The 144,179-nt window shown below is 44.1% G+C and overlaps 3 protein-coding genes and 2 pseudogenes across 7 annotated transcripts in view; 2 read left to right on the plus strand and 3 right to left on the minus strand.

The window, feature by feature from the left end:
• Positions 1-6,852: 6,852 nt before the first annotated feature.
• Positions 6,853-60,046, minus strand: CCDA (cytochrome c biogenesis protein family). Of its 5 annotated transcripts, XR_015543451.1 has the most exons (12): positions 59,685-60,046; positions 59,181-59,233; positions 26,484-26,626; positions 26,292-26,377; positions 26,163-26,194; positions 25,789-25,950; positions 25,501-25,573; positions 25,016-25,116; positions 24,665-24,757; positions 24,460-24,506; positions 7,045-7,325; positions 6,853-6,931 (listed from the first exon to the last, which is right to left on the minus strand). XR_015543451.1 is itself a non-coding variant. In XM_087396657.1 (11 exons), the coding sequence occupies exons 1-11, from the start codon at positions 59,890-59,892 to the stop codon at positions 7,316-7,318; spliced, it is 1,008 nt and encodes a 335-aa protein (XP_087252783.1). In that variant the 5' UTR covers positions 59,893-60,046; the 3' UTR covers positions 7,001-7,315. The 5 variants fall into 5 exon arrangements, 4 of the variants coding, with proteins under 4 accessions (XP_087252783.1, XP_087252782.1, XP_087252781.1 ...); XM_087396657.1 differs by lacking the exon at positions 6,853-6,931 and having other exon boundaries at positions 7,001-7,325; XM_087396656.1 differs by lacking the exons at positions 6,853-6,931; positions 7,045-7,325 and adding an exon at positions 8,143-8,483 and having other exon boundaries at positions 24,714-24,757.
• A 9,109-nt stretch (positions 60,047-69,155) lies between these two features.
• LOC147885278 (protein RMD5 homolog pseudogene) lies at positions 69,156-70,985 on the plus strand (annotated as a pseudogene).
• A 12,205-nt stretch (positions 70,986-83,190) lies between these two features.
• Positions 83,191-87,338, minus strand: LOC147885279 (pentatricopeptide repeat-containing protein At1g11290, chloroplastic pseudogene; annotated as a pseudogene).
• Positions 87,339-95,526: 8,188 nt separating this feature from the next.
• Positions 95,527-119,386, minus strand: LOC147885280 (uncharacterized). The gene is made up of 4 exons (XM_087396329.1): positions 118,455-119,386; positions 118,118-118,270; positions 117,529-117,759; positions 95,527-95,972 (listed from the first exon to the last, which is right to left on the minus strand). Exons 1-4 carry the CDS (start codon positions 119,334-119,336, stop codon positions 95,853-95,855), a joined length of 1,386 nt encoding a protein of 461 aa, XP_087252455.1. The 5' UTR covers positions 119,337-119,386; the 3' UTR covers positions 95,527-95,852.
• Positions 119,387-143,092: 23,706 nt separating this feature from the next.
• LOC147885281 (small ribosomal subunit protein eS8-like) overlaps positions 143,093-144,179 on the plus strand; it is a 2,664-nt gene continuing 1,577 nt past the window's right edge. The window contains exons 1-3 of the mRNA XM_087396332.1: positions 143,093-143,243; positions 143,420-143,492; positions 143,586-143,916. Of these exons, the coding sequence (XP_087252458.1) occupies positions 143,240-143,243; positions 143,420-143,492; positions 143,586-143,916 (408 nt within the window). The 5' untranslated portion in view covers positions 143,093-143,239. The remainder of the gene's footprint in view (positions 143,244-143,419; positions 143,493-143,585; positions 143,917-144,179) is intronic.

Genomic DNA, 144,179 nt, shown 5'->3' on the forward strand with positions numbered 1-144,179 from the left:
CTGAAAACGTACTCCAGTGTCGGGGATTGTTACCTACATCCATCCAAGACAAGATGTTGTTAGAACATAGACACCCTCTAGCTTGTGACTACAAGTGTCCTAGACCTTGATCGCTTGCTATTGCAGTCAAGATACAAACCAGCAGCAGTCGACGAAAAGATTCACCAAATTTGTAGCCTTGTAAAAGAAACTTTTAACTAAAGGTACCAAGCTAGATTGCTCATAAAAAAGGAAGGAGCATTAAAATTGAACAACTCATTCTAACGAGTTGCAACATGACAAAGAAAAGAATGATAAAATATAATGAGTTGTACCCATGAAAAAGAAAGCATGCTTCATTCTTATTCATGAGGCAAAACATGAATTCCTTGTTAGATTATTTAGCATAAATGGATGAAATCATTGAGAATGAAAAGCATGTAAGGAAAGATAGTCACAATGAAAATGAATTAGGGATGGTAACCAAAACCAAAAGTTTAACACACCACAAACCAAACTTTCAATAGTACAAGTATTGGAATCTTTATCAAAACTTTCAAAACTACAAGTATTAGAAACTTCAAAAGGAATTGCTACACTTTTCCACTTATAACATGAAAGAGATTTCATCATAGACTAGTTTAAAGGGAGCTATTTAAAATATGGTAAGAATTTTATAGAGGAAGGAAATATATACAACCGTAGCTTTCCATAGTCCCACAATCTATATTAGGTGATGAGAATCAATGCCATGTAGTTGGAATTAGAGCAAACAGGAAATTCTAGCAACCCATAAATCGTGATAGAGTTGCATTGACAAGAACCATTCGTCATGCACACACCCAACGAACTAGAAAAAAGGACTAGTAAAAGCCTTTGAGCTATCATATGAACATGCAAGGCAAAGAGATTTTGTCAATAGGCAGAAACAATGTCAGTACATTCAGTGAAACTCACAAGTCATCTAAGGGTGTCATAGAGGCAAAATGCTAATAAGCACATAGCCAACCAAGTAGAAAAAGCATAGCCGAGGGTATTAGACAGAACCCATGATCCCATACTAATAAAACCAGAGACCAATCGTGACACAGGTGACAGCTCCAGTCAAATGTGCCAAGCATATTCACATGCCTATGATAAGGAGAATGATACAGCTACAATCAGACGTGCCTAGCCATATTCTCATGCCACGATAGGAGAATAATGTAGATCCAGCCAGCTCTGCAATAACAAAGTAAAGAAGGAGCATGTGTCCCATTGTCAGGAAACATATACTGTTGAGATAGTTTCATCATACACTTATCTTGGGGTTATCTTCTCCAGACCGAGCTCCCTTAACTATCTTCCGAAATGAAGTAGACAAGGAAATACATTGCAAAGCTGCAATCAGCCCATATGAGCGACAAAAGAGAGAGAGAGAGAGAGAGAGCGCGCAAAGGATCACAATTCATGCTGCCCTAAATCTTGTAGGACTCACATAGCTAGTCGACTATAATTAGTGAAGAAAAGACCAAGCATTTCTATGCTACGAGGAACCAGGGATCAGCCAACGTCTCGTTGAATGTGAGCTATAAGAGGTAGCTCCATGTGATCGGCATGGTGGGCGGAATACACTACAACGGGAAGCCATTCAGTTTGGTATGAGGGAGCACCAAGGTGGGAACTAGCGGGAATGTGGGAGAGTTTCGCCCAGCAGAAAGCTGCATGTAGACGAGGAAACTGTAAGCCGAGGGAGGGAGCTATCCGCAAGAAGGATCATGCTCAACATAGTTTCGCCATGGACAAGAAAGGAAGGAAAGAAGGCGTGCGAGATAGAGCTAGAGAGTAGGAGCTCCAACAAGCTCTACAGAGTCCTTTAAGGGAGGACAAGCATAGCTTGGAGGTGGCCCCGGGAATCAACGCGTAGGAAAGCGTGTTAACTATAGACACTGGATGCCACCAATAGCGGTATAGAGAATTTACCATGGTAACTCATAAGGAAGAAAGGCATTAAACACCTACTCCTATAACCGAGTGTGTGTGCTAATTAGGTTAGGAATATGAGCGTGCGTGCATGCGTGCGTGTGTGTGTGTGTGTGTGTGTGTGTTGATTAGACTAGAATCTCAAAAGAAGGTCCGATAATATAAGTACACAAATCATGATAACATTAGTAAAAAAAGGTAATGACTATGAAGAACCATGTAGACAAATCACTACCAATATTTTTTAAAATTGAAGTTTCCAAGGATTAAATTTTGTACAATACTTCAACCAACAATGCTCATAACCATCCATAAAGTTTAATATGGGAAGACAGGCATCATAGTACGATTAGACATGTTATCAATGTCCAAAGTAAATGCAAGAAAGTATAATCCAATGAAACACGCATGGGGATTGAAAATGTTACATAATCCCAAATATATACTTTTTGGTCAGTATATAACTCAATATTACAAGCACATCAAACCATAAATTATAATCCATCAAAAGAATCAAAGCCAAGACCAGCTAGCCACTAATAAACATAGCATCAAATCAAAATCTCTTCAAAGTAGACAGAGGGTATTGTTATCAAATAGATGAACTACACAACCATCAGAAACTTTGAAACTTGCCAAGGAAAACACAACAAGCCAATCATGCAATAAGTAGTAAGTAGTAATCAGTAAGTATTCAAGCAAAGAAACGACCATTTAAGCAATAAGCAATAAGCATTCATGTACCAGGTGGTAAGCTTTCAAGAAGCAAGTAGTAAGCAAAAATTCAATAAGCAATCAAGCAAAGAAACTAATAATTAAGAAGTAAGCAATCATTTGTGCATGTTTACGGGTGTGCGAGCATGCATGCAGGGGTGTTGTGTTATCAATTTGTTTGCATTTGTGTGTGTGTGCACGCGTGCCTGCGTGCATGTGTGTGTGCGCGCACTCGCGCGCGCGCGTGTGTGTGTGTATGTGAGAGAGAGAGAGAGAGAGAGAGAGAGAGACCCCCCAAAAAAAAGAGAGTGTATGTGTGTGCGTGCGCGCGTATGCATGCATGCATGTGTGCATGTGTGTGTTGTGTGGTGTCCGCTTGTATCACTTGTTTGCTTGTTTTGGTCATGTGCATGCTAGCTTTGCAAGTTTCACAGTGTTGCAATGTATGTATATTACAACTTGTATGTCCCTTCTTGTGTATTGTGCTGCTTGCATGTGGGCTGCCAATGTGTTGCATACTTGTGTGCTTAGGTTTGTTACATGGATGTAGGCATTGTTGTCTTGCAATCGTGCGTTTACTTTGTTTTAATGCATTTTGTTGTGTTGCCTTACGGTTGTGGCATTGTGTTTGTTTTTTTATTGTGCACTTCTTTGCTTTGTTCCCTTGCACTTGTGGGATCCTTGCACTTGTGGGATGCATTGTGCATTTGTTTGTTGTTATGCAGTTGTTTGCCACACGTGAGTCTATCTTGCTTTCCATCACTTTCCCTGTAATTAACACTAGTTTGGTAAAATGACAAAAAAAAGTCCTAGGACACTTTTATGTCCTATTAGCTTCACCACTTCTTAGGATTATTCTAAGGCATTGATAAGGTTATTGACCATAACAACTTATGTGAATGAAAACAACTTGGAATTATTATGGACACTTTTAGTTTTCCCAAAAGTTTTAAAGATCGAGCTATCAGCAAAATTTCAAGCTCTTTTCTCAACTTTCAAATAAAATGGCCATACTTCGTGATTAGAATGCGCTTTTCCATAGTTTTTAAGTCTCATAGTCTAACAATAACAATAAGACCATAATATTATATTGAAGACATATACAAAGTATGGGTGAGTTTGGAACTTCTTGTACATTTAAAATAATGTGCTTTTGATCAAGTTTTTCCTAACTATCAACATTCACAAAATTTAATTTTGAGTCCAAATCATAGTAAGTATGAGTATCTAACTCCAAAAGCACTTAAATGCAATTTACGCTGATTTTAAGATACAAAGATTGTGTGACATTAAATTATACTTATAGCGTGTCTCTGGTCCTGAATGAGTGATACCAACAAAGTCTTATATATAGGACAATTTTGGATACTTCAAAACTATAAAAGCAAGATTTGCTATGACACTTATTTTGAATCCGGCCTGGCTAAATAGGTGTGCTGCTATACTCTTGTGGACACTTCATGATCATGTGAAATGCTATTTATTTATTTTTACATAAAGAAAATAGTCTTATGAGTTATACCCTAAGCTCAAGAAAAGGAATCCTTAAAAATTACATTAAAATCAAGTTGTGAATTTTTTGCCAAAACATCAAATGGTTTTATGTCCAATTTATGTGATGCTCTCCTCTACTATCACAAAAGTGATCTTAGAAGTCATCTATTCAAGCGAGGTAAAAACTTGGCAGCTCCATGAAACTATTGGATTCAAAGCATTGTGTGTGAGGGTGTCTTAGTGAGTAGGCTAATGACTGTGTTTCCTTTTGGTGAGTGCAAGGGTCAATAGTTATGTGTGGATCATTGATAAGGCCACTAGGATTGCCATGAAAGATCCATAAATGTTCTCAAATAGACATTGGAAAATCATCGAAGTTTTAGTGATCTCCTCTCCTTTGATTTCTAACATGGTATCAAAGCCACACACACAAACTGAACCTCCATTGCCTAGTCTTGCTAGTCGCTAGTCCTTCTATCTATCATTGCCTCTGCCTACTTTTGTTGTTGCCGTTGCTGCAACGGAAATAGCCACTCTGGTTGCAAAGAATGCATTGAAAGTGATGTCGTCCTCCTCCAATGGCGTGATGAAATTGAAGGTGGTGCTTTCCAAGCGCTGACAAGCAATTATTCTCACGTAAGATGGACACATCATTGCTACGGTGGGAAGCCTCGTGACACCACCACTCAACGAAGCAGCTAGTAAAAGCAATGACAACAACTTCTCAAGGGGCATCTCAAGGAGATTGGATGTGGAGACAAGCTACAATCCCCTTCTCCAACTGTTTGCATCTGTATAAATCTCCTCTAGCTATGTGCATCTTCAGAAGAATTGCCAAAATGCAAGGTGTACTTTTTATCAGATCGCAAATGTTGGCTTTCTGCTTACCTGCAATTGAGTTTTAGTTGAGATAATCGAGGGAGAGAAGAGCCAAGCAAACGCTTTCCCATCTAGGGATAAAAAGACTTTTGTAATGGCTACTGTTGCATGCCAATGTTGCTATGTGATTCCTTTTGTAGCTATCAATTCAGTCTATAAGCATTCAACTGTCCACACTATTGAAACCAACAGAAGCAGATTCACAATGGAGAAACTCAATGGAAGGAATTTCCTGGCATGGAAGATAAAGATGCGCCTTTTCTTAATCAAAGATGGCATCTGGAATATGTTTGGTGATGACCAAACTATTGAGAAGACCTATACCTAGAAGACACGGCATTAGAATTCACTGGCTCATATTATCCTACAATCTTATCCATCATGTGGACTTAGACAAAAGCTCAAAGAGGTATGGAATAAGCTAGAAAAACTTTTTAAGAACACTTACCTTGGTTCTATTCAACAATTTACTGCTAACGGAGTAAATGTAGGTAAAGACGATAAGAGGCCAGTCTTCTATCCGACATAAACATTGTCTCAAAGTACTTTGAGATCCATTGATATCATGACCTCTCTTGGGGTGGCTCGTGGGACACCTTTTGATGACATGACTACCATATGTATAGAAGAAGAAAATATAGATGAAGAGAAGCATCCATGACAACTGAAGACAAAGCTTTCATAGTTGTGCCACATCTTTCTAATGAGGATTATCATTAGGCTTTCTTAAAGTCCAATGTATTCAAATTCAAATGCACGTGTTTTCTCTCTTTTTTGCCTTGATGTTAAGGTTAGCTTGCTTGCCAGCGAAAGTAAAGGGATTGGCAATCTCTGATGAAATGATGTTGAGGAAGCGAGTTCACCTAATTGCACCCCACGATTCACTGGTTTCTTGAGCCTATCAAGTGGGAACTGCATTGGATTAGCAACAGGCTCGGAAGCCATTGAGTGGGCTGAGGACAATTACATCCCTGCAGTGAACGAAGGATATGAAATGAATGTGTTGACTGAGAGGCAAACCACCAGCAAATGATAATCAACAACACAGTAGCTGGAAATTTGGTATGTTTTGGCTAGCATGAGATTAAGGCCAAGCACATCGCCTCATAGTGGGTACTCAACTTTAAGACTGTTCTTGTTCTGTAAGCAATGCAATCCTTGTTTTGCAAAATGCCTTGCATCATATTCAAAGTTCTGACTGTGCATTAAACTTGCAGAATGCACCGAGCACAATGTGGCACTAAATATGTGCTTGAAAGAACATTGTGTGAATAAAATCTCCTCAATAATGAGCTCCTTCAATATCACATGCAAGAATGCTTGACTGCTAAGCTAGATGCATCTTGAATGCACAACATAATCGAATTCTTGCAAACCCTTCATTGCACAGCCAATTGTAGGTTGCATAGTGCGCACACAGGTTGTGGGAGCTTGTAAACAACCTTAAAGGCGTGGACCACAAGAAACTTAAAACGCAAACAAAACAAGCTTTATTACTTAATAACATCGATGAGGGTGCTTGCTTGCATGCCTTTTGAGAACTGCCAAGGGTGCAAGGGCAAGGAGCACAGCAAGGTTCCTAAAAGGCACGTCGCACAGCAAGGTTCCTCAAAGGCGTCACACAGCAAGGGCTCCTCCAGTCACGCAGAGGAGGAAGAAAACAAATGTTGAGGGGACAGATCACTAGCCATTGTCTTGAGGCGCTCGAACAGACGAGAGCATAAGCAGCATGAGGAGAGCACAAACAACGTGAGCCTTGAGGGGAATAACCATGGCAAGAAAAGTGTGCAGGATTTGGCTGCCTAGTCACCGAGGCAAGAAAAGTGTGCAGGATTTGGCTGCCTAGTCACCGAGGCACCTTGAGAACATAGGGGAGAGGCATGCAGCTCACCACCACCTTAACCTTTACCGTAGCATGGCACAAGGACCAAGAAAACAGTCAACTCACATTAAATTAAGGGTTTTCAAAACAACCCATTCAAATTTTAGACCATGTAAATTATAAGCAAGCACCACCTTAGCTCCTGCTGCCTGTAGCTGCTGATTGCACTGATATGCTAATCTTTGCCAAACCCTTGAGGTATGGAAACGCCCGTGAACTTAGAAGATGGCAGCACAAGACAGGTACTTGGCTGGTCAAGACCCTTGGTGGACTCCTACGAGTCCTGACTGCCTTATCACCCATATGATGTAATGCATTTGATTGTTTTCCCTAGTTCTACATGCAATCACTCAGGTGTAGGAGCTGTTTGCATAGCCTACTTGCTTACCTGAACAAGCAAGCAAGTCAGAGATTCCTGGCAGCGCAAAATGCAATTGTAAGAGACATTAAATACGCTTTTCAATCACACTCCATGTTTATGTCTTTCAAACTGTGTGAAGCTAACCTCAATACAATACGAGTTTTGAGCTAGTCAGTGTGGTGACTGCTGTCCAGAGTCCACTTACAGGCAGATTGCTTTGTTTTTAAATAAAGACTAAATGGATCCTTTCCACAGACGCTCAGATATTTTGTTTCCAAAACATCCATATTGTAAGCATTGTTAATCTTTCAATTATTGCTGGTTGTAAGTTCTTCTTTATGACCTCTTATCGGTTAAGATATCTCCATGTTCACGAATTTGATGTCATCAGTGAATTTGGCCTCAAATCTATATCCCATGACAAAAAGAGTAAATTCAACTATTTCATCAGAATTATCCTTTTAACGGTGGCAATTTGGTATGGCAATAAACAACATGCAATCTAAGTCAATCGCTCAGGAAGACAACATGCCATTATTCAGTCTGCAACTTTAAAGGCTATAGTGTGTTCATGATGATGTACAGAAATTAACAGAAATATCTACCCAATGCTTGTCAACCCTTTGTAAGTGTTCCAGCCTTTTCCATATTGCAAGACCCTCCCACACCAACATGCACCTTCCCAAGAAAAACAAAAACCCAAGAAAACAAAAACAAAGAAACAAAAAAGAAGCAAACAAACCCTCCCACACCAACATGCACCTCCCCATTGCCCAAGAAAAAAAAATCCCAAGAAAACGAAAACAAAAACAAAGAAACAAAAAAGAAGCAAACAAAAAGTCTCTTCACGAATCTCTGAACAAGATCATGAGATACAAAAAATGTGCTTCTACATGTAAATATAAAGGTCTCATCATGCAGACACTGACAGCAGAGTAATTGGACTGCTACATGATCTATGTACAAGGAAATTTATTTATTTTATAATAAGTAGTGAGAACGTAGGTTCAAGGGCCCAGCATAGATATATGAAGAGAACTGTTATTATACACAATCCTTGCTCCAAACTGTAATCCCCAGTAGGGTTTTGCATCCTCACAGGTATCTGTAGTCACAGTAGTCTTCTTTCATTATCAACCCATAATCATGGACGATGCGGGGAAAAGGCGGTCCAAAAGTGTGTACACACCTCCTCCAATAAGCAATGCCCCACTGTCAATGTAAATTTTTGCTAGATTCAGTCTCTCTCTCTCTCTCTCTCTCTCTCTCTCTCTCTCTCCCCCCGCTCTGTTCGTTTCGTCCGTCTCCCACCCTCTCTCTCTCCCTCCCTCCCTGCCTCCCTCCCTGTCCCTCCGCTCTGTTCGTTTCATCTGTCTCCCGCCTCAGCCCTCTCTCTCCGCTCATCCGCTCATCCATTCGTCACTGCTTCCTACTTCTTGCTTGTCGTCCGTCACTGCTTCTTGCTCATCGCCTCTGCACTAATCTCTCTCTCTCTCTCTCTCTCTCTCTCTCTCTCTCTCTCCGTGCCCTGCATAGCCCTCTCTGCTCATAGCCAGTTCATAGCTAGCCCATCATCTCGCTTGTAGTGAGCCCATCAACTTCTCTGTTCGTCAACTTCACCGTCAGAGATTCTCTCTCCGTCCCCTAGCCCCGAGCTGGGATTGAACCCCCAGCCCAGCCCGGGAGTTAGCTTCAGCCAGGGGGTGACTTTTAGATTTGGCTCAAATGGAATGGCCTGACCTATCTTCGAAATTTCCCTCTGCCGTAACCCCAATACCACCAGCTTCTACAGGGAAACCTCTTCATTCCTCAGTCGCCAGGCTACCCTCTCCCTACGCAAAGACGAGGATTCCATGACTAATATTCATAATTCCAATGGACATGCTGTACTCACAGTTAGTTCAAGGGATATACGACTAAAGCTTCTATGTCAATCATACAAGCTGAAAGGTACTAAGATTTGGATAGCCGAAGAACTCACGAGCCCAACTAGCCCAAAAAGCAACAGAACTAGCCAAGGTCAAGGCTGCTAGGAAGGAAGGAAAATGGGCAGTATATTGTGAGGGTATAGCCCTCATCAAGAAGTTTAAATCACAATCAAAAGACTCTTAGTCTTAAACTGATGTATGGCCGATTATCTCTCTTTTATTTCAGTCTACAATGTTTCTAAATAACTTGGAGTTGCTCTTTGCACTCCTTGGAGCTGCCTTGTGCCCTCCTAAATCAGTTATATTAGTTTGGATGCTTCTTTGCTGTCCCATAGACCTACGGTCTCCGTGGACATTAATAAACTCTCTCTCTCTCTCTCTCTGCCTGGAATTTCACAAGACCCAAACTATGACATGCACACTCTATCTTTCATGCATTGGACTGTACTTGTGAACATACAACCCAAACCTTACACTGGAGTGGACTCATGATTTCTACTATACAACATGAGGGAGTGTCCACGAGCTTTCATGCACTGGACTGTGCTTTACACCATTTCATTCATTCTTTCTTTCTTTCTTTCTTTTCTGCCGACATTAATAAACCTCTTTCTTTTCCACACGGAGGGGGGACAAGTACAGTAGACTATCTCCTCGGCTCACTATCCTTCACATCGAGGATATCTGACTTCACGGTGCCTCCACCACCACTTGGAGCCGATCACACATATTTGGCATTCAGTATATCAGCCGTTATACCTCACATAGATCGGCGCCCCCAGAGACAGCCATGCACCCAAGTTCATTTTGATCGAGCCCTCGATCCGGTCTACACCAGTCTTTTGGCTAGAGAGCTCTCTGACTTACTCGGAGATGGCGGAGACTTGGATTTGACTCACGCCTCACACACACTTGTTACCGTCATACGAGATGTTGCCAGTAGATCCTTCCCCACGACCCAACCCAGACAAGCATGTGAGGGGAAGATGCCACAGAACTCATGGTTTGATGATGAGTGCAGGGCGGCCAGAGCACACCTCACACGAGAATAGGCATTAGGTCACATGCCTACACATGAGGCACAGAGGATCTTCCGACCACTGACACGCCATAAGAGACGAGCTTTCCTTTCACACAGAATGGAGGATATCATCAGCTCATTTCGAGGAGGTGACCCCACTACTGGATGGGGGTTCTTGATAGAGAGGAAGCTGCCTATCCCTATCACGGACCCATCTACGTGGCACACTTATGCATGCTCCCTATATGATGTCCCTGATCAGGCTCAGCCCGATATGTCATCTATGTCAAGGCCCACGCATTGTTATTTATTCACTACGCAGAATATACAGGATGCACTGCGACAGCTGAATAATCGGAAGGCACAAGATCGTGAGGGACTACGCACGGAACATTTTGCACATGGCCATGAGGTTTTAGCCCCAATCCTAGCACGGATGTTTAATCACGCAGTATGCCACGGCTTCCCACATACTTGGTGCACCACCACCATAGTCTGGATACACAAAGCAAGGGATCCCATGGACACGGGGAACTATCGCACTCTCATGATTGGCCACACATTGGCCAAGATCTATGGGTCAATACTAGAGAGGGTACTTAACAACCACACAGAGCTCCATGGGCAGCGAGCACTAGGGCAGGCGGGTTTCCGGAGACAGCACTCCACTTTGGATCATATCTTTACTTTGCGGACCATCATCGAGGAAGCCAAAACCCGACACCGGAAACTATACGCTTGTTTTGTAGACTTTCGGAAGGCCTTCGACACTGTCCCACGAGCCCATCTCATCACGAGATTGCACGAGCTACAGATCCCAGAGATGTTGATTTGGGGGGTTATGAGCCTATATGAGTCGGTTAGAGGAAGAGTCCGAGCCCCAGGAGGTATATTAGACTGGGTTGAGAGCACGATTGGGGTGAAGCAGGGTTGCCCTCTCTCGCCGACCCTCTTTGGACTCTACATCGATGAGATCACATCCTTCCTAGACCGACTAGGCGGAGAGGGCTCACCATTGGCTGACCTCCTGATTCAGATATTACTATATGCCGACGACATAGTTCTTCTATCTTCATCGGCCGAGGGATTACAGAAGCATCTGGACGCCCTTGAGGTATTCTGCAGAGAGAGGGACCTAACTGTCAACCTTGGCAAGACCAAGGTCATGATCTTTAATACCTCACATCCAGCACTTCTTTGACACAACTTCACATACAGAGGGGAGCCAGTGGAGATAGTACAATCCTATACATATTTGGTCACGGTCTTCGCAGGACCCATTTTCTCGATGACCCAGGCTGCCAGGGCATGACTCACACAAGGCCGGAGCACTCTAGCCCGACTAGAGAGACAGTGCTTCCAGGCACATTTTCAGGATCCTCCAACGAAGAGCTGGCTCTTCGACACTCTTGTACGGCCGACCGCCATGTATGCAGCGCCCTTCTGGGTGAGTGACATTCCTGCAGCAGATTGGAGGAAGTTTGAGAGGCTACAGGTCTCAATGAGATCCAAGATGATACGGAGTAAGCCCTCAGTTCCACATGAGATCATACAGGCAGAGTTTGCCATGACACCACTATATGTCGATGCTATCTTCCAGACAGTGACTTTCATTCACAGGGTATGGACTCTGCCTCATTGGAGACTACCGAGGATAGCTTTGGAATCATCCCGACGCCTAGCAGGTGAGGGAGCAGCGACCTGGTATGCACGCACAGACACATGGCTGACTAGCCATGGCATTCAGATGGATAGACTGCCCCCATTTCAGTATAACATGGATGCCCCTCTTGAGCGACTTCCGCACGATGAGATTAACCGTATCATACGGTTAGACCTCCTCCAGCTCACCACATCCTAGACTTGGTTGAGGGACTAGCCGCTCCCCACCAAGATGCAATTCTATCGTGATCACTTCCTCAGAGTCTCTGATGACGGTTTCATTATCCGACCTCCTTATCTAGAGGACAGAGGAGTCTCACATGCACTCCGGATTGCCATTGGCCAGATGCGAGTTTCCTCCCATCAGCTTAGGATTGAGGTGGGCCAAGCTGTAGGTCTACCCAGAGAACACAGGATCTGCACACTATGCGACATGGATACTGTTGAGACTGAGGAGCACTTCCTATGTAGCTGCCCGGTTTACTATGAGATACGAGGGCGATATCACTGCCTTTATGAGGAGAGGACCGGCTTCGGCCCGCTCTCTCGGTTGATACACTTCCAAGACCAGGTCTGTGTAGGGTTGTACTTGATAAAGATGCGCCGACACTGAGAGGCACTACTGAGACAAGCCAGAGCACTATCAGCACCGGACAGGCTACAGGATACAGAGCCAGACCCAGCTCAAAGACAGGAAGTGAGACGGCTCCTGGACACAGTGGAGTTGAGGATGAGGAGATTGTCAACATGAGAGCAGCCTGGATCAGCAGTCGGTCACACCAGACTCTTCGGACTACTAGAGCGCACACCATTGAGGTTTGTCCCGTCACAGCACTACTTGTAGGGGACCGCCAGAGCCAAAGACGAGGGATCACGATAGACGTAGCCCCATGAGTACTGAGATCGAGGCGACCGTGGCCACCACCTAGATGCGAGACAACCCGACAATTACAGATACGCGACATCTTCATGGCTTAGTGGAGAGACCTGACCTGACTTGATCTGGACACTCCTTACTCTTGATTCAGATTCTGATTTTGTCTCTATTCTATTCTATTTAGACACTAGATTAGTACTTGGCAGGGGCTTTAGCTCACCCCCTTGCTCCAGCCCACAAAGGCTTGTATGAGATCTTTTTTTGATGTTGTATCACTCTGTCCCATAGACCCGCAAGGTCTTCCGAGGACGTTAATATATCTTTCTTTCTTCTTTCTTTCTTTCTTTCTTTCTCTCTCTCTCTCTCTCTCTTCTCTCTCTCTCTCTCTCTCTCTCTCTCTCTCTTTCTCCTGCCTGGGATTTCCCATGACCCAAACTATGATACGCACACACAATCTTTCATGCATTGGACTGTACTTGTGAACATACAACCCAAACCTTACACTAGAGTGTACTCATGATTTCTACTATAGTGACGGAGTGTCCACGAGCTTTCATGCACTGGATTGTGCTTTACACCATTGCATCCTTCTGCAGACATTAATAAACCTCTCTCTCTCTCTCTCTGTCTCTCTCTCTCTCTCTCTCATGGGGGTGGGGTCTATGAGACTCTGAGCATACGAGACCTTGCCATGTGCTGTCTAGAACTGTAATGGTACCTTATGGATGGCCACATACCAACCAGGTCATTCGAGAGGATCTCCTGTAGCTACACACCTTTAGGACTTGGTTGGAGCCGAGGGAGCTTCCAGTGAAGCTGAGTTTCTACAGAGATTACTGTCTTCGCATTTCGGAGGAGGGATTCATCACACCACCGGGGTACACTGAGCTTCATATGCCTCACTCACTACGGATCTCCATCGGACAGTTTCGGGTATCATCACACTGCCTCCGCATAGAGAGCAGCAGAGCAGAGGGGATTCCTAGGAAGCATCGCTTATGCATACTGTGCGACTGTCAGGAGGTTGACTCGGAGGAGCATTCTATTTTCAGGTGCCCAGTGTACTACGAGATCCGAGGTCGCTACCACTGCCTCTCCAGAGACGGCTCCGGGCTCCTTTCGAGATTCCTCGCCTACCCAGATCAAACATGCCTCGCGGCCTTCATTCACGAGGGAATCCGACATAGAGAGTACTTACTCAGGCGACGGGGCTTGGTCACATCATCAGACACCTCTCAGAGCAGGATCATAGAATTCTTCCGATCGAGTGACATTGATCGTCCAGTCTCTAGCCGCCGACGTGACAGAGACCCTGACCCGACGATCGCAGCACGACACACGAGACATCGAGGGGACACACAAATCACTTTGGGGGACCTCCCGTCATTGTTTAGACCCGGGATACGTCCCACGGGAGTCACGGTGGCTCTGGTCTCGCGTCGAGCCTCGTCCAAGAGACCGAGATGCACGGCACCCCTTGACGGGCACCAGCGTCCCATCACCAGCTATGCACCTGCCAGGGGGACATGACATACGGAGGATTCCGCTCCGCTCCAGTCCTTTTCTTTTCATTGTTACATCCATATGTATTTGATTATGTATGATCAGACTTAGGATTCAACATGGGTAATGATGCTCATTTCAGTAGCTCCACCCTTACTATGATTTGTATCAGGTTTTCTTTCAGTCTCATAGACCCATCGGTCTTCCGAAGACTCTAATAAAATTTTTCTCCATCTTCCTTTCTTATCCAAATCACATATGCCTTGCTGCCTTCATCGATGAGATCATTTGGCACAAAGAGCACTTGCTCAGAATATATACGCGGTGTCAGGGCACATAGCCAAATCCTACTCAAAGCATGATCACGGAGTTTTCCCAACCAAACAGATCACGGGTAGTCAACAAGGCTGAGATCCAAAGCCAGTAACACGACAGACTTAACAACAAGTTGATGCACGGATCATGCTTATAGATCTCCCCTCCATGTTCACTAAATCGAGGGAACGACCGAACGAAGTTACAATGGCTCGTCAAATACAAGGCCCTGGCTAGGACACCACAACGGGTCATGCACAAACCACCGTGAACGCTCTATCACAGGTTTCCTGTCATCACAACCTCATTCATCGACCGGCTCCCCTTGAGCTTCCACCTTGGCCATGGGCCAGATTTCTCTTGTATTAGATCTGATATGATATGATTATGTTGTATTCATTGTGGGGGATGATGCTCGTCTAGAGGCTCCACCCTTTCAGCTCATTGTATCAGGCTTATTTCATTCTCATAGACTCTTCACTCTACCCAAAGATTCGAAAAGAGAGATAAAAAATGACTAGAAAATCTCGGATCTTTGTCAAAGACGATATTCTTTGGCAATCTATGGTGTCGGAAGATATATTGTATGAATAATCGTACACTGTCCGCAGCTTGGGCACTTCTCTTGCAAGTAACAAAATGTGAAATTTTGACAATCAATCAATGACTACCATAATCTGAGTGTTTCCTCTAGAGGAACGTCGCAATGTGGTAATAAAACCCATGGAAATGCTTTTCCATCTTTCAATTGGAACAGGAAGTGGCTGAAGAACTCCTGCTGAAAGTCGTCTACTTGCTTTCATTTGTTGGCAAGATAAGCAAGAAGTATCCATTGTTGGGGTAAAGGCACATTGCCACCCTTTAAAATGTTAAGACCACTATGACTGTCTTAAGACAGTCATAGGGTGAATCCCTAATCCTAATAAAACTCTTGAGTTTGTGGTGTGGCTCAACACTTTTACACACCCACACTTCTTGTGTCTCCCTCACTCTGTCTCCATTGTTCCACTCTCTCTCTCTTTCCCTCACAAGTGGTATCAGAGCCTCTACCTCTCCCTCTCAACTCCGGTCTACCCCTCCCTCTACTCCTCCCTCTCCCCTCGGGCCTCGTACCCTCAGCAGCGGCAGCAGGAGCAGGTCGCGCGCGAGCAGCCAGCGCGCAGGAGCAGCTGCTCAAGCAGCTAGCTACGCGGGCGCAGCCAGTGCGCGCACCGCACAGCACCGACCGCGCGCAGCCAGCACGAGCAGCGCGCAGCACCGGCTGCATGCAGTCCGTCGACCGATTGCAAGGCAGCAGCCGCGACAGGTACGGCCATCCGGACGCCGCCGTACAGACGCCGCGACAAGCAGGTACAGGGCGAAATTTTTTTTTTGGGATTCGTGCCCTCGCAGGTACAGGGTACAGCAGGTACCCTGCGTAGGTACAGAAGGCACAGATTTTTTTTTTGGGGGAAGAAGGAAAAGAGAGAGCACTCTGCTCTTCATTCCCGAAATTTTTTTTTCAGTTCTCCAAACTGTGTGTTTGAGGTACATCAAGTACACTTGTGTCCCTCGTGCTTGAGGTGACTAGTGCCACAGTGTGTGGTGGTTGCACAGTTATTTTGTTTCGGGAAGGTCAGATGCCTTGATTTTGCAGAGGGCTTTTATGCTTTTGCTGAGTGCAAATCTCAGTTTTCGGGTGACAATTTCAAAGGGCTTTTGCCTGGAAGTGTATGCCTTGAGGCAGTGTGGAGCCAGGGTGCCCACATTGGTCTTGTTTTCCGCAGTGTATCAGTGACATTTCTTTGCAGGTCACATTTTGTGTACAGCACTTAGAAAATCTCAGTTGAGCCACGCTTGGCCAGGGTGCATCGAGTTTACTCGGTCCCTAACTGTCCATCGTTGACAGTGCTCAAAAGATTTTCTCTTCAGTGTTTGTACGTTGGGATCTGTGTTGTTACTGTGTACACAGGGCCGTTTATGCATTACTTTGTCAGGTGAAAGTGCCAGGAGAGCGCTGTATTTTGTATGCTACCTCAGTGTTGAGGTGTTTTTCACTTGGTACAGGTGTCAAATCAAGGGGCTTTTGCCCAGATTTTGCTTGTGAGCACTTGAGTTACTGTTTGAGAACTTCAGATGCCTTTTATCCCCTTGGCAGAAGGGTGATTGTTTGGGATTTGTCCCATACTTTGTTGCAGGTTTGTGACAGGCTGAGGTGTTTGGAGCCTTTTTCAGTGAACAAAACAGTGTATGACAAGTGGTTTATGCATATAAAATCAGTGCAATACCTCATCTGAGGTGGGAGAAGTGTCCAGGACAGCAGTTTTTTGTGCTTCGTCAGATGATGATGCACTGATAAAGCACTTGTGGAACAGCTGCAGCATTCTGAAGTTACTGTTTTATGCCTATTTGAGCACGGTACAGTGTGTCAGAAGGTACAGTGACTGGAGGGAAAATTTTCTGTTTTGCTGCAGATTTTTTTTTGACAGTAAAAAACAGCACTATTGTGAGTGCTCCTGGCTCTTGATAGAGCAGGTTTTCTGAGAAATCAGAATTTTATTTAGTCTTTTTTTTTGACTTACAGGGAGTCAGGCACTTTCCTTGTCTGATATGGCATCAGGGGGAAGTGATTCTTCAATACTGAACATAAAGAAATTGGAAGGGGCACACAATTATGCATTATGGGCAGAACAGTGTTTGAATGTACTTCTGCTAAAGAAGATTTCTAAGCCCATAAGGGTGAAGGGTGTCAAGCCATCTGGGATGGCAGATGATGAGTGGGAGGAGCTTGATTTGTCTGCAAGGGTTGCTATTATGCTTACTCTCACTGATTCTCTTGTGTTCAATGTTCAGGCTGAAAAGACCTCTTATGGCCTATGGCAGAGGCTAGAAGAGTTGTATGCCCAAAAGAGTTCAGCCAGTAAGGTTTATTGGTTGAAGAAGCTTGTCGACCTTCGCATGAAGGAAGGTACAGCTATGACCTCACACTTGAGTGAGTTCAATGCCATCTTTACACAGCTTATTGCACAGGGATTGAACCTTGATGAGGAGTTCAAGGCTACTTTCTTGTTGTGTACCTTCCCTGAGAGTTGGGACACTTTCAAGACTACCCTGTCTAATTCAAATGTCACTCTTATGTATGCTGATGTGGAGAGCTCTCTCCTTATGGAGGAGATGAGCAGGAAGAATAATATGGGCAGCAAGTCTTCCAATGCTTTGCAGGTCCAGGACTCAGCAGAAGGGGAGATCTGCTGGCAAGTCCAAATCCCGCAGTCAGTCCCGTGGCAAAAAGGATATTGAATGCTTTTACTGTGGCAAGAAGGGACATGTGAAGTCTAAGTGCTTCAAGTTTATACAGGATCAGAAAGCCAAGAAGGCTGAGGCAAAGGATGCAGGCAGTGGAAGCAAAGGCAAGGCCAAGGCCAAGGCAGATGACTTGGATGCAGTGAATGTTGCAGCAGAGGACAGTGACAGGGACAGACATGATGTTTTATGCTCTTCTGCTGTTATTGCACATACATTGGTTGTTGATGGCCATGACATGCACACCTGGCTCTTGGATTCATGTGCTTCTTTTCATGTTACTCCTCATAGGGAGTGGTTTACTTCCTACACAGGTACTCATGGAGTTGTTCACCTTGGGAACAACTATGCATGTCAGATTGCAGGGATTGGCAGTATACAGATAGTATTCCCTGATGGACGCATATTTATGCTTGATGGTGTTCGCCATGTGCCGCAAATCAAGAAAAATCTGATTAGCACTGGCCTGTTGGATGACAGTGGTTACCACACCACATTTGGGGATTCCAAATGGGTGATTACTGATGGCCAGGTTGTAGTGGCTGAGGGTTATAAGAGTGATACCTTGTACCCTCTTTATGTTTCTAGTGTAGGTAATCATGTTGTTGCCATAACCGAGCTGCCGAAGGTTTCATTGTGGCATAGCCGGTTGGGACACATGTCCGTTAAAGGAATGCAAGAACTGTCACGTTTGGGTTATCTGCCGTCTCTTTCATTTTCAGATTTGCCTACTTGTGATCATTGCATATTTGGCAAGCATTCTATGACTCCTCATAAGAGGAGAACTCCCCAGAATAGAGCACCGCTTGATCTAGTGCACACTGATTTGTGTGAGATGCCACAGCTATCACTAGGGGGTGCAAAGTATTTCATTACTTTTATTGATGATGCCACACGCAAAGTGTGGGTCTATTTCTTGAAGCATAAGAGCGATGCCTTAGATGCTTTCAAGAAGTTTGTCGCTCAGGTTGAGAATCGGACAGGACGCAGGCTGAAATGCCTCAGATCCGATAATGGGGGTGAGTATGTGTCACATGCTTTTGTACAGTTTTGCGAAGCTAAGGGCATTAAACAGGAACTCACAGCCCCTCATAATGCATCTCAAAATGGTGTGAGTGAGCGGATGAATCGAACTATTCAGGAGAAAGTTCGATGTATGTTGTCTTATGCTGCATTGCCCCATGGCTTTTGGGCAGAAGCCGTGCAAACAGCAGTTCACCTAATTAACAGGTCGCCGAACAAGGCTTTGGAGTTGAAAGTGCCAGAGGAGGTGTGGTCTGGCAAGCCACCTTCATATAAGCACTTACGTGTGTTTGGCTGCGAGTGCTTTGCTCATGTACGCAAAGAACTGCGCACCAAACTGGAACCAAAGTCTTTCAGACGCATCTTTATGGGTTACGGTGACGAAGGTGAAATGGGGTATAGGTTATGGGATCCCATCAAACGGAAGATTATACGCAGCAATGACGTCATCTTTAAAGAGGATAGTGTACACAAAGAACCCGTGCAACCTGTGGAATACAGAAGGGTTGTTTATGATGATGTCGGACAGCAAAGAATGCCCATTAATATGCAGCAGCAGGCTGCTGTAAATAACCCTGTTCAAGAGGGTATACAGGCTGAAAATCAGCCAGACAATTTTGCCAATGATGCACCACTGGATATGCTAGCAAATGGCGCTGTAGAACAGCCAAATATGGTGGTACAGCCACCCGTCATGCATGATGAACAGGCTAGACAGCAGCCTATTACGGAACATTATGTTAGGAGGAGCACCCGTGTACAACGGCCTCCTGACAGGTTTGTTCCAGGAGCCAATAATGTGGCTGATTTTATCATGCTGACAGATTGTGGTGAGCCTTCCAGCTTCAAGGAAGCTATGGGAAAAACAGAGAAAAGGAAGTGGGAGAAAGCCATGCAATCAGAAATGGACTCCCTACTTCAAAATGATACATGGGACTTGGTGCAGCTACCTGCAGGCAGAAAGGTTTTGCCATGCAAGTGGGTTTACAAAGTCAAAGTGGATTCAAATGCTTTACCAAGGTATAAGGCCAGATTGGTTGCCAAGGGATTTAAGCAGGAGAAGGGCATTGACTTTGATCAGATCTTTTCCCCTGTAGTCAAAATGACTACTTTGAGAGCAGTGTTAGCTCTTGTTGCTCATGAGGACATGGATTTATGTCAGATGGATGTGAAGACTGCTTTTCTTCACGGAGATCTCCATGATGAGATCTACATGAGTCAGCCAGAGGGATATGCTGTTAAAGGGAAAGAGCAGCTTGTGTGTAAGCTCAAGAGGAGCTTGTATGGACTCAAGCAGGCGCCAAGAGAATGGTACAAGAAGTTTGATGCCTTCATGCAGTCCCAAGGGTATCATAGGTGTGAGACCGATCACTGCTTGTACACCAAACGGGCAAAGGATGGCAGTTTGATGCTACTCATTCTATATGTGGATGACATGCTGATTGCCAGCAAATCTCAGCAGGAGATTAGTGCTTTGAAGAAGCAACTACATAAGTCTTTTGACATGAAAGACTTGGGTGATGCAAACCATATTCTTGGTATGCGGATTATTCGTGACAGGTCCAAGGGACTTTTGTTTCTGTCACAGAAGGAGTACATTGACAAAGTACTGCAGAGGTTTAAAATGGAGGGGGGGAAGTCTATTAGTACCCCGTTGCCTCCACATTTAAAACTCAGCAGTAAGGACAGCCCCAGATCAGATGATGATAAGGCTGAAATGGCCAAGGTTCCGTATGCATCTGCAGTTGGTTCTTTGATGTATGCCATGGTTGCCACTCGTCCGGATATTGCTTTTGCGGTGGGAGTCATCAGCAGGTATATGGCAAATCCAGGCAAGCGGCACTGGGAAGCAGTGAAAGGCGTCTTGAGGTATCTCAAGGGTACCAAAGACTTGTGCATATGCTATGGTAGGCAGGATGCATTGGTACATGGTACTACAGATTCAGACTATGCAGGGAATGCAGATAACCGGAAGTCTACTACCGGTTATATTTTCACATTTGCAGGAGGTGCTATATCATGGGTGTCTCGGTTGCAGAAATGCATTGCACTGTCAAACACTGAAGCTGAATATGTTGCAGCCACTGAGGCTTGCAAGGAAGCAATATGGCTTACTCGGCTGGTGGGAGATTTGGGCATTACAGGAGATATGCCAGTTTTGCATTGTGATAGTCAGAGTGCTATCATGTTGGCAAAGAATCCGGTCTTTCATCAGAAGACCAAGCACATAGATGTGAAATACCATTTCATCAGGGAGGTACTGGAAGACAAGCGACTTGAGCTTGTGAAGGTGCATACTGATGATAATCCTACAGATTTGCTCACTAAGAGCTTGCCTACAAAGCGGTTTGCACATTGCCGCCACATCATGGGATTAGGATGAGACCATTCTTATTTTATGGTCTTGTATACAGTAACTGTATATTGCTGTAATTTTTATTCTTTCTCCCCTTTAGGCACATTGGCCTTTAGGTGGGAGGTTGTTGGGGTAAAGGCACATTGCCACCCTTTAAAATGTTAAGACCACTATGACTGTCTTAAGACAGTCATAGGGTGAATCCCTAATCCTAATAAAACTCTTGAGTTTGTGGTGTGGCTCAACACTTTTACACACCCACACTTCTTGTGTCTCCCTCACTCTGTCTCCATTGTTCCACTCTCTCTCTCTTTCCCTCACATCCATCTTGATGACGTCGCTTTTCATCTGAGGCCAGTAGTACTTTGCATTGAATAACCTGCGAGTCTTGCCTACGCGAGGATGTGTGGCATAAGAAACTACGTGATGCTCTTTCAACAAAAGACATCGAACATCCTCATTGTGTGGCACACTGATGTGATATTGATAAGACAGAAGGTCATCAGCATAAGAGTAAAATGAGAAAATATTTTGTTCCGAGGTACAAGGCTGATCTTTTGAAAGAACCTATAGTGTTGTCCCGAAGTCTTTATCTTGGAGATATTTGCCTTTGATGTATGAGGTGAATAGAGAGGCCACTAATGACTTAGGTGGGGTTGTTGGTGAAAATCTTATCACTCATCCTCTTCATCTTTCCATGCAAAAGTGCGTGGATCACCTTCTAGCGTAAGTTGAAGGTACCAAATAGGTGCTAGAAGGTGAGGGGCATTTCCGACAGGCAGAGCGAAATTTGCTCTTATACCACTGTAAGAAATCCTAGTATTCTATTATTATAAATGTGCTAAGGAGCGGAAAGGAGACTAAGAATAGCAAAGAACAAGGAGCAGTTGTATTGCTTGAAACATCTGGAGTGTATGATCCATACAATGAGGCCTCTCTTATATAGAGAGTGAAGAGCCACACATGAAAAGGTCTGTGCTCCAAAAGGCATGTGCATGAAGAGGTGTGTACCCCTTGTGAAGGGTGTTACCCTTGATGAGAGGGTATATTACAATAGTAGTCCTCTTCATACAAATATGTCTCTTGTGAAGGGTTCTGCCTCATGGGAAGTGTCTCGTCGAAAGGGCATACCCTTCCACAAGTGTCCGCCATCCATAAGTCCTCAGGTATAAGGAAAGGAATACGTCACAGATCGTGACATGCATAGAGAGCAGTTCACCTTCGATTGGGTGCCAGTAGAGATTGTTCCATCTTACACATACCTGGAAGTAGGCCACGCTCGCTAGCCTTGAGCACCACACTTTCACTCTCATTTCTAGGACCCCCAGACCAAGTTTCTTCTTTCAATCTTTGGTCCACCGAGCTAGTATGTATAGCACCGCATGTTGGACCCCCAATTTATCAAAGGTGGATTGGGCTAGGGTGGAGAGGCTCCATGTACTTTTACTAGTATAGATGATCTGCAGTAAGCCATCAATCCCACACCAGATTATGTTGGCTGAGTTCAGGGTCGCCTCACTTCATCTTGACCCAACATTCCACGTGATCTATGGAGTTGGGGATTTTGGTCCCACGTCCTCGGGCCCATCCAAGTTTATCCACGTCGATGACATTAGCACCCGAAGATAATTAGAGGTGTTCGTATGCCCCGACATGCAGATGGTTAGCGAGTCTTGGACCTCAAATGGGTAGGCTCCCTCCTTTTCAACAATTATCTCAAGCTTATCCCTAACAATACACCTCCTAAGCTGCGGCCTATCCTACGAACATGTGAATCTGCCCACTACATCCCACTGTCAAAGACTTAGATATCCGAGCCCCTTTCTAAAAGAAGGCACCTCCATCTACAGATGTCCACAGTTGAGAACATGTGCTCCTTAAGCATGAGAATATCCGGTAACCGCCTCACAAGAACTCTCTGCAATTGCTACCATAAGATCAAGTGTTGCAACTACTGGCATACTCGATTGTGGAAATTGTGCACTTTCCAACTAAATAGCATCCAACTCATGGAGACAATGGGGGGGTGGTGAACAAGGCCTTCCTACGACTGGAAGCCTGTGTGACATGTGCAAAGGTCATCTCCTTGGCTCCAGGCTTGTCCTCGGGCCCAAGACATCAGTAAAGAGGTCACGACTCCCAACCTATCTACACGTTGATGTAGGGGTGTGCATGACACCTAGCTAAGCTTGGCGCTCCTCTCTAAATAGATCACAACCCCCCCACAATTGCAACTATGTCACTCGTTAGGAAAAGCAATCTAACGGTGACACTGTGACCATTGCTAGCCACAGGTATCTGTCCATCCTTACCACTCTCTATCATCTAAACCTTTAACATGAGAGTCCACTGCTCATCTCCCATGGCCACAAAGTTGGACTCCTAGAAAGGGTGGGTGGAGCTTCCCATTGCTCCAATGGAGCCCCCTTCAAGGGCAGATCAGTACTAAGATCTCCAAGGTAAGAGGATAATCCTCTTGTATCTCCGTGTAGTTCCAAGGAACCAAGCGATGGTGTAGTCATTGTTTTCACAAAGCGAGCTACATCCGCAAGGGGTGTAATCTTATTGCGAGACAAGCCTCATTTTCATAGTCTTGTGGGAGACTGTTGAAGTAAAACAATCACTAAACCTGACCAAAAAAGTAAGAAAACTCATGTTGCAATAAAATGAACTCATTGCACACTTCCCATCCTTTTCCTTGCATCATAAACCTGCCATGATCTACCAAGTGTCATCCAACCAAGACGGCAAGCCAGGCAAGTCTATCCAAACTAGCCAGTTGGTCATAAGGAACTCATCCATTGAGAACAAAGGGGTCCATGGAAGAGCCAGGACCATCCTTTGAACATAATGGATCTCCCAACCACTCAGCCCCTGATCTCTTCTTTTTGGTATTTGACGAGGAAAACCCTTTTTGACAAAGCAGCAAAGATCAATATCACAAGGGGCACCAACTCCCATAACCAGACCATTTCTGCAACTCTGAGAAGGATGGGAGTTTTCCTGTTTAAAAAAATTAGACTCCCTCTCTCTTTCCCTTCCCACAATTGCAGCTGATTCTTACAATCACACAGATAAGACTTTTGAGCACGAGTGTAATCGCGTCCAGTTGAAGCTACCAATTATGAGAAGCATTACTACCAAGACCTGAGAACTTGGAGTCACTTATATCACTTACATTAATAATCTATCTTAATGATAATTTAAAGAGAAGGAAAAACCTGGTAGGATTGATCCAAGCCGAATATTTTCGAAAAGAAAGAAGCCTCTGAGCACAAAACAGAGACATGGGCTTACATCTTTTGTCATAAAGGTCTGTGAACAAGATAAATGAAAGCTAGCAAAGGCAAACTAACCTAGAGAAAAAGCAAGCTCTCGATACATATTACAAGGACTGTAGACAAAAATGTGAGGCAAGAATCTCACCTGCAAAGCACCAGCAAAAGATGCTGCAAGAAGAAGAGGAGCAACATACCCTGTTGTATATGCTAAAAGAAGGCCACCTCCCACCAAAGGGTCCTGAGACATTGAAAAATGTTATGATATGCTGGCAGATAGTCACATTCTAGGCTGCTGAAAACACACTCAACATGCACACACACACACATATGTATCTATACACATACATACATACATATACATATACATACACAAACATATATACATACACTTCTTTTTTCTTTGTAAAATAACCTTTCATTGAGGAGAATGTACATCCATATACATACACACACATACATACATATATTTTTCAACAAATCATGATAGAATCTGTACTTGGGATGCTGCAACATAGCCAAGTAGAGAAGCCAGAACTGGAGTACTGCAAGGAGATGCAGCAAGTGCAAAAGTAAGCCCTGCAAGATAAGCTTGAACACCTGGAGGAGGACAAATGGCAATTTTAGACTAAACCCAGGGCTTCACACTACGCAAACCGTCCACTCATATCGTAAATGTGTGGCTGTCAGGGTGTGTTCCCCTTGTCTGTTTTTGAACTTCACTTACCAAGTGCAGATTCATTGCTCATATTTTAAATACTCTTATCACAGCTTACTTTTTATGCGTTAAAGTCTAATCTTCTTCAACTCTACCTTCTTAAGTGAAGCACTCACAAATTATCTACATGGATTAACGTCCCTTTCTTTTTTCCATCACTTTATTATCTGGCAAGATAAATAGAAACATGGTACAAGAAACGGGACAAATGAAATCAAGAAAGGACACAATTCATATGATTAGAAATGAAAAGATAGCACTATTACTTGTTGGAAGGCTCGATGCTGCTGATCGTGCATCAAAATTTCCGAAAAAGGAAGGCAATTGTAGTTCTATTATCTGCCAGAAATAACAACCCCAAAATGTATTTTATAGCCTACTTTCATCAAAACATGTGGTTAAGCTGGCCATCCAAATGCCTGCAAGATGATCAAGAAATCGAAAAGCATGTCCAGCAGTAACTGTACACCTACCCAAACAATTGACTCGTAACAAAAGAAAGAAATTATCCTTGCTCAAGCAATACATTGATATAATCAGCTTTTGTTACTTACCTCCAAAAGATTCAATCCCATTAAGATTGCGAGAGCAGATACACCTATAGGTAGACCCTGCCCTATTTGACCATATGCCTTGCCAGCTAGTGAAGCTCCAACACCTAAGAGAGCAAGTGTTGTGGCAAGTCCTAATGAAAAGGACATTGAATCCACAAAAAGCTGCTCGCATTCCAGAAGTCAAAGGTTCACTTTCATGCATTGCATCTAGTAATAAGAATTTATACCATCACGTAACTATGCAGAAGAATATCACTTGTTGAATCCTTTGAGGGGGAGGTGCCAAAACATTTGTCAAAGAGAGGTTAATATAAAATGAAATCCAAACCCCATCATTAAACTCTTAAGTGATAGCTAAGCCATTGTATTGTGACCTGTAAACGGTTCTTCCCTGAGCCAGAAGCCCCTGCACATTTTCCACACAACTCCACATCACCACACTTTTTCTGTGTACAAATCATCACCATAGTCAAGTTACATTCACATAGGAAAGTAGTTCCTACCAATATAGCCAAGAGTCAGAGGTAGCACGCTAAGTGTGCATGGAGAAAGACTAGTAACAAGGCCTGCTCCAAAAATTACAGCTACACTGCACCAAGTAGAGTTGAAACAAATCAGATTTAGTTGTACAATAAAACATATGTTCCAATAACTTAACCTTACTGATAATTGTAGGCAAATCAAGAGCTGCGCACCTAGTAGGACTGAGAGCAGTAAGCTGAAGCTCGACAAGTTCAGTGGCATTCTGTCCAGCATTGTATAGCAGACTGCTAAACCAGTCCCCAAGCAATTCCATATCAGCAAAGAAGACGGTAGAGGAGATAACTGTATTTGCTCCCTGGAAACGTATGCTGACCACAATTAGCTGTACACAAGAATGACTCTCCCAACAGCTCCCGCCTTTGCATGAACGATTCTTTTAAAATTAATTATTGAGCTAACCTATAGACGCCACCTGATGATTATCGTGCATATGTGTACACACAGCAGAGGATTGGAGGGAAACTAGTTCGTTGTGCCTGTTAGATGCTCTAAAGAACAAGCTTGACTCTGCAATTGGTGTACTTTCTGAGTAAATGAAAAGCAATGAATTCCTAGCAGATAGATGTCTAACATTATAAGGGATACATATGTCAACAACTCGATAGCTTCAGACAAGAAAGTCACCTTTTCACACACTCCTGTGGTTCAGAGAAGAAAGAGCAACCCAATGAGCCATCCTCAGATAACACCATCACCTCTTATCCAGCTTACAAGAGATTAAAAATCTAAATCTTTTCATCATACAATCCAAGAACTACAGACCCCTGGGGTAAGTCTGACTCAGATTCTCATTTAATCCAAAAGCATTTCAGAATGATAAGTCAAAGCACTAAAAAACTCTCCAGTAAATGGAGGTCTTACATTGGTATCAGAAGCAGCAGCATCTACAGCGCAATATAAATGAAGAGCCGTCTTTGAATTGCTCATGCCATTGGATCAAGATGACTAAATGGATTGTCAAAGTTTTAAAAGCCATGATGTCAAAGTAGAGCATACTTGTGAGCCTGCATATGGGCAGGACATCCAGAGTTGATACCTCCGAAAGACTCGGTATGGGCTGCTACAAAAGTGGCTCGTCATTGGGCATGTGTGGGCTGCCACATGGCTCTTGGAACAGACCCAACAAGGGGTCAATCTCCCAGCCTGGGGGTCAGGCTTGTTTAAGGCCTGGTCGGCCCTTGTATTGGTCAGCTGGAGAGGTCGCCATTGGGGTAAAGTTGTGCTCTAAATGTGGATCCGCCCACCCTTGCTCATTGGGTCCACTTAGGGTCCCGGTCGGCCCTGATTGTAGGGCAAGTCAGCCACCTCTAAAGCACGAGAGGGCATCCATGTGGGGTAGGGGTCAGCCCTACATGTGGATCGGTAGACAATTGCTGTCTCTTGCTGCCTCTCGACGCCCCCTCGCTGCCTCTCGACGCCCCCTCGCTGTCTCTCGACGCCCCCTCGCTGCCCTCGACGCCCCCCTCGCAGTTCCTCGACGCCCCCCTCGCTGCCTCTCAACGCCCCCTCGCTGCCCTCGACGCCCCCCTCGCTGCCCTCTCTACGCCCCCATCGCTGTCCCTCGACGCCCCCTCGCTGTCCCTCGACGCCCCCCTCGCTGTCCCTCGCTGTCCCTCGACGCCCCCTCGCTGCCCTCCCTCAACGCCCCCTCGCTGCCCTCTCGCAACGCCCCCTCGCTGCCCTCCCTCAACGCCCCCTCGCTGCCCCTCGACGCCCCCCCGCTGCCCTCGACGCCCCCTCGCTGCCCTCGGCACCTGCTCTCGACACCCCCCCTCGCTGCCCTCGACGCCCCCCCACTGCCCCTCGACGCCCCCTCGCTGCCCCTCGACACCCCCTCGCTGCCCTCCCTCGACGCCCCCTCGCTGCCCTCCCTCGACGCCCCCCGCTACACCTCCCGCTACCCTCCCTCGACCCTCCCTCGACGCCCCCTCGCTGCCCCTCGATGCCCCCCCGCTGCCCTCCCTCGACGCCCCCTCGCTGCCCTCCTTCGACGCCCCCCTCTACACCTCCCACTACCCTCCCTCGACGCCCCCTCGCTGCCCCCTCGACGCCCCCTCGCCGCCCCCTCCCTCCCGCTGCTACCCTCCCTCCCGCTACCCTCCCCCGTCGCTCAGCCCCCTCCCCCTTGTCGCTCCGCCTCCCCCTACCTCGTCGCTCGCCCCCCCCCCTCGTCGCTCAGTCCCCCCCCTCTCGTGTAGCTCTACTCTGCCCCCCTCCCATAGCTCCACTCTGCCCCCCTCCTCCCGTAGCTCCACTCTACTCCCCCCCCTCCCACAGCCTCTGCACCCCCCCCCTCCCGTAGCCTCTACCCCACACCCTCCCGCAGCCTTCCCGTGGTCTGAGGGCCCTTGTCTGCTGCAAGCCTTGGCTTGCCACTGGCCTGCGCACCCCTACAGCAATGCTGCACAAGATCTGCCTCCCCTGGAAATCGTGCACTTGAACAAGTCCTACAATGGCTCACAAACCCAAACAGTCTCCAAAGCCAATTGTGGGAGAGATCACAAAGCGCATCTCCAGGAGTGGATTAGCAATTGACAGCCAACCAGCCCTGAAAACATCGGGTGCAATGGACACCAATGCAGTTCTTTCTCCCGTAGCCATCATCTCTACTCCAATCACTGCCCCCCCCACCACTGTACCACTCAGCCTGCTCCCCACAGGAGAGGGTCACAGTCCCTCACCTCCCACACAGCTTCCTTCTGTCTCCACCACTCTTATGTCCCCCCTTCCCCTCACCCAGCAGCCTTTCTCCACTCCTCTACCATATACAGCTAGCCTATCGCCCACGCCTCCATAGCCATACGCCATGTCCCAGTTCGCACCCCCCCGGGTCCCACCTGAGACGATAGATTACATCTTTGCGGAGCTACATCGACTACGGGATCACACCGTAGCACAAGACCAGCTTATTCATAGCATGCGCCAGGAGATCACTCACCTCCGTCAGGAAATTGTCTCTCTCACTGCTACAGTCACAGTGGCCCCGCGCACTACACCAGAGGTAGAGGAGCGGATCGCTACTATCCAGACTGCTATTGCGGAGACTACCAGATGGGTGGACGTTGCGAGACGGGCACCCAAAGCAGCAGTCTCAGCCACCATCGCCGAGTACGAGGTATCCCCCGCGCAGATTCACTCACCCCCTTAGCGGACGCAACTGCTTTTGTGACCTCTACCCTCGGCCTCGTTGAGTATGGGATCGAGCATGCATGGCGCACAGGACGGGATCCCACGCGCCCACAGCCACTCATCATCCGATTCAAGGATACTCAGGCTCGACTTGCAGCACGCTCCCTCAGGCAGCGTGCTACACTATGGGACCACCCTACTATCTTCATGGATGAGGATCTCACACCTATGCAGGTGGAAGAGCGGCGCACCCTGCTTCAGCAGCGAGATGTAGCCCGTCAGGAGGGGAAGTGGGCTGTCGTCCGAGATGGCCGCCTGTTAGTTGGCCCCCGCCGCCGAGCCCCACCAGGTACTCCAGACATGGTAGCAGACTCCCCCCCCAAATAGGGAGACATGGTCTATGAGACTCAGACTCAGCACACAGTACCCTTGGCATGCACCGTATGGAACTGTAATGGTACCCTCTGGTCTGACCCTGGGAACTTCTCAGAGTCATACACTGGACGCGACATCGCTTTCTATACAGAGACACATGAGAGCCCCGAGCACCCTCTCCCCTTGGTCAGTGGCTATACCTGGGAGTCAGTATTCCGTGAGGAGACCAGATATACTGGGGGGGTCCGAGGGTCAGGCGGAGTTGCAGTACTCCTTCGCTCAGCGCTCACGAGCTTGACATCCGTGGTTAGACGGGATGCCCATGCCCGTTACCTATGGCTCCGATTCCGACACCCCTCCACACGCGACCTCTTTATTGCAGTCTGCTATTTTCCTCCTGAGACGTCACATTTCGCACGGATGCTTCGCAAGGACACGGGGGTATCCCCCTATCTAGATCTCTACTCAGACATTGTGGAGTTCTCCAAACGCGGAGAGGTCCTCCTAGTTGGGGATTTCAACGCAAGGATAGGTGCACGTCACACATCACTCCTGGATTTCCACTCAGATCCGGTCCTATTACCTGAGATGGACACAGAGGACTCGGGCTTCCCTCGCTCCTCGGCTGACAGTCGCGCTCCCGTTACTAGGTATGGACAGGCTCTTTTGGACCTTGGACGTATACATGATCTGGTCATCTACAATGGACTAGATCGGTGGCCTGCCTCCTCTGGTTTCACATGTTTCCCACATGGCGGAGGAGCCAGTGTCGTCGACTATATTCTGGGATCTCCTGCTTTAGCCCCACAGATCACTGACTTCCGCACTGCACCCTTACCCCCAGGAGCCGATCACACTTACCTTTTCTTTCATATACTTGCGTCCCGAGCCCCTCCCAGCCACACCCCGCACTATACTACCTATCATGATATACACTTCGATCATAACCTCTCACCTCATTACTCAACCCACCTAGCCTCCCTCCTCAGACACATAGGCACCATACCCTCTCTAGATCACCAAGCCACCCTTATCACCCACTCCCTTCACAATGCAGCCCGCCACATCTTTCCTTCCACTGCCCGGTCCACCCGCCCTCCACCCGCTGGCTCTACCCCTTGCAACAGATGGTATGATGACGAGTGCAAAGCATTACCCCGCACACTCCGACTCACAACCCAGCGAAACGCTAGGGCCAACCCACGTCTCACCAGGGATTATCGTCGACTAGTCCGTCGCAAGAAGCTAGCCTTCGTGCGCCAGAATGAGGATACGCTACTGAACATTCTGTTTAGTAGCAACTCCAAGGATTTCTGGAGGAAATTCCTAGAACGCCGATCCCCCTCCCCCCTCACGGACACTTCCCTCTGGCACACCTACGCACGCACACTCTATGATATCCCTGATCACCCCCCCCCCCCGACCTCTCAGCCACCCCCCGCCCTGTTTCTTGTATCCTCTTCACAACCCAGGGAGTCACCCACGCAGCACATAAGCTTCATAACGGTCGAGCTAAGGATCATGAGGGCCTATGCACAGAGTTTGTTGCCTACGGCATCAAAACTCTAGCCCCCATCCTGGCAACGCTGTTCAATGAAGTTGTCTGTCACGGGTTCCCCAAAGCCTGGACCCTAAACACTATCACACCCATCCACAAAGCAGGAGATCCCATGGATCCAGGGAATTACAGGACCATCATGGTTGGACATGTTATGTCCAAGATCTATGCATCAGTGTTAGATGGCGAGGTCAGTGCTCGCGCAGAGATACAGGGGCTCAAGGCATCCGGACAGGCCGGCTTCAGGATGGATCACTCGACTTACGATCACATTTTTACACTTAGAGGGATCATTGAGGAGGCCAGACACAGGAGACAGAGAGTATATTGTTGCTTTGTGGATTTTCGCAAGGCATTCGACACCGTTCCCCGCGCCCGACTCATCAGACGTCTGCAGGAGTTAGGCTACGACTCGGCGATTATTTGGGTAGTAGTAGCTCTCTATGGGCGGGTGACGGGGCAGGTCAGGATTGGCACCAGCTGGACCCTAGAGATCACGAGCACTATCGGAGTCAAACAAGGATGTCCCTTGTCACCGACTCTATTTGGTCTCTACATCGACGAGCTCGAGACCACCATCAGGACACTTGGAGGTGCAGGCTGCTCTCTTGCGGGGACTGCCATCCAGATTCTCCTATACGCAGACGATGTAGTACTACTATCCTCTTCTGTTACTGGTCTTCAGCGACACTTGGATGGACTTCAGGCCTTCTGTGATACACATGACTTGAAGGTCAACCTTGGGAAAACCAAGGTGATGATCTTCAACACTTCCAGACCCGCTATGCAGTTCCTCTTCGCCGGCGACCCTGTTGAGATAGTTGACTCCTACACATACTTGGGCGTTGTCTTCTCAGGCCCGATCTTCACGATGCGCCTGGCCATGCAGGCCAGGATCAACCGAGGATACGCCGCTCTTGCCAAGCTGGAGCGACAGTGCTACCACTCCCACTTCCAGGACCCGCGGACCAAGTCTCTCCTTTTTTATTCTTTGGTCCACCCAGCAAGCATGTATGGTAGCCCTTGGTGGGGAGTCGACCTTTCAGACACAGAGTGGGCTCGAGTTGAGCGCCTGCAGATACTGATGTTTGCTCGGATGATCCGTAGCAAACCATCGGTACCACACCAGATCATTCTAGCAGAGTTCGGCGCCTCACCTCTACAGCTTGATGCGGCTTTTCAGGCTATCACCTACCTCCACAGAGTCAGGGATTTTGGCTCCTCCGCTGATGGTCGCCTCCGCCTACCTTGGTTAGCCCTATCCTCCTCTATGGCCTTATCTGTTGATGGGGACCAGCGATGCTGGTATAGTTGTCTTTCCAGTTGGTTCACCCGACTGGGCCTCGACTTAGACCGGTTGCCTCCTTTTCAGTACAGCCTCGACGCTCCACCATCTCCTCTCTCCCCCACTGACCAGGAGGTCAACCGGCTCATTCGGGCGGATCTGCTCCAGCTCCACACCTGGCGGACATGGTTTCTTCACTCCGAGCTTCCTGTGAAGCTCGACTTCTACCGCCGACACTGCCTCCAGATCTCACAGGAGGGCTTCATCACACCTCCGGGTTACACACAACTTCATCTACCACATGCGCTCCGGATCTCCCTCGGTCAGTTTAGGGTCTCGTCACACCGATTACGGATCGAGAGTGGACGCGCAGAGGGTATCCCACGAGAGGACCGCCTTTGCCCACTTTGCGACTTACAGGAGATCGAGTCGGAGGAGCATTTTGCTTTCAGATGTCCTATCTATTATGCCATTCGAGGCCGATACCACTGCCTCTTCCGCAACGTATTCGGCTCCCTCTCACACATGCTACAATTCCCGGATCAGCGGTGCCTTGCCGCTTTCTTGCATGAGATGACCCGCCACCGAGATACTTCTCTCCGAGCACGGCGACACGAGCAGCACACACAGCGTGAGGATATCCAGCGGCCTATCACTGACTTCTTTCAGCCACAGGATACCTCTTCTCAGTCTAGCCGACGACGCGGACGTGAGCGAGAGCCAGAGTCACGACAGCTGCGTCAGCGGACAGATTCACACATCCAGGTCTATGACATCTCGTCTCTGCTCTCGGCCCGCCCCACTGGGGTTACCGTTGCCCTCATCCACAGGGCCACCCGCCGCCCCCAACGACCGAGCTCGACTAGGCCACGTGACGTCAGAGGCCAATCATCTATCGCAGGGTTTTTTTCGACTTCCCATTTGACGGCCCCTCTATGATTGGTCTCTGACGATCACCACCTGCACATGTATACTGTATCTCCCCCCTCTGCCCCACTTTTTTGTGCCCCCTCCTTCTTCTTCTTTGTATCATCTGGAGGTAGACACATATTTTTTGTATCAGGACTAGACACATAGTCCTTCATAACCTCTTTTTTTGTAGAAACGGTTGGTTGGCCCGTTTTGAGACCACCACCGTTATGCTCATTGTATCAGTTATCTTTAGTCTCATAGACCTTCACGGTCTCCCGAAGACTTTAATAAACTTTCTTTCTTTCTTTCTTTCTTGGGTCCATTTAGGGGCCTGCTTGGCTCTCATTGTAGGGCTACTAAGCCACCTCTGAAGGGAAGATCACTGCCACTCCTCTTCTATAAACAGGGGCCTTGGTCTCCAGTCCAGTCCAAGCCAGTAAATCCCTTCGACAAGGGAACGCAGCAAGAGGTGTGAGAGCGGGAGCATTTGTTGGAACTATCGGAGTCCTAGTGTGTGTGTTCCTAGAGTCCTAGGAGTGTCCTACAGTTGTGTGAGTGTGAAGAGTCTTGAGGCCACTTGTGCCACCTCATGTGGTAGGTGTGATTCCTCCCCTAGATTATAGGATCTAGATTCTCTTGTGTGTGACCTCATCTATGTGGTGTTAGTGTGGGAAGATAAGGCTTGCCTAGCCTATAAATGAGGCCATGTACTTGCTATGATTACACAATCTATCAACATCAGTTCGTGCCTCAGCTCTTGTCTCTAACCTGTGATTGAGTGTCTCTCACCCTCTCCCCATTTTCAATAGTTGGTATCAGAGCAGGTCTTTCCTGACTGAGCCTTGCCTCATCACGATTTTCCTGCCATGTCTCTGCCACGCCCTGCATGAGCTTCTAATCCTGATGTCACCATTGTTGTCACTTACCTCTCTGGCAATCGATGTCTGAAGTAGTTCGTCTCTGTAGGTGCCGGCAACAATGGATGCATGGCCTATTGCGTAAAGCCTTGTCCACCGCTCATCAAGCTGTAAGAGAAAGGTGCATAGATCCAGAGACGTGTCTTGGATAAGCGACAAAAGTCACGCGGCGAGCATGAAGCTGGCCGTGGCCATCGACTTGCACGTCGCCATCTCCACGTTGCTGACCAGCAGGCCGTTCCAGTTCTCCCCGAAACTCTACCTGCGCTGTGTGTTGATATGGTCCTGCATTGATCATCTACGCTGCCCTATTTGCCGCTACCCGTTTGTCAGAACTTACCTGCGCTAATCTCTACTATCAACAGTTGGAATCGCCTGAAAGCCTTTGCTCTTTAGTTCATGTCGGCAAGGAATGGCGGGCTGTATTGCTGTTTTATGAGCGGACGCCCCCTCACTATGCAAACTCGCCAGGATGATCGTGATGTGACTCGCCACCAGTTCTCCAACGATCTATGTCCACGATCTGAAATCTCTCTCACGCAACAGAACGAAGGCAGAAATTGCAGATTTGCTCTTTCAGTTCGTGGGTTCACTCTTGCGGTCTAGATCTTGCTACAACCGGTAACTATTCTGCAACAAATGGGGGCTTTTCTATTTGTACTATCTATTGTTCGCAAACATACATTAATTTTACTTCCTTACCCAGAATTGAAGCCTGAGGCATGTAAAATTTGGGGCTTTTTTGCAAAATTTGAGTAAACATTGTAAGGGATTTAGACACTGGCTGTAATAACAGCTAAGACCTTCCCACCAATGGATAGCATAAAAAACTCCTCGTTCATCGAGAAATTCTCAGGGAGCAATTTCCCAACTTGGCAGACGAAACTCCGGCTTCTTCTTATGCGAGAAGGCATATGGCATATCACCAATGGCAAGGAGCCAAAACCCCAAAGTGATGATGCTAGAATCAGTTGGTGGGAGAACCAAAATGATAAAGCAATGGCTATCATTGGCCTAGCTTTAGCTGACAACCTTATCCACCATGTGGATTTTGATAAGACTGCAAATGACGTTTGGGAAAAATTAGAGAATTTGTTTGGAAATAAGATCAATAATTCCAAAGTCTTTCTCAGACAAAAACTCTTCAAGCTCAAGATGAAGGAAACTGAAACCCTCAATGAACACTTGAGCAATCTTCGGTCAATTGTCCAACAATTATCTGCCATCCGAGCCATTGTTGAAGATGATGATCAAGTTGCTGTACTTCTCTCAAGTATTGAAGACATTTCCAAGTACAATGAGATCCTTGCTGTCCTAAGAGTCAGCCGCAATATGAGCTTTAAGGATATGGTAGCTCATCTCATTGATGAGGACCGTAGGCTTACAGAGAAAGCAGAATCTTCCTTTGAGTCTAGCAAAGCATTCTTTCTCAAGAATAAGCCCAAGAAGAAAGAAAAACCTCTTAAATGTAATTACTGTCAGAAGCTTGGCCATCCAGAGGATCGTTGCTTCAAGAAAATGGCAAAGGTACAAGCCAAAGAACATGCCAATCTGGTTGCGGAGCAGAGCGAGGACAAAGACGATGAAGCTACACCTTCTGGACCTGAGGAACAAGCCTGCACTGCTGCTCTTTTTGGTCTATCCCTCCATGAGGTGATAGATGAAGAGTGGGCTTTCTAGAGTCATGTGTGTTAGGTACTCTGCCTTGGGTAGTCCCCCTAAAATGATATAATAATTTGTCATTTTGTGTGCCTTGTCCTATAAAAGGCTCCACTTATTTCCATGTACCCAGTTAGGAGACAGGGGGGTTGTTATGTCTTTCCTTTATCAGGCCTGGCCGAGTTCCAGGATGTTGGTGTACTCCCTAGACCTATGAGTTGGTCATGCATCCATGCTCAGATTTGAGTCTCGGATCACGTTGACACCTAAGCCATGAGAGTGCTTGGTTCAACCTCTGAATTATGCTCAGCTGTTAGCCTCTCAGATTGCCTGGGATGCACAGTCTGGATGATGTCATAGTTTCTCACCCTAGCTCCGAAGGGGGGTTTGTTGGAACTATCAGAGTCCTAGTGTGTGTGGTCCTAGGAGTGTCCTACAGTTGTGTGAGTGTGAAGAGTCTTGAGGCCACTTGTGCCACCTCATGTGGTAGGTGTGATTCCTCCCCTAGATTATAGGATCTAGATTCTCTTGTGCGTGACCTCATCTATGAGGTGTCAGTGTGGGAAGATAAGGCTTGCCCAGCCTATAAATGAGGCCATGTACTTGCTATGATTACACAATCTATCAACATCAGTTCGTGCCTCAGCTCTTGTCTCTAATCTGTGATTGAGTGTCTCTCACCCTCTCCCCATTTTCAACAGCATTCACAGCTCCTTTTCGGTACTCGGTTAAAGCCACAAGTAGACTGTCATGAGAAACAACCTTAGGTTCAGACCCAACAAGGGGTCGATCTTCCAGCCTGGGGGTCAGGCTTGTTTAAGGCCTGGTCGGCCCTTGTATTGGTCAGCTGGAGAGGTTGCCATTGGGGTAAAGTTGGGCTCTAAATGTGGATCAGCCCACCCTTGCTTGTTGGGTCCACTCAGGGTCCCGGTTGGTCCTGATTGTAGGGCAAGTCAGCCACCTCTAAAGCACGAGAGGGCATCCATGTGGGGTAGGGGTCAGCCCTACATGTGGATCGGTAGACAATTGCTCTTGGGTCCATTTAGGGCCCTGCTTGGCTCTCATTGTAGGGCTAGTAAGCCACCTCTGAAGGGAAGATCACTGCCACTCCTCTCCTATAAATAGGGGCCTTGGTCTCCAGTCCAGTCCAAGCCAGTAAATCCCTTTGACAAGGGAACGCAGCAAGTGGTGTGAAAGCAGGAGCATTCACAGCTCCTTGTCGGTACTCGGTTAAAGCCACGAGTAGACTGTCATGAGGAACGACCTTAGGTTGGTTTTGTACTGTAATCAGTGCATTGTCCTATGGCTGTGGTTCTGAGCATCCATGAAGCAGCTCATCAATGCAAAATTGAGCTCTTCATTTGCAAGCCTGCTGGCTGTTAGTCTACCCAGGTGTGGTCAGCATGAATGTCCTCACAGTTTTCATGTACCATCTAGTTAAGTTCTACTCCTTCCTCGTTGTCCCATCTGAAACTTAACTTAACCACGAATCCAACTTTCAATAAGCAAACTGCAGCCCCTCTAGCAAATTCGCACCTGAAGTCCTCAAGAACAGGTGGCTGAAAACCAAATTGCAGCAACTAGGAACCATAGTTGGGTCCGAACAATATGGTTGGCTGAACCATACGGGTATGAAATAAATTTTCCGTATGCATATGGTATGACCAATCATACTTTGCCTTTTTTTTTGGGGGGGGAAACGGGGTTCCAAGATCTTTATGAAACGTTTTTAAAATCAATTTCATGACTTTAAAATTTAAACAAGTTTGAAGTTGAAAGTTTTGTAACTCTCTTTCATAAAATGTGTACAACGTATATTCTCTTGTTCAAATTAGGTCACCTATGATTCAGCCCCAGGGGCTGAACCATACTCCAATCATACTTCCGTACCCGTATGCCGTATGTGTATGGTAACGTAAACTATGCTAGGAACAATTCGCAGCACTAAGGAGCAAATCACACTTCAATATCCACCTTGTCTGGGGGGTGGAGAACTTCGGGACAGCTTAGGAAACTTCAAGAAAGTGCTGAAACTGAAATCGCAACAGAGAAAGAGGTGGAAGAACAGGGAAAGGGGGAGAAAAACACAGCACTATGGGCCAGAAAGAAGGGCTGGCCCCACCCCAAAGGTCTTTATTGCAATAGAACAACTTTGTACAACTGGCTCACAGAGAAAGCATGAAGCTGAGTACAATTCTCAATACAACTAGGAGCCTAAAGGCCCTTATTTTATAGACTAGGCCATCCAGCTAGAAAGCATAAACATAGTTTGCACTCTCAGATATACGTTCAAAAGAAAACTTATATCCACTATCACCACTGACAACTTCAAACTTCAATGTAGATAGCATCATAGAACAAGAATCAAAATGACTATTAATAGAATCCTCATGGCAATTTTCAATCTTACAAATACAAGATCTACATGCAACCCATCATATTATAATGACATTAAACACCCGTTCTTTATCAGCACATGCACATTATCTAAAAGCACATTAATTTATGGGATATAGTCATGTTATTAGTCAACACACAACAACTAACAACATATTTTACTAGTTAGCAAATATGCGACAACACTTCTATATGATAGTGAATATAATTTAACACAAACAATAGTGCTGTCTTTGGGCTGTGCATCTGCCGCGTATTGCACAAATAAATGAGGCATCCAACAGCCTGGCTGTAAAGTGTGGCATCCACTGATTCACTTACATCATACATAGTAAGCTTCAGCCCTGGCTACATGGGAGTGATTGTAGGCTTACAATCTTGCATGTTGAATCTATCCAAGAGCTTTTGCACATACTTGGATTGAGACATAACAATGCCACGCTTCTCTTGTATGCACTGGATCCCCAAATAGAAATTTAACATGCCCAAATCTATCATGTCAAATTCAGCTTTCAATTCAGCCTTGAAATCTGCAATTATTTCCTTACTTGACCCTATGAGCAGCATGTCATCTACATAAAGAATGATGACTAAAATATCCCCCCCATCCTTCTTGATGTAGAGGGTGCTTTTAGTGGGACTATTGTGTAGCCCTTTGCTTGCCACGAAGGCATCAATCTTGGCATACCATGCAGGTGGGGCTTGTTTTAGCCCATATAAAGCTTTATTCAGCTTGCAAACTTGATGAAATTTCAAAGCCAAAAGGTTGTTTGACATAAACCTCTTCCTGCAAGTCCTTATTAAGGAAATCTGTTTTTATGTCCAACTGATGAACATTCCAAATAAAAGTTGCAACCATGGCAATAACTGATCTAATAGTTGTCATCCGGGATGTAGGAGCAAAAGTCTCCTCATAATCTATGCCCTTTTTCCGAGCATATCCTTTGGCAACGAGCCGTACCTTGTACCGATCAATGGACCCATTTCGCTTCCTTTTCACTTTGAAAACCCATTTGGTACCAATGGCATGTTTTTCTGGTGATAAATCCACAACATCCCAAGTCTGATTTTTCTCAATGGACTACAATTCATTGTGCATGGCATTCATCCAGTGCACCTTATCCTTGGCTTCTTCGAAAGTATCAGGTTCTTCTTCATCAAGAAGAGTACCTGCATAAACTGATTCAACAGAAAGAGCCCCCCCGGCATGCTTTGCTGCACTACGAGTCCTGCCAGGCAAAGGTGCCTCAAGTCTACTCTCCCTGAGAGTCTGTAGCAACCAGTTGGGAACTATTCTTGCTGCATGTATCTCTTGAATCTCTTGCCTGACAACATCATCCATTGCCTGTGGAGGAACTAAATCAGCAGGTGGCTGAATCGGGGCATGTGGATCAGGAGGAGGCTGCTGTAAATGCTGATTTTCAGCATGAGTATCAGCTCGAAAACCAAAAGCAATAGGAAGGATCCCCTCAAAAACATCATCTGAAGAAGCTGGAATAGTGAATTCAGCATGTGTATGAGCTGAATTCTCTGAAAAGATTACATCTCTACTCACAAAAATATTGCGTATAGAAGGATTCTAGGGACGACAACCATTGCTTTCTGCACTATACCCAACAAAGATACACTTCAGTGCCTTATTTGACAACTTATGTCGAAACTCCATAGGCACGTGGGCATATGCAACACATCCAGAGACACGAAAATGATCCACTGAAGGCTTTCTACCATGCCAAGCCTCGTAGGGAGTGATTGTCTTCAAAGCCTTTGTGGGAGCCCGATTCAAAACATAATTGGCACACGAGCCCTTCGAACCAAAACCTGTGAGGCAACTTCTTTCTAGTGAGCATGCATCTATCCATCTCCATGAGTTCTTATTTTCCGCTTAGCTTTGCTATTTTGCTGAGGGGTAAGCCTCACTATAAGCTGTTGTGTGATGCCTTTCTCCTTCAAAAATGCCTCAAATTCAAGAGAGGTATACTCCCCCCCTCTGTCAGTGCGAAGTATATGCACCTTGAGTCCTATCTCATTTTCAACCTTGGCCATAAAGTGTTTGAAATGCATAAACACATCTGATTTTTTCTTCAGGCCATAGACCCAAGTGTAATTTGTAACAAGACAAAAAGGCATAATCTTCTTCTACAAAGTTGGTTGTAACATCCGCTCCTTCATGGGCACTAGGGGCTGATGCATTTGAGACAGCCATACCCGAATCCTTTTTCTTTCCTTTGCTATTCTCTTCTTGCATTCACCAATATAGTAACCCAGCTTCTTACAGTAGTGACATATACCCTTCCTCTTTGGCTTCTCTGCATCACCTTTAGCCTTATGAGAGGGATCTCCGGAATCAGCTTTATGCTGATGTGTAGGCTGATTAGCATGTTGCTTTTGCTGCCCTTTCCCTTTAGGCTTGAATTTTGAAAGCATGGCATGCTCGCCAACCTGTGTGGCCATGTTCTTCCTGGTTTGCTCCTCCTGCAACAAGAGTCCTATACCAACGCGTTAAAAGAGAAGATTGGCACCCCCCCTCAATGACAAATTCAGCGAGGTATGAAAACTGAGATACGACTCAGGAAGAGAATTCAGAGTGGTGGTAATCATCTCTGAATCAGGAATGATCTCATCTATATTTAGCAATTGTTCCCTCAAATCCTGAAGCTTGGTGAGGTGAGCATTCATGAAATCATCCTCATCCATATGTGTGTGAGATAGCTCTCTCTTCACGTTACAAACCCGGGCATCATTTCTGGCTGCAAACATGCTCTCCAAAATATCCCCAGCTGCCTTCGAGGTTTTGCATGACCAAATGTGTGGAACGATAAACCTTTTGACAGAAAGGGAAATAACTAAAAGAGCTTGTGCATCAGGTGAATCCCACCTTTTCTGTTCTTTTGCAGGCAAATTGCAAAACTTGGGGCTTTCAATAAAGTTGCCCTCTTTCGGTTGCAATTTCCCGCAAGAATTTGGGGCTTTTGCATTTTAGATGCAATTTGGCAGTGGATAGTCGAGATTTTGGGCATTTGCAGAGCATTTTGATAGGCTGTGGCAGCAAGCTGTCATTTTGGGCAGATTTTTTTGCAGACTTTGGTTGTGCATCTTTGAGCCCAGGAAGCGATTTCACTTGTCAGATTTGCTGCATTTTTGTTTTATCTGGTAGATATGGCTCAGAACAACCCCAATGAGGTTTTTGGTGTTCTCACACAGCAGGATAAGTTGGATGGCACCAACTACTCCTTATGGAGCTTCATGGTTCGCAATATCTTAGTTGGCTAACACCCATGGGATTATGTCAACGGGGATGAGACACGGCCAGAGACTGTGGTTGCACCTGTCACTCCTCCTCAACAAGGTGAAGGGGTAGAGGTCAAGCACAAGGTGCAGGACAAGTGTTAGGTGTAGAAGCTGCTGTTTTGGTGCCTCTCACACACCCCAAATTTTGCAATTTGCCTGCAAAAGCCCCAACTTTGCAGATTTATCTGCAAGGCCTGCAAAGCAAGAAAATCTGCCCCAAATTTCTCTTCAAATAACCTTGCCAGATAGTGGCTATCCTTGCAAAATGCACCTACAAGAAGGCCCTGCAAGATGACCCTGTAGAGAAAAGAACCTACACGAAAAAATCCTTCTTCACCACAACTCCTGCAGATGAAGCAGTCCCGTATAACTTGTATGGATTGTTTCACAGAGATGTGTACGGACACCGTACAATGTACGATGCAATCACGTGTAGTGACTGTACGGACGACGGTCAAACAGCGTATGGTATAATAGTACGGATGTGCACGTGCAGCTACGGATGCTGGAGTAGGTACAAAAGTATGGTGTACGACGCTGCAAGTACGAGGTGCATGTACGAAAATCCATGCGCAATACGGATTACCTACATGGTTGACTGTTTGAACGTTGTACAGGGCGTCGTGCTTTGTACGGATGGCTAGATTGTACGACGGTGCAGGTGTTGTACGAATGAGTAGCAACAGCAACAGCATACGGAATGACGAATTCAAGATAGCAGGCCGTACAGCGACGATCAAACAGCGTATGGTATAATAGTACGGACACACACATGCAGATACGGATGCTGGAGTAGGTATGAAAGTATGGTGTACGACGCTGCAAGTACGAGGTGCAGGTACGAAAATCCATGCGCAATACGGATCACCTGCACGGTTGACTGTACGAACGTTGTACGGGGCGTCGTGCTTTGTACGGATGGCTAGATTGTACGATGGCGTAGGTGTCGTACGGATGAGCAGCAATAGCAACAGCATATGGAATGACAGGTGTGGGGTAGTAGGTCGTACGGCGGCGATACGTGGCGGGTACGAAATTCCGTACAGTCGTACAGACCGTATGGACGAATGGCGAGGCTGAGGCTGTTGTACGGATGGAGAGCAGACGTGAAAGAGGAGAGGGGCTAATCCAGGAGCTGCTTGCAGTGATACCAAATGTGAGAGAAAGAGTGAAGCAGAGACAAAACGGGAGCAAGGAGCTGGAGTGCAAAACGTAAAAGATGCAATAGATAGGATAAGGTACAAAACAAGAGTGGAGGTAGTTTTGTCTAAGTGACAAAACCACACTAACCCACTAACTGTGGTTAGGGGGAAAAACCTCTAGTGAGGGAAAAGTGCCCCTAACTCACTTATGGATTACATTGGTCACTACCTAGAGTTATGGCAATAATTCTAACAAATTTAGCACTCTCCAAAGTCCTACACCTTGCACAAACAATATCCAACATTTTATATATACCTTTGTAAGACTAGAATAAGTCCAATCATACAAATTTAGAAATTTTGTTGTTCTAAAGATCAAAAATCTACAAAGGAAAAAAAAAAAGAGAGAAAATGAAAGAGAAGAAAAAAGAGGTAAACAAAAACTTTTATGAAAAGCAAAAGGAAGACATACTAAGCAAGCAAAGCAACACTTATGTCGTCATCAGTGCCCAAGCATAAGCAGCTATACTGGGTTTCTAAAGACCCGCGGAGTCTCTTGGGCAAACCCAGTGCTTACTAAAATACGTCAAATAAACAATAGAGAATGAAAACAAGAAATAAAGAAGAAACGAAGCAGGTGACTTAAGCAAAAATAAACAAGCAAGTCAAGAAACAAAAACTTCCAAAAAACTAGAAACTCTCTCTCTCTCTCTCTCTTATTTAAAACATAAAAAGTTAAATGGCACTTTACACTTATGTCTCGTTTCTGCAAAGAGGCAAAAATAAATTTCTAACTTAGAAAGCACAAGTATACTCAAACAAACTCTCTTTAGAAACTAAAAGAAAAACGGGCTATTCAGCTCCCCGCTTTTTGTTTTCAGCTTATGTTCAATCATTCTAAACAAGCCTAAGGCCGAAACACCATAGAAAAAAGACTTCATATCTAAGAATGTGCGAACTTTTTTCATTATTTTCCTTGGATTATACCTCTTGTGTAATAGTAAAGTGATCAAATTACTACATTGAGTGATATCCAACATTTTAACCCATAAGAGGTTAGCCAAATGCATGCATTCTAGTTCTTGAACTAATCCTAGTCCCTTGTGGGCATTCCCATAATTCTCTTTTACCAATTCAAAGCAAAATAAATAAAACTTGTCAAAGTCAACTTTCTTTTACCGAAGTCAATCTAATAAAGATTCCTCTTTATTTCTTGGGAGAAGCACCAATTGGTGACATCCCCTTGGCTTCTAATCAGCTGCCCTCAACTAAGAAGCTTCTTGATACAATTGTAAAACTTGAGGATACACCGAAAAGAAAACCTCATCTACCCATTTGCCATGGAGTGCCAAATAGTTCTTGAACTTAACAAGGTACCTACAGGTAACCTTGTTGGAAAGGTCACCTCCCCATCTGTAAGCCCCCAAATGAGGAAAGCATGGGGGAGGGAGACCTAGGGCATCTGCCCAGAGAAAAGAAAAGAGACGAGAAGTGACTGCCACGTGGACAACAGCAAGGCTGCTATGTGGGCAGCACATCAAGAGACCTGCCCGGAGCTTCAAAGGCTGAGCTGATGTGCAGGAGAGAAGGCGAGGCATCAAACCTCGGATCTGGCCTGGCAGAAGGCGACTGAAGAGGCGCAGCATATTGGTTAGGGCTGGTTGGAGCCAGCCAACCAAGGCAGGTTATGGGCAGACAAAAGGGCTGGCCCTAGCATACGAGGAGAGCTGCAAATGGGTACTGCCCTGCCCTTAAATAGGGCTGGGCTGGCTGGTCGGCCAGCACACAGCCCTAAAATGTGTCCCCACAGCCCCAAAAAAAGGGGGTTGGTGGGTCGGTTGGAGGGCAGTAAGTCGGCCAGTGAGATGGGCTGATCGGTCGGTTTAAAGGGGGCCTTGGGCCCTATAAAAGGAGGCCTTTGTGCCTCAGTTATGCATCCAGCAGTGCAGCCTTCCAGGAGCAGTAAGGAGCAGCAGCAGACCTACACTTGGGCGTACTTCAAGGAGGTCAAGGAGGATCAGGAGTGCTGCAGACTAAGCTCTACATTGGCTGAGACCTAAGCTGTCTACCAGGGCAGTAAGGTGCTGAGATCTGGACAGAGAGTCAGAGATCTAGAGGTATCCAGCGGACAGTAGGAGAACCTCTTGGTAAGATCACAGGACCACGATTTTTTGGGACTCTGGATCTATCTTTTGTATTGTATCCATAGCTTTGGACGGAAATATATTCTTTTGGTGGATTCTATATCTGGCTTGGTTCACTGTCTATTTGCTAGTCTGCACAACTCGTCTATGTGAAGCACATTAAGTAAAGAAGTTTGTGATTTCACCCACACCACACAGTGTGTGAGCTCTTGGGCTATTCTATAAGTCTTCCACTGTGCGTACCCTCTGTTGGTCGATTTCTAATATGGTATCAAAGCCCAAATAGGAGGCTCACAAGTGTGGGAGCTTGGAAGGCAAGGACCTTGCTGAGGACGACCTTGATTCAAGGCTTTAGGAATCGACTTCCACGACTGGAGGACTATGCCCTTGCGAGAAGGAGGGTGACTCAGGTTAGTGGCTCGAAAACTGTGGAAGCTAACAACGGGAGTGAAGGCAAAGCCGGAGGATGTGCTGGACAAACAGGGGAGGATTGTACCAATAGATGGAGATGAACTCGAAACGTAGAAGGATAGAGATGCCCATGCCCTAGCCTTGATCACAATGTGTACATCAATTGGAAAACACTGGTAGCTAAAATTGCAAGGGAGTTGAAGGAAAAGGCTCCAGCAGTAGAAATGTCCAAACATTATCGGTATTTTGTTGCTGAGAGAGGGAATATGGAAATCCATATTTGCCGAGCTAATGCGAATGGCTCTGTACTGTCGTGATTTCTGTGCTCAGCAGATCAAGGAGTCATCCGAGCAACCAAAGGAATTGCAATCCTTAGCCACCATACCTGTGATTGATACTCCGGTAGTTGATAAAGAAGTTCCAGTGATCACTATCAAAGTTAAGAAACAAACTATACCAGGTGTAATAGTGGAGTGGGGGTTCAGGAGTGAATATTATCTCTGAAGAGGTTGCAAAGAGGCTGAAGTTGAAATCATATAAGCCGTCACCTTTCCGAGTGCGCATGGCAGACCAACAACCAATTGACCCCAAAGGTATGTTGCAAGATGTAGTCATTTCCATAGGCGGCATCTTTTATACAATTAGTTTCATTGGAACAACATGCTTACCCAATCCTATTGCAAAGAACTTGGTTGAAGAGTGCAAAAGTACTCCATGATTAGGATACAGAAGAGATGATTATTAAGACGGATAGTCAAGATGTTTGTATACCGACCAACCCTCGGAAGGTCCCAAGTTGTTGTCGACCCAAGAATCTCGATGTCAAAGATCCATTTCCTAAATATGTTGAGTCACGGTTGATGGAGTTGCACATCCGACCTGTAGGTGAGATAGATATTTTACAAGTGGCTGCAGACATCAAACAGAAGTTGAAGGATGAGCAAATTGCTAAGCAGAAATATCTTTTTTTGATCGATTTTACTGAGGACATTAAAGGAGAAGGGAGATTTCTGAGGTACCAATGACTATCACTCGCAGTTGATTCCAGAGCCTACACAAGAATTGAACCTTGAAACACAAGATCACCCTGCTATGGTAGTGGTGAGTGCTAATCTTTCTTCCGAGCAACTCGGAAAGATAGGAGATTTATTTGTCAGATACAAGATGTGTTTGCATGGAGCTACACAGATTTAAGGGGAGATTCTCGTGAGTTGTGTCAACACAAGATACCTTTATTACTAGATGCTAAACCAATTTGACAACAAAGGTACAAAACGAATCCTAACTATGCCAAACAAGTCAAAGCCGAGTTGGATGAACTCCTATCATATATGCCATCAGTCGTAGTGATTGGCTCTTTCGTTCTTCTTCTTCTTCTTCTTCTTTTCAAAGAAAGGAATTTTCTATTAATGCTTGAAAGATTTCATACAAGACAGCAGCCCCGAAGGTGCTGAGTATGGAAAAAATCGGAAAAGGCTGAAAGAAAGAACCAGCCTGTTCCAGTGAAACCCAGCTCACTACCTAGGGGATCTCTGGAACTGGGGCTAACAGCCAAGTGGGGGGGCTATACAGCCAGTGAATCCCTCGCGGGGTGAAGATGTAGAAAACTCCTGCAGGCCAAGCCTTGCAGAAACGAGCACACCTCTCGATAGTCGCACTAGAGCCTGGAGTCCCACGCTCCCAGGTGGACCGTAGAGTGTATATGATATCCTCCCAGATGGCAACTAGGGTAGCCGAGGGTGGAACCGGGTGCTCACCCATCACAAGACTGCAACGAGCCACCCAAATGTTCCAAGCCGTGATGCTAGCTACCACCTCCCAAACACTGTCCTCCCTAGGAGGAGGAGCTGCCTCGTGGAGTGCAATCCTCTGGATGCTCTGACCTTGTATCCGATAGGCTGGGGAGATCTCATCAATCTGAAACGAGTGTCCTCCCTCTGTCAACCAAGCCACCATCTCCCGGGTGTAGTCTCTCTAAAGACTCTGCATACGTGTCATGATCCTAAGGGATCCATATCCTCACTGCGCTACAACAGCTCCACAGGTTGTGCGGGATAGTCTCCAGGACACCATCGGAGCACCAATGGCACTGCCCCTCCCACTCGCATCTGCTCCAACCACGGTCCGATGGGCAAGCCTCCATGGGTGGCCAGCCAGAAGAAGTATGAAATCTTCCTCGGCTGCAAGCTGGGACCACAACCACTTCCAAAACCTAGAGCAAACATCCCGAGGCACTCTCTGGGTCACCCAATGCCTCTCCCTCGAAAGGGTCCACCTCGACAAGTCCATCTGAAGCCTCCCTGCCAATCCGTGTGGTGTAAGAAAGGAAGGGCACCTCATCCACCTACTCAGCTAGGCCGCCCCTGCAGGGCCAGAACCACTCTCCCGGATCCCACTGGACCTCCCTCAAGGGTCTACCCTCCCACAACCAAAGGCGCCATCTAGGGGCGTCCTGCTCTGAGATATTGGGAGGGTCAATGTGCCACTCCTTTCCCAAACGTCCCACCACTTTGATCATCTGCCAGTGAATCCCATCAAGACTCCCATCCATCTCGGGGTCTATCTAGAACGAGCGGTTCAATTATGGGCTCTCTTTCACCAAGAGCATTAACAATGTTGAAGAACACATGACCGTAGTTGCATGGCACATTACAGAAGCGATTCCTCATCGTGCTCTTCAGAATGGTACCAATAGCTTGCATATTGCACAACATACTCTTTTTGTCTGAAGGTTGAGGACGGGATGATTTCACTAAAAGCTTAAAGGCGAATGCCTACACATGAATGGAAGTGTAGATACAAACTTATGGCCTACATCCTTAGTTATGTACTATGTAGTCTATTTCCATCCATGTTGCTTAAGCTTATTGCAAGATGCACATTCCATAGTCCTTGTTGTGCTTTCCTAATTCTGTCACCTTACGTTACCAAGCAAGAATAACAAGACCACTAAGGGACATCTAGACTCAAAAAGGGCCTCTTGGATTAGGAGTGTAAGTAGCACCTTAATCAGCCCCTTTCCAAAGTTTATGGAACAAACGATAGGAAGGCTTCGCATTTAAAATTGGGAGAAAACCATGTTGGTCTCCCATTGGTGGAGAGCCCTACCATTGGAGGGAGAAAACCATGTTGGTCTCCCATTGGTGGAGATCCCTACCTCTAGTAGGCTACCACTTCCCCTTCCCCCGCAACAACCGAGTGGCTGGAGTAGGCCTCCAAGTTCTACACGGAAGAAGCCGGGGTGTGTGTTGCCTTGCTGCATCAACATCCTCAAGGGAACACCAGTACGGGAAAACTGCCCCAACCATCTGTTGTCTCTCCAAACGCGAAGTCCTAACCACCAGGACTCAGGAATGGCTAAATCAATCTTGCCCATCCGCTGCCCTATCCCTCGCAGATGCACTATAGCATCAAGCCTCGCCTCTGCCTCCATAGGTAATCTGCTCCACGGTCCCAATGTGCCCAAGCCTCCCAATGCCTGCGGCATGATCACCGTCTGCCAAGCTACTCGGGCCCTAGTGTTCCTCGTGCCGTCTGAACCTGCCCAAAGGAAGTTTCGTACCAACCGTCAGAGCTGCCCAATGCATCCTCTGTGAAAGCACCAGCAGGAGGTGATATACCAGGCCATGGCAAGAAGAATCTGGTTTGCCACTAAGGTGCGACCTGCTAGGGAGAGTTTGGCCGAGCTCCAATAGAGAAGCTTGCGCCGAACACTCTCAAGGACCGGGGCAATCTGCTGCTCTGCTATAATGTCAATACCAACCTGGCATCTGAGGTATCTCGCTGTCTGGCCCCGCGGTATCCATTTGAAGCCAAAGTCACTCCCCCACTCACGGATCTCCAGTGTCTCCTCAAAGCCTGTGAAGAAACCTATGGATTTTGTCCAGTTGATCCGTGCACCCAAGGCCTCACAGTAAATAGCCAAGGTGCCCCTGACTCTCCAGACTCGTGGTGGTGCCCTCAACATACAAGGCCATGTCATCTGCAAACTCCGAGTCAAGTAGCTCCTCCTGTCTGACTGGGAGCCTCAACCCTGTGAGACCCGCTACCTATGATCTCACAAGTAGTAGCCCAAAGCCTCCGCCACAAACAGGAAGAGGAAGGGAGTGAGGAGGCAGCCTTGGCGGACCGAGCGAGAGAGAGGAAAGGCCTCACCCGTGTGTCCTCTGATAAGCATTTGACTAGAGCTCCCTGCATATAGCGCTGAAACTCCTCTGACCCATCCGTCTAAGAAACCCAATCTCCGCATAGTGCCCTCTAGGAAAAACCACTCCACCCTGTCGTAGGCCTTCTCAAAGTCCAAGAGAAGGATGGCTAGCGGCTATGACTCCTCCCTGGACCAATCCACGCCCCAGAACGTGAAGATGTTGTCCAAAATGCTGCGCTCCTGGACGAACCCAGTCTGTGTGTCGTGGATGATGTCGGTAAGATGGGGCCGTAACCGCAAACTCAAGACCTTGGCGAGGATCTTGTATGCAGTATCAAGCAGAGTGATCGGTCTCCACTGTCGGCGGATGTCTGTCCTGTCTCCCTCTTTCGGGATCAAACAATCCACCCCCTGCTCAAGGACTGAGGGAGAAATCATGTGTCAAATATCTCCTGGCAAGCTAAACGGAAAGGGGTGGAGATAATCTCCCAGAAGTTCCAGAAGCAGGCCGGAGTCAAGCCATCCTCACCCAGGCACTTCTGGGTCGGGAGAGCCTTGAGGGCTTCCCAGAGCTCCTCATCTGTGAAAGGCTCCTCAAGTCTACTGCATAAATCCTACAAGACTACTATCAGAACGTGATCCCAGACTAAATCTCGAGCCACAAGACCAGCTGGGGTCATCCTCTCCGTCTGAAAGAGCTGGCTGTTATAACCGGTGGTCAGGTCTAGAATCTCCTGCGGGTTAGTGTGCATGATGCCTTGCGAATCCCGGAGACGTTGCAACTGTGCCTACCGATCGGGGCTCAGTGGTCTGAAAGAAATGCTTCGTCATCCTGTCCCCCTGCTGCACCCACCGGACCCAGGAGGAGTGGTAGGAGAACTCAACCTGCCGCAACTCCGTGTCCTGAAGCTCAAGACGAGCGCTCTCGAATCTGTCGCTAAGCCACTGAGAACCTGGGTCCTGCTCCCTGAGCCTCTCGATGGAGGCGAGGTCTCTCCTCAAAGCCCGCTCACGCTCTTGAAGGATCCTCCTCTGCCTAAGGGCGAGAGCCTGCGGCTCCTCACTGCTCCTTCGAATCGCATCGACCACCCACGCAGCCCAGCCCTCACAGGGTGTCATCTCTGACTGCTCCCAAATCCCTGCCATGACCTGCTAGATCTCCTCATCTTGCAGGAGGTCCTCTGGAATGCGGACCCCCTTCTAGGGGAGACCTCGGCGGGGCTGATCCAAGTAAAGTACCACTGGAGAGTGGTCTCACATCGTGGTACCTGTCAGAATCCCTTGAATCCGCCTCCATAGAAACGGTCTAGTCTCTCTAGCAATCCATCGTGTCTCCTCTGTCCAAAGGAGAAGAGGAGGCTGCCTGGTGTCTTGCTGAAATATGGCTCTCTCCACAGGTCTCTGCCACTGATCATGAAAATAAACTGCTCCCAGGTGCTACGCTTTGCTGCTGGCATCTAAGAGAAAGAGGCGCCGCCCTGCTTGTCTTCCCCAAACTCCAAGTTGTTGAAGTCCCTCCAACAATCCAGAGTCTACATCCAGAAGAGCCTCCTCCAAAAGGTCGGGCGGTGTTGTCTACACACTGGGGCATACACATTCAAGATCCAATCCTGGACTCTCCCGTCCGAACTCCCATCCAAACTGCCCATCCTGGAATGAGCTCGCCCTGATCATAGACCTTTGGAGCCAAAGACTGTGAGACTGAGATGTAGACCCCTCCGCTCCGTCCTACTGTGGGGGACCACTCCTCTGGACCTCTCCCTGGTAGAAGGTGATGATGTCGTCTGATGTTTGCGGCTGAAAACATGAATCATAAGGATGTCAACTGCCCACCCTACCACTACCCTCTGCAACTCTTGCTGGAGTATCAGGTACTACGGCTAGCTACGAACACGATCGTGGAGACCGTGTACGTTCCAACTCACTATGGTCCAGCTCATGAGGATGGGGGTGCCGGGAACAAGGCTCTCCTGTGAGTGGGTGCCTGTCCCAGAAAGACTCCCTTGTGTGACTTTGCCAGAGGTTTGGAGGGCGAGTAGTCGGTGTCTGTGCGGCGACGTACTAGGGTGGATACCGGCTCAATACCGATCTTCCATGCCCACTTCATCATGAAGGAGGCTTCGACCCCGAACAGCTCCGCACACTTTTGGAGGGGCCAGAAGTATGCCTGCTCCACCTTTGTCTCCAGCAGCAAATCTGATAACTCCTGTTGCCAAACCACACATTAGTTCCTCGCGCGTGAAGCTCAGCTGAAAGTTCACCTCCGCACCATGGGCATGCCAAAGGTCCAATCCCTATGGCCCCATCCACTCATCTATCATGCATGTAATCTAATCTCCCATAATAGCATCGAACACCTCTGGGAACCACTTCTCCAACCCTGTGGAGGCAAACTGAAATCTCCAAACGGGGTGTGTCTGCGATTTCACTGCACTGATCTAACCCCCCTTCCGGGGTTGAAGGACCATGAGCGTACCTCCAGTGGTAGAGAATATGGGTCCGGAATCTCCAGATAGTTCCAAGGTCCTAACCTCCAGAAGTCCCCCAGTAAGGGACGCCCAGGCTAGAGGTCGGGAGTTGCTGACCAGGAGGACGAGCCCCGTCCCTCAGGATCCTTCCCTGAACAGACCGGCTGCTGCGATGAGGAAGCATTAGGGGACATCATCTTTCCCTTGCCTGCTAGCAGGGGTGTCGAGGCGGAAGAACTTGCTACGGAGATGGAGAGGGGGGCGGCGGGAGAGGGGGGGGTAGGGACACAGGGGGCAGAGGGAGGGAGGCGGGTGGTGAGAGTGACCATAGCAAGGGGGGCTGAGGGGGGGGAGAGGGGGCAGGGGGAACCCTGGAGGGGGAGGGGGAGGTGGAAAGGAAGAGGGGAAGGGGTCTGGAGGGGGAGGGGGAGGGGGAGGAAGAGGGATAAGGACAACCGCAGGCCCTCCCTACTGATCAGGCTCGTCGGGCTTTGGATCCGCTCCTCCGCGGCCGCCGTCGGGCCAGCGTCTGTGGCTTCCGCCATCACTGCATTTGGAGCTCTTGGGGTTCGCTGCTGCCGGGGGGGTAGGGACACAGGGGGCAGAGGGAGGGAGGCGGGTGGTGAGAGTGACCATAGCAAGGGGGGCTGAGGGGGGGGAGAGGGGGCAGGGGGAACCCTAGAGGGGGAGGGGGAGGGGGAGGTGGAAAGGAAGAGGGGAAGGGGTCTGGAGGGGGAGGGGGAGGAAGAGGGATAAGGACGACCGCAGGCCCTCCCTACTGATCAGGCTCGTCGGGCTTTGGATCCGCTCCTCCGCGGCCGCCGTCGGGCCAGCGTCTGTGGCTTCCGCCATCACTGCATTTGGAGCTCTTGGGGTTCGCTGCTGCTGCAAGGGTGGGTGCAGAGGCTGAACCTCTGAGACGGGAGGATCGTTTGGGCAGTGGCCCCTGCCGTTGGGGGAGGTGGCTCCTATTGTTCCTCCTTCGAGGCCTCTCGGTCAACCCTGTCCCTCTCTCTGCGCTTGGCTCTCTGCCTACGGCGCTTGCAGGCCTACTTGCTTGGTTTCTTTTTCTTTTTCACCTGGGTCCAGTCCCCTTCTGAGGGTAACCCATGGGGTCTGAGACTTCTGTTGCTCCTACCTGAGAGGGCACTGGACTCGGGCCTACTAACTCTACCTACTTTGCGGGGGAGGGGGGGGGAGGCGCATGGGGGAGGCCAGGGGGCAATCTCTAGCGAGGTGACCCATCTGATACACCATTTGATTGTATGGAAAGAGTTTGTTGAATTCGGGGTGTATAGATACACCATTTGATTGAATAATATATTTCAAGGTGGTGTAAAGATACACTATTTTTTAGAAACAAGGCATACAATATATTATCCTATGCTTCTAAATCTCATTCAGAGTCATCAGATTCTGGCACTGCATTTTCACTTGATGGGTTAAACCTAGCCGAATGATGTTTAATATGTGCAAGGCTAGGATCAAGAATTGTGATACATTTTTCAACATCATAGCCATGCTTTTATGTTTTTTACATCCGAAACATTTACCCTCCTTAATTAGCTTTTTCTTCTCATCGTCAATCATGACCGAAGACACTGGCCTGGTAACCCGAAAATCTCCACCCTCTGGCGAAGTGTGCCCCCATCAAGGGTCTCGAGGAGGATCAACTCTAGGAGGGACTCTGGGCTCTCAACCACCAATCTGATCTTGGGGACTCCATCATCTGCTAGAACTGAGGTGGCCGACTCTGGCGGGGACTCGAGCACTGTTCCAAATGTCCAACCAATGGAGGGGAGGATGACTCGATACTCCTTGGGGAGCCCTAGGAAGCGGAGTGTAACCGAAAAACGTGGAACATGGTGTGTCATATCCATGTCCTCCATTGTGAACCCATGATACCAAGGAAAGAGGTAAACAAGATGCGGGCCAAGGAGGATGGGACTCTGCAGTGTAAATATTATGGACACAAGTTTACAGGTGGTTCTACTCGTATCACAGGAGCTTCTATGGGTCTCGTACTTGGCGATGGTGCACAAATGTCCAAGATTTTCAGGATGTGATGAGACATGGCATACGCATCTTATGCAACATCGAAAGATGGGGGATTGGTGTAGAGGCACTCTGGAGCAACATGACGAAACCTAGCAATGGAGCTTAGCACAGTATTGGGGCTATCACTGAGTAGTGCAGGATAGTGCTTTCTAGTGCTGCATGGGGTCATCATTCCCCAATCACAAATGCCCAGATACACCTCCTCGGATGACTCCGAGAAGTGTAGCATAAAGTTTTGCGCATGCAAATCATTATGCAGGACATTGTGTTGGTGCATGTAATAAATAGCGCAAAGTGTCGAGGGAGCTCAACTAGATGAGAAAAATGCCTCTTCCATAGATGGTGACCTCCTAGATGTGGTCGCCCTCTAATGTCAAGCTCTCGCCTGGATCCACTCTCGCACCTATCTCCGTGTAGACGTGAGGTCCACAATTCTACCCACAAGCACCTTGTCCTAGAGGGACTAAACTGCATGTTGTACCTGTTGCTTTTGTCACCTGGGGAAAGAAGAACCTTAACGGCTGTGGGAGTCGAGGGTGCTGCCATAGAGCTCCTCTGGCCAGACCACCAAGATTTTCTTTCACCGTGACAAACATGAATGCTCCCATTGCAAGGAGGCAAATGAAAAAGGAAAGGAAGAAGGGCGTTGAGGCGAGGCAAGGCAAGAGGGTGGCAGGGAAAGTAGAGGGGAGAAGAGGAAGGAGGGAGCAAGGGGGAGGAGAAGGAGGAAGGAGTGAAGAAAAGAAAGGAGGGCGGGAGAGGTGGGAGAAGGGAAGGAGAAGAAGGTGGGGGGAGGCGGAATGGCGGGGGGCGCACTGGCAGAATGGTGGGGGGGAGGTGTGAGGTGGAAGGGAGGAGGCCGGAAGGCAAGGAGGCAGGAGAAGGGGGGGAAGAGCAGGGCCGAAGGAGCAGCGAGGGGCGACAGAGCGGGAGAAGGCAGGGCGGGGAAGCAAGGCGGAGACGGAGCGGGGCAGAGACGGAGAAGGCAGGGCGGGGGGCGAAGGTGGAGCGAGAAAGCAGGGCAGAGCGGAGAAGAAGGAGGGGCTAGGCAGAGCGAGGGCGAGGGCGAGGCAAGGAGGAAGGGGCGGCGAGGAGGGGGCAACGGGCGAAGCAGCCAGGAGCAGCAGGCAGCCTACAGGCCGCTGCGGGCAGAGGGGGGGAGCTCACCGAGCAGCTCCATCTTCCACTCCACCCATCTTTCCTCTTAGTACCTTGTCTATGTTTCGACTGGCTCTTTCCTATTGTGATGGTGCCTAAGAAAAATGGCAAACTCTAAGTCTGTGTGGTCTACAGGAAGTTGAATGCCTAGACAGTTCCTAATCCATTTCCTAGACCCTTTACTGATGGAATTTTGGATCAAGTTGCAGGACATAAGACATCCCCTTCTGCTAAAACTCAAACTAGGGTATGGAAAAGGCCTCCTTGTACGCTACGAGGAGGTCTGGATAATCCGTGAAAAAACCTGTGTCACCCATGGTGCCTCGTGGGAGCCCCTATGCTTGAACTTCACTGCATACAAGCATTGTCAATTGCAAATCTATCTCTTGAACTGATGAAGCAATATCTACTCAAGCTCAACTACCTCAGCCGCATCAAAAATTTCGGGCTGCTCCACATCTGTAACTGCTGCTAGTGTCAGATCCACATATGGCTTGAGCCATGACACATGAAAAAACGAGAAAACCTACAATTGACAAGAAAACCTGCAAGGAAGTTGGCTATATGGAGCTTGGCCCCAAAATGCCCGGGTGGAGAGACCCTTTTTTCCATCTCCCGCGGGGTGTCGAAATGCCAGATCTTGGCAGCATGACAACCAGGGCAGCAAGAGGGTGGTTTTCTTTCACAGAGTTTGCCCCACTTGCACAAAGACAGATAGTTCTCAGACTTTGAGAATCCCAGATAATGATAGAAGAGATTGAGAGTGCAGTCTATGAGGTATGGAGAGCAATTCAGGAGCCAAAAGATGCATAGACTCATTCATGGGCTTGGGTATTTTATGAGATCAGATATGCAAACCTAGTAGTCACAGTGAAGATGTCTGATATTGAGATGTAGGAAGACGGGGAATCAGAGACCTTTGTGAAGGGGAGGGACAGCAAGGAGTGCTTGGACTCTTCCAGGTGCTTGACAGTTGATACTAACACGAGGGTGGATTCCATGGAATGCCCTAGGGCTTCAAGTTTAGATGGATGGATGTAATTCAGAAGGGGGCATTACAGGATTACACAGGCCATCAGTATGTGCCTCCATGAGGTGCATGGTTTGCTTTCAAAGCAAGCCCACAGGCAAGACAACGTTCTAGTATGTACTTGATGTCATTAATTTGAGTCTTTATAACATGCTATGGAGGATCTGCTCTTCATATGTCTCAGGACATGCGAGATTGGAAGGAATGTGCCTTCTTCGAAGGAAGAAGGGGAAGTGTGGGTGCTTCTTCAGATCTCAGAAGTAGATTGTTGGAAGGTGATTATGGACACGGTGTACTGAAGCCAGAAGAGTACTTGCTTGAGAACTCGTGAGAGTTCATCGTCTAGGTTATCTGGAGATATTCTTGGGATTTCATTTCTCAAGATGGTTCTTTTGTTGCGGAAGTTGCTAGAGGAAGGACGGGTTGAAACAGACCCTGAGAGCATGGTGCTTGGAAGACTCCAAGTTGTTCACTCATTATGAGGGAGACAGCTGGAAGAAAGGTTGTCTTATGGATGTCCTAAGGATGGATCCTTATTGATAATACCCACTCTTCAAATATTGATTGATGGATATCGAATGGTCTACACACATTCGATATGCCACGATTTTATCGCTATGAACCGCCTCGTCTGGGGGGTTGGAGAAATTTGGGACAGATTAGGAAACTTCAAGGAAGTCCTAGAACCGAAATCACAATGGAGGAAGGGGTGGAAGAGCAAGGAAAGAAAGAGAAGAACACAGCACTAGGGGCCTGAAAGAAGGGCTGGCCCCTCTCAAAGGTCTTTATTGCAATAGAATAACTTTCTACAACTGGCTCACAGAGAAAGCATGAAGCTGAGTACAATTCTCATTACAACTAGGAGCCTAGAGGCCCGTATTTTATAGACTTGGCCAGCCAGCTAGAAAGCATGTGCTTTCTAAAAGTTGGGCTCGCTTTTCTTACCTAAATTAGGCACTTTCCTCTAGAAAGTCGAGCTTTCTCCAAAATCTTAGGCTTTCCCCAAAAGCAGGCACTTTCCTCCATAGAGTGAGGTGCCTTGAATACTTTTAGCTCAAGTGGGCCCTTCTTTAATTGGGGAGCCACTTGTCTTGTGCTTTTCCTCTTAAAAAGTGGGGGAATGTAGCACGCTCCAAAGTCCTGGACCTTGCACAAAACAATATCCAACACTTTAACCCATTAGAGGTTAGCCAAGTGCATGCATTCTAGTTCTTGGACTAGTCCCCACAGTTCGCTTTTAGCATTGTAAAGCAAAGTAAATAAAACTTGTTCTAGTTAACCAAAGTCAACTTTCTTTGATCGAAATCAATCTAATAAAAATTCCTCTTTATTTCTTGGGAGAAGCACCAATCGGTGACACCATCTGTGGGGTGAATAGGATTAAGCTATGGAGCCGAAAGAAACCAAAAGACTATGCATTGTGGCAAAAGGCCGTGAAATCTGCATTCCATTGGAGACAACTCACAGACTGAGTAAGCATGACATTGAAAATCAATTCAATGCTACACTCTACAGAAAGCTTGCAATCAATACAATCCATGACCTATTTGCATTAAGAAGACTATTATTGCATATGCTACTTAAGTGCTTAGTCGATGTATACATCACGCTACAATCACCCATTGCAATGCAACCAAGACAATTCTTCAATACATGCAAGGTAGACTTAATTTTTGTTCCCAATATGACAAGGATAGAGATTCTTGGCCCTGCTAAGGGACTATGGGAAGATGGGTTGGTTTTTCAGTCCAAAGGCCCTTCACTTCATGGTATTTGATATTCTTTCTCACTAGGCTTTCTCACTGGGCTCTGGTTGCAATATTTCTTTATCATCAAGTGAAGTAGAATATAAGGCAATCAAAGCAGCCATTATGCCATGCATGTGGTTGAGAAATTGATGCATAATAAGCGCATATGACCATTGTTGAAAATGACATCTTTCATGCTTGCATTAAACATAATGAAAGCGGTATAATTACACATGGGGCACATCCAGGATGGCAACATCAATCTCACCAACCAAATGTCCCACTATTGAGGATGTGGTGGGATACCTTCACCACAAACCTTGGAATTTGGAAAGGAGAAGTTTTAAGTCTTCAAAAAGGGCCTCGGTTTGAGAGAGATCTTGCAACAATATCAAGACGAGAAGTAAAATTTAAATGTTCTGCTTGTACTCCCTTCCCATATGTTGCTATATCCAAGTCAAGAAGAATATGTGCCACCATACTACTTTATGTGCCAAAGTTTTCTTGCAAGACTTGTCCTTATGTACTACATCAATTCCATTGGGGGCATCGAAGGACATTACACTAAAATGGTCGTGTAGGCTAGTTGTATTAGGATTGACCTTCATGGTTCCATAGAGGGCCTTTTACATCCCAACATTGCTCAAGCTAAGGTATCTAATATGCTGAAGCTATTGGTGTGATTTAATGTGCCATGTCATTGCGCCCCATCATCACCATTTAGGTTTAGCTTAGTGTTTGCTCTATGAGCCCTAATCTCTTGGTTTCTCAGCTTTTGGTGGCTCATTTCTGGAACACACTTTCAGCTTTCATTCCCGCTCTTATGTGCTCTCTTTACAGACATCATTGTTCACATGGGACATAAGATCACAAAGCTACAAGAATGTCCACATGTCAAGGTGCGAAAAAGGGGCATTTGAGGATCAGCGCAGCTTCATTATACATAAATCGTATGTCTTACTTCTTTTTAAACACATAAAACAAGTTCAAATCTAGCTTTAAGATAAAAGTCTGCCCTACCTCATTTGCAATAGCTTGTATCGTGTCGATTACAGCAGCTGAATCAGTGATTCCTATCCACAAATGCCAAAATATCCAAACACGTGTCATGAATGCCTATTTTTGTATAAAAATGCCGTAATGCGAGAGAGAAGCCACTTTGCTGATAATTGGTTTTCCAGCCACACCTCTCTCTCTCTCTCTCTCTCTCTCTCTCTCTCTCTCTCTCTCTCTCCGTGATTCCTATCCACAAATGCCAAAATATCCAAACACGTGTCATGAATGCCTATTTTTGTATAGCTGAATCAGTGATTCCTATCCACAAATGCCAAAATATCCAAACACGTATCATGAATGCCTATTTTTGTATAAAAATTCTGTAATGCGAGAGAGAAGGCCACTTTGCTGATAATTGGTTTCCAGCCACACCTCTCTCTCTCTCTCTCTCTGCGAATTTGATTGACACCTAATTCCCCGGGACTACAAGAGCTTTTAAAACACACACACACACGTACGTAAACTCACCACCCATGCCTCCGATACTAGATTTGCAGCTGAAGCCATGGCGCCGCTGCCGCTCACGTTTCCACGAGGGAGTTTGTGAGCCAGAGAACGTTCTGAGCGGAGAAGGGAAAAAGGAACGCGATGAAAGGGAGGAGCGAGGCGAGCGGCCATCGCAAACTGCAGAGGAAACTGCGAGATGCGAGTGCAGCTGGGAAACGGCGGTAGCCATTCTATTAGCCACAAAAACAAGGAGGGGGTTTTGACAAGTGGCAGCTTGAGCTTACAACCCTTTGGACTCTTGGAGTATCACTCCTAGAGTGTTGGACTCCCACTCTTGGACGGTTAGAGACTCATTAGTACCACAACCTCTTACTTAGAGAGTAGTCAACGGCTGGGTTGGCGAACGAGAGATCCTCACCGTCCGATCTCCAACCGTGCAGAATCGTAATCAATGCCCTTTAATTTGAATGGCGCGATTCCGAGAATCACGATAAGAACCGGAAGCAGATGGTCAGACAGACTCAGGCGACAGTCTCGAAAATGAGTTGGAAGAGGCAGTCAGTCGCCTAAATAGTCGTTGCCGAGGTGCCACGTGTACATGGCAGCCCACTTTCCCATGCCGCTCACAGTCGTGAATCAGTGTCGATCGCCACTTCTCGGTCGAAAAACCAGGATGACCGACGCCCGACCTACGACCGATTGTCGTGTGTCTCGATTTTCCTCTCGGGAATCGGCTCCCAGCGCCGATTCCCTACGCCATGAGGTACCTCAGCCTCTTGGATTTGGACTCTTGGACTCATACGGACTCATGAGGTACTTCAACCTCTTGGACTACCACATTGGACTCTTAGATTATTTTTTTCCCCGATAAAAATTTAAGTTTTATTATACAAGAAAATAAAATATTACAACTATTGAACTCTCAATTCTAGAGAGTAGCATCAAGAAAATGGGACACCATTTTCCAATATTGAAGCATTCTGAGCACGCTAATTCATACAATCTAAACGAGGTCTTCCGGAACCCAGGTGTAACATGGGTTCTTGGACAACCAACCTTGAACTACCAAAAGCTCTACCTCTTAGATCACCACCCTTGAGACAAGTTAGGCCATTACAATAGAGCATCATCTCTTTTATCTACAAGCTACATACTTCTCCTCCTCACACCTAATGTCATCAACTTCCTAAAGCCCTTTGCCAATAGTGAAGTCTTTTACCACCCCCCATTAGTTGAAAGATCTTGTTCTAATTTAAAATAACCTATGCAATGCTACCACTTATCTTGGTTTAGTGACACCATTGTTTGACACAACCTTTCAAAGTAAGTCTTTATAACTACTTCGATTAACTTCAGATGGAGCTTCTATTACTCAACTTCATAGCCATACTGACTTGCAACATATTCCATCTTGGCTCAACCATATGTAGCACACAATCATTGCTTGATTGACCAATCTTTAATCTAAGAGGACTTTGTTCTCTTTGGAATAGTTCCATCTTCCCTTTAGCCTATTTTCTCAACTTTGTTCCCAAAGGCAAAGGATCATTCTCAGTTGAAGAGGGGGGAAATCACATGCTAAGTTGCACATGATTGTACGTGCTCAAATAGTTTTCCTGCTAGTTATAGCAATCTTTTGATTTTTTGCTTTTAGAATTTATGCTCCACCCTCATTTGTAAGTGCACTCTACCCTAATCTATAAGTGCAATTTGAGAGGGCATGTTGCAAATGTAAATTACACTATTATTGTGCATGTGCAATGTATGGGACCTTGTCCTCTTGTCCTCTTACTTGTGTATACCCACTTTGGGTCTACTTCAATAGATGGAGGATAATGTACACAACGTGTGTCATGCTCTCTCTCTCTCTCTCTCTCTCTCCCTCTCTCTCTCTCTCTCTCTCTCTCTCTCTCTCTCTCTCTCTCTCTCTCTCTCCAACTACATGCATAGATACATGTACATATTGTTATGCCAATCCATAACCATGGAATTCTAGTGAAGCAATTATGGTAAGGTGGGGAACCATGAGAGCTCGCCACAGTACTTGCTTTAGCAGGGCTTAGAAGGCTTGGGCCTAGGGGCTTAGGCATTAGTGAGGAGGCGCACAACATAGAAGGGTCACATGGCACCAAAGTAAAAGCCCAAATGAAAACTGATGGGCAGCATGGGAGAGGAATGCAACTCCAATTAGAAGGAGCTCTTATTAATGGGAGAGTTTGAGAATTAGAACCATGACTTGGTGGGAGGGGAAATATGTTGAGTGTTCATCAATTGTAACATTGGTATCAAAGTAGGAAAACCTTGACCTTTGTGGGAAGGAGCCCGTTGCATATGAAAGCGATGAGTGAGTATTTGAGTGATAAATCAATTCATCAATTTCAAGCACTTGTAGACTTTTGGATGATGCATTAATTCAATAGCTCTTCATCTAAGATTTCATATGGTCGATAATGAGTGGACCCATAGCAAAACAACCTTATTATAGTTTGTGAGGCATTTCATGCTAGAAATCGTTGTTTGGAGCGAGCTGGTCCAAGGCACTCACACAACGGTGTGTCAAAGTGTCTATGACATGCTTAGCCTAAATTAAAGATTGGTCAGCTGGCATCTATAAATGTTTGGGAAAAATGGATACAAAGGTGATCTCACCCCAGCCTTGATTGCCTAGGGAAATATCATGGTGGTCAATGTTATTGTAGAGGAGCAATGGGTAGAAGGCGGTGAACTCGCCTTAGGAAGATGGCAAGAGTTCTTAGATATAGAGATTAATTGTAACAATGAGTAGTATTTGCTGCTGCTATTGTGGGTAGTTCACGCGAGAGATATACTGTTGCATAGGGATTCACAAAGCCTCTCAGCTAGTTGAGGTGTAGAGAGGGTAAATCTAGGTAAGCTACTGGGTGGAGCAAGGTGATTGAGTAGCCACCAGCTGTTGTAAACAAAATACTTTTTCGTAATATAATTGATATTGGTTTTTTACATTCTCTTGTCCTTTCCACTTAAGCAATATGTTGCCTGTCTGCAAATAGTTTGCTTGCTCGATGTGTCACCCAATGTTAGTTTTGACATATGATTGACTACTTTCGTGACAACCTTTAGTCCCACACAACAACCCATAGATTGCAAGAGTGAGCATCTTCATTGTGAGCCTGTGTTGCCAAGGACTCGGTTGAAAGCATCTAACCAGTCAACTCGGGGATAATGAAGCAGATCATCAACATATTAGTCTCTCTAAGGCTTATCCACCATTTATGTGCTTTATTACCAAGGGAAGGTTGGCTTTTCACGAGGGGTATTCCTTAGTTGGTGGAGATCTTACCATTTTTACAATAATATATTTATAGCATCCTTGTTTCTTTTTTTTCTTCCTCTTTATAATTTATGTGTTTTAGAATATTTGAGGCTTTTGTAAGTTGAGAGGTAGATGCCTCATTGACATGGAGGAGCTGTAAATTTTCCAACAAGGGTTACACATTGAGAATCTGATAACTTAAAGATGGGTTCAGCCAGAGTTTTTAATGAGCCATTAATAGACTCTAAATGGGTTTCCATATAAACTGTATAGTTTTCTGATTTTTAGAATTTCAAATGAGCAGTTCCATGATCACCATAGTCTATTCCCTCCAAAGCCATCAACTCCGCATATGTATCCTCTTCAACAACCGCTTTTCCTTTCCTCACCAGCTCCTCACTTTTAGTGATTACCCTTTCTTGCTCCGGACTCATCATCATGAAGTAATTTTCTAGAAACAATGAAGCAGAAAACTTTTTCTAAGAAAGAACAATGTAATATCTACTTCTTTGTTATTTGTTTAAGGTCTTAGAGTTCAACTTTGGAGTCAATTAGCTCTCCTCTTCATATATAAACTTGCTTTTCATTCTTGATCTCCAATATCAATTTGTTGAATGCCGATCTTTAGTTCTCTCGATCTCAATCTCCCACAATGGCCCTTTTCTCTAGAGTTGAAGAGGTTAGGAAATTGAAAGTGTTGGGATATTCATGTTTTTACAAAGGGGTCTTTGGAAAGAAAGAGAGGTATAAAGAACTAATGATATGACCTTTTTTAGTACAAAGGAAAGACTATATTACATGGAAACTTTCTCCTTCTTTATTGACTCCTTTGTGTAGTTATTCAGATCTCACCACCAAAACACTTTAGATAGTTCATGACCCTAATGATAAATGACTCTATCTTGCTTTTTATTCTGTTTTTCTTTCAAATACTGTATTAACTAAAAGAAGAAAATGCAAAACAAAATTCACACTCTCTTACAAGGACACTTCATATTTAACCTCCATTGTCAGCAGCTGCAATTATACAGGGACTACAACTGGCCATGAGCACATCTCAGGAACTGTCATGTTGAATGTAACAAAACTGTTTGACACAACCGGGTTATTCATATTCAAAATTTTGCTTAAAAGCACCAGATACGTACTAGAATCGCTTTATTCTTTGGGTGTGCAGAGCAATTGCCTTTTCTAGATGGCTAGAGAGGTGTCACCCTTGTGAGCAAATGCAAATCGTTGTCTGAAGAAAAAGCATAGCATGGGGGCAAGGAGGAACGCACAATGCAGACGAGAGAGAGAGAGAGAGAGAGAGTTAGATTACATTTTGTTTCATAATGGCATTTGTACAAATACTATCAGCATAGTTGGACTTTAGATTTTGATTATGACTCTCATTGTATTGATACAATACCTGTGTAATGTGTTTTTATTTATCTCAACAATCCCATTTGGGATGTCTTTGCTTGTGTATCACTGATTTTTATATTGATACAATTAACATGAATATGGGTTTTGATTTCTTTCAACAATTAATCCCATTTGGGATATCCTTACATAGAATTATTCTCTCTCTTATTTGCAGTATATATAACATGAAGCGTTAGTCAATGGTAGAAACATTGAATTCAAATTAAGACTCAAGGGTACCTTCTTATAATACTTTAAAGATAGCATATGGGAAATCAATAAAATCAACAAAGGTCAATATCTTATCACTTGTAAAAACCATAAGCTTTCCATTATGAATAATTTATGTACAAAAGTTTCATGTAGGATTAAAAATATTTAGTTTGCATTAATGTTTGTTACAATTAAAGGAGGATTACAAGTTGTATGATCTAGTCAAGAAAAGGTCGATGGTCTCCAAAAATATCATCATTTTTTGTCTTGGAATAGGGATGGCACCGTTGATGATGCTTCCTCATACTTTGATCATCCAACAACAATTTCAATGCCTTTCCAGTCTTCTACTCTACTAGTGATTCAAAGAATTACTTTATACACATTTCATAGATTCAAACAATGATCTCAATGACCACACAAAGAAAAGGTAATATAAAATATAAGAAATGATGTACTCTATAATCACTAATGTTATCATTGAAATGCTAGAGTTCCATCACATAAGTGAAAAGATCTTCCCACAAGAGGAGAGAGCTAGAAAGGTGAACTTGTATAAGCAAATTTGCTTTTATGGGTAAAGCATTATTTGAAAAAGCAAGACAAGTACTAGAATAGAAGCATGCCATGGATGAGGAGTACAACATTTGCTCCCAACAAGAACTAGACTAGGCCATTATTAGGTCTTCTAGCATATAAACTAAAGGAAGTTATTGGCTTGCAGAAAGAACAAAACAATGGGCTTAAAGAAGTGCACGCGTGCACACGCATGCACGCATGCACACACACACAGATACATACATACATACATGCATGCATCTATATATATATATATATATATATATATATATATAGAGAGAGAGAGAGAGAGAGAGAGAGAGAGAGAGAGCGAGAGAGAGAGAGCCCTATTTTTAAATCTCTATGTCATGCTTTACCTGTTGGTTGTTGCATGCATTGAATCTTGACATAAATATCATAGTTGTGCACAGCAGCATTGTGCCCTCATTTAAGTCTGTAAGATAGTCCTTGTGCCTTGTTCAAAGAATAAAAGTTTACTAGTTAATCGATGTTGGCGTCAACAATCCATTGCAAAGTAGGGTACTCTATGGTCACCTCATCCATGTTCTAGCCAAGACAGTGTTGCTAACACCTAATTGAAGGTCTTGCAAGGATGCACTATTGCGACACGTGCCTCATCTAAGGTCTTTTCTAGGTGAATATTCAAATTATACTACATGTTTTCGATTTGCACCAAGTGCCTCATCTAATGTTTGTTGCAAGTAAAAATCATAAACCAAGGTGTCTCTTGCATGGCAGGATTCTTTTAATGTTGTCATTGGCATGGCAATTTCACTAAGTGTCATGCACACAAAGCATCATCGCCGCTCAAAAATGGTATGTAGACCTTGCCTAAGCTCATGGGAGGTAAGAATATATCGATTTCATAGTTTTTGTGTTTATTTTAGAGTAGCCACTTGCCCTGGCTCTAAATTGTGACTTGCAAGCTCTTAACTAGAGTCTACTGTCTCTACATTCTTTAATGTTAAATCTGTAATTTATAGTTCACTAAGTACCTAGACTCCAAAGTTAAAAGTTTAACATGTGATTGTTGAATATTTAGATCCTATGTAATTAGTAATATATGTCATGGGAAATGCTATTAACCAAATCTTAAAATTTGTATACCTATCTCAGAAGTGGCCTAACATGCCATTATGGTTGCATATCTATCATTGCTAACATTTTAAGGAAGATCGTGAAAATATGCTTACATTATTATAAAAACTTTATACTTGTTGATTGAATGTTTGTGAAGATATGCTTATTGATTATAAATTTGTATAGTCATCTCTAACGTGTCATGTCTTAACATGTCTAACAATATCTATCCTCATTAACATTTCAAAGGAGATTGTGAAAATATGCTCACTTGATTACTTTATCCTTGTTTATTGGATGTTTGGAGCCTTCTCCTTCTAATAAGTAAATTTGCTATATAACTCAACTGACTTATTAGGAGGAGCTTTCTCTGTCCTGTTGTGATACATAATCAACATCTTGTCCTGTTGAAGATAGAACTTTTTGGAAATCTCTCTTTACAGTAGGTAGTCTAGAGGGAAGTTTTCATTCTTTGAGCCCTCATGAAACCACGTGTCACAATTGTAGATGTTGATTTGAAAAGCTATGGTTAAGATCCAACGGTTCTCAAATTTCTCCAAATTTATTTCCTCTTCTCCAAATTTACTTTCCCACACACTTTTTTATTTCCCTAGAAAACTTGTATCTGCATTGGGTGTGGGCGATAGGCGTGAGCAATTTCAACACAACTCTACTCAAAGAGCTTCTATGCTTTTAACGTTCACACATATGGAATCAAGATGATTATTTATGAAGAAAAATGGTTTAAGAAACACAAGCACATAAAAGTTTTGTATACACTCAACCATGCTCTCACAACAAAAGCCACTTCCTAGCATATAGGGTATTTACCACAAAAAAGCACACAACCTTAAGGAACCAAAATAGCTAGTACATTCAATGAGCATGGATTGTGGAAAGGAGAACTAAAGCAAGATTGGAAAGCACGATCAACACATCAGGTCATATGGCTAGCAAGGTATGAAAATTGCTCAAGAAAAAATCATCTCGTGTTCTCTCTTATACAAGCTATCGTCTGTGCATTATTTACTCGTTTCTTAAAGGAGATTGGTGTAGATTTATCTCCATCCTATGTTTTCATGCCCAATGATTCTGATCATTAAGGTAATCTCAGCTCGTTGGTAATACAATTTTCACACTTCCTAATGTGCTAATGACTACCACTTTCCAATTACCGTACCATCGGCTTCAGGGTTTTTAATCCAATCCAAAAATTACACTATGATACTAGAGCATGAGTGGATATAACCATGAAATCTCATGGCAGCTGACAAGTCCTAGGTGCATAGGCATAATCTTGAGCTTCAGAATTCAAGAGAAGCCATAGTTTGGAGTAGCAGGAATAATCCGTTTGCACACCAATTCACTTTGCTTATTGTACAGACACTTGCCACCTATCAGTGACACTTTCTTACACCTATGCACAACTTTTGACAGCATGGACTTCTGGAGCATGGCTACATAGTTTCACTTGGGATCTACTTCTATGGTTTTTCTCTACCTTCTTTGTAGCCCATCTCCATAGTTTCACTGTTGCAGTTTTACTTGTGAGAAAGCCTGCATTGTGCATGATCCCTTGATCGAATTTCCTTTGATTGCTATAATTCGGTACTTTTCTACCTTCAATTCGGTATTCATTCATAGAGCCGTATATCTTTAAGAAATTAATATAGGCTAGGTCTTTATATTACACCCATAATATTCCAAACTATTGTCCAACCATCCCCTCAAATTATAAAAATTTGGGGAAGGAACAGATACAATGCAACACCTACCAAAATTTGAAACTCGATTGACCTGGAAAATTGGGCAAGAGTGCTGACCAGCTGCGACGGTTGTTTATGTTTCCCAGCATGGTCGTTGCACTTTCATCGAGGGAATTGACTAGAAAGCTTGGATGTATCATCCTTTGCTTCACTTTGGTAAATTGGCATGGTCCATTCATCGGCTAGGCAAAGTATAATTATGGGATCTCATTTATTGAAGACTTACTAGGCTTTCACATCGGAGCATATGCTCCTAGAATTTGAATTTTGCCTGCGTGCTGCTCGTAGTGATTTTATCGACATTCGACTATGATTACGACTAGTGACATTTAGGTAATATGCGAGTATCTTATCCATTCGCGAGACTTATTCTTGGCGCTAATATTTTCGCTGCTAATATTCGTGATGCTCTCAATCTCGATGCCTAGGGAAGGGCCCATTCCCTCGGATTATAACTCTTTGTGGTTATTATTATTATATTATATATTATCATATAAATATTTTTTATTGCTCATTTATTCAAAATTGCTTATTTTCAATTTGAATTTTTACAACATTTCTCTCTTTCAATGCTTGTTCTCGATGCGAGGGAGAAAAGAAATCCAAGGTGGATGCAACATTGAAGGATGACGACACCTTTATTAATATGGTTGTAGCCATGTGACAATATTGTATAGACTATAATGAGGATCACCATCCCTGACATTTACAAGGAGGATTGGGTCCTAACGGACCCTGTGTCGCGTCTTATGTCCATATTTTTACTCATTCATTTTTTTCCTTTAAAATTTTGATAAAATGCTAGGATTTAAGTTCAATTTTGATTTAGTAGTTACGCGACGTGTCCATATTTGTACTCATTCATTTTTTTCCCTTAAAATTTTATAAAATGCTAGGATTCAAGTTCAATTTCAAGTTAGTAGTTACGCGCTTGACGATAGAAAGGCTGCTTGTCGCAAGTCTAGTTATATTTATATGACTAACCTACATGAACTTCGGGAATTCTAAAAGTGTCAGCCATGTGTCATGATGGTAATGGTTGCAACTAAAACACAAAGCAAGGAAAGTCGAAAGCACGAAAAGTTGCTTTAAGGAGACCCTGACAATCAACACACTCAAGTGAGACAATCAACACACTCAAGTGAGACACTCAAATGTGACTTCCACCACACTCTAGCAAGAGGGTTGAGTGTAGTAGCCAAAAAGCAAAGGAGAGTGTCTTGTGTGCGTATGCGAACATATAGAGAAAATATATAATAGCGAGGGATTAAATATATATATGCTTCGGGCTTGCAAGATCTTGCTCTCTTCTTCTTCTTGTGAGTTATGGGGCTTGGTGATATTCTGCGGTTGTTTGTGTGAGCAGCAGCAGCAGCAGCAGCATGGACCTCAATTCCTTCAGCGATGCCTTCGACCGTGTTGCCAAGAAGCAGAAGGTCTCGGAGTCCAAGACCCTCGAGGTCGTGGATAGGATCGTTCAAGAGCTTGGGATGACTGTGAGCAGGCTTTTGGGTCTGGGAGACGAAGGCTTAGGGTTGGAAGCAAGGGCCATCCTCGCAGAGCTTCAGGCCACGCTATCCGAAATGGGGCACGTCAATGAGATTGGGGCTTCGCAAAAGGATGTGAATCTAGTGTTGAGCAAGTATGGAAAGTTGCTGGATAAGTTGTTCTGTACAGATATCGCCAAGGCGTACAGGGAGGTCGAACCACACGACCACCTTGTCAATCAGATCATTGCCATGCATTTTTACAGACAGGGCCTCTTTGACCTTGGCGATTGTTTCGTAAACGAAGCCCTAGATACAGGTGGTGGTCTGAAGGCACCCTTTTACGAGATGTACCAGGTATTGGAGGCCATGAAGGTGAGAAACTTGGAGCCTGCGCTAGCGTGGGCTAGTATTCATCGTCAACAACTTCTACAGAAGGGTTCGTCTCTGGAGTTTGAATTGCATCAGCTCCAGTTTTTGCAGCTGCTACACAAAGGCAAGCGTCCACAAGCTCTTCATTACGCTCGGAATAATTTCAGTCCTTTTTCCATCCAGCACATGCGGGAAATACAGCGGTTGATGTGCTGCCTTCTGTGGGCAGACCGTCTGGAAGCTTCTCCATACTCTGATTTGCTTTCTTCATCGCACTGGGAAATTATAACTCTGCAGTTCACTCGAGAATGTTGCAATCTCTTGGGGCAGTCTTATGAAAGCCCCTTGCATACAACAGTTTCTGCAGGCTCCCAGGCTCTTCCGACGCTGCTAAAGATGGCGACAGTGTTGGCCAGCAAAAAGCAAGAATGGCAACTTTTGAAGCAGTTGCCTCTCGAGATAGAATTAGGTAATGAGTTTCAGTTCCACTCCATCTTTGCCTGCCCTGTTTCCAAGGATCAAAGCACAGCAGAAAACCCTCCCATGCTGATGCCTTGTGGCCATGTGCTGTGCAAGCAGTCCCTTCAGAAGCTTGCAAAAAGCCGTGCCTTCAAGTGTCCATACTGCCCCGTGGAGTTGACCATGAATCAATGCAAACCCATTTATTTTTAGATTTCAATTAGAGGATTGGGGGATTAGTGTTGGTAACAGCAATTCTTACCTTATCAACGATGGGATAGGAGGGGGGAGAAATAATGGATGGGGGGTGGGGGTGGAAATGGCAAGCTCACTGTCAACAATGGGTATTCTGTGGTTAAAGCCGGGCCGTTCAGAGTTAGAAGCAACGCTTGGGTGCAAAATGTTGTTCTGGATGTGCAAAGGTTTTTTTCATGACATTGGAAAGCTCTTCTGTTTGCTCATTGACAGCAACAGATCGTCCCATTTTAACTTGTGATAGATGCAACACTTTTGACTTTCTCAGTCTTCTTTTAGAGACCACATAGCTCAGTGTTTCATACTTTCAAAGTGCAGATCATCCATGTGTTCTGAGTGCAGGAAACTGTGCTTATAGAACAAACTGTGCCCTGGTGTACATATGATGTAAAAAGATTAATGGCATATTGAATTACTTGATTGCAATTAGAAGAGTCCATAATGTCGGTTTTGCTTTTGTTGGGAAAAATGGAGTTTTGAGATTGCTATGTGCAAAGGCTTTTTTAATGACATTGTAAAGTTCTTCTGTTTGCTCACTGACAGCAACGGATCATCCCATTTTAACTTGTGATTCCTTTGGCTCTCTCAGTTTTCTTTTAGAGGCCGAACAGCTCAGTGTTTCATCCTTTGCAGTGAGGATCATCCATGTGTTCGAGTGCAGGAAACTGTGCTTGCCCCATAGTACGTATGATGTTAATAAATTAATGGCATATTGAATTATTCAGACATTTCTTGAGTGCAATTAGAAGAGTCCATAATGTTCGTTTTGCCTTTGTTGGGAACAGTGGAGTTTTGTCACTTTCTTTAGCATGTACACTTTTTTGATGGGCCACAAACCTTGTATGTCGCCATCATCCAAAACACTTGGGTGTGTCCCATAGACCATGAGGCAGTCCCTTCATCTTATAGCGTGGCACGTTTGGCCTTCCTGTGTGCTCCCAAGAACTGTCCGTGCATTTCCTGTGGTCGGCAGAGAGAGAGAGAGAGAGAGAGAGAGAGAGAGTGTGCCTGCCAGGTATAGAAATCAGATTACCCCTTGAGAAATCATAAAAGGATCTTTTAATCATGAAATAGATATGATGAAAAACTACTAAAGTCAAGTATGCAAAACTGAAATAGTTACACCACATTCAGAGAGGTAATGTGCTCAGTGTATAAGGAATTTTCATTCGACGCTGACAGCTTGTTTTTGAGTACTGATGAAATGATCAGCGTGGGTGTGCCAAGTAGTTTCTTGCTATTTTATGCCTTCTCTTCTCCTTTCTTCCCTCTTTGTTACAGCTGTTAAAAAACAAATCGCTTTGTAAAATTGCATATATTACAGCCTCATGAAGGTTTTGTGGTTATTCATTGGTGTCTTTCATTTGCAGGATCAGAGTTTGATGCATGGCTACAATATTTGCAGAATGTTTATTGAACAGAAGTTTATGCATACTAGTGTGATTTCATGTGAAGTTGTTGATTAATTATCTATCAGTAATGAGGTGTTTTATTGTGAATTTATATTTTCTCTTTGTTAGCTGGCACACTGTGATTACTCTAATTGTATTTTTTCGAGATGATCTCAAGGCTCAGCTCATCACTTATTTGAACTTGGGAAATTGTGGTTTTGATTTCTTCAATTCTAAAACGTGTGTACTGCATGCCTAAGTGGGTAACGGGACTCCAGTCAGGCCCTATTTTCTCCTTTCCCTAAAAAAATATTATGATTTCCAAATCCTTACCAGTAGTGCAGGCTATTGAGGCATTCTCATTTGGCCAAATCACATCCCCTTCACTCATCTGGATTAGGGTGTCCAATACTATCTAGGACTTCTTAACTTTTGAACTTCTGAGAATTGGCCTCAAGGTATTCAAGAAGGTTCTACTTCCTGTAAGGCAAGCATAAGCATCTCAAATGGATCAACTCACCTCTGTTGAAGATATGTATCGCTCCTGGCAACCAGATACACAGTTGTTGGAGAAGGTTTTCTATTACTCAGTCGTTGGGTTCTACAAATTTTTTCTGACGTAAATTCTTATTGCTGTATTGCATGTACTTCCAATAAATTCTTATTGCTGTATTGCATGTACTTCTGATCCACTTGTGCACTGTCTTAAATGTTCTCTGCTGGTCTTTCAATTTCTTCTTCTATTGGGTAATTGTCCACTTGCTGTACATCATTTTGTTAGGGTAGTAGGGTCAATGCACTACTGTGAGCCCTCATATGCAGGGGATTGACACCTTTGGTAGATGCATGCCTCCATGAGGGAAAATGTTGAAAGTGTCCCATGGGTGCATGGAAATGAGCTGAGCACTGCCACGTGGGCAGAGAGAGAGAGAGGAGAGAGAGAGAGAGATGATGATGAAATGGTAAGATTATGTAAAAATCCATCCAAGGGTGAGGTCGGCCAAAAGAAGTGAAAAGATATGAGATTAGAATTTGGGAGGTAAAAGGGCACCCAAAATGGGGAAGGTGAAAGGGAAAAAGTGTGAGTTGTGCATGTGCGGAAGCGTACAGACAAAGAGAGACAAAGACATCGAAATGAGACAATAGCAATTGTATTTCTAGGGATACAACTCAGCGGTGGCAGAGAGAGATAATGCTCTAGGAGAACCCCAACAGTGAATGGAAGCGGAGGGACCTTTCATAGACCCCCACCTAGCTTGCCTACCCGACCCAAGTAGGGTTGGATTACGGTCGGGTTGACTTGTCCAAGCAAGTTGGTTGATGTGACCTAGTTATGTGCCTAACTAGGCCCATGCCCTAACTGGGGGCCAAGCTAGCTTGACTAAAATAGGCCTTCATGCCTATAGGTGAATGGCCTAGGGAATTGTGACCTACTCACCACTCCGGGCAGGCACGCCCACAAGGAAGCCCTCTCACTTGGAGACATCATCTTAGAGCAGCTCATGGTGAGTACAATGATATGAAGAATCAAGCCGATGAAGATGCATCCATGGACATGCATATTTGAAGAAGTTCTCTTAAAACATATTGTGTAATTATTTGATTTCCTAGGTCCTTAATACTCATAATAAAAGCACAAGCTTCCCACCCAACTGTTAATTTTATGAATTACATCTTTTATGAGAACAGGAGTACATGTTTAGCCCTTTAAAGAATTATCTTTCTAAATTTTTATTAGAGATCAATTAGTGGTACAAACATGAAAACCCAAAAGGCTAAAATCTCTAAAACTTATTCTATCCTTTCAAAATGCAACCATAGGAATGAATAAAGCAATAAAATTTTAATGTTAAAATAATATTTCCACCCAAACTAAACTTTGTAGTTCTTTTACAAAAGCAAATTTTCTACAACTTCACACATGTTCCTTTCTAACTTTCTTAGGAGGGAAAAGAGACTAAAGGGTATGCAGTCTAGTAGAAAAATCTAATGATGATAGAGTCTGCCGTGAGTTCCATGGAGGACCTTAGGCTGCATTAAGAATGCTTGCATGGTACTCCCTGTGGGGAGCTTGAGATTGTAAAGCTGTCCGTACACAATGAGCTCGCATTGTCGAATCCCTCACATAAAGATCTTCCAATTTCGACCATACCTCGACTGCAATGGTCCATGTTTGGACAGCTGAAGAAACTGCCTTAGTGATCGTCCCGACCAATGTTGAATGTGCCTTTGAGTCACGCTCCTCTTGAAGCTCCTCTCTTGGGATGTTTAGGCTTCCGTTCATAGCCTTGAACTATCTCCCACAACCCTTGTGAATGAACAAATCTTCATATTCAACGTCCAGTGGGCATAGTTCGTGTCGTCAAGTTTATCCTCCTAACTCGTACACAGGGGTCCATGGAATGATTCCAAACTCCAAACACCTCTATTGATGATGTAAAAGACTACCCTATGAGTGGAGAAGAAGAAAGGAAAGACAAGATGGAGATGTGTAAAAGACTACCGTGTTGACATTTGCAACATGAACCCTCTTTGAAGTCGACGCCTCAGGTACGCTGTCCAATAGGATGCCGACCATCAAGATGTGATGACGCGTAGCGTAGGTTGTTTTGAGCAGAATGCCAACCTTCAAGATGTGTTCGTGCCTAGGGCAGGCTCCAACAAACAAATCCTTGTGCCTTTGCTTCAAATTGCCTTCGCCAAGTTGCTTCAAGCACTGGTCAACTTGGATGAATGGCCTTAGATTGTACCAGACAGTCTTGCAAACTTGTTAAAATCTAAAGACTCCAAATGGAAACAAGGTGTGAATTCCACAATGGTCGTGCATCGAGACGTAGGGGGTTTTATGGAGTGCTTGTTGGACGTGTTTTTGCCTGATGCCAACAATAGTGTTTGTGATCCTAATATCTAAGTGTACATATAAGTTATGGAGTGGTCGGACCAGTAAGCGTACACACAATCCAAAATGTTAAGTGTTTTAACAAAGTCTAGGTAGCACACTTCATCAATATGCAAGATTATACACCCAATTCCCTTCCTGTCAGCTAAACATACTTTAAATTTCATAAACCTTTGGGTATGTTACATTCTGTAACATAAGTACCATACTTGTTTAGCACCTTTCCCTCAAAAACACCATTTTTAATAGTAAGATCTATGTCTTGAATTGAGAGTGTCTTTGAGACAAGAAGCAAATCAAGGGGAGACTTCTCATCCTCCAACCAATTCTCAGGAGACATAGGGGGAGTCAATGACAAAGGCTCTAAGAAGGGTGCACATGAGGACGTCTTGCCTACGTGACCTTGAAACTTCAGCTTCTTATCCTCATCAACCCCCCTCTCATACAACGATCTCTTCATGGAGAACCTATGGTTTGAACAGCCTACAATAACATGAGGAGGTGAACAAGCGAACAATGAAGCTATACCACCTAACAAGGAAGGGCTTGTGTTAATCAAACTATTTGGGGATGGTTCATTCATCAAAATAAGGCCTTCCTTCTTCCCCACAGCATTCACGTCTGATAATTGCAATCAAGAAACTTGTCAGATTATAGCATTTCCAAAATAATGAAATTTGGACGCACTAACAAAATCCTCATACCTTACCTCCAACATTTAGCCAACACAAATATCAGAAATACAAATCTGTCACACTCTTAACTTAAAGAGAACTGAAGCTGCTAATTAAGCTTTGCAGTAGATATTCCTCTAATTAAGCTTTGCAGTAGATATTCCTGAATGTATTCTTCACGTAACTCTAAAATCTTTATTTCAGATTAGAACAATTAATGTGAACATGGCTTGAGTGCACAGTTATAAAAACAGAAATGCCAAAGAACATATTACACGCAAGTTGCTGCCTATAACTGCATTTCAACATGAATATTCTAGTAAACCGTAAGCACAGACCACCAATACTCTGAAATAGCAGGAGGAAAGGATGATAAACTGCAAAAATGGAAATTTAGATTCTAACAGCACCGTGAAATGGGAAGATTATCACATGTACAGCAGCAGCATGAGGGAAAGGAGCTTATAAGGATTTGCTCACAAACATCCCCCTGCAACGAAACACTTCAAGTTTTACCTATATTGAGGAACGTTCCACAAAACCAAGCTGCTGGCAACAAATAAAACAAGTGCAAGCATAAGGAAACGGCGAAGAAGGAAGTGAAAAAACTTGCAGCCGCAATGGAAGAGCATTAAACGTTAGCTCCATAATAGTATCATAGCAAAGCAGAGTAAACGTTGAGGAGACGGGGAAACGACGTTGAGGAGACGGGAAAAAAAAAGGTAATGGAACTGAAGTAGCCAAGAATACAGACTCTTTTCCCAAAATAAAACACATAACGTTCGAACACTTTGAATAGCAGAAATTTGTGAGCACACAAAAGAACACCATAGATCAGTTATTCAAATTCAACTAAACGATACGAAAAGTTGAGTATAGGTTTACACAGCAATAGCGTCAAAGTTGTATTGGAAAAGCGTGGAATGAAGATAATACAAAACAGCTTCTTTACAACACTGCCGTTACCCTTTCCTACAACAATGGAAATGCGATCCTCACAAATAAACAAGTATAAAACATGCACCTTCGTTGTTTGCCATCTCCACGTCTTGACAGAAACGATGAAAAGGCACTAATGCACAACAAACATCACCATTTTGTATTGTAAAAGAGAAAGCACAAGCATCTCGCAATAGAAGAACGTGATTAAGAAAGCACATGCGATAATCTGCAACAAAGATTTCGAAAATCCACCACTAAAGAGGATTTCAAAATTTCTAAGAGCCACCAGTGTCCAGAGAATGGAGTTTTGTAAGACACTTAAGAAACCACTCATATCGCCTGGATTCATTGCAGACTCTTTCAATCACAATATTCAGCCACAGACAAAGAGATTGGCAATTACAGAAAGCGAGCTCATCGCATACAACAAATGGGAAATAAAATCCACTGCCCACAGGAAGAATGCCATGAATCAAATCTTTGACAAAGCACTTCCTTAACATTCTGAGCTTCCTGCAACATCGCCATTCGGCCACCCCAGCATTTCAGGATAACACGAGTACAACATGCAGGTAACATTTCTCAAGACAAGGAGTCATAGAGGCATGGAAATCTGGCAGAGCAGGGTAACCAGCAGGAGCAGGGAGAGACAGCAGCTTCAACCCTAAACTTTAAACATAAATAACAAAACTAACCTATAACTCTTCACAATTTATACTACACACTAACATCTAATGACATAACACTAACCTACACCTTTCTAAGCTACACCTAATGAAAGTCAACATGACTTTTCCCAAAAGAATACAACTATTACACAATTTTCGTGCCTTTCCAAAGATCCCTTGCAGCGCCAAAAATAAAGTCTATGCATCATTCCAAACAAATGGTGTATCTTTATACTACATTATATGTCGAGTTCAATAGACTCTTGAATTACCTTGTTTGATTCATGCTCCACATAAAATGTATTCATATTTTCACCATCAAACAATTAAGACGGTATAGAGGTGACCTATGTATTGTTGCAATCAAACCGGATTTTGGGGTTTACTGGATCATTCTTCAGTGGAGGTCGTCACTTTGTAACTCGACAAATTTAGTGTTTACTAGGCCATATTTATGCGGATATGACTTATGTGGTGTTGTAAATCCAGCCAAATTTTAGAGTTTATTAGGTCATTATTGAGTGGAGGTGACGATTCTATAAAAAAATCAAAATGGAGTGAGAAAGCCCAAAATTGTTGAATATTGTGTTTTGGGTTGTATACTAGAAAAATCTAATGATTACCACATACCCAAATAAATGATATATGTTGTTAAGGAATGAGAAAATGTCTTCCTATATTTAATGGATTATAGCTTCAAATGTTACAAGAATATATTTAAAGGAGACAATCATCCCAATTCAAAGTGACACATTATGAGGCATAGTTATCCATCTAAAGTTGTGTTTGTGTGCCTTGTATAAAGGAAAGAGAGGGTAATTTCCCAGCTAATGGGCTTAATGAATTGCTTCTAAGTCAAGATATTGTCAAATCGAGTGATGTTAAAAGAAATAAAAAAATAAGATCAAGGTTTGCATCTCTTCCCAAAGCTATGCAAAGAGTAGCTTTCTTACATGAAAACCAAGGACTATTGCAACCTTCCTCTAGTTAGAATCTAGTCCAAGGTAGAAGAAATTAGTAATTACTTGAATTTGCACTAGCATAGTATCATCCATCCAAGAATCATGCATATTTGAAGAAGTTGTCTTAAAACATATCGTGTAATTATTTGATTTCCTAGGTCCTTAATACTCATAATAAAAGCACAAGCTTCCCACCCAACTGTTAATTTTATCAATTACATCTTTCATGATAAGAGGAGTACATGTTTAGCCCTTTAAAGATTTATCTTTCTAAATCTTGATTAGAGATGATCTTCAAATTAGTGATACAAACATGAAAACCCAAAGATGTAAAATCTCTAAAACTTTAATTATATCCTTTTGAAATACAACCATAGGAATGAATAGAGCAATAAAAATGTAATGTTAAAATAATATTTCCACCCAAACTAAACTTTGTAGTTCTTTTACAAAACAGATTTTCTACAACTTTTCGCTTGTTTCCTTTCTAATTTTCTTAGGAGGGAAAAGAGTATAAATGATTAATGTATATGAAGTAAAACAAATATTTATACTCAATCCTACTCTTTTGAAAACTCAATTTTCTAATAAGGAGGGAAGCAATATGATCTTCATTTGAAATGATTTTTAAAAGAACTCATGAAACAAAAAATATGTCTACCAAAATTCCCATACTATAATTCCAATAAAATGAAGATGTAATTGATTCCAAAGGTTATATTGTGGGGTTTCATTATACTAATATTCCCTCTGATGAGGAATATAACTTTTCCTCTTCTCTCATGAGATGAATAGAAGAGTAGAGAGTCTACACTTTTTGGCTTGTAGGCATAGCTATATGAATGAATTTTTACCTAGGATCAAGATGTCACCATTTGGGTCTTTGAAAAGGAGAGCAATTATATGAGTAGAAATATGATTGTTGGGTTTGAGAAGACTTAAAATTACTGCAAAATTGAATCAAATATGCAGAGTAAAGAAGAGTCTCTATGTAGTCACTCTAGCAGTGACTCACATGTCGTGGTGATCTTAGAGGAATGCCGATGTAGTCTCCTACTCCATGCTACTCTTTGTAGAGAAATGCAAGCACGAATGGGCCACAAGTGTCATGCAAGTGGCTCCTGGTGTTGTTGCCATGGTGAATCCACGAGAGAAGAAGAGGAGGAAAGGAGGGGAGAGGAGAGGGGAAGAGGGAAAAGGGGAGGGGAGTCAAGAGACAAGAAAAGGGGAAGGGGGATGAGTGGCATTCACAAGAGTCAAGAGCATAGAAGAAGAAAAGAAACCATGAATAAAACGAGAGCTTGTATTCAATCCAAACTATCAATCAACAACAACTAAAGACCAAGGTGGCCTATTATACATGTCACCTTCGAAGGGAGGGCCAACCCTATGCTTTCCTTCTCTTCCTAACCTCTCTGTTCTATTGTTCCTAGTTTTGCTTGGGCTGATATGGCACAAAGGTGACTCCAAGCAAAATCCTTAGGCGCATAATTACATAGGAAGGCACAAGATGCGGCGGTGTCAACCAAGGTGGTTAACACTCTCTATGGCTGAAACAAGCAATAAGAACTAGTATAACAAGTATTTGCCAACCATGGATATAAAAAGTCATATGTATGGTCTACATTTTGCTAGAAAGCTTAAGGGAAAGATATCACCATTGCACTATTGCATATAGATGATCTGGTAATCACAAAAAGTAATGAAGACTTCATCAGAAAGCTAAAATAAGATCTATTTTGCAGAGTTTGTAAGGAAAGATCCAGTTTTATGTGTTATTTTCTTGGCATAGAATTCTAAAGAGGTGCAAAATGCACCTTCATGAGTCAATACAAGTATGTGGATAATCAACGAAGAAATCTCATATGCAAGTTTTCAAGATTGCAACTACACCTATGAAACATAATTTGACATTAAGTAAAGAAGGACAAGGCCTATAGTCTCTATAGGCAACTCATTGCGCCATTGATCTATGTTACACGCACCAGGCTAGATATTTGCTATGCACTGAGTACTCTAGCTCAATTGATGCTAAAAAGTAAAAAAATGGGAAAGTAGCAAAATAAGTGTTCAGAGACATCAAAAGCACAAAATAATTTGGAATAGAATATAGAGGAAGACTTACGAGGCTACATGGCTACTATGGTAGTGATTAATGCATAGATGAAACAAAGAAGGTCAACACAAGGATATGCATTTTGCTTAGCACAAAGTGCTACCTCTTGGTTATCCAACAAACAACTTATAGTTTCTTTATCCTCAACAATAGCATAATATAAGGTCTCACAATAGGAGCATGTAAACCTATATGGCTTAAAAGAATTTTGTTAAAAACAGATTACTTTGATGAGATAAAGCCAACTGCTATGTACTTTGATAATCAATCGACTAAATCCTTGGCAAATAATGTAGTCTATCACTAAGAACAAAGCATGCTGATGTTAGAGACCATTTTGTTGATAATGTGCACTTGCAATAGGGGTCTTATCTCCTTATCCTCTTACTTATATATACCCACTTTGGGTTCACTCCACATGCTGCTCATCTCCTTCTCTCTCTCTCCATTTTTTCAACATGGCGCTTGAGCCAATGGTGCTCATGTAGCTTCTCCACCCTTGCATAGTTCAACGAGTGTGTTTTCCAACCATAGTGTCGAGGTTTTTTAAAGACATAGCTTCTATTTTCTATTTTCGTCTATATGTAACACAATTACGCAATTTCCTATGCAACCATTTGCACTTCCCTAATACATACTACCTATAAAAAATCTTCTCTACTAGCTTCTTGGAAGTGCAGAGATTGAGTTGCAGGTATTTTAGCCTACAATGCCTCACTTTCCAAATTTGCAAGTCAGAGAGGCTATAATTCCTTTCTAGATTTTTTGGGCCACTCGAGTAGAGCTTACCTATGAGTACCATGCGTGCCACTATGGCTGGTGATGTCATGTAGCCCCTTGTTAGTAGTCTGTTAATAGAATATCTTTTACGATGCAGCCATTTCGTCGTTGTTTGTCACAACCTTTCGCAATGTGTCTTTCCAACTGCTCTAATTAGCCATCTATAGCACATAGTTATCGATCGTTCAACTAGCCTCTGATCTAAGAGGATATTTTTCCAAGAGGATCCTAGTTTCACCTTCCCTTTAACCTAATTTCTTGGTTTTGTTCCCAAGGCGAATGATGATTTGTGACTAAATGGGGAAACCACATGTTAAGTTGCACACATTACGCATACCAGTATAGTTTTCTAGGTAGTTGTAGTATTTTTTGGTTTTCTACTTTTAGAGCAATTTTTAATTCACACTTCACCCTTATCTTGTAAGTGCAATTTAAGAGGGGATTTTGAAAATGTAAATTGCACCATTCATGTGCATGTGGGGTCTCATTCTTATCCTCTTGCATATATGCCCAATTTGGGTTCAGTTAATTGGGGATAATAGAGCATTGTGTACATGTATAAATACTTTTGGTCCCCCCCCCCCCCCCCCCCCCTCTCTCTCTCCCCCCCTTTTTATTCAGCCAATTTCATCCATAAAAGAGTGCTCCATGCATGCATTTCAGATGAGGATGTTTATGATGATGATTTGCAAATTGATGAATCTGAATTATGTCTGAATGGTATATCCATGCACGATGAAGAGAATGTGATCATGGAGTTTCTTCTTTCTCTTGAAGATAATGCGTCTGAAGATCAGATGACAAATCAACCACAAAACATGGATGAAGGCTCAAAGGGTTCATATTTCTCAAAAGGCTCAATGAATTACAACAGGGAATAATATAAAAAATTCAGGATTCAGATTGCAAGGTATTACTATATCCAACTCAATCTCTGTATGATCAAAATGATGCAAATGAGTTTCTAGAGGAACAAATGTTTGGAATGGCTTCAAGAACATAAATTTCAGTTGATGATACATACATTAGAAGTATTGAATGTTGCTCTTTCTGAATTTAATGATGATTTCTTTGACACAAATACTCATATGAAGGAGGATATACAGCCAGATTTTGATTTAAGTTCAAGTTTTGATGAAGTTTCAGATTTCTGTGAAGATTCAAGTGCAAAAGCACATTTGAGAAAATCAAATGGAAATCCAACAAAAACAATTTCAAATAATGATAGTGACGATGTTTACCATACTTGTGATGATGATAGGATGGAAAGGATGAAAAATGAGGTACATGAAAGAACCGAGAGAACCAAAAGAGCCCAAAGGAGTTCTTAAACCGCATACCAAATGTTTTTCAACACTTCGTGGAAGGAAACTCAGGAATCTAGATGTTAGGAAAACAGAACTTTCAGACATCAGGAAAACATAAAATTTAGATCTTAAGAAAACAGAAATTTCAGATTTCAGGACAACGTTGAAGATTGAATACAGGCAGACTGATATCATAAAATCAAAGTGCAATAATCCTTGTTTTCTTAATGCAGTTGTTCAGATCCTACTCGACCAGATTTTACGGTCTTTTACCTTACACTTCATCGCCATGTTTTCTTGGCAATATGCCCTTTATGGTACATGTTCTTGTAAATAGTGGCGCTTCATCGATATGATTCTACTTGTATAAGCAGTGCGATGCTTATGCAATGTCCATCCAATGCCATTGGAGTGTGAAGATACTTAATTCATTCATGGTTCTATGTTTTCATTCTATGTGATCATGCATGCATGACATTATACTAATGGGTTCCTAGCCCTGGCATGTTGCTCTAAAATGGTAGCACTAAATTCACATATGCACTTACAATATAGTTTAGTTTCTTAGTCAAATTTTTACATCCTTAGCGAATGTGAAAGGTTGTGGGCCTTGTTGTTTCCCAACTCGTTGTGGGCCTTGTTGTTTCCCAACTCCCAAAACTACCCCATCCATCTTCCAGCTTGAAGAGTTCTATATTACATGTATCTTGGGGAAAGGAAAAAGCACAAGCAAGAAATATGGTTTGCATTTTGGATCTATCTTTTGTGTCTTCCACTTGCTGAGTGGATGCCTCTTTTCTCTTCCTTTTACGATGTTTGGTTTACCCTTAACAGCTAAAAGGAAGGCTGGGCAGCATTGATTGCAACAAAACCTCGTTTTCTTTCAGTCATTATATTGCTTTCACGTGTTGTGTGCGCTATTGCATCTCACCTCCCTTCACTTGTACACATATTGATCACCACCATTAACAAAAGAAATCAATCTACAAGTCTCCTAAACAATTAATAGTGCGTTACCAATAATCATTACACGAACATATACCATCCTTGAAATGATGAAAGCGATTTGCATCCCTTTGAATGATTTCTCGCCCTTCAATCTTTGATATGATGCGAGTAACATTGTGGCAATCAACACACATACGAAGGTTCTTAAAAATACGGAGAGTTGTACCTGCAGGTGTACTAATAAGCCCAAAGGCTAAGGCTAACTTCTCACTATGTCCACAAAGTGCATCTACCTTCTCCATTTCTGTGATCTGGTGTAAGACAGAATCACAATTGGGCATATGTCCTTCGTTTTTTATGATGCCCATTAATCGTCCCAGTTCTGCATATATATCACAACTTCGAGGGTGATCCCTGGCATTTGCAGTAAAGACATGAATCTTTGCGTTGACCTCAATCCAGCTCTTCCCTGGTATCTTCCAGGCTTTATTTTGTGTGATCTTATCCCGTAATCTGTGTACCTCTTCCCACACATGATTGGCTGCATAAATGTTAGACATCAGCACATACCCTGCTGTATTTCCACTCTCAGATTTGATGAGATTATCAAATGCCCGTCTACCTATATCCAGATTTCTGTATTTAGCACAAGAACCTAACAGAGCCATCCACACCACAGAACTTGGTTGAAATGGCATTTCAAGAATGAAGTCCTCTGCCTCTTTCAAGTGTCCTGCCCGGCCAAGAACATCAACTATGCAGACATAGTGCTCCATTGCTGGAGCAAGGCCGAAGTATTCTTTCATGAGTTTGAAGTAATGACGGCTCTCTTGGACTAAACCCGCATGGCTACATGCAGAAAGGAGACTTACGAAGGTCACAATATCTGGCTTAAAACCTTCTTGTCGCATCTTCTCAAAATATTGCTGGGCCATTGTGAAATACCCATGCCCTGCATACCCTGCAATCATCGCATTCCACGATACGACGTCTCGAGCACGCAACTTTTGAAACACCTCATTAGCATGTTGCAGGCAGCCACATTTAGCGTACATGTCTATCAATGTGTTTCCAATAATCAGAACTGAATCAAACCTTCTTTTCATAATGTCAGCATGGATTTGCTTGCCTTGAGATAGGGCAGCAATGCTGGAGCATGCTTTAAGGGCGCACACATAGGTGACCTCATTTGGCTCTGTACCCTCCTCCTGCATTTTCTCAAAAAGCTGGAGAGCTTCCTCACCATGGCCATGCTCAGTGTACCCTGCAATTAGAGCGGACCATGATACCACATTTCGATCGGATAGCTTGTCAAAAACCTTGCAGGCCTCCTCAAGACTGCCACATTTAGCATACATGTCAACCAGGCTGCTTCCAACATACAGATCAGATTCAAGCCCTCGTCGTCGGATGTCAGCATGGATCAGCTTGCCCTTGTCTAAAGCTGCTTTGCTGGCACATGCTTTAAGAATGCAGACAAATGTAACCTCGTTTGGCTCTAGTCCACCCTGAAGCATTTTCTCATACTGTCGAAAAGCTTCATGCACATGCCCATACTCAGCATATCCTGCAATAATTGCAGACCATGCCACCACTCCTCGGGTAGGCAACTTGTCAAAAACCTGACGTGCCATTTCTAGGCTTCCGCATTTCGCATACATGTCAACCAGGGTGTTTCCCAAAAGAACATTGGACTCAAATCCTTTTTTCACTATTTCAACATGGACCCACTTACCCTGATCTAATGCTGCTATGCTCGAACATCCTTTGAGGAAGCATACAAATGTGACTTCATCTGGCTCCATGCCCTCCTGTAACATTTCCTCAAAAACCTGGAATGCTTCCAGACCAAATCCATGTTCAGCATATCCTGCAATCAATGAATTCCATGTCACCACATTTCGGATTGGCAACTTGTCAAATGCCTTGTGTGCATCCTCAACGCTGCCACATTTAGCATACATGTCAACCAGGGTGCTTCCAACCGTAAGGTCTGACTCCAGCCCCCTTTTTGTGATGTCATAATGGATCAACTTGCCATGATGAGGGGAAGCTATGTTGCTACATGCCTTAAGGATACACACAAACGTAACCTTATCTGGTTCTGTCCCCCCCTGTTGCATTCCATTGTATAGATGGAGAGCTTCTTCACCAAATCCATGCTCACCATAACCTGAAATCATTGCAGACCATAACACCACATCTCGTTCGGGCAAATTGCTGAACACTTTCCATGCATCCTCTAGGCTACCACATTTGGCATACATGTCAACCAAGCTGCTTCCAACACAAAGATCCATCTCCAGCCCTCGTTTTTCTACGTCAACATGGACTAGCTTGCCCTCCTCTAAGGCAGCTATAACGGCACATACTTTGATGGTACAGACAAACGTGACCTTGTCTGGCTTTGAACCCTCCTGTTGCATTTTTCTCAATAGATGGAGGACTTCCTGAGCATTCCCATGGTCAGCATATCCTGAAATCATAGCATTCCATGACACCACAGTTCGTACTGGCAGATTGTCACACACCTTGCGTGCATCTTCTAAGTTGCAACATTTGGAATACATGTCTATCAGCGTGCTTCCAACAAATATGTCTGATTCAAGCCCTTGCTTTACGACCTCAACATGTATCAGATTGCCCTGATCCAAGGCCGCAATACTTGTGCAAGCTTTTAATAAGCATACAATTGTGACCTTGTTTGGCTCCGTGCCCTCTTGTTGCATTTTTTCAAACAGTCTAAGAGCTTCCCAACCATCGCCATGTTGAACGTATCCTGAAATCATTGCAGACCATGACACCACATCACGGACTAGTAAACTGTCAAACACTTTGCGTGCCTCTTGTGGACTCCCACATTTGGAATACATGTCAACCAAGGCGCTTCCAACAAATAAATCTAACTCCAACCCTTGTCTGACAATGTCAACATGGACAAGCTTCCCATTCCCTACAGATGCTAGGATGATACAAGCTTTGAGAACTGCAACAAAAGTATGAGAGCTCGGTTGGACAGATGACAACTGCATTTGTCTGTAGAGTATCACAGCTTGCTCACCTTGACTGTTCTGGGCATGAGCTAAAATGATTGCAGTCCATGCATATACGTTTTGCTCGTTCAAACTTTTAAAAGTATGGACTGCTTCTGGCATGTTTCCATACAAAGCAAACATGCGGATAAGCTGACATCCAAGCTTGCCATTCCACGGAAATTTCTGTTTTAACATCAACTCCTGCACTTGCCTACCTGCAGTGGGGTCATTTAGTCTGATGCAACACCGTAGGAGGCAAGCCCACATGCCCTCAGAAATTTGTGTCCCTTGTTGAACCATACAATCCACAGTCTGAATTGCCTCATGAAGCCGTCCGTACTTGCAGAATTGATGCAACTCTTGGACACATTGAGAATAGACAGCGGTCTGGGTAACCTTGCACTGATAGGAGAGAATCATGCTCGGGATTTCACGGGTGAATCCCTTGCATGGAATTCCCATGGAAAAACAGCAAGGAGTCTTGCCAAGGAAAATGACCAACACTGAATGCAGGAGGCTAGGAGAGCCTCAAGAGGACCAAAGTCGAAAAGCTCCTCAATCATGGTCCACCATGGAAAACATACAATCTGAGGACCCGTCAAAGCACAAGAAAGAAGCTCACCCGCTTCCACGGTGAGGCTCCACGAAGTTGGGAGCATCCTCTCAAGCAGTCCAACCACGCACAGGAAGCAATCAATGAATCGGGTCGCGCTGCAGGTAATGGCCCAAAACGTGTTGAGAATGATGATGTAACCCAACAGATTCGTGGGCTAATTCACCCTTAGCAAGGAATTCGCTTGGTTTGTGTGATCCTGTTGAGAAGCGAGCTTGCGCCGCTATGAGAAAATACAATTTTGCTATAAACTCCTCTGGAAATGGTGATGATGATGGAGGTGGCTCCAGGTTACGTACCTCCATTCGTAAACAAATCCCTGTGTCCACTACACAAATCCTGGAGTATGGCATTGTCCTAACTCCTCTTCTTAGATGATTACAAAAAAGGGAAGTCGAGTTCCCTCCACCATGATGCAGTAGCTATTGCGTATTGTTCATTTGTCTTCGGACTTGTTTCTAACTACAATGATTACACGAATTCAAGAGGTTGATAGGATGTGATTCCTCTAGCCTATTTTCTCACTATACTTTCTCTTCTTCTATGAGACCATGAGAGTGCAGCTAAGGGCATTAATGGATGTAATTGAGGATCTCTAAGTTGGATATCCCTTTGTCCTCTTGGTCCTTGTTGAGATGTTTATAGATGCTTAGGAGGAGATGTACCTCTAGCCATTGTTACCTCTCCATTTAGAATGGAGTAGAGCTGCTCATATAAAGCATGTAAGGTTGTTCTATAGGTCATTGTTGATGACCCCACTTGTACATTGTGTGTATATATGTACACTATGTAGTAGGCTAGGGATATATTGTCCAACCCTCAATGTGGACCTTAGCTTTGGTTGTAGGTATGTCTTTATAGAACCTAGGGCAATCCTATTAAACTTTCATATATGTTATACTAAAGCACACATTGCTTCAGTGTGTTTGAGTGTTGCCTTGGTACTATTCAACATGCTATCAAAGCATGTTGAACAGTGTAGGAAATAGCTTTAGTGTGTTTGAGTGTTGCCTATAATATTCAACATGCTATCAAAGCACATGCTACTTTTTGATTAGCCTTCTCCTTTAGTGCTAGCCTTCGTCATGGCTGAGTCTGCCCTTCACCTCCAGAGTGCCAACAGAAACTCAATACAAAGACTTTGTATAATAGATTTTGAGAGCTCGGTTTCCTCAAATTGCTTTTGGCAAGTTCTTCTGGCTTTTTGGTGTACATCCACCCAGATAGGAGTTTGATTTCTTTTTTGTTTAGGTTCGGTATTAGGCACTCTGGACTCTCTGGAAGGATCGCAATCATAGGGTCTTTAGTGATCCTGTTTTTTCCAATTTCTCTTTCTTCAGACACTCTTTGCAGCAATCTCTTTTTTATTACTTGCAATCTCGTGTCTTTGATCATGATGTATATTTGTCCTACAGTGAGATTTTCTCTTGATGTATTATAGCTCTCCCTTTCTAGGATAGCTTTTTTTGGTAATATAATGACTCAAAGATTCCACAAAAAATGTGTGTGTGTGTGTGTGTGTGTGTGTGTGAGAGAGAGAGAGAGAGAGAGAGAGAGAGAGAGAGAGGGAGGGAGGGAGGGAGGGAGCAGGACAAAGAGAGAGAGAGAGAGAGAGAGAGAGAGAGAGAGAGAGAGAGAAGAAAGTCATATTAACGTCCACAGGAGACCTCACGAATCCATGGGACAAAGTACAAAATGACAAAAAGACATGCAACATTTGAATAAACCAGGGGTCGAGGAGTGCACATGGCATCTCAGCTCGATTATTATATCACACCAATACATACTAGGACTATAAAACTAATAGAAGTGGCCTTCATAACATCAGTTTAAGACTGAGAGTCTTTAGGTTTAGATTTGAAATCTCTAATTAGTGTTCCATCTTGATACACAGCCCATTTTCCAGCTTTACGTGCATCCTTCATTTTGGTGAGCTCGACACTCCTCTGCTTGAGCTGAGTTAAGGTGAGTGGCTCACGAAGCTTGAAGATTATTTTCGCTTCTATTTCTGAGAAAGGGAAGTTGCTGCGTTTTATACAAGGCTTAGATCCCTCTCTAGCTACTGATGTGAGAGCTCACAATCCTCTAACCATTGAGCGAGCAGCCCAGCTTGCTGAGGTGTTTGAGCCAAAATATGCTGGCAAGTACAAGCATGTGTCACATAGCTTCTATGGTACTGCTTATGATGCTGACAGGAAGACAAATTCTGCTGATTGGATTGATAAGAAACCAGCAGCTGCTTCCTTCCCACGATATCCAACGGTTTCTGGAAGTAAGATGCCATATGCAAAGCCATACAGGCCCATGGATGCAAAGACAGGTGTCAAACCTAGCGCTGGTTTTGGCAAATCAGAAGTTAAACAACATTCCAGAGCCATAATGGACAATAGGAAGAAGGCAAATTTATGCTTTATCCTTAGAGATCCAAATCCTTGTGCCCTTCAACTTGTTTGTCTGTCAAAGAATCTTAATTCTTCCTGCTCTCTCCTTGAAAAACACTTGTACTTGCTTTCCTATTTGGGAGACACAGCTGATATCATTATGATCCCACTCTACTTGTGGTATTTCCTTCTTGAGACATGCAATCCTCTCATCTGTTGTGTAATCTTCTTCTTCATTAAAAGGGCTAAGGCGATCCTTAGGCAACCCTCCAATGCGTAGTATCTTCTTATTACGTGCTATAGCCTGCTGCTCTTTTACTTCTGTGTACAAATCCACTTTGCTGAGTTTGTTGTCTACAACAATAGCCATCTCTTCCTTGCCTGAACTCACTTGGGTGTTGATGATTTCCTTAACCTTGGAGACAAGAGTTGGAGTTGGTGGAAATGTGCTAAATATCTCCATAGCTTCTGCAATAATTTCTTGCTTGCCTTTGTTCTCCATCTCATTCACCTTTCTGCTAAGAGCTACAACTAGCAACCTTATGGGAAGCAAGTTCAATTACCTCACAAAAAGAAACTTATGCGTAAGCTCTTGCCGTTAAATTTGGTACATACAGATGTGTGTATGATGCCACAGCTTTCTTTGGGTGGTGGCAAGTATTTTGTGTCTTTTATTGATGATGCTACACGAAAGGCATGGGTGTATCCTATGCGTCAGAAAGATGATGTGTTTCAGACTTTCAAGATATGGCTTGCATATGTAGAAAATCAAACAGCCAGGTCATTGAAATGTCTTAGATTTGACAATGGAGGTGAGTATGTGTCGAAAGAGTTTGATAACTTCTTGGCTTTGAAAGGTATCAAAAGGGAACTCCCTCCACCTCACAACCCATCACAAAATGGTGTTGCTGAGAGGTTAAATAGGACTATACAGGATAGAGTCCATTCAGTGTTGTCACATGCTACTCTAAACCTAAATCATAAATCTTAGACCCTAGATTGTAAATCCTAAATCCTATATCTTAAAACATTTAAAGCCCTAAACCTTAAAACCTTTAATACCCTAAACCTTAAACCCTTAACCCTAGACCATTAACGCTTGCTCCTAGACCCTAAAACATTGACCTTAAACCCTAGACCCTAAATCTTAAACCCTAGCAAAACCCTAAAATGCAAACAATAATATGTAAAATATTTTGATTTAAGCAACAGGTTGGAGTGCTCCCAACCTGTTGCTTATTTAAGCAATACCTTGGGGGTCCACCCAACCTGTTAATCAACTTAGTAAAAAAATACTTATTTGAGCAACAAGTTGGAGTGCACACAACCTATTTCTTAAGCAACAGGTTGGGTGCACCCGCAACCTATTGCGTGAGCAACAAGTTGGGGGGTGCATCCCACATGTTGCTCAAATCAATAAGTAGTTTCAGAGCTTTCCTACCCCTTGGATCATACCATAGTGTTGTAATTTCCCTTGTCATCCATGCTCATGTCCACCACTTTTGCAACCCAGAACTTAACATTCTCATGCTCATCATCCGATGGTCGAACTACAACAAAATAATGGACATCTATGACTAATTCTGGCATAAACTCTCCCTTCCTCGAACCATAATATGGACGTGGGAGTAGCGAATCAAACTCATTTTCAAAGACATCAAACGATGGGTGCAAATCATATTGAATAATATATTTAAAGGTGGTGTAAACATATACCATTTTTCAGGAATAAGGCATACAATATATTATCCTATGCTTCCGACTCTTGTTCAAAGTCATCAAATTTTGGTATTACATTTTCACTTGATGCGTTAAGCCTAGCCAAATGATGTTTAATATGTGCAAGGCTAGAATCAAGAATTGTGATACATTTTTCAACATCATACCCATGCTTCTTTTTGTAACTTTGAGTCCTTGATTTCCAACAATGAATAATGCTAGTCACTTCCACCTCTATCAAGCCCTCTTTATTTGGAATCCATTCACGTTTCTTTTGCAAGCAATGCGCATATAATTGTTTCATTGTATATATTTTGGGGAGACTTTTCAAAGGCTTTGGTTCATACCATAAAGTTGTGAATGTTATAGGAATTCCCTTCTCACCCCTTGCATATGAGCAACCTTTGCCACCCAAATTGTGCCACCTTGTTCATACAACTCTAAATCTATATCAGTGTCCCAAACTGCAACAAACATACCCTCTTCAATCTCATCAGAGGGTACAAACTCCAGTAAGGGTTTATCCCCCTTCTACCACAATATTTTCGAGGTAAAAGGCATTGCTCAACTTCTTTCTCATCTATTTCCGTATTTGTATCTAATGTGGATCTCGATGACATAGCTTCTTCTGGGCAAAAAGATTCAGAGTATTCAATGCTCATTAAATTTTCTTGTTTTTGTAAAGATTTGACAAGTGCCTCAATTAACTTGATTATCTCCCCATTCTTTATTGCCTGCTGAGGATATTTTTACGTCATACTTTGAAGACGTTTAATAAAGGCATCCAAGCCTTTTATTTCATCTACGTCAAGTGCTTTGTTCTTTGCAAGAACAAATCTAGTTTCCTCCAATGGAGTTATTCTCTGCAAATAAAGCATATGGCTCACTCCATAAATGATCTCCATCCTTCCATCCCTTGCTGCCATTACCCGTACCATTCCCTCCCTTATGTGCTCCTGTTGTAGGAGGGTTAGATCATCATCCAAATATACCCTGGTCCCTTTCAATGTTGCTCTCATGCTCATAATGGTGGACCTATCCATGGCATTCCAGAATTTTAGTACTAAGGGTCTCATTGGGGTTTCAGCTTTACCTACTCTCCAGGCTGTCTCGCATGTGAGATTAACCCCCATTTTAGTGAACAAAACTTGGGCATCTGCCATTGGGGTATCTCCCACCATCAAGCCCCTTACAAGCACATTCAAGACCTTGCTGGATCTCCTTTTCTCTTCTCTAGAGTCTTAGAGATAAACTCCTTCTTGGGTGCAACTGATCCGTTTTTAACCACTACTGTCCATTCAAGCATTTCTTCTTTCCCTTTATTGAGTTGTGTGATCTCAGCATGTTTCCCAATCATCATGGCCTGCATGGCCGCCATCTCTTTCTTGAGAGCTGCATTCTCTATTCTGAGAGAGAGAGAGAGAGAGAGAGAGAGAGAGAGAGAGAGACAGAGAGAGTGAGAGAGAGAGAGTGAGATGTCTGCATTTATGTTTATGTTACTTATGTTTACGTTTGTCATTCAAGGCCGGGTGATGGCCCGTTTACGCTGGTCAAAATGACCTCCTTCTGAGTGACATGTATTCTTAGGTAATATAGAATCATAGCTGGGTGATAGCTCACTTTTGCAATTTAAAATCACCCCATCATAATCTAGTACTACATATACATATATATACATGTACATAGGTGCAAGTAGAGCCAGTTGTTATCCAGGTTATGACTCACTTCTGCTAGTCGGTTCATCGTGATAACAACCTTTCCAACTAGATGTGTGATCACAAATGATGATCTAGATCATCTTAGTTATGTGATGTTGTTGCATGTGTGGGATATGGACTATGCGGATGTCCATTTATGAAGGAAAGACATTGATCACATGCCTTAATTCAAAGACACAGTTGGAAAATCTTCTTATGGAAGAAGGTGATTCCTTGCGGGATCATCTGAATAAGATGAAGATCCTCAAGAATAGAGTGATTGAGAATGGCTTTGAAATGGAAGACCCGATTTTGCTGAATGAATACTTCAAAGTTTACCCCCATGCTATGAGAGCCGCAAGGTGGCAATGAATGCCAAAGGCGTGACTATCAAGTCTGATGAATGGATAAGCCTATTAATCCAAAAGGGTGATCAACAAAAAGGATTGAGCGATGACCATGTTGACAGCGCACTGGTGGTAAAAATATGCAAGACAAGATAAGAGAAAACAAAGCCAACAAAGACAGTAGTCTTTTGCTAAGCAAAAGCCATCTGCAAAAAGGAAAACCGCATTGAATGTAGCGAGATGGGTCACTTTGCCAGAGAATGTAGTAGTAAGCCAAGGCTAAACCTAGCAACAATGGCAAGAAATGTGAAAGGAATATGCAGCAAAAGCAAAGGATGGTTCTGATGGATCAAAAAGGAGTGATGCCTCGAACACCGATTGTCGCAGACAGGTCAAGCAACAATGTATTCCTTCAGGACATCAAATCATGCACAGCATTGAGTGCATCAAAGAAAATTGATTTTGATGTGTGGATAGTAGATTCTAGTACATCACAACGCGTGTTGCAAATGGGATCGGTTCAAGCCACTTGATCCAATCAAGGTTCCCCAAATGTTCATTTAGGAGAAAATCTTCCACATCCAATTAAAGGAATTGGTGACATACCAGTTCAACTTCCAAATGAGAAGATAAATTTTATTTGTAACGTTCTTAATGTACCCATAGTTACCATGAATTTTCTATCAATTATCCAATGTGCTAGAACTCTCTTTAATGACCTCTTGTTCACACAGAAAGAGATCATTGGACATGGTCTAAGAGAGCACTTTTTATAAATTGACAGTCACGATTCTTGATAACAAAGTATGCATGGTTGCACATAAGGACTCTCAATTATGAGATATGGGCATCTTAATTTTTAGATCCATGCAATTACTTGAGCACAAGAACATAGTGAAAGAACTCCCGTCAGTCAAAAAGGAAGATTTGTGTGAAGGATGTCTTTATGAGAAACAACATACAAGATCTTTTTCCATGGGTCAGGCTAGAAGAGCCAAGAGACCATTAGAGTTGATGCACAATGATATTGCAAGCAATATGACCAATACACCATCACTTAGTGGTAACAAATACTTTGTCACATCTATTGATGACTATACCAAAAAGATGTTTGTCTACACCACGAAGAAAAGGTCTGAACTACTTTCAAAGTTCAAAGAGTTTAAGAAAATGGCAGAAGCTGACACTGATTATCAAATCAAATGCATTGGATTCGATAATGGAAGAGAATATGCCTCCACTAGGTTTTCCAAGCAATGGGAATATGCAAGGAATTTAACTTGCCTAAAACACAGTAATAGAATGGAGTAGTGAAAAGAAGAATCACACCATTACTGAGTGGTCAAGGAGTATAATGAAAACAAAAGACATGCGTGGCAAGTTTTGGGCAGAAGCAATTTGCGCAGCAATTTATTTGTTGAACCAATCCCCTACTAATGCTTTATGGGATATGACACAAGGAGCATGGGAGTCGACATAACCCAGAGATCCAACATCTCACAATGTTGCACAAATTGACTATGCTCATGTGTCAAAGGACAAGAGAAGCAAGTTTGATGCCAATGGTAAGAAATGCATTTTGGTTGGGTATGCAGAGGAGCATAAACCTTATAAGTTGTACTCCCCCAAGTCTCTGGCTATCCAAAGGTAGTAAGTCACTTTTTGGTGTTTGTACTTCGTCTCATAGAATTGTGAGGTCTTCTGTAGACATAATAATATTTCTTTCTTTCTTATTCTGCTTGCCCTCCCTCATCTTCCGTTCTGCTCTCCCTTTCAATTCCACTCAATATGGGATCCCTTTGTTGTGGGTAAAAGTTATTTCGTTGTCGCTTGAAGGATCCTATAAACCTTTTCATCTACCAAGTGCTACTCAAGTTGTCCTTTTCCATGCAAGTGATTATTTTCATAGCTTATGGCTTGATTTGGACTACCAATGAAACCTGGTCCCAAACGGCCTCTCAAGCTACAAGAGCCGTAGGCAACTCCTCCTCAGACTAAAACAATTGTCAATAGAAGTTCGTGGTCAACTCAGGGTTCTCCTAAGGCTCTGTGTGCATCTACCCATGTGTGTCCCACAACCGCTAAAGCTAAGTCCTTACCAACCATGGCCCAGTGGTCTAGAAGAACTGCCTGGTCATCCTACCCCTTGTTGCAAGCATGCAATATAGCACTGTTCAATGGTTCAACAAAAGTATGGTGGCTCCTGCGCATTATTTTGGAAATAATAGATAGAGTATGGAAAATAGATCATTTTTTGAAATGTATACTTTTTTTAAAAGCGCTTTTGATTGTGTGTTTGGATAGAGTATGGAAAATATATCATTTTTTATTTTTAGAGAGGTCTCTGACCACATCTCCATAGAATCTTTGGACTAGAAGGATGCAAAACCTTTTTTTAACTAAATGGTTGCAAAAAGTGGATAACCTTTTACAGCTCCTCGTTCTATGCAAGATGGGACTATGTGAAAAAAAATGGAATAAGACTGCCATAAGAAACCATTTGGAACTCAGAAAGCCAGTTAAGATTATAAAATGACAACACTCAGCTCCAGCATAAGATTATGTACAAAAAATAGAACAGAGCCTACTACTCTTGCCAGGGACAGCCAATAATCATTATAGCACAAGAGCCCTGAACTTTAGCTCCTCCACCGACCTGCAATTAGAATAGACCAAATAAACAATCACACAGCTTTTTTTTGGATATGCGATCTCTTTTGATTAGATGCAATCCCACATCTGCCCTTCTTTTCTCAACCCATGTGAGTTCTTTTCCTTCATGTGGTAGTTGATGACTTGTTCATAATTCTGCCCGAGAAGTGAAGTCTGCACTTTCATGCTGCTCACCTAGTGACAGAAATGACTTTATTATCTCGACATACATTTTGATGCCTTTCAGATACTCTCCTTTATTAAGGAACTGCAACCAACAGCACATGAAACAATATCAGTGGCTTAATTTGAGCAAACCACATGAAAAAGGAGAATGAAGAAGAAAAGGTACAGGGGTGAATCTACATCCGTGTAAATCAGGAAGAAAAACAACATTACATTCTCAAGATAATCTTAGAAAATATTTCTGAAACGAATCTGCATTTTTTAATATACACATACAAAACAATTATGCAAATCAGATGAAAAAGGAGATGAAGATCAAATTGATTTATCTGGCCCTCCTGTGAATTAAGAAAACAACTCCACAATCTCAGAAGATAAGTCTGAGAAACAATTTTAAGTAAGACACGTCTGCATCAGAGACGAAATCAAATAGCATCAGAAGAGACCTACATGCTTTTTAACTTCATACAAAAATCCCCAAGATTGTGCAGCCATATTAGATTACATACAATCCCACCTATCTTTTAAGGTAGTAAGAAAAGGTATTCGAATGAAGGAGTGTCCAACGAAAAGCTAATCTGCCCTGAAAGTAAAGATGCAAAATATATTTTTGCATGTCTCTAGGCTGCAAATTTGAAAACATAAACAGGTAAAAATCCTCTCCTGACAACAGTGTATTGAAAAGAAGTTATCAGTATACCAGTTACATACAATCGATCTCAGTGAACAACATGAATTCTGTTATTCACACCAATATTTGAAAGGGCCGCAAAAATACAACACGCATAGGACTTCCAATATAACCAAATCATTAACATTCAGCATATTTGCTGATCTCTCCCCACTCAGGTGGAAAGGTTGGCCCAATGCACAGTTGAGGTAGACTTACCACAGTGTTATCATATAAGTTGCAACGTGGTAAGCTAGTCACATTGGCACCACTGCGTATTCAGCACTACCTCATATCGAATTGGCGTCGCACACTTCCTTTCCCACATGGACCATATTGAAGGGGATGTATGAGGTGAACAATGATGCGAGGATTCTCGATCTTGAGATGAGGTTATATATCATGAGCATGGAGGAAGAAGACATGGTACAGGATCACATCACGAAGATGAAGGTGGTCCTGGCTAGGCTTTTGCTTGGCATGATTCCTAGGGAGCTAAAACCTTTCATCACTATGATGATAGCAGGGTAGAGGGCAACGCCAATGACTTTCCAGCAGATGGTGCCAATGCTTCTGCAGGAGGAAGCTCGAGAACTGAAGTATGAAGGATTCGGAGAGGAGAAGGCCCTATATGCCACGGACAAGGGCAAAGGCAAGGGCAAGCCAGGTGATGGCAAGCCCAAGAAGAAGGATGGGGACACTTTGGATGATGAGAATAAGAAGAAAAGAAAACAAGAGAAGAAATGCTTCTATTGTGATGCGCACACTTTGCAAAGGTCCAAAAGGTGAAGATGGTGGACTTGTAGAAACCTTTATGGTGGAGACAGGGACACTTCCATGAAGACAGATGGTGCTAAAGCCGACACATACTTGTTTGAGGGCTTGTTGGGAGCTCATGGTCTGACCTGGAGGAGCAGGAGCCATCGGTCGAGAGACTAAAAGACGACAAGGACTCCGAGGTGCTCCATAGGGCTCCATCATGGCAGTTGATGGACTATCTTCATCGATGAATTGGGATGGGCCCAAAATGGGTTGGTGAAAGGGGGTGTTGGAATATAGCTGGTCACTACCCCATTTGGATGCCCCAAAGGGGAGGTGGACCAAGATACGATGCATTTGCCACATGGGCAGCACACAGGCTACCATGTGGGCAGCACTCACGGGCTTACTTGGATGTCAATGGAGGCTGGGTGGCATGCGTCTGGAGCATATCCAATGGACAGAGGGAAGCTGTGCATAGATGCAGTCATCTGGAGGAGCTTGGAGAGGACATTCACATGTATTGCACCCTGGAACAGGTCACCCTAATCTCAGGATATCACAGGGACTGATCGGACAAGTGGTGCCTGTGTACAGGCTGCTGCAGACTGCTGTACAGAAGCCTTTGAGACTGGAAATGATCAGGAGCAGGTCCAGGTTCAGACAGAACTGCAGGGGGGGGAGAGGCGACTCCTTGACAGATAAAATGGCCTGGTTTGGTCCTGGAATACACTCCGACTGGAGCCTAACATGCCTGGGTCAGTGGCTGGATGCCACATGGCCAGGCAGGCCAGGTTGGGCTGGTCAAAGCCAGCCAACCTGGGTTGGTTGGAGCAGACCAGGGTCAGCCCCACAGACTGAGGGGTCGGCCAATTTGGGTCTGCTTTGGGGGCCTCTTGGCCCCTATAAAAGGAGAGGCTTTGGGGCTCACTAATTATTCATTGGAAGACCTATTTGAGGAGCGGATTGGAGCAGCAGTTCAGCCAGCCTTGAGCCTTCATCCAGGGAATTTGAATCAGCAAAGGGGGCTGAGTGCTCCTGACAAAGAGCTCACAAGGTGTCTTCAACCTCGGCTGACTAATAGGGCAGCAAGAAGGATGGATCAAAGGAGGGCTTGGACCTCACCATTGGCTGCATTTCGGAGCAGCAAGGAGGTCAAGCATTGCCTTACTTGTGGCTGTCTGGGAGGGTCATCTTGAAGGTGTGTTTTGTGGGGCACGACGCTTGAGGCCCACCTAAGCCCATAGGGAGCACACGGGCCGAGTGTTTTGGGATTGCCATGGAGGTAGGAGAACAACTGTTGTTTATGTACAAGGGCTCACATCTACATAGCACTCTACTAATAAAGGGTGACACACTGGATGTTGCTTTTGTATTGTGTCCATCCTCAATGGAAATGTAAGTTTAGTTGGTTCTACATCTCTCATGTGCATTGTTCATTTACTTGTTGCACATCTACATTAAGTACACATAAGAAAAGAAGTTTTAGATTCCACATATAACACCACTGTGTGAGTTCCGGGGATATATTAATCTTCCACTGCTTCTACCCTCTGTTGCCATTTATAACAAGTACTACCAGAGTCAATCAGGATGTGGACTATTCTATCCAAGACCAACCCATACAAACGAGCAAGGTCGTTGGACTTAAACCCTTAATTTTTGCTGCAAAGACTTTGATCTAGGACAGACAATGCATCTGCATGTGTGTCCCTTTTGTCCACATAAGAAGCAACGACCCTCTTCCACAAATTGAAGGATTTGTTCCACCTTCTTGATTCGCTTCATTCTCGCTTCACCCGAGTCTGTGTTGGACTCAGGGCTTGAGTTTGTGCAGCCCTAACAGCACAGAATTGTCTCCTTTGCCTTTAGTCCATTTGCTCGGTACCTATAGTAGGCTCAAGTTTCTATGAAGACGTTCCTTTGGCCATAGTGTCATCGTAGATTTTTGTATATCTTATAACCTCCCTGAGGTTTTTACTAGAATTATTCTTCAATTGCAGTTTATGTTCCTTTGCCAAGCTGTCTATGAAAAATCCACATCAGATAGTTGGATATGTTGCCTTTGATTGCAATTCTCAAGTCCGTTGTAGGTAAGCATCAAATGACAAATTTTGTAATAAAGGGGGAGAAAGGGACTAATGTAGGAGTACCCTAGTGATAATTAGAGGGGATTGTGCAAGGGACTAAATAAGTCCAACCCACCACTCTTGTAGGTACTTTTTGCTAAGGGACTAAATAAGTCCAACCCACCACTCTTGTAGGTACTTTTTGCTGGGAGGAACTATGTAAGTCCAATCAACCAGTCTTGTAGGTACATTTTGATGTGACGTCCCATCCCTACCCTCCACGTTCATACCTCTCTCTCTCTCTCTCTCTCTCTCTCTCTCTCTCTCACACACACACACACACCCCAAGACTCTTCTCTTTGACTCTTTCTCAGTGCATTGGAGATCCTTGTCACCCTGCAGCTCCGCCAGCTGCCCTCGCAGCTCCCCCGCCGCTCTATAGTTCCGCCCTCCTCCACCCTCCGCTCGCTCCTGCTCCCCCCGCTCCCAACGACTCCTCTGCCTCTGCGCTGCCCGTCTGCAGCCCGGCGCTGCTCTCCTGCCCGCACCCCTCCACCAGCCTCCAACAACCCCCGCCCGACCTGCAGCCCCTCCGCCTGGCTGCAGCTCCCCGCCCGACCTGCAGCTCCACCCACAGCAACCCCGCCTTCAGCCCCCTCTGTTGAGCTCTCCCGCTCCCCGCCGTCGCTGCCACTACTGCTCCACCGTCGCCTCCTCATCGGCTGAAACCCCCCCCCCCCTCCCCTCCTAGCCTCTAACTTAACCCCCCCCCCCCCCTCCCTCCTGGCCTCTCCCCCAACCTCTTGCCTCGAATTCCCCCTCTCCCATAGCCTCTCACTTCCTCTTCGTTTTCAGCCCCCGGGACTAGGTGTGCCTCCCACCATGGGGGGGGGGGGGGGGCTCATGCTCCCGCTCCTGCACTAAGACCTGCACCAAACACGAGATCAGCCAAAAGAAATGGGGAAAGGTGGCAAAGATACGAATAAAACTGCCAAGAAAGACGACAACAAAACCAAGAAACAAACACAACTGAAACTCGAGGATGTGAACACACACTACAACCCAAGTGGACTCCGAGTTGGCAGCAAAGCAAAGGCGAGGTCCACCTCAGCCTCAGCTTCACAGTCTCAGCTTTCGTCTCAGCCCCTGCTACATCCTCATCCTCAGCTTCAGCGCCAGCCTCAGTTTCAGCTTCAGCGTCAGACTCAGTTTCAGTTTCAGCTCCAGTTCCAGCCACAGCCTCTACATCCAGAGCTATAGCTACTGGCAGTGATATACCCATACCCATGACATCGATTGCTCCACCCTCCCCTGGGATAGAGGGGTTGTCACCAACATCATCTCTTCGATCTCTCCCTTCCTCTCCCACTATAGTTTTCTCACTGATTATGACACCTACTTTGGAGGGGTCATACACTGTTCTGCACTACGCCTCGACCTTTCTCTCCCCTTTGCCTCTCAGCCAGCCCACGTTCCCACACCCTGCTGGGATCGCCTCATCCAGGCCACTATCATCTCCATATCGCACCCATCTCACCCAGTCATCACCCAGCCTCCAATCTCATCCTCAACTTCAGCGCCAGCCTTAGTTTCAGCTACATCCTCATCCTCATCCTCAGCTTCAGCGCCAGCCTCAGTTTCAGCTTCAGCATCAGCCTTAGTTTCAGTTTCAGCTCAAGTTCCAGCCACAGCCTCTACATCCAGAGCTATAGCTATTGGCAGTGATATACCCATACCCATGACATCGATTGCTCCACCCTCCCCTGGGATAGAGCGGTTGTCACTAACATCATCTCTTCGATCTCTCCCTTCCTCTCCCACTATAGTTTCTCACCGATTATGACACCTACTTTGGAGGGGTCATACACTGTTCCGCACTATGCCTCGACCTTTCTCTCCTATCTGCCTCTCAGCCAGCCCACGTTCCCACACCTTGCTGGGATCGCCTCATCCAGGCCACTATCATCTCCATATCGCACCCATCTCACCCACAGTCATCACCCAGCCTCCAGTCTCATCCTCACACTTTCATGCCACAGTCTTTTCAGTTTCCGCTAGGGCACGGACGAGCTGACACATCAGAGGCTTGGGAGAACTTGTTGATGGAGGTATATAGTATCCGAGAGTGCGAGATGGAGCTGTCACGCTTCGCACAAGAGCAGACACGCTTCACCCAAGAGCAAGCGCATCTCATACAGGAGCAGGCTCATGCTATCCGAGACAAAACTGATCTTATTTAGGGACTCAAACAGGAGATCTCACAGCTCCGACAGGTCGTCACTGCTATACGCATAGTCCCAAGGAGCACCCCAGTTGTGGAGGCACAGATTGCAAGCATGCAATCTGCCATCGAGGAGACGTCCAAATATATCAACGTAGCCAAACGGGAACTAGCAAGGGTAACCGTTTTAGCTACCCTCTTGGAGCAGCAGTAGAGAGCAAGTAAGGCTCTCAACATCAGGGTACGTGGGATCCCACGCACTAAGGCTACATCAATGGCAGATGCGACGGCCTTTGTGACCACTACTCTAGGGGTGACTGAGCATAGGATTGAGAGAGCATGGCGGGTGGGGAGGGGCCCCAACTGAGAGCAGCCCCTATTCATACGGTTCCATGACGCTCAAGCACAACTTTCGGCTTTACATCGCAAGTCAGTCCTACGAGACCAGCCAACGATCTCCATGGATGAGGACCTCACTCCACTATAGGTCGAGGAGAGGCGCTTCCTATTGCAGCAGCGGGATCAAGCCCACAAGAAGGAAAAGTGGACAATACTACGAGATGGACGACTCCTTATAGGCCCCCGTCGGGCACCCACCTCCCCTCCCACATAGGGAGGCGGGGTCTATGAGACTTAGATATCCAAGACCCTATCCTGCACCATCTGGAACTGTAATGGTACCTTATGGTCAGAACCAGGGAACTTCTCGAAATCCTATACAGGTCACGACAGTCTTTTATACAGAGACACATCAGAGTCCAGAGCGTCCACTACCAGTAGTCAGCGGGTATACGTGGGAGTCTACCTAGAGATGAGACAAGGGATACAAGGGGGTTCGAGGGTCAAGAGGAATCGCAGCCCTTTACACATCCACACTTTTGGGGGCCATCTCAGTAGAGCAGAGAGATGCACATTCCAGGTTTCTTTGGATCCAGATTCGGCACATGGACAACCGGGATCTGTTTGTTGCAGTTTGCTACTTCCCCCCTAAGACCTCCCACTTTGCCAAAGATATTCAAGGTGAGGATGAGACATCTCCATTTGCTGCTCTTTATCAGTCCATTGTTGACTTTTCGAGTTGCGGAGAAGTCCTCCTAGTTGGGGACTTCAACGCGAGGAAAGGCGCTCGTCAAGCGCCGCTCCTCGACTTCATGGATGATTCCACTCTACTGCCAGACATTGACCTTGAGGAGACAGGTACGCTATGAGTTTCGGCTGACAGACGAGGACCGTTCACATCTTATGGACAAGCCCTATTAGACCTCGCCATGATGCATGATCTCATTATTTATAATGGTCTTGACAGATGACCCGCCTCAGGTGGCTTCATGTGCTTTCCACATGGGGGAGGCTCCAGTGTCGTTGACTACATCATGGGATCCCCTGCCTTCACATCTCGCATCACTGACTTTACCGTAGTACCTCTCCCTCTAGGGGCTGATCATACCTATCTTTTCTTTAGCATTTTCACGGGGGACCTGTGTGCTGCAGACAAAGCTTGGCAGGGGCTGCCCACCTAGGCTGATTCACAGGTAGTAAGGTGGAGAAGAACACACTGGACGGAAAGTCTACAGACACTCGAGGTGGAGCTTGCGGGCTCGAGTCTAGAGATAACTGGCTGATAGGAGAAGGACCTTGTGGTAAGATCAGAGGACCACACCATTGGTGGGACTCTCGATCTATATCTTTTGTATTGTGTCCATAGTTTTGGACGGAAATATATTTTGGTGGTTTCTCTATCTGGCTGGTTCATTGTCTATTGATGAGTCTTCACATCTAATCTATGTGACGTGCATAAGTTAAGAAGTTTGTGATTCCACACACCCCCCCCACACACTGTGTGAGCTCCTGGGCATTACTATAAGTCTTCCGATGTGCGTACCCTCTGTTGGGTCATTTCTAACATGGGCGGATGGGAAGATGCCTCAGACTTGGTTCGACAACAAGTGCAGAGAGGCCAGAGCCCACTTCACACAACAGCATGCCTTGAGTCATCCGATGCCACCTGAGGCACACAAGATCTATTGACGACTGACGCATCGTAAGAGACGGGCTTTCCTCACACATACGATGGATGAGATTGTCAGATTGTTCCGAGGAGGAGACCCGACCATTGGATGGGATTTTCTATCAAAGGGGAAGCCACCTATCCCCATTTCTGACCTAGATGTGTGGCACACGTGTACATGCTCCCTCTGTGATGCCCACATGCAGACACCGCCGGATATGTCCTCCATGCCTAGTCCCACCACTTGTCATATGTTCACCACATAGAATGTACGAGCTACACTTCACTGTCTCCACAATCGAAGAGCGCAGGACCACGAGGGCCTCCAGACTGAGTACTTTGCACATGGACAAGAGGTCCTAGCCCCGATCCTAGCACAGATGTTCAACCAGGCTGTGTCACGGTTTTCCACCTTCTTGGAGTACCACCACTATTGTGCCGATACACAAAGCTGGGGACCCTATGGAGACAGGGAACTATCGGAACCTTATGATTGGCCACACTTTGGCCAAGATTTATGGATCACTTCTAGAGAGGGAGTGCAACTGTCATAGAGAGGCTTGGGGGCAACGAGCACTAGAGCAGGAAAATTCCGGAGACAACACTCTACCCTAGGTCACATCTTCACTCTGAGGGCTATCATTGAGGAGACGAGGTCTAGACACTAAAAAGTCTACACATGCTTTGTAGACTTTCGGAAGGCTTTTGACACTGTCCCACGATCCCGCATAATCGCGAGGCTATAGGAGCTGTAGATTCCAGAGACACTCATATGGGGGGTGATGAGCCTATATGAGTCAGTCAGAGGCAAAGTTCGTGCCCCAGGTGGCCTAACGGATTGGGACGAGAGTACGATCGGAGTGAAGTAGGGTTTCCCCCTCTCATCGACTCTCTTCGCGCTGTACATTGATGAGATCACCTCTTTCATAGACCGACTAGGAGGCAAGAATCACTACTGCCGATCTCATGATACAGATATTGCTATATGCTGATGACATAGTCCTTATCTCATCCTCAACGGAGGGGCTGCAGAGACACTTGGAGGCCCTAGAGGTGTTCTATAGAGAGAGAGAGACCTGACAGTCAACCTTAGAAAGACCAAGGTTATGGTCTTCAACACCTCACATGCAATAATCCTGTAGGAAGAAGAAACACATTACACACAAGAGAGGAGAGAGATGATCATAAACTCCCTTCTATTTCAGGATGCCCAACCTTCTTCTCCATCCAAGGATGCCAACATTCACATACTCTATACAAGAGAGTCCTAAAGACTCTTCACACCACTTCTTTAAAGAAGTCCAATCATCCTCCTTATCCACTTCTTCTATTCACACATACACATGGCTATACATCTACAATCTCCCCCTCAAGCTCAGCATGAGCTTGTACATCGCATAAACCCAAAGCATCTCTAAAAAGACAAAACTTATCTTTACCCAAAGACTTGGTTAAGATATCTGCAACCTGGGCATCTGTCCTCACATATCTCAAGTCAATTTTACCACTTCATACTTTCTCCCTGATATAGTGATAGTGGACTTCTATGTGTTTTGTTCTTGCATGGTAAATGGGATTCCTAGCAAACATAATAGAACTTATGTTGTCACATTAGATCACTACTGAACCATCAATGTATACTCCCAACTCATGAAGAAGCAATCTCAGCCAAGTTTCTTCACATGCTACTATGGCAGCCCCTCTATATTCAGCTTCTATACTATACAAAGCAACCGTGGGTTGTTTCTAGCTGCTCCAACTGATCACACTACTCCCAAGAGAAAATGCATACCCACTAGTTGACCTTCTATCATCAATGCTGCCAGCCCAATCTGCATCAGTATAACCACGCAAGCATATTCCTCCTTCCTTGGCATAACACAAGCCAACATTTATTGTGGCTTCCAAATATCTGAGTATTCTTCTCACCGCATCAAGGTGACTCTTGCAAGGCTTTTACATAAATTGACTCACCACACCCAAGACATAACTCAAATCCGGTCTAGTTATGGTAAGATATATGAGACTCCTAACCATCTTTCGGAACAATGTCACATCTTGCAAGTAATACCCATCATCACCCAACTTAGCATTTTGCTCAAGTGGTGTTTCAATTGGTTTACATGCTGTCATCCCATATTTTTCCAACATGTCCAAAGCATATTGCCTTTGTAGCATCCAAATACCTTCTGGTAAATCAATTACTTCAATCCCAAGGAAACTGTCCAAGGTCCTTCATGTCAAATTCACATGATAATCTCTCCTTAGTTGCTGTAATTTCTGCATCAAGACTCCCCGTGATGATTAAATCATTGACATAGATGATCACAAGCACCACTTTTGCTCCATCTTGCTTCACATATAGTGAGCTATCGGCCTTAGATTGTTTGAAGTGCATATTCAGCAAGGTTTTACTCATTCTCTCGCACCAAGCTCTTGGAGCTTACTTCAGCCCATACAATGCTTTCCTTAACTTGCACACATGCATAGGATATTTGGGATTATATATCCTTCGGGCTGATGCATATAAACCTCCTCATGAAGTGTATCATTCAAGAAAGCATTTTTGACATCCATTTGATATAACTTCCATCTATGCATGCTTGCCAAAGCAATCACGCGGTCCGTATGATGGTCATCTTTGCCACCGGGCTGAATGTTTCATCATAGTCCAACCCATATGTTTGGGCATACCCTTTTGCAACTAACCTTGCTTTGTATCTCTCCATACTTCCATCTGATTTGCACTTCACTTTATACACCCATTTGCATCCAATAGCTTTCTTTCCTTTCGGGAGTTTGACAAGTGTCCCCAAGTGTTGTTCTTAACCAAGGCATCCCTCCAATCTGAATTTTTTACTGCCTCCTCAAAACTTGAGGGCTCAACATGTTGCACTTTGCTAACCATGTAGGCATAGTGCATCCTCATAAATCCATTGTAAGTCAATCTATCAACGGGATGTCTCACCCTTTTCGATCTTCTTAAGGGCTGTGTATTTGCCATTGACTCTCTAGCATGTGGCGGAACAGGCTGTGTATTTGCCATTGACTTAGCATACTTTGAAGCATGCTTGGTCTCTTGAGCCTTCACAAGCTGTAAATCACTCTCTTCATTACTATTGGCATCCTCAACACTCTCTTCCATGTCAACCTTTTGCTTGCATTTATCCACATGCTTGCTCCCCCTCAATCTACCACTCCATGGGCTGACACTATCAACACTTTCCTCATGTTGTGATGGCCCTGACATCACTTTACTTGAGAGTCCAGCTTGCTGTAATTTCTGTTGGAGATAAGTGCACACTAAGTGTACTATTTCCTAATCTACATTTGTCTAAGTCTAAGTCTAGTCTTTATGTCTTGAGTGTGTGCCACGTGGCACTTCTACAATTATCCCATAAGCACTCTTGCTTTATGTCTTGTACTTTGGCCCATATATTCAATGGGTCACATCATTGTAACGAATCAATCTAGCTTGTGTCTTGTCTACACTCTTCTCAAGGTATTTCTAGTCTTTCAGTCTTGTTATTTCATTTCCAGTTTCTAGTTCTAGTTCTTGCTTCCATATTCCAACATGGTATCAGAGCAAGGTTGATCCATCTTCTCTCCCCTCAGTCTGCCTCTTCTCAAATCTCTTCCCTGCTGCAGATCTGCCCTCTTCTCAGATCTCTTCCCCGCTGCAGATCTGCCCTCTTCTCAGATTTCTCCCTCTTCACATTTTCCCCTCTTTCTGCCCCGTCATTGCGCTCCAGATCTGCGCCAGATCTGTGTGTATTCCAGATCTGTGTGTACGCCAGATCTGTGTGTATACTGCTTCAGATCTGCACCAGATCTGCGCTCCAGATCTGCGCAGTTCAGCCACAGATCTGAGCGTCAGATCTGCGCAGTCCTGCAGTCACTCACCTGCTGTCACACCAGATCTGCACAGTCCTGCTATCCGTACGTCGTCCGCTGTCCCGTACACCGCCTGTATTTCGTACGTCGTCCGTACAACTCTGCACCATCGATCGTACGTCGTCTGTACGTCCGTACTCTGCGTCGTCGTCTGTACTCTGCTCGCCGTCGTTGTCGTCCGTACTCTGCGTCATCGTCCGTACTCTGCGTCGTCGCCCGTACAGCTGTCCGCACAGCCCGTACAGCTGTCCGTACAGCCCGTACAGTCCGTACGACCGTACGGAATCCGTACTCGCACAGGCTGACAACTTCTTCAGCTTCATCTTCACGGAGATCTACATCCTTTTTACACTTCTACTTCTGCCCGGGATTAAGGTACTAAGCTTTGCCTCTTTCAGTTTGCTGAACAATCTCCCCTTTTTTTGCTGGTTCCTCCTGCTTCAATGGGCCGTCATATGCTATGGCCCTGACAAAGTGGTGAGAGAACCGGCTTCTGGGATCTCTTCTTCTCATTTATTTTTTGCAATATTGTAAGGGAATAGACACTGCCCTTGCATCCTAGCAAGAGGTAAGACCTTCCCACATGGCATCTTCCTCTCATTCTCTCATATCTATCGACAAATTCAATGGGTCCAACTTTCATACTTGGCAGATCAAAATCAAGTGCCATCTTATGAAAGAAGGCCTTTGGGACATTGTTCACCGCGATGCTCCCGAAGGTCCATCTGAGCAAGTTGTCGCTGCCAAGAACGATAAAGCCTATGCTATCATATTGCTCGGCCTTGGAGATGATTACATTCATCACATCTCCGACATACAGTCTGCTTCTCAAGCATGGATCACTTTGGACACTCTTTTTGGAGCCCAATCTAAAAACTCTAAGATTGCACTTATGATCTCATTCTTTGATCTACATATGCAGGAAGGAGCTACTATAGCCTCTCATGTCAATTATCTTCGCAGTCTTATGGTTCAGCTTGCGTCAGTCAAGTCTCCCATCTCCGAAGATATTGCTATTGCTGTGCTTCTCAAAAGCTTACCTGACTCCTATGCTACTCTTGTCACTACCTTCAAGTATCATAATAATCCTTCTCTTGAGGGTATCATCAATGCTCTCCAAGAGGAAGAAAGAACTCAACAACGAAAGGTAACTGACACTGCATTTTTAGCAAAGAAAGGAAGTTCTAAGGTAAGAAAGCCTTGCACCCATTGTGGCAAAACTAATCATGTGGAGAAGGACTGTTTCAAGCTCATCCATGCACCATTTGTGGCCGCGATAATCACCGGGAGAGGGACTGCTACTCCAAAACCTCTACATCAGCTCCTGCATCTACCTCAGCCCATGTTGCTGCAACATCTCCATCAGCTGGTCCTGCTGTTCCTTCCTCACATGATGAGAAGTGGGCTTTCTGATGTCTTGTCCACCACCTTGACCACCGATGATGTAGGTCAAGGGGTTCTAGTGTTTTGGTCTTTCTATTTGTCTACAGTCAGTCTTCTGTCTATCTAGTCTTGTCTGTCTGTCTATTTATCTATCAATCTGACTGTGTTTTAGATCCATCTTGTCCCTACCCTTGTGGACCCATATGAGGATATCACTTGAGGAGGGGTGTCTCAGGATCTTTTGACTGTCATGTTTTCTATCTTGTCTCTCAGTCTGTCCGTCTGTCTTCTAGTCTTGTCTTTCTGTCTTACTCCTAGTGTCCACTTAAGGAGGGTGTTGGAGATAAGTGCACACTAAGTGTACTATCTACATTTGTCTAAGTCTAAGTCTAAGTCTAAGTCTAGTCTTTATGTCTTGAGTATGTGCCACGTGGCACTTCTACAATTATCCCATAAGCACTCTTGCTTTATGTCTTGTACTTTGGCCCATATATTCAATGGGTCACATCATTGTAACGAATCAGTCTAGCTTGTGTCTTGTCTACACTCTTCTCAAGGTATTTCTAGTCTTTCAGTCTTGTTATTTCATTTCCAGTTTCTAGTTCTAGTTCTTGCTTCCATATTCCAACAATTTCATCTTTTCAACTTTTGGCATGTTCTCATCCTCTACAACAATTGATAATATGCTTCAAGCTCACTAAACTTCACATCCCGGCTTTCATATACTTGTCTATTGACAGGATCATAGCATTTATAACCCTTTCTTTCAACCGGGTATCCCAAAAATACACATTTGATAGCCTTTGGATCCAAATTCTTCCTTATCTCACTTGGCACATGCACATAACAAATGCAGCCAAACACTTTCAAATAAGCGAAGGTTGGCTTATACCCATAAAGCTTTTCAAAAGATGTCAACCCATGTATGGCATCTGTGGGTGTTCTATTCATAATATACACGGCCGTATGCACCACTTTAGCCCAAAAACTCAAAGGCATAATCATCTCATCCATCATAGCTCTAGCCATGTCACCAATCACTCTGTTCTTCCTTTCCACAATGGGGTTTTGTTGAGGAGTGTATCTAGAAGTGACCCATCTCTTAATGCCTTGAGCATCTAGAAACTCATCAAATTCATAGGATGTATATTCACCACCATTGTCCGTATGAAAACACTTGATATAGCATCCAAGCTCCTCCTCTATTATTCTTTTGAATTGGCAAAACACTTGAAAGGCATCACTTTTGGCTTTCAAAAAATAGACCCATGTCATCTGGCTGTAATCATCTATAAAAGTGATGTAATATCTTGCTCCCCCGAGTGTTGCATGATCCGTTGGTCCCCAAATATATGAGTGAACTATTTCCAAAGGGTACTTGCTCATTATCCCCCTCTTTGGAAATGGCAATCATGTTTGTTTGGCAAATTGGTATGCAAGGCATACATGATTGAAATCTAAGTGACCAAATGTGGGCAGCCCTCTCACCAATTCTTTTGTTTGCATTTCCTTCAAACATCTATAGTTAATATGCCCAAGTCTTTTGTGCCAAAGCTGAGCCTCTTGATCTTGTTTGGGACCATTATTGATTGGCATACATACCTTGCTGTAAATAGGGCTTTCCTGCATCAAATGTGAACAATCTTCCTCTCTTTTGTCCTTTAGCAACAATCTTGCCCACTTTGCCATTATGAAACTCCTCTATAAAGCATCCAAACTTGTTAAAGCGCACTTGATAATCTTCATCAGCCATTTGACCAATGGAAGCAAGATTTTTAGTGATTGTGAGCACATATGAGACATCTCCCAATGTGTTTTTCACACCATATTTATCCCTCAAGGGAATATCACCAATGTGAGTAATCTTGTGCATAGTAGCATCTCCCATAGAAACAAACTCATCACCGGGCATCTCATCTTTACGAATAAACCACTCACCATGATGCATCATATCATTCGTGGCTCCTGAATCTATGAACTGATCATCACTAAAAGAGGGCTCTTGCATGCTTCTCATAACATGCTCCATACTAAAGAGGTGAGTGCTAGCATGCCTCCATGAGAAGCCTCAAGATGAAGAGGGAGACGGCATGGATTTTGGTGAAGGCCACCTTGTCACCAAAAAGCAACACGCTACTTTGAAACACAGCTGAAGGAGTTGGAGGACATATTCACAACCTGAGAGACATGCCTCAAGACTCAAACCCAATAGATTGCGGTGTTGCAAGCCACCATTATGGGCTTGGGGGAGCAGGAGGGAGTGTACTGAGGCTTTTGCAAGTGAGAAGAAACAGCGTAGTGCTGAGTGCATAGATACATGGTTGAACCAATGGTAGGTACACTTCTCATCTCATACTTTCTCGAACTCACTCAAGCTTCAGATGGCTCAGGGGATGTTGAAGGGAAAGGCTTTGACTTGGTGGCATGGGGTAAAAGAAAAGTCCAAGGCTTGGGCTGAATTTGAACAAGTGTTTAGAGAGGAATTCCTTCGATGTGAGGATGAGTTTGACCTCATCTCTAAGTTCACTACTCTAATTATCACCAACTTTTAGAAAAAGGAAGAGTGCATGATAGTGGAAGGGAGGCGTGAGGAAGGAGGAAGAAGGGGAAGGGAGATGGGAAGTGAAACGAGTCCTCAAATAAACTAAAGGGCGGTAAATAAATATTAACCAGCAAGTACCGATATTTCAGCCACTTCGAAAATAATTTCAGCAACACAAAGAGAACACCGAACCCACAACAGGGAGCTAGATTGGCCCTGCTCAGAAACCGGACACTCGATTGGCCCCAAACTTGGTGCCCCTTTCGGTATTTCTTTATTTCGTTATTCGGAAGGCAAAATTACAGCAAGGCTAAATGCCCCCTTGCATCTGTCCAACCACAGCCCAACTAAGTCTCAACTCTGGCAGGCACAAGCCACCTGCTACTCAGTCAATCCCTGGCTCAAAAAGACATCCAAATCCAGTGCATAATCCATGGCCAGCAGTTTCAAAAATCCAATCAACACCTACAAGGCAAAATCACCCTTTTCCTGGCTGTCCAAGCATCAATCCCTCAGACACAAAAAGTTTGCACACAGCCCCGAGCTATTACTAGCAGCCCGACTCAACCACACAGCTCTCACAGGCTGTTACTAGTGCCAAACCTCTGCTGCCCTCCTGGGGATACTATAGTGACAGAGAAAAGAAGGCAACTCTCCATACAAACTGTCTATTAGAGAATTCTGGAAGCAACTCTCTGCTTTTCGGAGTAGACACACAACACCAGACCCAACAACTGACCCTGGTGGCTCCCTGGTTAAAGCCGAATTCACCTGGCAGCTCCTTGGTTGAAGGAGAATTTCATTTTTGAGCTTATGGCAGCCCTGGCAGCTCCTTGGTTGATGGCGAATTCTTCTGGAGGCTCCTTGGCTGCATGCAAATTTTGTTTTTAAGCTTCTAGCAGCAGTAGCAGCAGCTCCACACGTAGGCACTAGCAAAAAGGGCGAACCTGAAATGAGCAGAGGCGAGGCTAAAGAGTTGGTTGATGGCAAGTTCCTCTGGAGGCTCCTTGGCTGATGGCAAGTTCTTCTAGAGGCTCCTTGCCTGTAGGCGAATTTTGCTTTTGAGCTTCTGGCAACCCACACTCGCAGCTCCCTCTTTGATGGGGAGGCAAATTCTTTTGGAGGCTCCTTGTTTGTAAGAAAAATTTTGTTTTTAAGCTTTTGGTAATCCAGCTCCTTGGTTGATGGTAAATTCTTCGGGAGATTCCCTGGCTGTAGGCGAATTTCGTTTTTGAGCTTCTGTCATCCCTAGTGGCAGCTCCCTAACAGCCCATGGACTGCTCTGGTAGTCAAAAATCAGCAAGGCAATTTGTTAGAATAGCCCTGGTGCACTTTCCCAGCCTGTGACCTACCTCTCTCTGCCTTCCTCTGGTCCAGAAAACCGCCTCCTAGTGAATTTCGACTTTTCTGCTTGCTTGCCACGCTAGCTTGCAAACGTGGCCCATGGAGCTATTTTTAGCAGTGGGAATTACCCCTCTCTTGCCCTTCAGCTCCTTGCCTAGGCCCATGGATTGGGTTAGCTTTTTTTACAATTCTAATCAATGAGAGGCCAAAGGTATTCACAGGTCTAGAAATTCACATCCTCCTGACAGAAAGGGGTAGGGGAGGAAGAGAGATATATATTAATGCCCACGGGAGGCCTCGCAGGCCTATGTTGTCTGAAGCAAACTGAGAACTGGAACTGGAAGTGGAAACTTAGAAACAAAAACCTGGCACTATGGTGGCTCGTCTATGAGCGGTTGAGCTATGTTCAGAGTGACCTCTCGTCTCGGGCGGTCCCCTATGAGGAAAGCTATGATAGGGCGAACCTCAATCGAGTGTGCTTTGGGCGCTCTCTGTGTCGTGTATGGCCTCTGCAATCCTCTCTCGGTAATCCAGACTGCCCGCATAGCAGCTAGCTCCTCCTCCTCCACCCCATTGTGTCCTGGAGCTGACTCGAATGCATAAAAATGTGGCGTGCCGCTGTGTGGTTAGCCTCTGCACCCTGTGTGATCGCATCCTGTTGCTCTCTGATCTATCGTAGCAGGGTCTCCTGTGTCGACGCATCTCAAGCAGATAGAGCCCAAGGCAGACCTGGTTATAGAAGTGGATCAATCATGATAGTGGGCCTAAGCCACTCCCATCTTGATAGAGACGATGGTATCGTCCCCGGATCTCGTAGTATGCTAGACAGGTGCAAAGAAAGTGTTCCTCTGTCTCAACCACTCCCAGTGCGCATAGCGTGCAGGTCCACTACTCTCCCTGTATTCGAGCTACTCTCCCTGTCTCAATCCTCATTTGATGGGATGAAACCCGCATTTTCCCAATGGCTATCCTCAGTGCATGTGAGACTCTTCTGTCCTCGACATATAGGGGTCTGACGATGAATCCTTGCTCTGAGACATTCAGAAAATGGTCACGGTACAACTTTGTCTTGGTTTAGGTTTTAGGGTTTAGGAGCTCCTGATCTCCCCCCCAAGCCCGAGACATGTGGAGCTGGAGAAGATCTAACCGTATGATACGGTTAATCTCATCTCGCCGGATCGACTCAGGGGGTGCATCCAAACTATACTGAAAGGAGAGGGAGCTTGTCCATTTGAATCTCGTGTCTGGCAAACCATGTGGATATACGTGCATACCATGTGCCCGTCCCACCCTCATCTAGTTGTCTGGATGACTCCAGAGCCAACCTCAGTAGTCTCCAATGAGGTAAGTCCCAGACTCTATGGATGAAAGTCACTGTCTGAACGATAGCATCAATATGTAGTGGTGTCATGGTGAACTCTACATGTACTATCTCATGCAAGATTGAGGGCTTGCTCCGAATCATCCTAGATCCCACTCAAATCTCTTCCACACTGCTATCGGTAGATCACATCCCCAGAAGGGTGTTGCATACATGGCCGTCAGTTGCACTAGCGTATCGAAAAGCCAATGAAAGTGTGCTTGGAAACACTGTCTCTCAATCGGCCCAGAGCACCCCGTCCCCATGTGCGTCGTGCCTAGGCTGCATGTGTCATAGTGAAAAGGGGTCCCGTGAAGACTGCTCCCAAATATGTGTAGAAGTAACCTATCTCCACTAGCTCAACTCGATAAGTGAAACTGAGTCGTCCGATTTGTAGATGTATACCCATGTGTATGTGTGAATAGAAGAAGTGGATAAGGAGGATGACTGGACTTCTTCAAAGAAGTGATGCAAAGAGTCTTTAGGACTCTCTTGTATAGAGTATGTGAATGTTGGTATCCTTGGATGGAGAAGAAGGTTGGCCATCCTGGAATAGAAGGGAGTTTATGATCATGTCTCTCCCCTCTTGCGTGTAATGTGTTTCTTCTCCCAACAGTTTGGTATCAGAGCGAGTGAGCCCTTGAATGAAGTGGTGTTGACAAAGCAAATGGTGTGAAATAGAGTGGAAAAGCTTGCAGTGTCTTAAACACTCAAAGGAAGAGCCTGTGGAGAAGAATTGGAAAGCTGCTCTTGGAACATTAGTGAACAGAGACACAACAAAAGGATATTGTCAAAAGTTGTCGGATAAATCTGACCTGCCACTAGATGTGCTCGTGCCCAAAGTTCAGAGTTTGAGAAAAATAGTCAATCTAGGAAAGAGGTTGCAAATGCAAGTTCGAGTCGAGATGGGTCTCAGCAGGCTTTCTTACAAAGAATTAATGAAGGATAACAAAGTCAGCGTAAGAGAGGACACCATATTTGTATTCCACAGACGTCAGAAGATTGAAGAGGCGCCAGAACTATCTACTGGTCTTGCTACTGAAATCATTAGAATTGGTTCCTGAACTATGAATCATTGCAAGAAGCTTCATTGAAGTAGTGACTCTACTCAAACGTTACTTCTCAAAATGAACCCGAGAATCTGAGAAGTTGGAAGATCTATGTTCCTTCAAGCTTTTGCTCAATCTTCCTGAGCGTTCACCTCTATGCAATCTATGTGAACTGTGATCAATGGTATGCATAAGCTTCTGTCTGTGAGCCTTTTTTTTTTCTCTACAAGCCACGCTTGCTGCCTGTGTATCAACGAGGTACCAGGATTCGCTCTTCTACAAGCCACGCTGTTCTGAGATGAAAAGCTGCCATAGACGAGATTATGTTTGAACACTTTTGTAAAAGAGAACCTGTACATTAGAACGCACAAGTGGACGAAGTGTCTGTCCACAAGACTTGTATAGATACTCAGATTCATGGCGTCCTCAATGAAAGATAGTGGGCATTCTTAGATGCTGCCCTGAGACTCTATGAGCGCCTTGTGTAGGGAGCAAAAGAGTAAAGACTGTTGGTAATCTGTTCCGGCGGTCTTCTTCTCTCTGTAGAAGCTAAATCCAACATTTGCTTGGAAGTCAACGTAAGTGAGTGTGCTCAGAAAAATTAGAAAAGCGCCATTGCCTTGAGGTTTCCTAAGTTGCATTTGGAAGCAAATATTGTTAATCAAGCATGGGTGAAACTACTCAAGTAACCCAAATCATGGGTGAAAAGTTGACAAAGGATAACTATAGCGCTTGGTCTTATAGAATGGAAAACTTCCTCATGGGCAAACGTGTTTAGGGATTGATCACGGGTGAAGATGAATGCCCAAATGAGCTGAAATTGGAATACAAACATGGGTTGAGAAATCAAGAAAGGTGTTGCATTGGATTTCCATTGCATTTCCTTATGAAAAGTTGACAAAGGATAACTATAGCACTTGGTCTTATAGAATGGAAAACTTCCTCATGAGCAAAGGTGTTTAGGGATTGATCACGGGTGAAGATGAATGCCCAGATGAGCTGAAATTGGAATGCAAACATGGATTGAGAAATCAAGAAAGGTGTTGCATTGGATTTCCTTATGCATTTCCGATACACTCATTCCTCACATCAAGAAGGCTAGCACGCCTAAAGAAGCTTGGGATATCATTCACAAATTAGAGGAAGAAGTGGACAAAAGCTCTTTAAGGGATATCTGTCCACTTCTTTCTCTAAACTCACCTCTTCCGAAGCTCTTTAGAGGAAGAAGTGGACAGAAGCCTCATATGCCCCTCAAAACACTATGGACAGAAATGAGTTTGCTCAAAGAGAACGAGGTTTCATGCCAAGAGGAAAGGGGAGAGCCACACCCCGTGGTAGAGGAAGAGCCACTCATACTCCACAAGCTAGAAATTGTCACTTTTGTGGAAAATATGGCACTTTAAAGGAGATTGCTATGCCAAGCGAAATGCCACATATAGAGGGCGTGGTGGAAGACCACAATACAATCATTATGTTGGTGGAAGAGAGCATGCATATGAGCATGGAGAGTTTTTGTGGTCCTAGGCTCATTGCCTAGTGTCTTGTGGCCATGGGTTTTTTATCAGCAGTTATGAACAGGTTCTTGCTAATGGTTGGGACTAGCAGAAGCTAGCTAACAGAGGCCACCTCACACAATAGTTGGCAAAACTGGATGTATCTCTTGAAGAATCTGGCAAAAGAGAAGTGAGATGCTAGTCGAGTGGCAAGTACTTGCCACAGTTTATACCCTTTGAGAATAGCTGTGGATATCACACAGAAGAATCCAACAAAATACCGTGGACTTGGAGGCCAGGGCTCATCATGCATGTATGTACTTCGATGTCCATGTGCTAGTGCATGAGCAGATTGTGGAGACCGCTTTTCTGATTACGAATAAGATTGGTTTCACTTACACTCCACAACAGCATCTAATGTACTTTTGACCAAACCCTTTTTTTCTTAAATAGAGCATTCATTTCAAGAGGGGTTGGGCAACACTGATAGGGAAGGCTTCTGAAACAATTATCAAACCCAATAGGGAAGTAACTGGCACAAATGCATTCGGACAGGGATTTGCAGTACACTGCTGCTTATGGTGGCTCCAATTGTTGTATGGGTGAGCTAACCATGAATAACAGTAGAAAGCACATGTCCTTTAATGCCCATCCTTATGAGAAAACAAAAGGCAGACTTTTTGCTTACCAGCTGAGAACAAAGGAGATAGATTCCAGGCTTTTAAATGCCTAGTTTTCATGAGAGTGAAGTGAGTGTGTTTGCAGTAGGAGAGAATACATGCCTTGAGCAACTCATTTGACGGCCTCTCAAACATACAAAAGACGAGATTTCAAATTTTCAGATACCTCATTGTGATCGTGCAGTAGGATAGGTGTGTTTGCCATGGGAGAAAATCCAAATGCTGGAATGCCTCGTTGTCTAACATAGCGGCAATCAGTTCCAGCAGGAAAGATCTCTGGCTTCCCAAGTTTGCCTCCAGCCTGAGATACAGCTTTTTTAAGTACCATCCACCATGGATTTGAATCGTCTGCAATCGTCAGGAACGGCAGACCTTGGCTGTTTCGTATGGGTTCTTGCTGCACAAGTCAACATAAACTCTCTTATTTCAGTCGTTCCGTTCATTAATAACAGTAGGATGAGAATAAGTTGGTGCATCATCTACCTCTCTATTTTGATGTATATGAGACGAAAAACCTCAGAAGCGCAGGGGCATGAAAAGTCTCACTTCATATACTAGATAAAAATAAAGTAGGTTTTTCCAATGATATTGGGATCTCGAACCCGAAATCCGACTACTCTATGTGGAACTAGATGGTGCCCACTGCCAAATGCAATCCCAAGACAACTAGGACGAGGTGTGTAAACTGAGCAAGCTTTCCACCAAACTGTATACCACAATAAAATAAAGGCGTAGAGTGTGCTGTTTATAACAACCTGGCGCCGAAATACTTTGTAGGTCATATTTCTCGACGCGGGTGCCCACTCATTGGCTAAGCGCTCTTCCAGATCATGCAGATCAGCAAAAGGGGACACTCGCATGTCGAAGCCTGCCTCGGCCTCGGATGGTTGCAAATTCATCACAAACCCCTGCATCAATCACGATCGAGGCGTCGGCAAGGAGCTAAGTTCAGATGCAAGACAAAGGCGATTTGTTCCATACGCTGAGAAGCACCGAACCTCTTGAAGCACTGGGCACTCAACCTCCTGTTTTGTGGTTCTAACTTAAAGCCTCGGATATGGAAGAGAGGAGCTTCCTGAGGACGGTACTCACAGTCGGGGTCGGAGTTCCAGCCTTGAGGTAAACGGGATTGACAGAGACAGCCTCTCCTTCTGCAGCAAGCCCGGCCTTGACCAGATCGAATTGCGCCTGCCTGTATCGAGCTATAGATTCCAGACTTTTCATCAGATTTTCAAGCGCACTGTTATCATATAGTTTAGAGCCGTGGCCAGGGGAGCCCGTGGCCTTGATGATGAACCTCCAAGCGAACCTCTCCCCGTAAAAAACGCGATAGTAAGGAGACGGTGAAGCGAGCCCTTCATCGAGCACAACTCCCACGTTGAGCTGGGCGAACTCAGAAGACTCCACAAAACTTCCCATGCCATCGATTCCCCCAATCTCTTCGTCAGGAACGAAGGAGACATGAAGCGTTCGGAGGGGCCGGAATCCTGCCTTCTTCAGCACACGAATTGCCTCCAGATACTGCATGCCCACGCACTTCATATCCTGCGAGCCTCGCGCGTAGATGTCCCCGTTGTGGTCGAGGTGCGCGGAGAAAGGATCGTGGATCCATTTGTGATGTTCGGCAGGAACGACATCGGTGTGAGAGTTGAACAAAACAGAGGGGAGGGAGGGATCGGAACCGGTCCAGGAGAGGAGGAGGAGGGGCTTGTCGGGGGCAAAGAGGAGGGTGCGAGCGTGGAGGCCGATGGAGTGAGCGTGAGAGAGGAGGAAGCGAGAGACAGGGAGGTAATCGGGGTAAGGGTGGACGGTGGCGATGCGCAGATACTCTCGGAAACGCTCCACGACCTCCTCGTCGTCGTCTTGTTGGTGAGCTGGGACGCGCTCCAGCAGCAGCAACAGCAAGACCACGCACGAGAATCGCCATAGCCAGAGCTGCGGGTGCTGCTGTTGCGGGGTACGGGTGCTGTTCATGGTTCCAGTGTAGTGCAGTTGCTCACAGAATCTATGACTCAGAACATCATCATTACTATTTCTACGTGCACGCTGCTTTAACGTCAACATCTCAACCGTCCGGCCACCTTCTTCCGTCTAATTTCAAGTGATAGACAGCAGATGCTGTGAAGCTCTCCGGAAATGCCTCAATGCCCGGAAATGCCAGACGGAGGCCGGTGATTGGTCGTGCTGGCCATTTTGACCGACACATGTCCAGATTTTTAGGGTCGGGTATTCGAAGGTAGGAATTGCTTTTGATCGGACGGTCCAGATTTAATTCTGGCCGACCTCGGCCGAGGCTTGACGAAGTAGCTATAGCTAATTATGGGTCAAACTACAAGGAAATAAATTTTTCGGGATCCTAGACTTAAAAGTGACAATGAAAATCTTCATGACTTCGAGAATAAGCTTAAGCAACATGAAAAACTTATCATGGCCTTCAAAGGGGAATCTTAGGGATAGAAGAAATCGATGTGTCTATTCCATAAACATCAAATTCTATCTTAGGGACATATACCTTCTTTTTATTATTAGAAATGTTGTGCCTTCTTTTTTATTATCTCAATACCTTGTAATAATATATCTTCAAGCTTCTCATACGTGCTTGAGCCTTCAAGTCATGAAGTCTATTCACTTGGATTTAAAAAGAGTGATTGTTTTACTCCACTATGGCTAGCCCTTGCTTTCACATGAAATGACATGGAACATATAAAGCGTTCATTTTACTTCTTTGAGTAAGAAGCTATGTTATCATTTGTTAACCCCTATTGAGGACCTCGAATATCTACGAATCCTTCTTAGTCCACCAACAATCAAACCCCTTAAATCTCATGAAGTTGATCTCGTTAGAGTTGTAGGATTGGGTGCCACATTGGTGTAATTGATGCACAAAAAACACCACAACCTCTCGTCAAAAGCTGTCATTGCTCTCTCTCTCTAGAGCTAACATAAATCGAGTTATAAATAGCAACTAAGAAAAATAAGGAGATCTTAATCGCGAATCCAAGATGCAACGTGCACTTTATTCTCCCCACAAGAACTCATAAAACTCTTTTAACCTTCCAAACTCAATTCATTGGAAGGGAATTTAGCACGCCCTTTGCGTGTAAAGTGCCACATACTAAACATGCAAGAGTTGGAAGATTGTTGGTGCAAGGATTACTTTGGTGTAGTTATTCAATTGATAAAGAACTAAAAAATTGTACTTTAGGTTAACTTTTGACAAAGCTCGCAGAAAGCAAAGAGTAACTCCAAGTGCATGGTGCAGAGAAACTTTCGGTAGAACGTAGAACATAATCCAAAAATGGCCAAAGACGATCAAGGCAACTACTCACATCTGTTGAAGCTTTTACGAGTAGATCGATTGGCACAAAAGTTGAGAACGAAATTTATCCTTGGAAAGCCAAAGTGTGAACAATATTTGATGCAAGTATTGAATCTATGAGTAGCATGACCCCATCTCTGACGAGTTAGGGACCTTGAATAGATAGATATAGATGGATAAAGTTTCCTTATCACCCTTTTCATTTTTCACCCAACCACCTATGATCTCACTTGTTTTGCCCTTGTCACAATGGTCCTTATGATCCTGTCTCCCCCTATGTACTTTTCTCTCCTCTCTTCCCGCCTATCTCACAACCCTCAACTCTCTACCTCTCTCTCAATCCCCCTCATAACTTCATGCTTCCCCTACCCTCTTATGGTCTGTCTCCCTTCATGGCCTTCACCCCTTCCTTGCAACAGTTGCTCTCTTAGCCCCCCTCACCTTTGCTCCACCTCGCCCTCCCCTCTCCTCACCAACTACTCCCTTAGTTGCTCACATCCCCTCTCGTCATGGTTGCTCCCTCACCTCCCCTCTCCTTGTGGCTGCTCCCTCGGCCCCTCACTTCGCCTCTCCTTTTCTAGCATGCAACCCTTGACTATGGCAATTTAATAGTTTTTCTTGCCTTGAGTTTTCAGCTTCTTTCTTCACTTGCAGAGCTTTCTTAATCCAAAAGATTGATCTTTGCAGCACTGATTTTGCCCTACAAATTAAGTTTCTAAACTATCGCATTGGCCCTCTCTCTCGCGTATCGGGCCACCCTACCATCTGAAACTTCCATTGGGACCATAATGCCTGGGGCTCCTCTTGAACCTCCTTGCAACTCTCTATTTGTTTGATTAGCTCATGGTTTCAATTTTATAGATCATGCACCATACAGGCCTTTGCTTCAGCAATCTGCTCAGCTTTGAGCAAAGCAATTGCTTCAGATTTCATTAATCGGTCTAGATCTCTTTGTCTTCGTGCATCCTCAAAAGTTGGAATGCTTTCAAAGATAAGGATTACTCTATAGATATTGCATTCCAAATTCACGTAAGAAATAGTATAGTTGGAGTGGTTGCATAAGGAGGATCTAATAGTATATAGCCTGGACATTGTAGATAATCCACAATATACAATGATGCAACATATTTTGAAGCTTCAAAATTCCCTAGGCATCAATGTTCTTCTTTTAAGGTCCCAAATTTTGAGACAACAAATTTTAGTACGCTATGTTATGTAGTAAATATATGCTAATCTCTCCCACTTTCCTCATGATGCGCATATGGAGTCATAAATCTGTAGTCAAGCCAAATACTCATTCTCATATACACTAAGATATTTGCTTCAATACTCCACAACTAAAAAATTATCCTAAGGTAAGAATGACTGATATTTATTTATTTGGCCCGTGATCTGACCACTTGCACTTCTTCGACCCTTCCCTTAGCATGGAGACCATTAGCAGTTCATCAACCTTTCGCTTGGCCCTCCATGCTCCTCCAGTAAGTTCTCACCCTCATGAATTCTCACTTAGATGCTTTTGGGTGAGACTTAGCATGGCATTATATGTGTGTGTGTGTGTGCACGCATGCGTTTTTACAAAAAAAAAAGTTTTTTTGTGTGTGAGTGTGTATACATGAAAATATGACTCCTCTAGTTCTTGGCAATGTTGCTCCTTTGTTCGCTCTTTCTTTTCCACTGCATCTAATAGATCTCTCATCTCTACCAACTAACAAACCGTGCAATGCTCATCACATCTGATTCACACATATGTAGACTTCATGCTCTCTCCAGCACAAATCTAAGTACATTGATCGATGAATTTAAGATGCCATCTTTTATGTGACTAAGACATCAATAGTACATGCTCCCAAGATTCTACTTTGTGGCAAAGTTTCGATAAATGCACAATGATTGCTAGCTCTAGCAAAAATTTACCTTCATGCACTAAGAAAATATATTTTGCTCAATCTGGAATGGTCTATGGGCTTGCATAAAGTAGTTCTACAAAGCTTACATGGAAGCACGGTGACTAATGTTTTTTTATGAGCAATCGGATTTGAGGTGCGTCGTGGAGAAAAACCTACCTCTAAGTCTTCCTTCTTTCCAATAGCATCTTAATCCCCTTGTACCCGCTTTCCCCACTTGTCCTTGCATTGTTGTGCATCCCATGCAATGTTTTCTCTTTGGGGAACTTCCACAATCTGTCCATGATTCCAAACTTCTACCTTTCCTTCCAAATTTTGCATCTTTGTACCCTCATAAGCTTCAACGTTTCTTATCACATCCAGTTACAACACTCATTTTCGTAGAATCTTGGTTCGAAAGATGTTGGCTCAGGCACAAAGGATGAAAGCATAGAAGGACTGGCAATGGGAAGTACCGAGGAAGTAAAGTAGGAAGTGAAAACTCTCATGGTCGTCACGGGAGGGAAAAGCTCATAATTCCTAATTTCATTTTGGGAAAGTGCAGAATGGTAACGGTTCACTTCTAGCGAAAGATGGCTTCTTGACAAAAATGAAAGCAGGCACAGAGGGAAAGGGCAATGGGGCCTTGGGATGTTCAAGGCAGGGGAGGAGCTAAGAAAGAAGAGATATGAGCAAAGTGGCTGGATTGGAGCCAGAAAGGGGAGATGGAGGGAGGGAGAGAGAAGAAGAGAGAAAAGATGGGGAGACAAAAAGGCAGATCAAGGTGGAGGTGGGCAAGGAGACGTAGCTAACATTTTAGGAGCTATCGAAAGCTCTGAATCGATGAAGAGATGTGAGAGTTGTCAATGAAACATGCTAATGGAAAAGGTCCTCCTCCTCCTTTTGAAATGGTGCAATGGAGTGGAGATCCATCGTAGGAAGGAAGGAGGAGTTGATTAGGGCAAGGAAATGGAGGGTTTGCAATTTGCACCTGTGCTTAGCGAATTACAATAGAAGGTAAAGGTTCTACAAAACCCTAGGTAGATGCTCCAAGTACACCAGTGCCCTTAACATCTAGCAATGCATCCCATATAGACTTAAAAGAATGTAAATGATCACCTATATATGGACACCGTGCTAAATCAAACACTTCTTGCAAGAAGTACTTATTGTCACTTATTCGCAACTTCGATCCACTCTTACCTTTAATGTTGTGCTCACATAGGACTATCATGAACACATCTATGGACACATCTAACCTTAAAATTACACCAACACTTCCAACTACCTTGGTGATAAATTTAAAACGTGCCAGTTCCACCATAGTAATAACCAAATGACAATATCTAGTCATTGGCATCATATGCTAACCATAATCATTGTGTTTTTGCATATCATCATTCTTTACTCATTGCAAGTTTCTCCGACCATTGCCAATTTTCAAAACCTAGAAGAGCAAGTTTCTCCGACCATTGCCAATTTCTAAAACCTAGAAGAGCAATAGATAAAAATGCATGTTGCACAATAGGAAATGAAAATAATATAATAATATCAATATAATATTGATAATAAAAATAAAAATATGGTATAAATTTCTCTATGAGCACGATGGTAAAATATATTAGTATAACTAATACCTATTTAAGCATATCTTAATATATATAAATGCATTGGCATGTATCCCTCCAAAATATTTCCAACTCTTATCTGTATTATGTCTCTTCTTGCAAAGAAGCAGTCACTCCTACACCTTTATTTTTGCTAAAATATGATTATATAATATTATTATTTTTAAATAGAAATAATAATAGCCTTTATTATTATATTATTATTCATGATATTGTTATTTATTATCTATTATTCAAATAAGGATAATAATATTCTTTTTATTTAAAATCTACTACATAATAATAGGAAATTTTCAAAAATATCATAAAATAGTATTTTTATTATTGTATAAAGTAATATATCTCTTTTATTATTCTAACATTGGAGGGGAAAGGTTCAAACTAATTGTCTAATTATCCAACATGTAGCGCATGCCACATGTGGGGATTCTCCCACATGTGGTGCATGCCATATATCTCTTTTTATTATTCTAACATGGGAGGGGAAGGGCTTACAAAATACTAATTACCCAACATGTAGCGCATCCCACATGTGGGGGGATCACCCCCCATGTGGGCTTCTTATTTTCGTGCTCAGACGATGGTCAAGGAGGAGTAGAAGGGTAGAAGGAGGCGGTGGAGAGAAGGAGAGGAAGAGGAGGGTAGAAGGAGGCAGTGGAGAGGAAGAGAAGGGTAGAAGGAGGTGTCGAAGAGGAGGCGGAGAAGGGTAAGAAGGTGATCAAGAAGAAAAAACAATAATAATCACCAACATGTAGCATGTGCTATGGTATTGGGGGATCCCCCAACATATAGTGTGTGCCATATGTTTGGCTTTATTTTTTTCTCCACAAATGGCACACTTTCCCTTCAAGTGATTCAGCTTACCGGAAGAGGAGAGGTGGTGGAAAAGTGGAGGTGGGGTGAAGAGCAGAGGTAGTGGTGAAGGAGGAGGCAGGCATGATGCATTCCCATAGGAGGAGGAGGCAGCAGGTGGAGAGCGTTGGAGTGTTAACCCTGTGATAACAAGGATCCGAAGTGCAGTCTAGAGCAATGATGATGAGATCATTGTGTGTACTATAGCGGCAAAGCTCCGGTTGTAATAGCTTGAGCCTGAAAGCTGATATGATGAATCTTAAAAGATGAGGATAGCTAAAATCCTCTCTAGAAAAGATCCAATCATACTTGCAAAATCAGGATCTAGAGAGAGAAATATTAAAAGTAGAGAGAGAAAGACTAAAAGCCTACACTTTTTGAGGTCCCCTCACTTTGTGGAGGGACTCAAAAGGTTCCCATTCCCTCACTTTGTGTAGGGACTCAAGAGGTTCCCACACTTTGTGTAGGGACTCATGAGTATTCCCCCACTTTGTGTAGGGACTCATGAGGCTCCCCCACTTTGTGTAGAGACCCAAGAGGTCCCCCCAAAAAGTGGAGGGACTCTTGTCCAAGAGGTCCCCTATAAAAGAGGTCCCACCCTAGAGGTACCTACGGATAGTGTAGAGACCAACATATATAAATCTCTCTAAATGGAATGAAGCTCCCACTCTTTGGGGTTCAGTGTTCAAGCTCACTATTGTGTTCATGTGATTGATCTCCATTGCATCCGTAGGTACCTTACCCTTGCACTTACCCTTGCACTCCCTACCCTTGTACTCCCTCCTCCTCCCTCCTCCCCCCTCCTCCTCCTCCCTCCCCCTCCTCCTCCTACTCCTTCCTCCTCCCCCCTCCTCCTTCCTTCTTCCTCCTCCCTCCTCCTCCTTCTTCCCCCCCTCCTCCTCCACCTCCTCCGTCGTCCTCCCCCTCCTTCCTCCTCCTCAACCAAAGACCTCTTGAAGTCATGAAGGAGACTAGCTCTCCACTCCTCAACCGTGGACTCCTCCTAAACCCTGCAACCCCACTTCTAAACCCTTGAACTCCTGTGGAGGCATGAGCCTCCATCCATCGTTGTGAGCAAGCCCTCTTTCTTGCCCATGCATGCATGAGATCTGCTTTCCACGCTTTAGCCTACACCTCTTGCCAGAATATGACTCTGGGACCTATGCTACACTTGTGAACACCTAAGCCAGAATGAGCAATGACATGATTGTAGGTGACCAACACCCTTGGAACCTAGATAGAGACAACAATTTGGCATTGCTGCCGGAGAGGTTAGCACTTGAAGTGAAAGCGGAGCACATGTTTGCATGTGTGAAAAAGAACCCCCTTCAAAAAACCATTCGAGACACATCCCTCAAGGCAAAGGAGTGAAAATGCTTCCAATTGATATAAAAGGATGAGATTTACATCCTAAACAATGTTGACTTACATAAGCACATTAATACACTAATCACAAAATTTAACCCTTAAACCCCCCACATCCTATAAAAGCAACACCCCCGCCTCCTCTCACTTCTTTCCCCTCACTTTTCCAAGCCACTTCCATCTCTCCTCCATCTCCAAGTTTCATCAAGTCTCTATATTTTCCATGCACCTCGAATTTTTTTCCCACCACCACCACTTTTTTGCATCTATCTCCTACTCTTTCCTTCCACCTTTTCCCTCCCTCCATGACCACTTTTTCTGTCAACAATCTCTGATCTCCACTGCCACTTTTTCCATCCAACTTCTCCTCTCCACCATCAATTCTGTCATCCATCCCCTCACCTCCCACTCACCATCTCCACCCCCTCCACCATCGCTTTTCCGTCAAAGCTTCCACCTCCCATTGTCTCCCTTCCCCCCCACCACCTCTACTTTTTCTGTCCATCCCCCCCTCCTCCACCATCACTTTTTTGTCAAAACCCCCACATCCCCATCACCTCCACCTCCACCTCCACCAAAGGTAATCCCCCTTTTTCTCTCCACCCCACCATCCCCTTACCTCTCTCCACCCTCTTTCTCTCTCCACCCAACCAACTCCCTTCCTCTCTTCTCCATCCCCATTCCCATCTCCACCCCCATCTCTCCACCATCTCTCTCCACTCTGTCTCTGTCCACCCCACCATCTCTCTCCACACCACCATCCCCTTTCTCTGTCCACCCCCTTCCTCTCTCCACTCCACCAACTCCCTTTCTCTCTCCACCCCACCATCCCTCTATCTCTCTCTAATCGCCTACCCCTCACCTCTTTGTACCATCTCACCTCTCTCTACTCCCCCACCCCAAACCTCTCTCTACCCTTCCCCCCGTTCTAACTCATCCCCTCTAACCCCTCTACCCCCCCACACCTCGTATTCTGCTCCCACGCCCCCTCGTTAGTCATCGTCGAGCGTTGCACACTGCGGGTGCATTAGGCCCCGCATGCCCTCACACTAGGCACCACAATAGCGTCGTGCATTGCATGCCAACATGCTACGATTGCCTCCATGCCCCATAGGCCATCATCGTTGATACAAATACACCCGCTAGGAATCTAACAACAATGCCCATCCTAACCAGTCGCTATCAATTCATTGCCACCAAATTCCACACCTTGCATCGCCACTAATATTTGCATTGCTACTACCCACACACTCTCGCCCTCAAGTCTCCCGTGTGCATCGCCATGCACCTCCGCATGCACTCGCGACCCGCACATTGAGAGAGAGAGAGAGAGAGAGAGAGAGAGAGAGAGAGAGAGAGAGAGAGAGAGAGAGAGAGAGAGAGAGGATAAGAACTAACCATAATATAGTTGGTGATCATGGGTTAGGTTAGCTTAACCACCTCTCCACCCAAAAAGAAGAAGAGGATAATCCATAAGTTAGTCTAGTTAACTATAGTTAAGATTAGGTTAGATTAACCAATCCTCCACCCCTTAAAAAAAGAGGAAGGGCCTTTATCACAAAATTGCCCATTTTTGCCCCTTCTTCAACAACCCATGTCATTTGGAGGCCAAATTGCACCCTGTTGTGAACCCAGATCTCATGCATGCAAAGATCTACGTAAAAATAACTTTTTTGGATCTTTTTGCCATCATTTTGGTCCTCGATAGTCACCACCACATAGGCACTGATTTTGACCTATCGATCGCACATTTTTTGCCATTGTCAGGCTACGAAGGTCGAAATCAATTGCGGACTTCACAAGTGAGATGGACTCACTTAAAGGTCACACTTAAGCATTGTGTATGCACTTGAGATTGGGATGAAGGCTAGCACCTACCTACTTCTGATAACTTTCTTCTACCCTCAACGCTCTCCAAGAATTCAACCTCTCACCATTGACGAGCAGTGTGGAGGACCAAAGGTTTGAAGAAGAAATAGAAAATGACGCTTTGCATCTGAAGATTTCTCCGCTCAACGATGCAACAACAACAACAACAATGGAACAAGACACTTTGGTAAATTGCAAATGCCAAAGTACAATGGATGAGGGGACCCTGTCAAATTCCCGCAACTCTTCGATGTAGCATGTTGTGCTGGAGGTGACTAATCAAAATGAAACCAAAGCCGCTTGGTTTTCCATGGCCTTAACTGATGAGGCCTTAGAATGGTTCCTAGACCTTCTTGTAGAAGAAAGAGCCACATGGGCATTGCTATCCGAGCAGTTTAGAAGAAGGTTCCAAACCAAAAGGCTACAAGATGACCCCGCCTTTCAATTGGGAAATATGGAAATGCGCAAGAAAGGAAAGGTCAGAACATACTTAGGAAGAATGAAAAGATTAATAGCCAAGTGTGTTCCCCTCCTAATGAGAAGTACCTCGTTGCATGGTTCATCTTTGGACTGAAAAAGTCCATTCGCATGGACATGAAAAAAGTTAGGAGCTATGTGCATTAATGCCAAAAGGCCAAGGTAGAGCACCTCAATGAGTTTGAAAGGGTGCAAACCAGAGTGGTCGAAATAGACTTAACCAAGCCCACCCAAGTGCATGAACCACCAAAATTACAATGGGTCCCCAAGGGCCTCGAGGGTGTATGCACAACAGAGGAACCACTCAATGCCCATTGAGAATCTAGCACTAGTCTCCCAAAGAAAGAAGTTCTGCAAGTTGAAACCCAATGTGTGGATGAAGAATGAGCTGGACAATAGCATACATTGGTGAGCAACTCACTAAAGAGGACAAATCCAAAGTACAGCACCCTTGTCTATGAAGAACTATAAAAAATTATTAGACATCAGCTTTATTTATGAGATTGAGCACACTGACTGGGTGTTAGTAATTGTCTTGTCCCAGAGAAAAACAATGAATATGAATCTCAAAACGTTAATGCAGCAACAATCAGAGATTGCTACTCCCTACAATTTATAGAGACTGTTTTGGAATGCGTAGCGGGGTCAGAAGTATACAACTTTTTGGATGGGTTCAATAGGTACAATCAAGTACAAATTGCACCTCAAGATCAGGCAAAGATAGCCTTTGCTACAGAATGCAAATTTTTTGCATATAGAGTCATGCCATTTGGCTTATGTAATGCCCCATCCACTTTTCAAAGTGTCATGCACACCGCCTTCAAGGAAAATGATCAGATTGTCAGAAGATGTGTTATGCCCATGAAATCATGCCAGTCATAAGAGAAGTTCATGAAGGCATAGTTGGAGGACACTTTGCAGGGGAAACAACAGCAAGAAAAATACTCTTAACAAGATATTGTTGTCCAACCCTTTGGGCAAATGCTTATGACTATGTCAAACAATGTGATGTATGCCAAAGAAAAATCAAGCCCTAGCACAGGTATTTCAATTCCCTAACAACAGTCACTTCTCAGTAACCATTTAAAAAATGGGGGATTGATTTTGTGGGACCCATACATCCAACCACAAAGGGAACACAAGCACACTACATCATTGTTGCCATGGATTACGTCACAAATTGGGTTGAGGCACACATTTTGTCAATGAGGTAATTCAAGAATTTTTGCATGGCTTTATGGTTATCCGTGAAAAAGTACACCCTCCTATCCCCAAGGCAATGGACAAGCCGAGTCCACCAACAAGGTACTATGAATTGTCCTTACCAAAATAGTGGATCCCAAGAGATCTGATTGGGCAAAAAAGCTTAATGCAACCTTAAGAGCATATCGAACCACACTAAAGTCACTACCGGATTTATGCCTTTTCAATTGGTGTATGGCCTTGAAGCAATGATCGCATTGGAATTTGTCATACCAAGCCTACGCATAGCAGTGCAAGAATGCATGGGAGACCATGAGTCCCTCAAGGAAAGACTGTATCGATTGGAAAAGCATACAAAGACAAGGTTAGTTGCCTACCATGCCATGACAACATAAAAATGAAGGAAGGCATGGTTTGATAGATATTAACATAAGGAGATTAAGGAAGGTGACCTAATTCTGCTATACAATGCCAAAGTCCACAAGGGCAAACTCAAATATCTAGGTCAAGGATTTTATAGAGTCAAAAAGATGAATCCCATTGGAGTTGTACTACTGGAAACACTGGATGGAGTACAATTTACCACAATAATCAATCAGAGCCCTGCCGACTGAAGTGCTACTACATCAACATGCAAGCCATCCCTGACAATAATGAAGATTAGCGAGCCCCAAGTCTTCCATAGCTAGCATTAGATTGTATCATGGGTACTCACTAGCATATGTATGTCTTTGCACATATAGGTAGCATAACTGGGCACTCACTGGCATATGTACATCTTTGTACAAATAGGTAGCATCAACTGATTTCAACCTAGGGCTAAGGGGTGATGATTGAGCCTAGTTGCCCTATGAACTCCCTAGATTAAGCATATAGGAGGAATTCCCGCCTCACTAGTCATGCATAGAGCACCCACACAATTCGAGCACCTTGAATAAATTGCATAAATAAAATCCCCAAGACATACTTGTTTGGTCCACACACGACACCCTCATCATATAACTAGTAAAATGCATCAGCCACTCACAAAAAAGACATGCACTATTAGCACATGGTACTCTTACTAGATGGCACTAATGGCATTGTCAAGCTAAGACATAATTCATGTGTGAAATGCTAGGCTAAAGACAGCTCACTAAGATGGGTAAAAGGCCTACAATGCCATTGAAAAACCGTGACCAAGCCAAACGGCCCAAACCTCAACCTTGACAGCCCTCCCCAAATCACCGACCGAAAGAAGGACAAGATCCACTAGGATTACCAATCTAAAAGTTAACACCAAAACGTCGACGGCTAGTGGTCCTGAACATTGACAATGATGAGCATAATAATGCAACATGCCAAGGAGATATGCCACAGAACCTGGGGACCCTAGAGTCTAGAGAACTAGAGGCAGAACCATGCAGGCGCAGAACAACCTGATACGCAAGCCAATAAAGAGCTAACAATAACAAATGGAATGATACAGCTTGTATGGCCATGAGTCTCTACGTTCACCATGTTAGCCAAAGCATGCAACTTCTTGCAATCAAAGGATCTGAGGAATCTTTTTGAGAAGCTACAATCCTTCTTAACAATACCTGCTATGACAAAATTCATCATTCAATTCATAACATCATGTAAAAGCAGGGAATTGGAGAAGGTTAAGTATGGCAAAGAAACATATAACGAAAAGCCTTTACAACTCTACCTCATTGAATACATATAATCGTGAGACAAGGGATTGAAAGATATGACGCTACAATCCTTCTTACCAACACCTACTATGACAGAATACATAACATAAAAGCAGAGAATTGAAGAAAGTTAAGTATGGCAAAGTGACATATAATGAAAAGCCTTTACATCTCTACATCAATATAAAAATATTGGCTTTTGGATTAGTATTCACATTAAACAAATAATAAAGATGAATACCACAAGATAGGAGTATGGGTTCATATAGGTGGTGCCTACCCCATCCTTAAATCTTATTGGTTATCAAAGTAGCTACAGGTTAAGTATGGCAAAGTAACATATAATGAAAAGCATTTACATCTCTACCTCATAGAAAAACATTGGCTTTTGGATTAGTGTTCACATTAAACAAAGATGAATACCACAAGATAGGAGTATAAGTTCATATAGGTGGTGCCTACCTCATCCTTAAATCTTATTGGTTATCAAAGTAGTTACCTTGTATCCTCCTCAATAGAAGAGTACCTTATCTAAACACTTTGTTGAAGGGAGGAAAAGGAACCAAGGTTTCTTCTCTGTGTTTGACTTCCATCTGTTGCTTCCCAAGTACTATTGGGTGCTCTTCAATCCTTTGATTCTTAGGTCGGTGGAGAGAAAGGATATTGTTGAAAGTCAGCACATTTGCAAGCTCCAAGGTTCCATTTCAGGATGGCTATTCACCCCAAACATGAGGCTTTTGATGTCATAATTACAATACTTGCATTTCCATGATTGACATCATGTTAAGCCATGAAGAGTCTTGACTTCAAGACATGAAAATGGCCAGACTCATCTTTGCTCTATAGCATATTTGAAGAATGAAGTTAGAACTCACAAAAGTACATGGTATTTGCAACATGCACTTGCTAATGAATTCAATCCAGATGAAGTCAGCAAAGCAAGAGAGGGTAGCCAAAGGGGTTTATACTCAACCACCATATAGAACAAATATATGCAGCGTCGAAGAATGGGATCATTGTAATTGGTGAAGGGAAGATTAAAGCTACTAGGATTCTCATATAGAGGTCTAGACTCCAATCTTTATGGAGCATCATAGCATTTTGCTGACCATATATGACTGACACATGTAGCGTGTGTTAGAAAAGATAGAGTGGTGGAGGTTACCTATACTACAACCAACACTCTCCACAAGATAGCACCTAGGAATCACACAATGTCCATTTCACCTCCAACTTTCCGTAGTGTATACTAGTGTAGAGGGAGATAAAGGTGCATTCAATAAATGGACAATATTGTGAGCCTATGGGACAAAGTACATCAAGAGAAGAAAATAACACAAGCCTATGTGGGCTGAAGTAAAGGGTGTGCTAGGGCCTTTGGTGAGTGCTATGCTAAGCTCAGGAGCTCAAACTCAAAAATCAAAACTGAATTTCAAAATCCAAAACCCGGTGCCATGGTGGCTCTTCGGTGGGCTTCGGTGGGCTGCAAAGATGTGTTGGATTTGGATTCGTCTCTTGCTGTGGCAGAGGATGTGGTCTTCTCGACCTTCATATCCCATGGGCTATGTCTAGGGTGATGTCTCAACTCTAGCAATCTCCTATGAGGAGAGCTTAGATAGACTGAACCTCAATCATGCATGCTCTGGTCACTCTTTGTAGTGTGTGTGGTCTTTGTACCTTTAGCTCGATAGTGTCGCGTCGTCTCTCCCTAGTGATGTACACTGCTCAAATGTCAGCTATCTCCTCCTCCACCCCACACTATCATGGAGCTAACTCAAATGCATAGAAGTCCGTGTTGTTGCTATGCTCGGTCTACCTCATCCTCCTAGTGTGCCGTCACCTGTATTGCTGTCTTATCTGTCTCAATAGTGTGTCTTTATGCCATTGCATCTCAATGAGAGAGAGAGAGTATAAATAGTAATATATTCTCATCCAAGAATGGACCAAATTGTATACAAAATATGGGCATAGTGTACCACCATCTATCAGCATCAGAGGGTGCTCACTAGATGTGGACCCATGTGACACTCAAAAACTTTTTCATGTTAAATCTAATTCTGCATCTCAATCAGATAGAGTAGAGAGAGAGTGTGTGTGTGTGTAAATAGTAACATATTCTTATACAAGGATGGATCAGATTGTATACAAACTATGGGCACAATGTACCACCGTCTATCAACAGCAGTAGCAGAGGTTGCTGACTAGATGTGGACCCATGTGACCCTCAAAAAAAAATTTAGTTTAATCTATATACCATAGTATCATATATTCTTGTCCAAGAATGGACCAAATCCTATACAACATGTGGGCATAGTGTACCACCGTCTATCGGCAGAAGAGGGTGCTGAGATTAGATGTGGACCCATGTGACTAACCTAGGTTACAACAGGACTAGATAATTTGGAGAGTCACCATTTTGCACAGGATTAGATAGTTTAGAGAGTCACCATTTTGGATAGTTTAGATTACAATAGAATTAGCTAGTTTGGAGAGTCACCATTTTAGACATCTTGGAGTGGTGTATGAAAACCATAAAAAATATCCTCCCATGGATCATCCCTACCTCATCCATGCTTCATTTGGTATGCCTGAAATGACAAAAGAACCTTCAATGATGAAGACATGGGTTTGGTTGGTGAATGACTAGACCCCAACACACCCACATGGTATGGAAAGGCTTCCTCTTTTCTACACCCTTTCTAATTGGAAATCTTTAGAAGTCACCTATCTTTTGAATCTGATAAACATATTAAAAAATGTTCCTAAAAGCTTGCAAAAGCATATAATAGGAGATAAAGACAATTGGAAGCAATGAGAGTACTTGAGGGTAATTGGAATAAAGAGGCATTTGACCAATGGAGGTAAGTTGTGCATTTACTGGATGAGCTAGAGTATGTAGGAGCCTTGCAGAGTCGATAAATGCTCTTATTAGAAGGTTTCGTTCATGTATCAAAAGGTTTGTGAGGCATAAGGCATGGCCAAAAGGTAACATGGTAGAAGATTAGTTGGTACAAGAATCAATGTTTTATGTCATGAAGTTTCTTGTGCAATGGAATCCCCATACAACAACTTCGCCATGATAGGGATAATCCAAGAATTGAAGGAAATGTGGTACAAGGGAAAGGCATGCGAAGAAAGGTGAGTGTACATTGGAGTTAAAAGTGAATACATATAATTGTGAGACAAGGGATTGAAAGATATGAAGAGGTAGGAAGATAATGAGAAAAGAAGCAATAGAGGGGATAGGTATCTAGAAATTTATCTCTATTGCCAAGCTAATGCTAAGATACATGGCTCCATGATGCAATTATATATGTTTGTCAAAGGGAAGAGTAGGGAGAAGGAAAATTGCCAAAACTTGTGATCTTCACATAGTTAATGGTCTCCTTCTTCTATGGTTTCATGATGAGAAATAGCATTGATAATCTAAAATACTAGACTTTTGATTTGATGTTCACTATATTTTGCTCAATGAATCTAGTTACATGGGTGTCACTTTTGCATAACGAAAGTTGTGAAATCGTGGCCAACTTTTCTTAAAAGAGTCGGGCTAGTGCAAGGAATACCCAAATAGTGAAATGCGAGCTAGATTACATTGGAACAATACAAACTATCATGAACGTGAACTTTTGAGGATTCAACATTTTGATATTAGATGTGAAATGGTTCAAAGTTGTGTATAAAGAGAAAAGTTTTTTTTGCCATTAACTCAACCAAAATATTGGATGACCTTACAGATACATTTATGCTCATCATTGTGAATAGGTGCATATATTTTTGTACTATTCTTATTGGATAAGTTATATTGGATAGATTTTATGATTGTTGATGCACAAAAGAAAATAAATTGTTCTCAAGTTATTTTTCAACCATATCACTTACATGCAAAAATGTGGTGTCTTGCACCAAGGAACTGACGTGTCTTTGAAGATGAGAATGTCAGATGCAAAATGTCATAGTAAATGACATGGAAGCAAGTAGTTCCAATGTCCCTCACCCTACCTCATGAGCAATGGCTATAGAAACTATACAAGATATTGACAGTTTCAGCTCTTTGGATCATTACTCAAACCTTGATTTGGGTAACTAGCCTTTGGTGTAGAGGACATCAAAGACTTAGGACATGATTTGTTGATGTTTTATTATAGAGTCCCATAAAAGACTTGTCTAATGACTCATGCAATTGACTACACTGACAAATTTGTTATGCTATATTCACATTTCAAGAATCATGAATTCATGGGTTATATTATGGTTTAAATCTACCGCTCTCTATCTTTACCCTATCTTTATTGATTTCAGGATTATTATAGTAGCCATTTCAATTAGTTGAATTTTTTATTACATATATTTTATTCACTGTAGTGCTTTGTGCGCCCATCCTTTATTCTCCCTTCATTTTCCAATCACCTTTCTTGTAAATCGATCTAGGGTTTTATGCAATACGGTATGAAAACTCATAATGTATCATGTCAAAGTCAGCCATGGAGAAGTTTGCAATTTTGCAAGAGGGTTCAACTTAGTATGGGCATTATGAATTTATTCTTTTAATGTCTATATTAATGCTTATATCGATGTTTCTTTCTAGTCTTTTTTTTGAGCTTATATTGATGCCTATCAAATTAAAAGCATCGGAGTTGATTTCTGTATGAGCTAGTTTTAGTTAGTTGGTTTCTCAACACCTCCTCTCTTAAATTGCACAGTATAAGTAGAGGGTGATACAAACATATTTTTGGATTTTTGAAAACTAAAAAAGTTACATTATAGCAACAAAGGTGATAGAAAATAAAATCTAAGAAATCTAAGACTAGGTGCACATTTGGGTTTGGGACAGAAAGCTATGTCAAATGAATACCATGGCATTCATTTAAAAATACATGTGGCTATGTTTATCACAAAAAACAACAACCTTTCACAACCTATATCTTTTGATTGACAATGACCAATGAGGAGTTGGAGACTCTAAATCAGTAGATCTTTGTCCATGCAACTATTTGCTAGCAACTTGTGGTGATTCACAAGGCTGTTATGCTGCAATAGCATGCTATGCCATGTAAGCTTTCTCAAATTTTCAAAAATTGCACATACTTTTATTACTTTATCATAAACATATGGCACAACTCAATGTTGTTATCAAGTTGTGTCATAAGTTTTCCAAAAATTGAAAAAAACATGAAACTTATGACATAGCGTGATAATAGCATCAAATTATGTCATAACTTTTTTCTTTCATGAAAGAAAAAAAGCATTGTCTCAATTTCTCCCAAGTTCAAGTTTCGAGGGTGTTGGTCACTCACAATCATGTCATTGTTCGTTGTGGCATAGGTGTTCACAAGTGTAGCATAGGTCCTTGGGTTGGATTCCTGTAAGAGGTGTAGGCTAAAGCATGGAAAGAGATCTCATGTGTGCATGGGTGAGAAAGAGGGCTTGATCACAATGATGGATGGAGGCTCTTGCCTCCACAAGAGTTTAAGGGTTTAGAAGGGGGGTTTCAAGGTTCAGAAGGGGGACATGGTTGAGAGAGCTATCTAGGAGTTCTAGGGTTCGAAGAGGGTTGTAGGGTTTAGGAGGAGTCCAAGGTTGAGGAGTGGAGCCCTACTCTCATTTGCGACTTCAAGAGGTAAAGGGTTGAGCATGAGAGACAAGGGAGAAGGAAGGAGGGGGGGGAGGAGGAAGGAGGAGGAGGGGAAGGGAGGAGGAGGAGGAGGAAGGAAGAAGAAGGAAGGAGGAGGGGGAAGGAGGAGGAAGGAGGAGGAGGGGAAGGGAGGAGGAGGAGGGAGGAAGAAGAAGGAAGGAGGAGGAGGGAGGAGAAAGTAAGAGGAGGAGGAGGAGGAGGAAGGAGGAGAGGGGAGGAGGAAGGAGGAGGGAGTACAAGGGTAGGGAGTGCAAGGGTAAGGGCATGCTAGAACACTATAGTGTAAGGAAGCATGGATGCAATGGAGATCAATCACATGACACAATAGTGAGCTTAAATACTCAACCCCAAAGAGTGGGAGCTTCATTCCATTGAGAGATATTTATACATGTTGGTTTCTACACAATTCCTAGATACCTCCAGGGTGGGACGTCTTTTGTAGGGGACCTCTTGGACAAGAGTCCCTCAACTTTTTGGGGGACCTCTTAGGTCTCTACACAAAGTGGAGGAACCTCATGAGTCCCTACACAAAGTATCATGAGTCCCTACACAAAGTGGGGAAACCTTTTGAGTCCCTCCACAGAGTGGGGGGACCTCAAAAAGTGTAGGCTTAGTCTTTTTCTCTCTAGTTTTAGTATTTCTCTCTCTAGATCCTAATTATGCAAGTATGATTGGATCTTTTCTAGAGACAATTTTGGCTATCCTCATCCTTAAAGATAACACTTCTACCATAGGATTAGCAACTCCCCCAGATCGATTTGATTACCCATGCTCGGGTCATGGTTGAGTCTGTAGGTGATGTGCTGCTGCGGTAGTTTTTACCCAATGAGTATGGTAAAGATGGCGTTGGTGATAGACGGATTGAGCTTGTTGCCGATCTTTTCCTTGGAATCCATGAACACCGTAGATTGTATGCTCAGTTTTTAAGAAGCCAATTTCAACCATTTCTTCAAACAAACACACATAATGCCCTTGAAGAGATATGGATCTATAAAAGAGATGACTGGTTGTTTAAGCATCTATATGTTGATTTGGGTTGAAATTGAGCTTGGGTAACAATGGTGAGGGACACCTCCAAGATTACTGTAAAGCTTCACTGTATTTGACGCTCTCTTTGAGTGCTTTGTCATTACTACCTCACATATGTGATGCATGTTTTGTCTAAGGCTATGATGAGTGTGTCTTGGCTTGTAGTCAAATGGAGTATCTATTGATTAGCAGCCAATTGCTAGGAGCATCTTTCTTATTTGGATAATTATGATTGGCATCCCACCGGTAGTAATGGGGTACTACATCAAATGTGGGATGCATTTGAAAGGAAGATAGAGCTTGTAAATAGTCAAGATGGTACTTTTCTTTGAGAGATTTGGTCTACGCCATGCAAGTTGTGGGTCCAATTTGTTGCTTATGTCTCGAGTGATTTGTGCTTGGTTAATGTGTATGGAAATCCCAGAGAGATCCTATCCTCCTTTTTTTGGGTATTGCTTCTAAAAATCACCTATGGGACTACCAGGCATGGGAATCATGTTTGTGTCCTCGTTCAACTCCCGTGTGGGTGTGCGATTTGGATTATCCAATTTGTGAAGCTCATTGATGCAATCATTGATGGCACCTTCCATTGGAAATTCAACTGAGATTTGAGGAATATGTGGTCTTGCGAAAGAGGAAGACGTTATAGGGGACAAACATGAGATGGAAGCAAGTAGTGAATTAGAGAAGGGGGAAGCAACAGGGAGGTTGGTGGAAAATGGTGGAAGAGTAGGGCAAATGGATTTAGCTACTTGATAGTCCTCAAGGGAAGGGTTTTCAAGTGGTGGAAAAAAGTTAGGTGGTACTAGATGGTAGGAGTTAGATTCTTAGATTAGGAGAGGTAGTGTTGTGTTGAGAGGCATGGGCGAAGAGACATGGCAAGGAATATGGGTTAGCATGGATTTTTGGAAAGGTACGGAGGATGTTACTAGAGTTAGAGAGGGATGTGAGAAGATAAAAAAAGAGAGTGGCAAGATAGGGGAGATTAGATTGAACGTAGACCACATATTCCACGGGCTGATCTTTGTCACTTTTGGTAGGCATTGTTAGCTTCAATGTAGGATTTGTCTTGGAATTATAAGCCAGGGAGTCGATGGTGATTGTTGCAATAAGAGTAGGAGTCCAGCTACTACACGGAGAGGAGTACTTCCCATCAAGCACTCATATAGAAGTATCGCATCAGGCTTTGATCGTATGAGATTTGCATGCACAAAGAGACAGAACACATTTCTCTCATCCTCATCCATCCTCTGGCATAGATTTCAGAGAGTCATTGTGTTCACTAGCATGGTCCAATCAAGACCACATACTACATGTAGCATCTTGAGTTACAAGTGTTTCCACTAACTACATACTCTTCCTTCGAGGTGATCCTCTTGCTACAGAATTACAACAAGACCTTAGTATAATGCAGTGATGCCCTGTAGCAATAGATGTTGTGCCGACTCCTCCACATCGTCATCAGCTTGACTCAAGAGTTGCAGTTCCAACTTGGAAATTATTACCTTTTGATTTTGCAGCTCTATGCACTTTTCTTTATACTTACCCAGTGTTGAGGTGTAGGCAAGCTTTAGACCTATTGGATTGTTGGGCTGCTTTTGGTTATCTTGGCAATTGATCATTAAGCATGCAGAGTTGGAGTATCTCTTGTTCTTGAGTATCTAGTTTTGCTTTGGCATTCACAAGTGTCTCCCTTGATGCTATGCATTCCTTCTCTAATGCTTGAATTTGATGTTTACCTTCTTTGAGTGTTGCAACTCATTGGTTATGTCTATTGTGGCATGGATCTACTCATCTTTAAGTAGCAGGCTTTTGTTTAAGTGCACCATTTATTTTTTCAATTCATAACAAGAGACTTGTAATTGGGAGAGGGATAGCTTGACCTCTTCCTTTCTGTTCAAGGCATCAGATAGGTGTAGGTGTTTTTCTTGGAGAAAAATTGCAGCTTGTAAGGCATCCTTTCTATTTTATGCTATAGCATTTTGTACAAGGAGCTATTGTTGCATTTGCTTTACCATGCTTTCCTTCAGCTTATGAATTTTAGATTTGGCACTTTGCAACTTTGTTTGCAGGGATGGGATCATCTGTCTTTCCATTTCTCTTTGTTGCTCATCTGATGCCATGCTAGCGAATAATTTTGATCGATGTTGCAATTGCTGAGTGTGATGCTGTATGCTTTCTCATTCTCAAAGGCACAAGAAGAATATCCAATGAAACATTTGGATGCAAGATTCTCAGAGATTCAGGATTGGTTCCCAACTAACAGAAAGTCACAAAGCGAGGGAATACGCCATGATATGCTTATGGACCCAATATGCAAAGAGGCAGCCAAGTTTGTGGCTGACCTTTTCAATCATACAGGAGTGAGAGAAAATTACATGGATGACATGGATGGACGATAATCTGAGGAAATTCTAAAGAATGACAATGTGGATCTCTGCCAAAGAATTCTGCAACTCAGTTCAGAATTGCTGCCACAATGGATTGATTTGAGGAAATAAATTCAAGAGGGAGCCACACAACACAATGACTTTACAAGTGAGCCAGATAGTGTGCCTCTTCAAGAATCACAAGTCAATAATGTTAACAACTCTATGGCTTTAGGGCCATAGCCACAAATCGTCTCTAGTGACACTCTACAACAGGCTGCCATTCATGAAAAAGATAAGGATTCTACATGGGCACATGGGAGCCAACTATATGATCAATAGAAGCAAGACAATAGCAACTATATCATCCACAATTATATGCTTTCATTGAGGTAGAGCTGTAAAGGCTTCTCATTATATGGTAAGAAGGATTGTAGCTTCATATATTTCAATCCCTTGTCATTGCCTCTCCATATCTTTCAATCCCTTGTCTCACAATTATATGTATTCACTTTTAACTCTTTTCTTCGCATGCCTTTCCCTTGTACCACATTTCCTTCAATTCTTGGATTATCCTATCATGGCAAAGTTGATGTATGGGGATTCCATTGCACAAGAAACTTTCATGACATAAAACATTGATTCTTGTACCAACTAATCTTCTATCATGCTACCTTTTGGCCATGCCTTGTGCCTCACAAACCTTTCAATACATGAATGAAACCTTCTAATAAGAACATTTATTGACTCTGCAAGGTTCCTGCATACTCCAGCTCATCCACTAAATGCACAACTAGATGTGGATAAATATTCAAAATGCTTGCTAGAGCTATCTTCTCAATCAAACATACTACATTAATAGAGCAGTGAGAATTCTCATTAGCTTAATTAATGAATTTGCAATCTCCTTTGAGAATATCCACCTACAATATTGTCAAGATTCAAAAATGTAATTATGTATATGAAAGAAAACAAACGTAATTTCAATGGCGGATCATGATTTTGGGATGCACAACTCACAAAAGGGCATAGCTTGTTGATGGCACTCTTAAGTCCTTATCTCGTCTATTAAGCAACTCCAATTGCTATTAGAAGAATGAGTTTTGCAAAAGTAATCTATTAATATATGTGCAATGGATATTATTTAGATGTGCATAGAGTATGAAAATATGAAATGACCCAAATAGATTATAATTACCTATTAACATCTTGTGCTAATCATGTGACTTTAGACCACTTCATTTTCCATCAGCAATGGCAAAAGCACCCTCTAAGAATGCATGTATCCTATTGGGGTTTCCATTTGATGTACCTACCTTCCATTGGAGTAAAACCCATGGTGCCTTCGGTAGCTTCACCTTGAACCATGATTCATTTCTATTGGCCACATGCCTCTTTCCTCAAGTACTCTCATTCCTTCCAATTGTCTTTATCTCCTATTATATGCTTTTGCAAGCATTTAGAACATTTTTAAATATGTTTATCAGATGTAGAAAAGAGGAATCCTTTCCATACCATATGGGTGTGTTAGGGTCTAGTCATTCCATTAACCAAACCCATGTCTTCATCATTGAAGGTTATTTTGTCATTTCAGGCATACCAAATGAAGCATGGATGAGGTAGGGATGATCCACGAGAAGATATTTTTTATGGTTTTCATACACCACTCCAAGATGTGCAAAATGGTGACTCTCCAAACTAAATACACAAAAATGGGCAAGCATAATATCCATGCACTTTCAGACTGATACAAGCATGCAACACAAGTAAGCCATGCATGGTCCATAATAAAAGCTCCCCGTAAGATTAGGTGTCTTTCGTTTATCGATTGTGAGATATCATATACATGAGTGCCATGCTAGAAAGCTTGAAACTCATCCACCAATGATGCAAGATACATGTCCATATTCTTCACATTATGCTTCTGTAAAACCTCTCTAGAACTGTCAGGCTAGCCAGATTCAAAAAGTATATTTGACAAAGGAGGGACACTCATTTAGCGACGAAAAGCAGGTAGATAAAACCAAAGACTCGTGTCATATTGAGCAAGTGTGAGATTGCAACATGAAGAAATCACAAAGCTCACCATTTGTTGAGGTGGCAATTGACTAGAATTAATTTCTTAGGCTACCAACATCGGTTGCCCATACTTGGCCACCCACTTACCAACCAATCAAATTTTAGTCATCCACTTAAAATTCTCAACAATGCATGGAATACTAACGTTTGAAAAGATTCTTGCTTGGACAAGGTGTTTACACCTTGCTCATTACACCCTATCCATTGAGGACCTGCAACCTCTTGCCGTACACTGGGGCAGGATTGGGCTATGTGTATCGGGCCTAAGGGTTGGGGAAGCCTCCGGGTTCTTCAATACTTACTGAGTGCTCAATTACTAGGATCTCAAGAGTTTTGACTTTAGGGCTTGGGTGCCGTTTACACCAATGGCTAAAGGATTTTAGGGTTTGAGATGGTGTTCTCTTTAGAGTACACTATAACACAGAGTATCTTCTTTTTTGGATTTCAGAGAGAGCGAACTTGAAGCCCTTCAGGCTTCGCAGCTGCTGCCATGGGTATGTTGTCTTCTACTCTCCCTTCCATCGTCTTCCTGCTTTTCCTTATGCCTTTCTCGATCGATTGCTTCGAGTTGGCATTAACTTGTTTCCCTACAGTGGTTTTCTGAGCTGCATTTTTTTAGTAGTTGTCACATTCGTTCGGGATCGTACTTCACAGCTCTGTTTTGTTTCAGGTATCTCTAGAGATTCCACACACAAAAGGCGGGCTACAGGAGGCAAAAAGAAATCATGGCGCAAAAAGCGGAAGTAAGTCATATATCAATTTTGCTTGTAGTTTTGCCAAGCTTGCTGCGTCTGTCCAACGCGCGTTTATGCTGTATGGACTCGTGAAATTTTCAGGTACGAGTTGGGAAGACAGCCCGCGATGACCAAGCTGTCTAGTAATAAAACAGTTCGCAAGATCCGTGTCAGAGGCGGGAATTTCAAGTTCAGGGCTTTGCGACTGGACACAGGCAATTACTCCTGGGGTTCCGAGGCTGTTACCCGCAAGACTCGTATTCTGGATGTGGTCTACAATGCATCGAATAATGAGCTCGTTCGAACTCAAACTCTCGTGAAATCTGCGATCGTACAGGTTGACGCAGCTCCTTTCCGCCAGTGGTACAACCAGCATTATGCTGTGGACATTGGTAGGAAGAAGAAGGTCACGGTTGGCAAGAAGGAGACAGAGGTCTGTACGTCTGACCTTTTACGCCTCTAATCGAACGCTATAATGGAGAACGGGGTGTGCTACGTATTATGACAGTATATTGATTGAATGATGCTCATTTTGAACTTGAAAGTTGGAGATCCCACCTAAATAGGCTCAAGGCATGGTTAGAAATCGAATTCCCACTTTACGTGTAAGTATTGTTGCCCTTCACCCAAAGCTTCAGCATGACATAGGCGATAATGTTTCTTCTTCTTGGAATACGTTTGATTGTAGCTACAGTC

The sequence above is a fragment of the Dipteris shenzhenensis genome, chromosome 25 (genome assembly GCF_047967505.1).
Source record: "Dipteris shenzhenensis isolate YYH24624 ecotype China chromosome 25, Dip_SZ_1.0, whole genome shotgun sequence".
Classification (NCBI taxonomy): domain Eukaryota; kingdom Viridiplantae; phylum Streptophyta; class Polypodiopsida; order Gleicheniales; family Dipteridaceae; genus Dipteris; species Dipteris shenzhenensis.

Bases quoted from the DNA above. Each gene is read 5' to 3' on its own strand.
- CCDA (XM_087396655.1), bottom strand. From the start codon at position 59,892: ATGGCTACCGCCGTTTCCCAGCTGCACTCGCATCTCGCAGTTTCCTCT. The intron at 25,117-25,500 runs GTAATAGTGCTA...GTCCTCCTCCAG, and splicing joins AGCATCGAGCCTTCCAACAA to GTGTTCAAGCTTATCTTGCA. The intron at 24,758-25,015 runs GTACAGATTCTA...TCAATGTCTCAG, and splicing joins GCTATGTTGCAGCATCCCAA to GACCCTTTGGTGGGAGGTGG.
- LOC147885280 (XM_087396329.1), bottom strand. From the start codon at position 119,336: ATGAACAGCACCCGTACCCCGCAACAGCAGCACCCGCAGCTCTGGCTA. The intron at 117,760-118,117 runs GTTGTTATAAAC...TGACTTGTGCAG, and splicing joins ACAAAGTATTTCGGCGCCAG to CAAGAACCCATACGAAACAG. The intron at 95,973-117,528 runs GTATCTGAAAAT...TGTTGGTTGCAG, and splicing joins TACTGCACGATCACAATGAG to TTCCTTAATAAAGGAGAGTA.